Genomic DNA, 144,179 nt, shown 5'->3' on the forward strand with positions numbered 1-144,179 from the left:
TGGGCTGCAGTCTTCTGAGGACAGTAATTTCAGAACGCCTTCAGTTTCTTCTCTCAAGGTGACCCTATAGTGTTTCCCCTGACATTCGAAGCACAGCGAGAATGGGAACCCCCAACTAAACCCCATCTATATCAAATGTCTCTTTCTTGCAACCACTGGGTCACAGAGGCAGCACACCTCTGCTTGGTTAGGGTCAGTGCTGATTAATCCTGGTATAAGCAGACCTGTATTAGGTAAGATTTCCACAGAGCTGGTACATCTTCCTTTCCTGGTCCTGGACCCCTCCTTAGAGATAAACAAAGGCATTAACTGCCACTCTGAAGGGCACTTGGGTGTAGCACCCATAACTTCAAATAGGGACAAAGCCCCTAGGCCTACAAAGCTGGAGGTCACTCCTGTGACCCCACCATTAGCTGCTGCTAAGGAGATAGAGCCTCTTGAAAAACCACATGTAGTGGAAGTGGTTCAATTAGTTCCCAGAAACTTAAAAACTTCTGTCCTAGTACCAATATGGTGTAATACCATTAACCAGGTCACTGTTGTGACCCCACCTTCAGTTAACACTGAGTTGAAAGAACCTCTTGAAAACCCACCTCGAGCGGAAGTGGTTCACCCTGTGGATAGAAACTTATATATTCCTGTCCAATCTATAACACTTTTTAAAAACTTTGTTGAAACTGACAAGAACCTTAGTGTTCTTGTCACACACCCTGTGTGGTGTATGTCCTTTAGAATAAAGGCCCCTTCAGTTAAACCTGTAGTGGCTGAACCATTTAAAACCCACTTACAGTGGAAGTCGTTCCTAACACTCTAAACATGGATACACCTGGAAACCCACTTACAGTGGAGGTGATCCAGATGGATGTACACAGCTTAGGTGTGTTTAACTACCCTAAGAGGGAAAAGAGTTTCCTTGACCCCAAGGTAGGAATTGAGTTTTCTCCTTTAGTTCAGAGTGCCCAGAATGTAACTTCCAGGCCTGCAAATCTGAAAACCAAAAAGAGTTATAAGAAACCTAAGAATAGCTTTCTTACTAGGCCTTCTAATAAAAATCCTGTGCCTCCAACTACTCCTACAGGAGAGATGGATAGGTGTTCTGACAAGGCTAAGGTCTCTGTTTCAAGAGACCACTCTAAACCTGTGGGATCCCCTATAGAGAATCCTACTGAAAGTCCTAATATTAGGAGGGAAACCTCTAACAAAGGCAAATCTAAAACTAGAACATTAGGGAAATGGGAGCCCAAACCATTCTCTACCATTTCAGTTCCAATGCTAAAGTCATTGACCCACACTGCTTCTGAGAAAGGGTTGTATAGACAGGTTGGAAACCTAACTAGGCCTTTGAGGACTGGTAAACCTCAACGCTGGTGGAACTCCAGAAAAGATATGTCTAAGGCTAAACCCCTTGACATTATAGGCTCTTCTGGGGAAGACCCCCTGTTAAATCCTCGTGTTAGAAGGGAAACCCCTAACCAAGGTAAAAACAGATCTAAGAGGAAGTGGAAGGAAGTACAATGCTCTGCCACAACTCCTCCAACTAGGATACCTGAGACACAACTTGCTCCTGTGAGAGAGGTGGTGAGGAATCATGGAGACCCCTCTAGGTCTAAGGGATTTCATTATAAGAGCCCTTTTAAAAAGCCTATTGTAGGTTCAGAGGTTGTCACAACTTCTGAGGAACTGTTTAATCGGATCCCCTATACCTTAGACAAGAGTAAAGTGCCCAACACTATTTGTAGATCATATAGTTTGCAAATGATAACTAATGTAAGAAAAAGTATCACAGCAAAGGTTACAAAAAGATTGCTGGTTGACTCAGCAACCAGTTTAACCAACTTGAAACAAGAGATCCATCCAGGTGAGGACTAGCTTCTCCTGTTCCTTAGTCTGGGGGGACGAGTGTTAGGTAAGATTTCTACAGAGCTGGTTCAACCCCAGAACTTTTTGCTTTTGTACTGGGAATTTCTGATTAATAACTCAGTGAGTGGGAACATTTTTCCACTCACATAATATTTAAATTTTTTTATGGGTGTCATTTTTAAGACTCTCCATAGTGTCTTTTCAAAGTTATCATGTTTAACAACTTATTGGCAATAAGTGCCTGTTGTTGCTGGGTTGCCCTATGGGCTCCCCTTTTAACTTTGTTGTGCTAACCTTGAGTGAACGACAGTTCCCAAGGGTAGAAAAGATCTTTGGATCCCTTTTACACTTTATTCTGTGAAACCAGCACACCCGACCTTATGTGGAGTGCTGGGGAGATACAATGTATCCCCTTTCACATTAAAATTGTAACAATTCTGTCTTCTTTTTTGCCTTTTTAGTGTTTCTTTTAGTTTCTTGTGCCTTCCCCTGACATTCAGGGTGGGAAATTCCTTTGTGTGAGTTTTGTCTTCGGCGGGAGTCCCCTGAACACCCCGCCCAGACTCCAGTCAGTCTGTAAGCACAGGAAGTGGGGGAGGAGTCCAAAACTTCACCATCCTTTGTCTTACACCTTGCTTCAACTGGGACAAATCCCAGTGGGGGGCTGGCTGTCCTGATTGGACAACCAGACACCCCTTTCTTGTAAAATGCAGGGAGAGAATGCAGAGGTTGTGCTTTAGTTCCTGATAAATAATGGAAGCCTGGAAGCTGAAGTCATGTTAACCACTGGAAAAGAAAACTGAAGATGAAGGAAAAGCTGCAGAGATGATTTCAAGCGACCGCAGAGCCTGCTGTGTAACCGGAGCCTAGTGAAACCAGAGCCTGCTGCAGCACTTCCTTCCAATCGACCTGGGGTCTCCGAAAATGATGACCCAAACCCAGAGCCTAGTGAAACACACTAGAATCAAGAAGACCTTCATTTTGCGCCATCCGACAGGTTGCTGCAACTTTGGGTTCTTGCCATACCACAATACCCTGGGACATCCAGCCACTGTGCAGTGCACGGTATTCCAAATTCCGAATCTTGCTGAAACTTCGTGGGCATCTTGGTGTTTCTCGAGAAACACGAATCGAGTCAGAAAAGTCCCCTCACAAGAGTGCTGGACCTTTTAAATGACGAGAATTCAACCGCAATTTTCTGTCTTCTTCTCTGCTTCTTGAAAAGGCGCCAAATCTGCAGAACCGCATTCAGCTGCAAGGAAAGTCTTGCCTAGAGCCTTCTTCATTGATCCCTGCAGCAGATCTCATTCTGAGGTCTTGTTTTCAGTCTCCATGACAAGGAACCCATCAACCGGGTATTTGGCTGCAGACCCTGAAGTTCTCTTGCTGCAATCTCTTCTTCATTGCTGAGGTACTGTGTTGGCTTAGGTATAAACTTACCTTAAGCCTTTTGGGATTTCTGTGTAGTCCTGGGGTCTTTTCTGTGATTGGGTGGTCCCTCGTCCAGTGCACCCAGTCCCACTGCTAGAATCCTGCTGGGGTGTCTTCTGTGAAGCCCCTGGACCCTCTTCTAACTCTAGAAGTAAAGTACTCACCTGTTTGCCCAGTTTTCCTAAGGAACTCTGAATTTTGCTACTAAAGAACATATTCTAACACTGCCTGTTGGTCACTAGTCATAGTGACCCCCCTTCTGCCACTGAGAACACTCATGCTCCAAGAATAAGGGAAATACTTTGAAGGGATTGGGACTTCTGCCTAGAAAAGAAATCAAGTGTTTTACTTACTTGTAAAGGGTTGGTTGGTAACTGTAATTCTAAGAGTGAACAGTTACAATAGTTCTTACTGATCTTGAATGTGTGATGCACTATTCTTAAAAGTATGGTTAACATCGTTTCTTCCTTAGCCACTGTTTTAATAGAAAGTAGATGTGAAGATATTTTACTCTCCTGTGATTAGGTTGTGCCTCTTTACAAACTTAATGTGTTGGTTTCACCGCTTATTCCTGTAGGGTAATTGTATGAGTGTCCTCCAGCTGTTGGTATCACCAGGTTAGTCCTGTTAGGATAGCTGTATGAGTATCCCCAACTGGGTCTTGCTTCCCCTGACTTGCTGCTAGCCTGTCCTTAATATGTCTACATTAGGTTGTTGCCTACCTAGAATAACTATTCAGTAATGTGTGACATTGGGTTTTACTTTCCCTTTCATTGTGAAGTTAAAGTATGTGGGTTTTACTTACCTTGTGTTAGCTGTGTGCCATCCAAAACAAGTTACCAGAGTTATTGCTCACCTCAACCTGGGGTTCCCTGATTTCAAAAGCATCTGTAATTGTTTATTACATCCTTAGGTTTTACTCACCTGGTATAACTGTATGTTATGACAAAAGTAGTTATAGGTTTTTACTGCACCTAGGATAAGTGTTTCACTATTCAACATAAGTATATTGTCCAGTTGACTGTTTATGTGATTTGTTCCAAGAGTCACTATACAACTGGAAGGGCCTACTGCCCTTGTATTACTGAATGTAATCTGAAAGTAATAATTGGTCTTTTACTGCCAAATAATAGGCTTGACCTATACTAAATGTGTATAACAAGGTTTCGACTTCCCTAGAACTACTGTTAGGTGTTCCAAATAAGGTCTATACTTGGATCTGTGGATTTCAAGTATAGTGTTGTGTTTTTATACTGTGATTTTTTTAATAATGTTTTAGTACTTACTTACCCCTAGATTTATCTGGGCCTACCTGTATTTAAATAAATCCTTTATTTTTTTACAATACATAGTGTTTCAGTGTTTCTTTGGATCATTTGTATTCCAATTTCACTTGTACTCTGTCTACTGCCCTCTCTCCCTCCTAAGATAAGCCTGGCTGCTCTGTCTACGCTACCCTATACTCAGGTGGTACAGCCTTATACTAAGTGTGGAGTCTTGTACTGCCTCTGTTGAATGGTTTTACTAAGCCCTTAGTTGGACTTCAGAAAAAAATGTCCTAACAACCTGTGATCCTTCAAATTCTATCTGCCCTTTCTCTCTCGTCTTTTGGACAATGTAAATATTCTGCTTAAAGTAATGGCACTTTGCCAAGAAGGGTCGCGGTCTGTTGGGAGGGCTGTTCCCTCAATGTATTCTGTAAAAAGATTTTGAGCAAACCAGGCAAAATGGCACCTAGGATTATATAAATAATACATTTTCTTGCCCTATATATGAATGCGGGCTGCTGCGTGTTGGAGTGCATAAGAGGCTATGCCATAAAACTCATACATGAGAGACCAAAACTTATATTATACACCAACAAGCCTGCCTGTAACCCTTGACAGTTCATAGGATTTTAATATCCATATACAATAAGTCCTTGGTCTTAAAACACAAACTTGCCCTAGGCAACATGTGTTTCGACCCTTTTGGGTCCTTCTCAAGGCTGTCCAATGGAAAGTATGTACTTATTACAGAATATTTCCTTCATTCCACAAATCAATGTTCCTCAAAATCTGTAAACAATTTTGTGCATAATTCATCAATGTATTATATCGAGGTGACCCTGTAATCTGCCACCAGCCCTGTCTGACCTTCGTTCTCCACCAGTGAAGTATATTTGAGTAACACCATGGTATGTGCACTTTTCAAGTTATCTTTATAAAGCAGAGTATTTTTGAAAACCAGTCATGGGGGTGAGGAGAGAAAATTATGCGAGGGCAAGTAAGTCATGAGTATTTGCCCAGGATGTGGCAAGGGAGGTTGCAATCCATGACACTGGTGCAGTTATTTTCCCCTACTTGTGGCTGCTTTTCAGGGCACATGCAAAGGACACATATGGATGGACAGCGTAACTTTTTTTTATGAGGGTGGCCGCAACCCCTTAGTGGTATTGTTTGAGGTTGGCAAGCTTTCTCAAGTATTTGGCTATCAGGAGTTTACTCAGGTTGTCATGTTCCCAGTGCAGATGCTTACCCACAAGACCACAAGCACATGTTTCATATTTCCAGGGAAAATTTCACTACAGATTGCTGGTGAGCACCTTTTATACTTTGCCAGCATATTTACTGGAACATTTCCTCTCTCAGGTTATTTCCTTTCTTTTTAAAGTCCAGTGAAATGTTGGCTTGCACTCTTTCTTTTAAGGGGAAGGTCAATTGAACTACATTTGTATATGTCACTTTAAGATATATGTTCACTTACTGGGCATATATTCATTGGTGCAAGCTTGTGATTTTCGCTATGGTGGAAAAAGTACCTGGGCATTGCAGCCGGTAATTTTTTTCCCTTTTCTGTGCTGCTTAAATGCAGTTAGTTGGGGTTGTGCAATGTATCATAACAGTTACCTAGAGACCATCCATAAAATAAGGGGCTTGTAGCATGCTGCTTAACCGAGGGTGTGATCCTTGGCAAATAATGTAATCTCACTAGGCATTACCTAAAAGAATTGTCAGTTCTAAAAGCTTACCATCTTTTATGCATAACAATATCACTGTCAAAACAGGTCCAAATCAGTCTGTGATTGATCAATGTTTTTGAGCGATGGTTACTTTAGGGTGGATTTCGAGGCTAACCTTTCAAATCTGGGCATATTGTATTCTTGCAGCCGGTCAATAGAGATATTTCCCTACCTATGCACTCAATGAAACGATAAAATAATATTTGTGTGTTTACACTGCAAAAAATTATCTGTGATTGTTTGAAGGGGGCACATGGGAAAACACTGATAAACACAGATTCTGTATTATTTTGAAAACAGTGGGAAACATCCCTGAAGTAAAAAAGATAAACACTTAATGCAGGAAACCCTAATTATATTTACACCTACGGCTATGGCAAAAAAGTAATTACAAACATGTTTTTAGTTATTTTAACAGAAACAGTGAGGTTGGTGGTGAGAAATCACTGGCCATAGCTGCTAGTGGTGTGGTAGTGGTTTTAAAATGCACAGTGGGCATGGCCAAAACACTTGAAATTAAATGAAAAAACGTTAGTTAATGATCAGTTAAGGTTAGAAAATGATTGCAACAAAACTCCTGAAATGTAACACATTTGGGGAACTCAGGGCCGGTTTAACTCTGCACGTTCCAGCTGCAAAGCCCAAGAGGACATATTTATTAGAATAGAAGGGATTCACAATGTCACAGAAAAATGCCATTATAGGGGATATAGTATTATAGGGGAGATCAAAGGGAATGTGCTGAGTTAAACTGGTCCTGAGTTCCCCATTGCACTGAATTTCAGGGGTTTTGTTGTGATAGGATTCTTACCTTAACCTATCATCAACTAAAGTTTTTTTTCATTGAATCTATATATACATGAAACACCAATACATTTATGGTGTTGTTAAAAAGATTTGGAAACATTATTTCACCTGAAATGTTAAAGTAGGATATCCCATTTGGCCCTATTCACACATTCCACAATACCAGGCTATGATAGGGCCCTCTTCAATGCTCTGTGCATGATCTTTGTGTGTTCATTCCTCTGTCCTGGGGTTGCTCCAAATATAGTAGGGGGAGGAGGAATCTCATCTTTTGGTCTCCACGGTCTCTCTTAGTTGGTTGTTTAAACTTAGAGGGGAAAAAATGGATTCTAGTACCAGGATACCTCCATCCAGGGTGTACAGAGTCCAGCGTCCCCCAAGTTCTTGCGGGCTTCTGAGTCTGTCCTTGGTTGAAGTCTGTGGATGACCTCTATGTCGGGGGTCCACCTCAATGCACCTCTGACACTACATGTATTTATATTAGTATTTTATTAGATTTATATAGCGCTTTAATCCAAAGTGCTTTACAAGAGGAACAAGGAAAATACAACGAGCATTACATAACAATTGAATCAAACCAGAAAACAGTACAAGGAACAATTTACATTATAGATGATGTTAAGCGTGAGTGGAGGGGGATGAAAGTGAGAGATGGAGTAGGAGGTTTAGGGAGGTGAATGAAAGAGATAAAATTCCAGGGAAGTGCGAAAGGTAGGATAGGAGGAAGAATGCGGATGGAGAGAGGGAGGCGATTCCATTGGAAAGGAGCGAATAATTGGAAAGAGTGGAAGCGGGAAGGGGCACAGGGTGGAGGAGGAGAAGCGAGTAGGCAAAGGTCAGCAGAGCGGAGTGAACGAAAAGGAGTAAAGAAAGTCAGAAGGGAGGATAGGTAGGGAGGTGCAAGACCATAGAGAGATTTGTAGACTAGACAGAGGAACTTGAATTTGAGTTGGGAGTGAAAAGAAAGCCAGCCTAGTGAGGTAAGAGAAGAGGAGATGGAGTTGCGAGGTGTGATGTGATGAGGGGTCACTGGAAAAGACCACTCCGAGACCTGGAGTCAGTTCAAGAGTGTTTATGCTTCGTGGATTTTGGGCTTCCAACACCCTAACCCAGGTATCTGTAACCCTGGGTAGTCCTACATCACAGTAACCCTACTATTTTAGGTCTGGACTGAGATTGCAGTGGTTGCCATAATGAGTCGGGTAACTGACTCCTTAGGGGTCTTCTACCTGTCCCTCTCCTAGCCCTCTCCTAGCCCCACTTAGTGTTCTATGGGAAAGGTTGGTACAGTGCCTTGCATTCACGCCTCTTCTTACTGCCATTCACTACCTTCCACTAGAATTACCACTCAATGCTGCTTACAATCACTCACTACTACCTCCCCTTTACCCACTATCACTACCCTTCAATACTCACCCCTGCTACTTCACTCTCTCCTCTCAATCATGCACACTGACTCCACAGAACCCCTCTCTCCGTTCACCTACACATTCCTTTGCTCTCTCCTCCTAAAGTCTCTTCTACATCCTCCTTCCACTTGCTAACCTCGCCCTACTAACCACAACTTCCTCTTTCTGTTCCCTCTTTTAATTACCCTCCCTCTCCCAGTATTGGCCACCTTTCCCAAGTTAATCATTTATCTGACTTTTTGGCATGTGAAAGGGGGAGATGCTCATAAGGGCTTTAAGTCCTGCCCCCTTTTCTTTGCCGCCAGAAGTGGTACCAGTCCAAAGAGGAATGTTGTTCCTTCTTGCCTTGGCCTCTCTCTATCGGCTTGTAGCCCTGTGGGCTAGTGAGCTCTTTTCCTTTTAGATGCAGGCCCTAGCTGTCATGTAAAAGGCTGCTGTGGCTGCACAATTCTCCTCTGCTAGCTCTGTTAGTGACTTCTGCTGGCGCGACTCCTGCCCTCCTTCTCTTTCATTCAGCAGCCCTCACCCCGGACCCACTCAGTGCGGCCCAGCCTGTTCCTTGCTTGCTCTCGGTGATCCATCTGCTGCACCGACTCTCCTCTCTATGGTTTCAGCATCCTGCTTCCTAGTGCCGGAACAGCTTTTCCTGGGTACCCAGTACATGTATCGCAAATATTACAGAGTGGTACATGACAGAACGGACTATAACACCAAAAAACACAGAAAATATTAAATAAATATATAAAGGGTAGTGGGGTAAGGGGTTAAAATGGGTTGGGGTGTAGGTGGGGTTGGTGTTATAAGGGTGTGAATTCGGGGGTTTAAGGTGCCCCAAATTAAAAATCTATTGCTCTGGAGATGGGAACCCAGTTTTCCCCCTGCTCCTCCTAGATGTCTGCTATGATGGCAGCAGCATCGCTCACTTCCTCTGTAACAGGTGGCCTATCTTTCCGGCTCCGGTTGCTCCAGCGACACCAGGTTGGGAGGGTCTGGAATGAGGTCTGCTATCAGTCACCCGGGAACAATGGGAAGGGGTCAGGATCCCTCCTCTTTCCCCTGACAGGGTCTAGGGAAAGGCCCTGTCACAATACAAACAATCTATGTTCACGTGGTTACATTCACACTTGGCACACAGCAATGGCCTCAACAAGTCCCCACAGGGTTGATCATATATAGGTCTCCAAAAAAGAACCCATATTTAGTTGATAATCTTGGAACCTGGCCTTTGGTCCACGAATGCAATGACCCAATTGAGGGACGTTGTAATATTCCCGAAGATTTGTCATTTTCAGCACAGGTCTTTGTTGACTGTATCAAAGAAAGTTTTTGATATTCATAATTTGTATGCTTATGACATATGGAAAACCACAGCTAGTATTAAAATTCAGCATACAGCGAATCATCGAATCAGCAACCCGGAGCATGCCTGTATACTGAACAGTTTGAAGCTGCTCATACTGTATACCTATGCTATTGACAAGATACCTGCATATCTTAAAAGTTTCCACGGTCCTCAAAAAAGAAGGATTTATATGATGTATGGATTTTAAAAAAATTGAAAACGTCTGAAAACTTGCATATATGGGCTACAGAAATGCATGTGCAGTGGTATTGTCAAATTTTGAATAACTAAAATTGTAGGGTAATCTGCACCATTTAATCATAGACTGTGAAGTCAAGAGCAAGGAATGCGATTGCTTATAGGAATATACTGCAATGAAGAAGACTGATTGCTCTGTATTAAAAAGCCAAATGTAAGCGACACGGATGAAGGAAAGGGATTTTACGATTATACTTGCCAGCGTTCGATTTGGGGAGTACATCGAAATACAGATATTGAATGGCTTTTGATATTCATGATTGTTTAAAATTATGTTGCAGTCTGTTTTAATAAATGGATAAAGGTTTGTACAAACCAAATAATGCATTGATTTAAAAAAAAGTGCCTATGATGCTGTCCATGAACAGTTCCATGACCTTACATTGTTTGTCTTCAGACTCATGGTGAAAAAAGTAGTACATTAATACAAATCAACTAAGTACGAGAAGACATGGCCAGGGATCAAATTATGAGGTAAATCCCTCACATCAATGCAGAGATCATAATAAGAGGAAGGAAGTGACGCGGTTCAGCTGGAGGCCGCCTGCAAGTGAGAGATACAGCTACCACTTCTGATGGTGGAGTCGTGTCAGAGCCCGAGGATCACAGGAGGGTGGTACCACCCAAGGACCTCTGCATTTGCCTGGTGCGCCTCCCCTGCTCCCAAAGGCCAGGTGTGAGCTTCGAACACTTAATATACTTATGCAAAAGAAGCATGCAGGAGTGTGATGCGGGGCATGTTGGCCCACAGGTTGAGATCAGCTGGTTAGTGCGCCATGGTTTCAAGTTACAGTGGGACAGTGCTTCCTGGTGAATCCGTTCCTGGTTCCTCCTTTCCAGAAGAGAAGAATTAGCAGAAGACCCACAGTTATGATTTAAAAAAAAGGAAAAGGGTTTGTCTGTATGTATTCTGGTTTTACTATAATGCATGCAGTGTGTGTGCGTGTGTCTGTGTGTGCATGTGTGTGTGTGGTCATAGACACATTTATTTGATTTTGTGCATAAATGTGCGTGTTTATTGCTGTGTGTGTGCTTGTGTCTGCGTGTGTGTGCGTGTGTGGTCATGGACACATTTATCTGATTTTGTGCATGAATGTGCGTGTTTATTGCTGTGTTTGTGCTTGTGTCTGTGTGTGTGCGCGTGTAGGTAATAGGAGAGCGCGTTTCAGCCTGTGAGTTTGTCTGTGAGTGGAATGCATGTTTGTGTTTGTATGGTGGGGAGGGTAGGCCGTATCATGGTGTGGAAACAGAGAAATTGATATGAGGCCAGGAAGCCCAAAGGAAACACACCAACACAGGTTACAAAGAACATACAAAGTGCTTTATTCAAAAGCTACAACAATTACCAAAAAGTCAATTGACAAACAGATAGCTATTCGGCCCTCAGAGTAACAGAACGAACTATCAACGGTAGTTCGCCGTGTTAGTGTGATAGACCGTACATTGGGATACTCAGGTTTTTATACTTTTTATCCAGCTCTGGCCAACCCCCTCGCGGGTTAACCATTCCTAGAACCAGGCCTAGAGTTCGTTGCCAGGTCGATCCCATAATGTATGCATTTTGATCAGTTTCGCTGATACAGTTGTATATTTACACATAGGTCAGGGATATGACAAGGTCTCAGTTCACGACCCCAACAACTGGCCTGCAGGCATATTACTTATTCATGTGTGCGGAGGTCACAACGGCCAGAATCCCACTCGAAATGTCATTCGGCCTCCATTTTGATGTTCAGGGTGACTTCCACACTACAAGAGAACCTAAAATGGCGGCTAAATCCAATATGGCGATTTACACAATACATTAAGGTCAAGACCTTGCCGCGGAATCTATTTACACAATGTTTTTAGACAACTTGGCGTAGGCCAACACACATTCAAACAATGCGATAGGAGGTATAATATTATTTCGATTCCGACAATGGGAGCTATTTACAGTTATAGTGTTGTCATATTGTTGTGTGTGGGACATCATCAAAGTGATATACTCAAACAATGGTGTCATATAATATGCAGAAACACTTCGGGGACAACTAACAGCCACATTAACTTCTATTACATTCCTCCCGTTATGGTCAATGTATTTTTCCACAACAAATCACAAAAAAGTACAAGCGTAGGAGTATGTATCACAGGTGAGTGTTACTCCCACAACTACTTTCAATGAAACACACAGATAAAAACTGCCCCTGTTCGGAAGCACACCCTGACCCTGTCAGGGCAAGCTCTCCCTAGGAAGGTTGGTGGTGTACTGCCTATCTAAAAGGGATAGCAAGGAGAATGTCCCTCATCTACAAACCATATTGACATGAATCACAGACACTTAAAAAACACCAGTACAAGTAAAGGTAGAGACTGTTAACATTAGATCATGTCTCTTGTATGTTATATCTGTGGGAGGTAGCTCTGCATAGGAATTTCTCAATTACAATTTTTAATCACCAATTTCGTGGAGTTCTCCTCAAACAACAAAACCTGATGCTGGGTAGTTAAAACAATGAAGTCCACGCACTCAGGAAATGTGGGAGCCCCTACTTGAAAAGTGCCCAACTCGGGCTACTAATAGTTCAATTGTGTTCACAAGGATTTATTGGAACATCAAAAAAAGGTCAGGAGGTGGCTCATGAACTTAAGGTCGACCGGTTTCGAATGCCTCATCTTGTTAGGGAAGTCTTCTTCAGGACCAGATGATTTAGGTTGGTCATATAATATGATCACAACATATTCTGATTTCCAATTTAAGAAAATTATTGTAATTGGTAACTTCATTTAGTCTATTTTTTTGGAAGCAAATGTAATGCAGTGTTATCACGATGAACAATACAGATCGTTTTTTGCTTTTAAAAACACAGGTTATGCAAATATGTATAAAAAAGAGTTAATGCTGGAGATCCGGTGTTGTTTTTACTAAAACAATAAATCTGCACTGCTATTCCCCCTTCTCTAAAAAAAAACAGGAAAAAACTACAATTGTCTAAGTTACAAAGTAAAACAATGTTCTGACACTGAAAACCAACTATTGATTTCTGTATCTGGCGGTATATTTGGTGTTTTGTGGGAATGCACACCCACCATTATTTAAGCCACACCCACAACGTAAGCCACGCATCTTGTTCGATGCCCCCCACCCATGATTTTTCTTCCCACTTAAAGTATTGTCTGTGCTTCAAATTATTAGCTTTGAACTTTGATCGTGCCCTGAAGCAAAATGCCTTCGGGCTTGACCCCCATCTTTTTTAACAGCAGTTACGCAACTCCAACAGAGGAGGATTAGTTTAAGATGTCATTGTTAACCCAAGGCATGCTTTCTTTGGACTCATCTGGTCGATGTAACTTTGGTTTGGAAAATGTCTAACAAAGACTGCAAAGGGCATGAACGAAATGTTCCAATATTTATTGTATTTTTGCTCTGCCCTTTTAAATTTCCCATTTCAAAAATCGTAATTGAATTCAAAGTTTAAGAAAAAGTCATTGTGTTGTTTGCACTATTAGAACAGGATAATTTATTGAGGTATGACTATGTAAACATGCTTTAAATGTTACACCAGCTGGCTACATTAATTACATAGTCTGGCATGGAAAGTTGCACGCAAAATTACTCTTCTTTTTCTTTTAAAAAACTAAAAGAATTATAGAACAGTCCTGAGACAATCTAGCCACACATTCGCAACTTTAATGATCGGCTAACAGAAACAGCTGTCTTTTTTCTAGTACCTGGTTTGAGGCGTTTCAGATGACTGATGCACCTGCACTCCCAGAACTCAGTTAAGAGTTCTTTGTGTAAGAAAGGAATGGATTTCAAAGTCAATTGCTGCTTGAATTTTGCCTCACGTCATAGCTCTCAGCCATATTCGAAGCGTCACGTTTAAAAAAAAAAAAGAAGAAAGTCATTGAATTCGGCTTTGGAATTTATTGTATATCAAATTCATGGTAAAAGTTTATTGAAACAATAATTCTACCCCCATGGTAACGTTGCATATAGTGCCGATTGCAGTATGCACACATATTATGAAACAAGAGTCTGAATGAATTTAACCTATAATTTAGGGAGCCATAACAAATAATATACAGGATGAATCATGGAATGATTGTGCAGCGAAATGTGTGGCGCAAGCGTAACAAACGCAGCGCACGCATGTGAAACACACGCGTGTGCCTGTTTCCCGTTTCATGGAAAGCACTGCGCCTGGCTTACCTGGGACCTGCCCGAATCCGCGCGTGGCGCACACGTCACTGTGACTGGTATGTCACATAAACCTCCCTCAACCCCATGTCACCCACCCACACACCATGCCATGGCATGTAATGCGCCTGGTTTACCTGGGACCTGCCCGAATCCGCGCGTGGCGCACACGTCACTGCGACATCCCGAAAGCTGTGCGTGAGTCGCTCAGTGAAGGTGCACTTTGTCCAGCGCACACACCTAAAAAGGGGGCGGAACACGTGGAATGGGGAACAACATACGAAAATGTGCATGTAATGGGGGAAGTACATCAGTGAAATGCCCGCAATGCCCACACGTGCGCCAACAACACATATGCATGGAATTGAACAGGGCAAACCCACGCACATCAAAAGACGTGCAAAGCCGGAAACACATCCGCCATGCGAAAGCAGGCGGAAGCGCCCCCGCTCAGCATAAAAGTGCACGCAAACAACAAACAAGCACATACAGCTACGATGAATGTCCCATTTCTCGCAGCAGTGATCGTGGGACACCTCAGGAGGGGGAGGATAGCCAGGCCCCGCATTTCTTTCTTACCCAGGACCAGTCTTTTTGGAATGCCTGATGACCAGGTCTATGGCAGGGAATAGGTGTCCATCTCATATCATCCTAGACCTGGTCACTGAGTGGAAGGATGACCTCACATCACCCACCTTGTGCACCCAAGCACTGAGCCCCTTGGAAAAGGTGCTCAATGTCCTGCATTTTTTGGCCACTGGGTAATTTCAGCAGACAACTGCCATAGTTGGGGGGCGTCTCACAGGCTTCGCAGTCACACTGTCAACACCAGATGTTGGCAATCATGACTTCACAGCCCTCAGTCCGCAGGCACATAACATGCCCAGAGCACCCGCAGAAAGGCAGGCCGTGGTCCAGGACTTTTACAGGGTGGCACACTTCCCCAAAGTGCTTGGTGCCATTGATTGCACCCATGTGGCCCTACGTCCACCTAGGGCCACTGAGCACATCTATCGCAACCGCAAGCACTGGCATTCCATCAATGTGCAGGTTGTATGTGATGTCAAGGGAATCATCACCTCTGTCTATGCAAACTATCCACAGTCCACCCAAGACAGTGTCATATACAGAATGTCCACCCTGAGCTGGGACCTGGAAGCTGGGAAGCATGGCAACACATGGCTCATTGGTGAGTACAAATGCCTGTGCACATGCAAGCATGTCACACACAGACAAATACACAAACCCAACTAATGACAAACATTATCACCTCCCCAGGGTCAGTGCCTACCCTCTGAGCACCTACATTATGACGCCAATACAGAACCCGACCACACCACCCCAGGTAAAATACAACGCAGCCCATATTGCAACCCGGGGCATAGTGAAACGCACATTCGGAGTGCTCAAGTCACGTTTCTGCTCCCTTGACCGCTCTGGTGGGCAGCTACTATATGCGCCCCTAGTAGTGTGCAGGATCATTGTGGCAGCATGTTTCCTACACAACGTTGCAACCCGGCGGGGCGTACCAGTGGACATGGTGGTGCCCCCACATCCCCAACCACACGCACGGCTGCTGCGCATGGGAGGTGAAAGGGCACATGGCCAGGCAGCCTGTACCCATCTTGTGGCTACATTTTTCAGCTAAACCCCACCCCCCACCCCCGTAGTGCACACAGGCCTGGAACTTTCTAGATGACAATCAATGATGACAAAGGGACAGTCAACTGTCACAACCTTAACACCCAGAGAACATGTCCTTGGAATTGCAGCATTGAGTGCATCCCTAGCCACTTAAACCAACAAAATCCTGTGTGACCAAAAGGCACACATGCAAGCTACAGATTCCACCCCCCATGCAAAATATCACATCCAAATGCTGGTATGTCACATAAACCTCCCTCAACCCCATGTCACCCACCCACACACCATGCCATGGCATGCAATGTGAAAACTACAATAAAAATATCAACACACATAACACAACTGTCACAAAGTGCACTGTCACAAATGCAAACAGGTCACCGCCAATCCCCTCAGACACGGACTCTGAAGGGAAGTGAGGAAAAATATCCGACGTATACTAAAAGTACATAAATCAATGCCACCAAAGGTGTGAACACCAAAACCTCGAAACCTTGGTGGCATGCATCCCAGGGAATCCCAAAAAAGAAAATAAAATGGGTCTGCTGTGGGGTTGTCCCCTGCAATCCCTCGCTCACAACACAGTACAGTGATTGGTGTTTGCGGCCTGTAAACCCCTGCAGCTGCATAAAAAAACAAAGCAAAGATATGAGCCTGCAGCGTCAGTTCACAATCACAAAAGCCAATGTGTACTTGTGCAGCAGGCACACAGCATGTCCCAGAAGGCAAGTAGAGTGTGCGTGGGTGGATGTTGGGGTGTGGGTGTTTTGTGTGTGTTGTGGGTGTGTGTTTGCAGGGCTATCCAATGCATGTTAGCATGGGAAATGCATGAACCTTCAGTGTTGCGTACATTTTCCATGTAAACCACTCCGTTGTGGACACATCTGCAATGGAAACATATTGCCGATCCTGTGACACATCATAAGCAAAACCAGCACAGGACTATCAATTTACCATCATAACATATCATGAACAGAGGACCCACCAGTGACAATGTCAGACAGTGAGGAAACACCATAGCACAAGTGCCTCAATGTGACATTTCCACCACATATCCACCTACCATCATGACAGTGGCTTCAACAGCTAAAGGGGGCATGGGACGGCATACAGAATTAAGTGCATCAACAATGTAAACAGTCAAGGCAATACATGAATAAGTAAAATGAAATCATGCACAGTCAACAATATACTCACCAAAATGCAGTCCAACCATGCACTGATGAAACCATCATGAAGCCCCACTAGGGGTGTATACACAAGTTGGACATCAGACTGTCCACAGATATGACGGAAGTCCAATGCCTCTGTGTAAGTTATAGTCACACTGTGCCATCCTTGCGAGCCCATGGAAAGGGGAGGCAGGAGTGGCATATGTGTTTGGACCCCAAGCCACAAACACAAACACAAGACAGGAGGGGGGAAGTGCACACGCGATGATGTTGAGACAAAAAAAAAACCTCCATGGGCTCATGGTCTTCACAGCCTGACCTGAGTGAGAGATACGTCGTAATCACCCCCTGGTTGTACATTAGGAGGTGTGCATGGCACAGGTGCCTGACCATGCATAGCTGCAGCAAGCCCCTCCACGGCAGAAAGCATGCAGGCCTGGTGAGCATGGCCCTGCAGGAATATTGCACAGAGTTCACCATGCAGCACCTGACGTGTAACATGGAGTTCCTCCTGCAAGGACTCACGTGTAATACACAGCTCTGTCAGCGATGCCTCACGTGACAGACGGACCTCCTCCCAGCTTGCATGGAGTTCAGCCCAGAGTGTGCATTCCAGCTGCTCCATCCTCTGTTCTGCTTGTGTCCCCTGGCTCATAATGAGTGTAGCCAGAGTAGTTCGGAGGGAGTTGTTATATTATCTCAGGGCTTCCCTGTGGGTCTGTCCCTCAGCAGCAATAGCTGAGCGCAGAGCCACCAGTTCAGCTCAGCGGGCCCTGTTGGAGGCCGCCGTGCCGAGCCTGAGTGAGCGGCACGTGGACTGCGTTGCCTGCTGCTGGAGTTCCACCTGCCTATCAGGGGGGAGAATGGAATCGGCCACACGTTCCATACCTGGAGCCATCATCTCAATCGCTCCCCCCTTTTGCTGTGCTATGGCATACATGGCTTGCTCTCACCCAGTGTTCCCCGGTAGCGCACGGTCACCACGTTGCTGGACACCACACCTGTTGGGCCCAAGGAGACATGCTCCTTGCAGTGCCGGCACTGCCTGTGGATGCAGGACTGCATTCCTCCGTCGATCTGCTGCTCTAGGAACAGGAGCAACTGGTGTGGAGCATGACCCTGCACCCATAACCACCACAGGCAAACATTCCAACACTGACTGGTCCCGTAAGGGCTCAACCCCCACTGCAGGTGTGGCGGACAGAACAGCGTCCACTGCAGAATCAACTACCATCGACGGCACGGATTGATGAGCATCCGACTCAACATCAGAGTCAAAGAGATCCTCAGAGCCATACCCAAAGGCAGGCCTGGACAGGATGTTCGGGGCCTACCACCCCAAGACCACCACTAGTGCATGGTTGTTGACCTGAACACTCCACCTTGGCTGCCATCTCCTCCTTCGCTGCTTCCGTTGCATCATCACCTATAACAAAATAAAAAAATACATGAGCACACATGTCACAGCACATACCACATACATAGACAACACAATATTGAGGGCCAACACATGAGGCAGCCATGTCACACACAACACAAACTCTGGCATGCATGCAGTGGCAATGAAATGGGAGGGGACCCTGAAAGCAGACATGGATGTGTGTCAAATGCAAAACCCACACATGTACTGCATGTTGCATATCACCTGCATCACACACAACCTTCTGGCAGGCATAGATTTTAGGCGAAAATGACAGATGTGAGCAAAGAGATGGCACATAGCATAGCCATGGCACTATTCCCAAATAGCCACAGCAGTAAGTCACATAGAACTGCCTATGACACATGTGTACAATGCATGTCAACATGCACTGCAAGAAAATAAATATCCAAATAGGTACACGTGTCACAGGATGAAACAATGCAAGTGCATTGAAATACAGTGAAGGGAGGCACATGGATACATACATGCCAGGTCACTTTGACATCACACAAGTGAACAGGCATGTAGAAGGGTGAAACATGGCTCAGAAGTGCGTGGTAACAGTGCAGCACATGTGTACGTCCTCAACTATCAACAGAACCAGAAACATTGTGATGTCAATCTCGTGACATGACGGCACTGCAAGGGCAAGTGTAGTCATCATGTGCAAAGTGTTGGCACAGGGTTGCAGGGATGCAGTGAAATCCCACCCCACGCCCCCCCCCCGTCCAGGGAATGTCAGGAAGGCAGTGCATGTATCTGAATGGCTGACAAGAGTACTGTGAACTGTGAAGTTGCAGAAAGTTTTGGAAGGTGTCAATTGTATCATCTCCATCAACTGAGACTACAGCCAATGAGAGGGGGGCAGTAAGCAGGACACATGAGGAACCATCACAAGTATATCTATACATGCAGAAGCCACAACCCCAGTTGCCTAGAGGCAGGGTGGCTGTAACAGAGGGAGGCCTGTGCTCGACACAGACAAGGACACCCTAAACATGTGCGTGATGAGGAAGTGACCCTGAGTGAGCATGACATGGATGAGCAAATACCATGAGACAGATAAAATACCAGGGATGCAGTACAATGAGTAGCCTGCCACGGACCCATAGGGGCTTGCAGGGAATGCACATGGTCCATGAATGAACACTCATGTCCCCTCTGAGCCTGTGCCATCTTCACGGTCCAAGTGAGACACCCTGCATCAAGGACAAAGGATGCACCCCACAGTACAGGTTTGGCAGGGTTGAAGAGAGAAGTGTGCAAGTACACAAGAATGGGGAACAGGCCATTGCAGTAGTCCAACATGGAAATCACCAGTAACATGGAGACAGTGAGCTGCAGGGTGGTGTAGAGGCAAGGAAGCATGCCCGTGATGAGGAGCAGCTTGGAGGGTGACCTCACATAGCCGTCATTCATGTAACGACATAGGCCGAGTGTTGAGTGAAACCATACCACCGGCTATATGCTAACATGTCAGTGAGCCTGAACATGGACAGGAGAGGCTGCCGAGTGACTTGCATGTAAGTAGGGTGCATGTGTGCTGATGAGGACTGCACCCGTGTGCAGCACATGGCCTGCATGCAGACTGCATCACTACAAGCACGCATCAGTCAAGCATAGCATTTGTCACACATGGCACTCATGAATGCATAGCCTGAACTGGCAGTCAATCACAACACATCACACAAGCAACACACACATGGGCTGGACACACAAGCATCAACACTCACCGGATGTTGCATCATAATCCGGCATCTCTCCCCGCTCCCTGATTTTGTCCCTGATCGATCAACTCTGCAGCGATCTCCTCATGCGGAGTGAGTTCATCCTCCTCTGGTGGTGGCCCACTGCCAGTCACCAGAGTCAGGTAGTAATTAGAGGCCCGCTTTTGTTTTGCACAGTGCCGGAGGTCAGTCCAACGCTTGTAGCAATCCTGAGCTGTACTCCTCTGATATCCCATGGCTCTCACACTTCCCGCAATGAACTGCCAGGGGCCTGACCTTGGGCAGGTGTAGAATGGCAACCTGAGCCCACCAGCATATCGCGGTCGTGTGCCGACTCGCAGTCCACAAGGAAGTCCAGTTCCAGTTTCCCTGCTGTGCCGGAGGCCGGAGCCGTGTCTGGGGTCACAGCCTCTTGTGCAGAAGCACACTTCCTCCACTTGGCCAGTTGTGCGGACCCTAAGTGACTAATGCTGCTCTGGTTAGTAGGGGCAGTGGTGATGGTGGACTGGCCAATGGGAGTAGTAATAGGCATGAGGACGGAAGGCCTGGATTGTGTAATTGGCTGCTGGGTGCTGTTGCCACGACCCAGCGGCACAACTGCCTCAATGCCAAGGGCTGTGTCCAACACAGTCCTGACTTGGCAGACTCACTGCCGGGGTGGTGTTGGCTGCATTTGCCCCCCTGCAGCTCCCACCACCTGGCAGATCGGGGCAGCAGATGTAACCACTGCCCCGATACATGTGCCTTGGTCACAGCTACCTTAGACACACGTGGCTTGGCCTTCCTCACCTGAAAATCTGCTTGGCAGTCCTCCTGTGAAAACGCAGCATGCACTGGCTGACCACGAGCATGGGTGGTGGTTGCCGCAGCTGCACCTGCAGCTTCCACTACCTGGTGGGCCGTGCCAGCAGATGACAATGGCTGTGGGGTCAGATGTGCGCCGGGGATGACTGCAGCAGCAGCATCTCCCTTAGGCACTGGGGGTGGTGGCATGGCTGTCCCAGCATGTGGCTGGAGAACCTGCCCCTGTGGAACACCCTGCCCACGTCCCGCCTCCTTGGCATACCTGATCTCCCTGCACTCCCTGGACTCCTTGGCCACCCAGGCAACGTGCCCCACCACGCCCAGCCCTGGGAGGTCTCCCAGCTTTGCCGCTCTTCCCTTTTGGTGGCCTCCCAACCATGGCACAAATGGAGTATTGGCAATGGGAGGTGCACACAACAATTATCCTGGGCAAATGGGGTAATGGGGCAGGGTACGTGATGTTAGACGCACCCCTGGGCTCCTGCGAGGCTGTATGTGACCCCTGGTGAATAAAGACGGGTCACGCAATGCTCAGGCACCCCAAAAAATGATAATAAACGTGCACGCAACTCCCGGTAGCCCATGTGCATGGAATAAACCTCCTGCAGTACGCCGTGGCACCCAGGAACACAAAAAAAGCATACGCGTGGAACACAGAGGCTACTCTGACCTTGAAAACGGGGTACACGACACACAGGGAGAACCACAGTGGGAAAAATGAGCATGCGTGACTCACCGTCTGCCTTGTGTGGAAAAGAAAAACACACGCGTAGGCAAATCCCCTGCCAAACCAAGAAGTACGAACTTTAAGCATTGTGAAGATATCTCGTGTGAACCCACAAGAAGAAGAAACACCCTCGTCGGTCTCCACGAAAAGCGCGTACAGCAAACTGCTGATCTGTGTGGACCTTTAAACCGTGCTAAAGGAAACGCCTGCGCGCGTCACGTCACTTATGCACTCACATGCTAAGGGCCTTTCCTCCGAATTTCACACTAACACACTGTTTTTCACACGCAGAGTCACTCTGCATCAAGCTGGCCACGTGACTACACATGGAAGAACACGCTCCTTCCCAGAAGGCCATTTACCTGCCCCCCAAAGCCCCGAGCAGCCTACGAGATATCTGCTGCTGCCAGCCTTCCCTGCTGCCAACGTGCCCTGGTATTTGGTGCCTGCACAGAAGCCATTGTCAGGGATCCTGTTCCTGAGACCACATCTGCTGACCGAGAAGACTGCCGACTGGTCTACCATCCCTCCACAGCCCAGCCCCAGGACCAATTTGCCCACCCACACCTGCCTCGGGGGTTGCCATGTCCCAGTCAGAGAGGCAGAGGGCCCACACCACAGGGGAACCCACTACACCCCAGACCATGCCCCGCAGGCAGCCCATCACACGTGTCCACACCCCACAGGCAGCCCTTCACACATGACCATGCCCCGCAGGCAGCCCTTCACACGTGTCCAGGTACCGCAGGCAAACCCATCACACTTGTCCATGCCCCACAGGCAGCCCACACCACAGGGGACCACCCAATACCCATGACCATGCCCCGCAGGCAACCCATCACACGTGTCCATTCCCTGCAGGCAGCCCACACAACAGGGGATCACCCAACACCCGTGACAGTGCCCCGCAGGCAACCCATCACACGTGTCCATGCCCCGCGGGCAGCCCATCACATGTGTCCATGCCCTGCAGGCAGCCCACACCACAGGGGACCACCCAACACTCGTGAGCATGCCCCGCAGGCAGCCCACACCACAAGGGTCCACCCAACACCCGTGTCCATGCCCCGCAGGCAGCCCACACCACAGGGGACCACCCAATACCTGTGACTATGCCCCGCAGGCAGCCCACACCACAGGGGACCACCCAACACCCGTGACCATGCCCAGCAGGCAGCCCACACCACAGGGGACCACCCAACACCCGTGACCATGCCCCACAGGCAGCCCACAGCACAGGGGGGACCCCCCAAAACCTGTCACCACATGCACAGCCCTTTCCACATGATTTGGCTGGCCGAGCGGGGTACACATATTCAAGGGGGTGCGCAGGGAGCTTTTCACGCATTTTGGCTTGCGCAAGCGGGGTATGTGTATTCAAGGGGGTGTGCAGGGAAATTTTCACACATTTTGGCTGGGGCGAGCAGGGTATTCGTAATCACCGGGTTGCACGGGGTGATTTTCACGCATTTTGGGTGCTCCAAGCGGGGTACGCGTATTCAAGGCGATGCACAAGTAGATTTTCACATGATTTTGCTTGCACGAGCGGGGTATGCTCAGTTTTTCACGCGATTATGGTGTGGGGGTCTGTATGCTGCTCCAGGGTTAGCGCTGCTCTTTGCGCCTTATTGGGGATTTCTGTGACTTTCTCTGGCGCAAGGGGTGTTCTTGGGGGCGTAACTGGTGCTGCTGGATGTTTGCTGCGCCACGGCTGCATATGGCTAGGGGATTCCATGAATATGCGGTGTGCCCAAATGCTGTTTTGCGCTGTGCCTGTCGCACATGTGGCGCACGCTCCCTCTCTGTGCTAGGTGCATGCGCTACTTCTGCGCTGAATTCGTGAATTGGCCTGCCTATTTTTAACTGAGACAAATGGGAGACAAATGGGGCCTGATTATCAAAGGTCAGCACTTGTGCAAATCAGGAGATGTTAGTATCTGAAATGTGGACCTAAAACTATAGAAAATCTGAACAAACCAAAACCATCCCTGTTAAAAAGTCACCAAACTGATACCATTAGGATCCAACAAAACACTCCAGCATCGTAGCACTCACTCACAGATATCACCCTTGGAGCACCAAACATTAGTACTCCAATTGAAAACAAACTTGCAGAAGACTTCAATTTACCCAGGCAGACCAAGTCACCTTCTTCTAATCACACAACTCTTGGGAGTGGACCTTAAATACCCTCAGTAGATAGAAATCAAAGGGTCAAGTCCTGTCTCCAGCAGGTACCCCCAGCAACTCTTCACCAGAAATCAGGATGCTTGTGCTACTCACCACACACCTACCCATTGAAAGAACAGAATCATAAACACATCCTCTTACAAGGGAGGGCTACACTCTCCAATATGCTTTAACTCTTTGGGGAGACACTAACAAACACCAGATTTGCCAACAGAAATGCTCCCACATATGCCTGGCAGAAGAATTCTGAATCCACCTGTTAGGGGCTGCAGAGACAACTACACAACATGGCTGGCCGCACACACATCTCTTAAAACATCATGACACTTAATTCAAATGTTGCAAAGCAGGTGGTGTGTCCCTTATCCACTCAGACAAATGACACGCATCGACACCAAGCAAGAGAGAGTTAATACGTTATTTTTAGCTGCAGCCATTCACAGTAATAAATACTGTGGGAATACTGGGGTCTGTGAGGTACAGGGGTACATGCATGTGTAGGGGTAGTGGGATTGTGTAGAAATACAAACATCATAAGTGTAAAATGCAGCCAGCGTGTGCACCAGCTGGAAATGTACACATTATTGCAATGAGCACATGTTAACATTATTTCATTTCAGAATAATATTCCATTTGAGTGAATCTGCAGCAAATTTAATAACGAATATACATTAACATACTAACTCAATGAATCGCATTTAACAAACTGAATCCCATATCCTTAACATGGCGTGCAAATAAGGATACATGGAAATAAATGTTCTGAATCCAAATCCGAAATGCATGTGGCTTCATTCAATGAGGATTTTAAACGTGCAGCATGGGTTTGTTTTCTAGGCTGAACCATGCAAAGCAGGGCATTGTTACATAAGGCCATTGTGTGTGCAGGAAGCAATGTTACATTTGTAGTTAGCAAAACTGTTGTTTTTCAAAGGGAAAAATACTGAGCTGAACGGATGAGGTGAAATGGGCAAGGCAAGGCGAAGGATTATTCTTGAGTGACAGTGGGAGGTTTCAAAAAGAAACTGGGAGAGGGTGTGATGTCAGACGTGCAGGAGTCACTTCAGAGACAGACATCCACTGGCATCCAAGCCGTGTGCGCGAGCTGGGCTGAGGCAGTGCCGGCAGTTGCTGGGGTCGTGACATTCCTTATCGGTGGCGAACCAAGTGAGAGGGTTTTCCTTGGTCAGCAGTACAAGGAATCACATCAATTCCTAGGTAATTATGGTTTGAAGTGAGGGTGTGCTGGATTTACCTGTCCGATAGTCAGTCAGGAGTGGGTCATTTTATGTGCAATATTTCAATGTTAAAAGTGCATCCAGTGCTGAAGGTTTTTTTGCAGTTGGATATTCATAAAGCGTAACTCCTGCCAAGTCCTTTGCTTCAAGGTTGGGTTGACAGGGCTGGTTACAGTTCATTCTATTTTTTGAAATGGGCCTTTTGCAATAGTTTTTTTGCACATTCGCACTAACAAATGTGTTCCATGCACAGCTGTTGCCATCTGTAATTGGTAAGTTTATCTGTCACAATAGAGACACTATATGAAAGGTACTTCATGTTCTGATGCATTTTGTGGCATTTGGTCATTCTATTTAATCTGCACACACAGACAAATGAGCGATAAATGCTTCCATGGGAATGCTCTGATGTGAACAGTTAGAAAGTGAGCGAGTGTGCAGTATTTCATTTTACATGTTTACTGCTGTGCAGATCAGCCATCAGGGCATATTTTGGCATTGTAGTCAAGTTGCTGAAGGGTAAATTTACCACCCAAACTAAGTGTAATAAGTCCAGTATCTAGTATTGTAAAAGGCTGGGGGTAAAGAGGACATTTGTTAAAATGTATTCTGAGGAGAGAGCCAACATTATAAAAGGGGATTATCACAAGAGGTGCTATGCTTTAATAAATACCACTATTTACCATCATAATAAGCTACCACAGAATTATGTGTAACTCCTTCAGAAAATAAATCTAACATATTTGGGGCATTGGCCATTGGGAACTTTAAAATAGTTAACGGGCCGTAGGATTGCATTAGGCATAGCCATTTTGTGCACTTGAAAATTAGTTAGTGCTGTGAAGTGATAGTGCAGCGTTGTGTGCAGTGTCACCATGTCCAAAGTTGAAGCTGATTTTTCTGATCTGGCGAACTATCTTGAGGCAAACCTTTTTGCCCGTGGAGTTTGGTCTTCAGAAAATGCAACCCTATGGAAAGACAGGATATGCAGGGAAGTGGAGAAATAGTTACTGCAGGATATTTGTGGGAAAGGGAACATTGTGCAAGTATGCTTTATGAGACTCTTTAGAGCTCCAGATGGAAAGGGGGAGAAGCATTGTATCATACGGCTATGCGCTCAATTATGGTTTCTCTTACACCGGTCTTTGAAAGTGCAAGGAAATGTTTCTGAGGTAATTAGTACGTTGCAGGGCAGTTGGGATGATGCAGATAATCACATGCAGTGCCTAAAAGAAGAATTAGAGCAGTCTAATAAAGAATTGCAATCTAAATGTAGCAATATGGATGCTCAATTGACTCAGAAGGGTAAACAATGTTATTAGAGTGAGCAGGAATTGATGCACTTAAAATGGATTTTAGATGCACTAAGATAAGAAAATGATGATTCCATTTCATAATTACAAACACTTAGAAAGAATAACATGGAGAAAGATAAGGAATTCTGTGCTGTAAAACAAGAAATAGTTACATTTTTGGAAGAGAATGACAAGAAAGACAGAGCTTTGACCAGTGCCAGGTGCAAATAAATGAGCTGCAAGCTGTGATTAATAAAATTAGGGAGGAGAATTGTAATCTTTGTCAGGAAGCAGAACGACTTCATGGACAATGCAGGAATCTGCAACAGCAAATATTTAGTCTAAAATCTCAGAAAAAGTGACAAGGCACTACATTCAATGGAGTTGAGGTTAACCCCAGCTCTGCCTAAGGGAACAGTGTACCAATAGCTATTCCTGTGTCCAGACCTGCTTATAGCCCACTGGTGGGGTATGAATCACCAGCCAGTGGTTACAATCATTCCTGCCCATAAGAGAACAGAAATGAGCGACAGAATAATGCACACAAAATGCACCATGTAGCCCTATCAAAATCATGAAGTCAATCAAAACTTTGATTAAACCATTCAAAAAGGGAGGAGATTGTTGCATGGAAGACCATTTAGAAACCGTCCATGATATATTCAAAGTCCTCCAGATACCTAGGGAACAGTATAGACAGTACTTTCACATAACGCTTGATCCAGCAGCTGCTAGTGTCATTCGGGGTCTCAATGAACAGGAAAACTCGTCATGGGCAGACTTTCAAAAAGAGGTTAGACATCAATTTTCATCTTATTAGTCGATACAAGAGGACAACAAAGCAGCATATACAATGACTGCAAAGCCAGATATGTCCCCTCCCCAGTTCCTCCAAGAGTTCAAAAGAGCATTTTCCCGCTTTGATGTGTCCTTTAATCCTAGAGGTTACGAAGAGGAGGCAGAATGAAACTGATTGAGAGCCTGCGCTAGATCCAAGTACCATGAGTTGTTGAAGGACTGCAGGTGGGAGCAAGCTGTGGGATCCCTGCCAAGTCCCCCACAGTTAAAGGAGTTAGAACCAAAGGTTTTTTTTTTTGCTTCCAAGCTGCGCACTGAAACAACAGAATCACTGTAAGGTTTACACAATTTAATTAGGAATAGGGCAGCCTTGACACGTGTTTCGAGCTGTAAGGCTCTTCTTCTGAGGCTGCAAACAGCATATACAACAAAAATACATGATTGTACCGTAAATCACAATTGATATAATATTGTCCAAAGCACAGAGGAGGCACAAACGGTGGATTGCAAATAGTTAGTAAGGTAGACAAATATATACATGGATCAATAGCCAGTTTGGAATCAATTGTACATGCGCACATTGTAGCATTGCACAGAATTATATGGAGATATAGTTAAATGGCCATTGTAACAAATTCCAAATATAGAAAAGGATATTGATCATCATTCGGGTATCACATAATTTTCATTATGAGATAGGAGCAACGTGCCAGTGAAAATAGGAGATAAGAGAAAAAAAACCCACAAAAGGCAATGCCATATTAGCAATGAAACCATGTTGGTTCAACATATGCACTTATATTAGATGTGCGGATGCCATGTTGTTATTGTAAAAAAACGTGTATCTTTGAATTGCTTGGGAATAGTGTTAAAAGCTGTAGAAAAATTAGAGAATGAAGGCATCAATGCCAAATATGTGGGAGAAGTGACCAGACTAAGGTGCTGGTAGCAAGGGGAGGTTTTAGCCACTTACCAATTAGTATAGGTAGTGCTGTTCTTAATAGTCATGTCACTGGGCTCCACTACAAGTAAAAAATAGCACTGTCATTACACTATGAATTGATATCAGCCAACCAAATCGGTTCAAAATTGACCAATTAGTGTCAAAATAAATCATTACACATACCTATATTAAGCGCTGTTGCGAGGCAGAATCCATAAATTAGAGTCAAATTAGATCTTCTGTTAGGCATTGTAGATCATGAAGGTACCGCAGAAAGAGGAGAAGGGAAGAGAACACACTAAATTAATTGCAATAGCTAAGCATGTGGTCACTTGTGCGTTTAGCAGCCCCCAGTAAGTGAATTAGGGACGTGCGCGAAAAACCATTACTCACCAGCGTTTCTGCATCAGTATTGTGAAGGGAGCCGAGCGTGGTAAGCAGTCGGAGCAGTTTTATCAGGACAGAAGTCTAGCGCGTGCATCTCAACATGGCGTGTGGCTGAGCTAGGCAGCCATGTTGGATGCATTAGGAAGAATGTAAGGAACCTTGAATTCTAATACAAGAGTTGCGCGTTGAATTTAAATACATGAGTTACGTGTGGTAGCGGCCTACTATATTTAGAACCCAAAGTAAATAAGTTGAAGAGGGTCCATGAACAGATGGTGCAATAAAGGTGATTAACCCAGTGGCGTATAAGGTAGAAAATATAAATGAGAGTGTCAAGAAACACTCTACGTGATGGGAGGAACTTCTAGTTATGTGGCATTAGATTATCAAAGTAAAAAAGAGAGGCGTAAAATTGAAGTCGAGCATGCAGATGGCTCTAGGACATGTTCAAAGCACGTAATCATGTATTTGATGGCGCGCAGATCCAACCTTCTCCAAAAGTTTGTTACGCCAATATGGTTTTGGTTAACACTTTAAGTTAACAGTGGAGTAGTTGTAAAAAAAACTGGCTGCCGCACACATATAAAGGGCAATATGCATCTCCAATCAAGGGCAATACTGAACTCTTAATATTGCAAATGTGTCACATTAGACCAATCTAATTCAAGAATTTGATTATACAGCACAGTATATACCCCGCTTCGCAAAAATACATATAGTTCGTGATCTGTGTTAAGCCCATATGCTACTGTACGGTATTGGCATATAAGGCATATAAGGTGGGCCTCCAATTGCCTGATTTAAGAACAAGGCTGCCACCTTGTTGAGGTAGAGATACTTTTGCCATACCCACACATCTAATCAATTGTTTGTTATCCATTTGGTGACATTTTTGCCAATGGGTGGCTAAAGGATATTTAGATTCCAAATTCGAAATAGTTGAAAAATGTCCACGTATTCTACTTTTGAGAGATCATATCGTGCTACCAATATAGCGCTGTCCACATAGGCAAATAATGCCATACACACAGAATTTCGTGTTACAATTCATGAATGAATTGATGTTATGTGTTCCTAATTTACCAAAATCAACTTTGTTAGTTTCAAGCTTATAAGCACACATAGAACAGCCTCCACATTTGTGGAAGCCAGTATTCAGAGTTTGTTGAAGCCAAGTGAGCTTAGAGTGTGGGTTGGACATACATGATGGACACAGTATATTCTTTAGAGTTCCTGCTTTGTTATGAATAAAGTTGGGAACAGGGTCCAACCATGCTGTGATATCTCTGTCTAGGTGGAGTAAATACCAATGTCTTTTCACAATTCTATATATACTAGGACTATCTGCATTGAAGCGTGTAATACATTTCAGTTTATTACTGTGTGGTGCGTCTGTATGTGTTTTAGAGGTGAGCAAATCCACCCTCTTGATGTATGAGATGGCTTGTTCAGCCTTCCTTAGAGTATGGTAATCGTAACCTCTTGCCAGGAATCTTTTGCGCATCAGGTTACATTCTTGCTTAAAATCATCAGTGTTTGAACAATTTCTTCGTGCCCTTATAAATTCACCCTTTAGGATGTTAGAAATGACTGTTTTTTTGTGACAACTGTGAGCGTGTAGAACTGCATTAATAGAGGTGGACTTCTGAAATGTCTTGGTCTCAAAGCCTTGTTCGGAAATACTAATTGTTAGATCAGGAAAGTTAATGCATGAATGACTGTATGTATGTGTGAATTGTATCCCCCAATCATTGCTATTAAGGTATGTCACAAATTCACTGAGGCGTTCCACTGTTCCCGTCCATACCATAATCACATCATCTATATAGCGTGCAATGCTACAATGTGCGCATGTACAATTGATTCAAAACTGGCTATTGATCCATGTATATATTTGTCTACATTAGTAACTATTTGCAATCCACCGTTTGTGCCTCCTGTGTGCTTTGGACAATATTATATCAATTGTAATTTACGTTACAATCATGTATTTTTGTTGTATATGCTGTTTGCAGACTCAGAAGAAGAGCCTTACAGCTCGAAACACGTGTCAAGGCTGCCCTATTCCTAATTAAGTTGTGTAAACCTTACAGTGATTCTGTTGATTCAGTGTGCAGAGTGAAAGCAAAAAAGAAACCTTTGGTTCTAACTCCTTTAAACCTAATTCTTTAGATTTTAAGACTGCATACTTTTATGGTCTCCAAAAAGAAATTGTATCACAGTTAATTTGTGAATTTGATAGGGAGAAATCATTGGAATTGATAATAGAACAGGGGACAAAACTATATGAAGTAATCTATTGTCAAAGAGAGGAAGGGTCTAAGATTAAAAAGACAAAACAAAGTCTAAAGAATCCACACTGGAAATACTGGAGGTAAAATCTGCAAAAATGCCACTTGAATCAGCAGAAACCCAGTCAAGGAACAACATGACATCTAATCAGAGGGGCATGCCACCACAAAGGACACCACCCCAAACTCCTGTGTTCCAATCTGTGGATCTGAGCAATAGAGAGTCTTACATTAGCCCTAGATAGCTGGGCAATTCCCCCAGAGTGCGTTTCCACCCTGATATGTCAGGCATGAATAACAATCAAAATCAAATGTGCAATGGCCCGTACCAGACACTGGGGGCTCAGAGCAGATTTGACCCTAATACAATGGTATATGGTCACCAAGAAAGACCAAGGTATGTGGATAGATTCATTGAAAATGAAAATCAGCATAGGGGACTATTCCCACTAAATGAAAGACAAAATATGAACTATGTCTCTTGCCATTATAACCAATCACCACCACCAGTCGACCATGGTCAAAGGATGGTTACGCCGCGTTCTCCACCTCCTACGGCCCATGAGTTCAGAAGTAACAGAAATAGAAATCAATCTCCTGACAGGTACCAGAATAGGCCCAATCAGGGTGAGTTCAACCAATACCGGACTACGCCCCAAGGAGAAGAATCCAGGGACATGGACAGGTTTCAATGCCTAGAGGCCCAAGTGAAAATGTAGTCTGAACAGATAAGAGAGCTCGGTGGAGTTCAAAAACAGCAGCCAAGTGAAGGTGCAGAATGCCATAGGGGTGATCTTGTGCGTTCTGACAAAAAGTGACCATTCAAAAGCCCCTGCACTAATAAAATACAGAAACTCATGAATCACCTCTGTATAAATGTCCTGAATTGCTTGCTGATTCACCAATAAGAATAGAAATGAATGAAAATGAGACATGGAATTCCAACACACACAAAAAGGGAGTGTGGTTCAATTTAGAATTGAATCAGACTATTGCAGTGTGTGAAGAGGAAGAACAAAAAGGGGAAAATGAACAAGAAAAACCTAAAGAACAGAGAGACAGATTTAAAAAGAGCACCCAATGTGAAAATAAAACACCAGATGAAGGAAGAGGTAGAATTGGTAGTTAGAATGCCCTCCCTTAATAGAATACTGTTGGGCTCCAGATTGACAAAACGGTACCTCAAAGGGAGGGTGCAGGTCAGTGACCTGAGGAATATTTTGAACCACAAATATTCCAAGAGACAGAAATGACAGGTACCATGAAAAACACAGATAAGTGTCATGCGCCAGAAAATGACAGGTTTCCACGTCACACTTGTGTAAATATTCAGTTGAAAAGCTGCAGTGTGAAGACTGGTAGTCCCATGTCCGAGGGGCAGTCAGTGGCTACACTCCAGATGGGTTCTGAGCCCAGAAGAATAGACAAATCCAAAACAAAGTGGGCAAAAAGGAGGGAAAAATATAATTTCACATGCCCATGTGTTTAGCAAGGAGTGGAAAGGGGCTAAGAAAGGTGAGTCCTGAAATCAGCAAAAACTTGCACTTGTGTTGTGTTCTAGAGGAAGTTGGAGACAGCTACTATGCTCCTATCACTGTGGAAGAGAAATCTAATGCATTTGCAATGATTGACATGGGTGCCCAGGCCACGATAATGTCAAAAGAACTAGTAGAAAGTATCAATGAAGGAAGATCCCCACATAATCATATAAAGGTGAGACAAAATAATGGCACTGTGCACGACTTCAATGGTGAGGAAATACATATCGAACATGTCACAGAGGTTGACATAATTATAGGGAAGCATCGGATGAGACAGGAAGTATTGATCACATCCATCAGTGAAATACCTTTCCTCATAGGAACAAATTGAAGAGGTTGTCATCCCTCATTGATGGGGTAAATGGGGTCTTATGGTCCCTACCCAAAAAAGCATTGAGGCCTAAGAAAATCTTGACACAAAACCACAATGTAAGAGAATGCCATGCTGTGGCTTAAGTCAGAAAGTGCACTGGAAGTTTATCTTCAGAATGGCTGTGTGCCTAGTGTCACTGTCATTCTCATGTGTCAGGGTGAAATGCAGGGTGAAAAAGAGAAGCAGACTCTGACGATTTATTTGAACTCCAAGAAAAAATGGCAAACAGAAATAGACGAAAACACATTGCGATTTTATCTAAAGGAAGAGAAATAATAGCCAAATGTCACTCCAGGGATAAACACAGAAAAACACATTTCAACTCTTTCTGAAATACACATGGGAGATGGGCAGCCATGAATCCCTATCCATATAAATGGGCATTGATGGAAGACACTTTAGCACTTGAGCATGAAAGAAGTTTCATTAATGAGAAAATACTCCAGCAGATAGGTCACAGGGAGGAGATCCAGAATTCAGAATTAAGAACCAACACATTTTCAGGTTGGATGATCCGGAGTTAGGGCAAAGGGTTGTAGGAAGATGCATGTTAAAGATTACTATTGGTCCTAAGAGTATCCATCACAATGTGTGGGTCTTGAGCAAGACACAAAATACATTTTATTTGGGAAATTATATCATGCACAGAATGTGTTTTAAATCAAAATGTTTGATCCAGATTGGGAGGGGCTGCACCTGAATTTGAGGATAAAAGACAAGCTTATCATTGCGCACAGATGGTCCCATATGCATTTAATTTCAGGTAAGAAAGGATATTACCATCCCGCATTCATCATACAAGTTACAATAGCGCTAAAATACAGAAAGGGACAACAGTTAAAAAATTCTGATGCATTTGTGTGTTTAAATGAATCCCTGAGGCAGCAAGGGCTAGAATGCGAATATACACCTCTGATAGAGATTGGGGATGGACCTATTAAAATTCTAGTAGACAATAAAGGATGCCAGGACTTTCATTCATAACAAAATTCAGCGACAGGAATGGCAACAAAAATCTTATTTTACTGCAGACTTCAGTAGTGCAGTCATTGGGAACATCCCTGAAGGGTATGTGACTGCACAGGATGAGTTGCCAGAATCATTGGACTCTCAACATAAAGGAATTTTTAAAGTTCAGTCTGTGTATCCATATGAGCCGAGTGAAACAGTGTGCTGTCATCAAGATGATTGCATGCCATTTGTTTTAAATGAGAAAAGAACAGAAAATCAGCATGTTAAGATGAATGTCAATATTCAGAAATATTTATGTGTGTCAACTCTCCAAAGAGATTCAGCCACATGGTTGGAGGACTTCTCAGAGTTCGCTAAAATGGTAGAGGAACAGATTCAGGTTGCAGATGCGTGCACAAATGAAGACGAAAAGGACCAATTGAGAAATATATTTAATGAATTCAAAGAGGTTTTTGCGAAAGATGCATATGATTGTGGATTAACAGATTTGCATGTTGCCACATTACCAGAAGAACATAGTATGGAACCAGTATTTGTGCAACAATAGCAGTTTCCCTGGCATGGCTGGAATCACTAGCTGAGATAATTAAAAATTTAGAATCCAAAGGACTCATAAGGCCCATTCATAGCACATCAAACACTCCCATATTAGCTGTTTTAAAAAATAATGGTCAATGGCGTTTGTGCACTGATCTACAAGAATTAAACAAAAGGGTACCTATTTCAAGGTGTCCACTTCGATTTATAGATCAGGGTCTTGCACAGGTTTACAGGTGAAAGGTGTTTACCACATTAGATCTTACAGCAGGATACTGGTGTTTACCACTGGCTGAAGATATTCAAAATGTGTTTGTATTTTCTTTTGACAAATCCCAATATGCATGTTCCCGGACACCTTTTGGATATGTCAATAGTGGGAGTGAATTTGGCATATTCCTGAGCAAGGCGTTCCCAGATGCAGCCGAAATTGGGACAATAGTTTATGTGGATGATGTGCTAATTAAAAATGAGAATCATGTACTTGGCCAGTTACAGAAGTCTGGAGCCAAAGAATCTTTAGGGAAAGCACAATGGTGTAAAAAGAAAGTGAAGTTTTTAGGTCATGAGGTGACTGAGGATGAGTTAATCCCACAAAAGAAGAAAGTGGAGGCGATACATAAATTTAAAGATACTACCAATTGGAAAGGGTTAAAAAGTTTGTCAGGGATGACAGGTCATTTATTGATAATTATGCAGAGATTACACAACCTTTAACAAGATTGCTAAAGCAGGGTTTACCCTGGAAATGGGAAAAGGAACAAAGTGAGGCAGTGGCCAGGCTGAAAGAATGTCTCATGAAGGCGTTGTGTCTGGTGTATCCAATAGAGAATCAGGATTTCTTTGCTATGATGTCTCTGCATTAATGTACTAATTACTTCCTTGAGTAGAACTTACAAAAAAATATAGGTCCTCATTACAAGCATGGCAGTCCGGGAACTACGGTACCGGTAAGCATGCCCTTTCCAAAGTTCCCGGACCACCATACTACGATCTGGGCTCGTGGGTGTATGTCAGCCTGCCAGGTCTGACTTAGCGGGCAGAGCGGCACCCGCCAGGACAGCACTTCGGATGCACCGGCACCACTTTGAATGGTGCCGGTGCATCTGACGTCCCATTCCCATTTAGCCCTATTGGGCCGAATGGGATGGGGAGTCCTTCATTACCGGCACCCGCAAATGGGCGATTACCAGGTTTCACCAAACTCGGCATGACCCAGTAATTGCCAAGACGTGGGTGTCGGAAAAAAATGGATACCGGCGGCAGCCGTGTCTGTACTGCAGGTTCGGCTACCGCCAGCCTCGCAATGAGGCCCATAGACTGAATAAATGGTCCAAATTTTGAAATGCAATCAACTTTCCAAAATATTCTGGCTAGGCAATACTAAACAAAATGTTTCGCCTTTATTTGAAGTTGCAAATGCTGCAAGCCTTGCAGGAAAATACTGGAGCGATAAAATAATTCAAGACATACTCGACACTTTCAGCAAAACTTAAGCAAAAGGTTAGTTCTTGGGTTGACTTTCACCCATGTTCACATAACATATTTAGTATGTACTTATCATGATAAAGACTATTGCCAAGATAGGGTCTATACATTCCAGGACAAATATGATGAGATTTCACTTAAATCACGAGGCAACACACCTAACACTACCCCTGGCAGTTCAGACCCGGAATCGGAAGATGTAACTACTAATACATCAGTATTTACCATTGCTTCTGGCAATGGTTTTTTAGACCAAATCAGATGGTACAAAAAGGTCACTCAACGTGTCTTCCAACAAGTTTGATTCCAAACCCCTCCAAAATCAAATATCTCAACACCAACCACCACACTAGGGGTGCGAGGGGGAGAGAAACACAGAAACGGAATGTGGTTACAGAGGAATCTTAACCAGATCAAATGCCAGGAAGCAACATCGATTGGTACACCACTCTGCATACTCATTCATCCATTGTGCTATATGTTGGAACTTAAGAACCACGAAAGATGAATTTACCAAGCAATCTGGTTCTTCTGTTTTGTTTTTTCGACAACCCTCAATGCCCCGCCCTTTCACTAACGACTTTTGGGGTATGTACATGTTTTACATTTTTTATTTTCAATGGTTACATTTTCATTCTAATGTACATTTTGATGATAGCACTGCATTTTGATTTTGTGAACTATCTACAAATGGACTATGGTTTTGTTGTTTTCACGGTAAAATATATGATTCTCCAATTTCTTTAAATGCTAAATTCTGTAAAATATTGCAGCTGTGAACAAGACACTTTTCGAAACATGTGTTGGCTTACAACTCAACTTATGAAAAGATATTTGCTAAATATAGCATTCTGGACTCGAGCTATAATTGAGTATATGCCTCATTACGAGTTTGCCGGTCCGGAATGCGGTGATTCCGTGACGACGGTGATACAGTTTCTGCGTTCTCAAGGAAAGAGCGGCCGATTACGGCTTGTCGGTCGCACGCACCACGCCGACATGGAAACGGTGTCACCATCGCCACGTAAACACCCACAGAAATTTACATATTGCCCCCAAAAGCAGTGTAAAAACCGTGTCCGCCGTGCGGAAATACCATGATCGCGAAAACCGGAAAGAGAGAGGCAGCCATTATATAAACCACAATCCACTGCCATCCAGAGTCAGCACAGCCCAAATCACCACTCTGAGAAGGCAAAAAGGTCCAACACAATGGCAGCCAGGATCCCTGCACAGAGACAGCGGAAATAGTGCTTCAGCGAGGCAGAGCTGACTGTTCGAGTTTACCACATTGTGCAGCATGCATAAATGTTGTTCAGCGCTGACCAATGCCGTGCAACCCAGCAGTGTAGAAAGGAGGTGTGGGCAGAAGCTGCACGCAAATGCACAGCTGTGGGTGTCACAACACACGCATCACGAAGGACTGCCACAAGAGGTGGGACGACCTCAGACTGAGGGTGCGAAACCTAATTTCTGCACACCGGCAGCGCAGCAGTTGCACAGGTGGAGGGCCTGCTTCACCACTAAGACTGCAGACATGGGAGGAGCGCTGCAGCAGTGTCCTCCACCTTGAGGTAATACATGGAATTGGTGATGCAGAGCAGTAGTGAGCCCACCTGCAGATGCTGGTAAGTGCACACATTACAATGCCATGAGTACTTGTTGAGCCCAGGAGTGCCTCAAAGGTCCCATTCACAAGCCACCCTCGCCCCCAGTCAGTCGAGGAGTGCACCAGAGGACCCATTCACACACCCCCAGTCAGTGCAGGAGTGCCCCAAAGCACCCATTCACAACCCCACCCCTCCCCCAGTCAGTGCAGGAGTGCACCAGTGGACCCATTCACAACCCCCGAGCCCCCAGTGAGTGCAGGAGTGCCCCAAAGGACCCCATTCACAACCCCCCCCAGTCAGTGCAGGAGTGGATGAGAGGACCCATTCAAGACCCAGACGAGAAGCAACACCCCCACAATACATGGCCATCAACAGTAATATGCGTGTAAATGCAAATGCTCACTGATCGACCTGTCTGATGCATGTGATGGACCCTTCATGTACCAGCACACAACTAATAGCATGCCCTCTGTGTCCCACAGCCATTTCAAGTGACAACTGTGTTCATGGTTTTTATGCAAGGATGCCCATGCGCAGAAGCACACACGCAAATAATGCCATGTGTGTTTGGCAGTGCATGACACATACATGGACGAAAAGATTGTAAGGTGGTGGGTACATTTGGGTGGTGGGGGAGGTCCATTAGGGGGTTAGTACATTGGAGCCTGGTTGGGGGTGGGTACGTTTGGGTGGTGGGGGAGGTCCATTAGGGGGTTAGTACATTGGGGCCTGGTTGGGGGTGGGTACGTTTGGGTGGTGGGGGAGGTCCATTAGAGGGTTAGTATATTGGGGCCCGGTTGGGGGTGGGTTCTTTGGGTGGTGGGTGGGCACGGGTGTACAGATTCCCTACCCAATGCAACTTCTTGCCTGTTTTTTTAAAAATATATAATCTTTGAGAAAATCATTAATGAGTGGACATCCATCATTTCATTTGCAATCAATTCATTTATTAACTGGCATCGTCATATCCATGCAATGCTGTCACTGTGTAATCTCTCAAAAGTAAATGCGAATGAGTGTATCCCATGCTCGTTGCCCATCTTGTGCACCCCCGGGAGGAGGTGGAGCCATTGCATCCCCATCCCCATCCCCATCTTCAGCTCCGTCATCATCCTCTGTGTCTGGGGGCAGTGGAATGTTCCTGCGCATGAACAGATTGTGCAGCATGGCACACACAAGCGTAATTTTACCCGTCTTCGCTGGGCTGTAGAGCAGTGATCCGCCAGACCTGCTCAAGCAGTGGAACCTGGCCTTCAGTAGGCCAAATGTCCTCTCAATCATGCCACGTGTGCGGACCTGTGCCATGTTGTACACCTCATCATGCCTGTCCCTTGGCCTCCCTACAGGCGTCATCAGCCATGGCGTCAGTGCATATCCAGCATTACCTACATGGGATGTAAATGTGGGGGACATGTCAGTGTCTGTGGTATCATGTCTTGATCAGATGCAGTTCAATCTTGTGTCATCATTCAGTCATCCATATGTGCCAAGCAGTGGTTGGACTGGTGGGTGATTCCCATTCGTGGGTCATTGTGTCTACGTTGGCATTTGTACATTGACCAACAACTTGCTGTGCATATGTAGTTGCCCTTGTGGACAATAGTGGTTGGTAAGTATGGCATTGTGCAGTGATGTACACACATGGCAGAGTCAATCAGTTGACTGTGATGATGTGGTCGATGCTGGATGTCTCATGTGCAGGCATCATGTGCATTGGGGGGCAGTGGTGCATAGTGTGGGTGGATGCATTCAGTGGCTCAAGTTGTGTGGGCTTGTGGTAGTATTGGTTGTGTATCTCATTTGGCAGGGTGTGTACGGGCGCACTGTGGGAACCTGTCATGTGTAGCTTTGTGATGTTTGGGTTGTGCTGACCATCCATTACATGGGCGGGGGTGTTGCATGTGCAGTTGTAGCAGCCCACTCACATAGGTCATTGCCCTGGACACACACACCCCTTCCACAGGGCCAGTGCATTGGCGGTTGTACTCACCGAATAGCCATGTGCTTTGTCCAGCATAGCGTTCCATGTACCGTGGCAATGTTGAATTCTGCAGGACCATTGAGTCATGTGTTGAGCCCGGGAAACGTGCACATCAATGTGTTATAACTTGTTCGGTATCACATACCATCTGTGCATTCAGTGAGTGGTACAGTTTCCTGTTGTGGTACACCATCTCGATTGCACGTGGTACTGTCAGCTCTATGTGGGTGCAGTCTGCTCTATCATGGTGGTGATGTACATGATTGTTGGACGGTCCAGCCGGTGTAACGTGTGGATCTGTCCTGGGGTCAGGTTCCAGGGTGAGGCCCTGATGCGGGGTATTGCAGGCTGCCTGCGGGGTCGTGCCGGCTGCACAATTTGGTTTGGCATGGGTACAGGGTTTGCTAACTGCCGCCTGCGCCTCCTCTGCCTCCGCCTCATCCTTCTCTGCACATTAGTGCCACCATGTGCAGTGCTGCCTGTTGGTTCAAGAGCCCCATCCCAATGCTGCTAGAGCTGCTGCCTGCATAGTTGTGTTTGGGGTTGGCTTGGGTGTGGCCCTTTTGTGATCTCCCAGTGGCCTGCTGGGTCCAGCTGGGCTCATTTGGTACACCTGAGGTCTGATTCAGCACATCAGGCACTGTTTAAGGTCATGTTCGCAGTGGTGGTGATGCCACCACTGTGTTCATGGTTTTTATGCAAATTTTTTGGCGGTGTTTCCATGACCGTGACACTCGTAATGCGCACAGTGTTACGTATTGCGGTAACTGGGGGGTTTCCGTGCCGACAAAGTTTACGGGTGCCTTAACTCCGCGGTGGAGGTTTATGGTGGTGGTATTTCCGGATTTGTAGGTCAGAATGTGGCAATCGTGGAAACGGTGCCGGTATGGTTATACCGGCTACGTTAAGTCCGGACCAGCGGACTCGTAATGAGGCAATGTCTAAGTTTCTGATATGTTCCGGCTGAGTGCGTAGGCCAGTCACTCACTTTTCAGGTTACCATTTTGAATACATGTTTTAACATACCAATTGATAGGTCTTCTAACATTGTCAAACTTTCTGAACTGCTGTATCCTCTGGTACCAGATCAATCTAATAATGGCTATACAGGTTACTTCTCAAATATTGGTAATCCTTGGCTTAACTCCTGTGATATTCCTAACCTTGAAGAACCTAACTCCATAGATGAAATTAAGAATGCCATATGAGATTTGAAAACATGCAAAGCTTCTGGATTTGCTGAATTTTCAATTCACTTTTACAAATAATTTTTGTTACTATCTCCCCTACTCCTTACTTATTTACTAGCTTCATCGATTCTAAAATCTCTCCTATATCCCTTTCAGAAGGTCTGTTTACTCTCTTTCCAAAACTTGACATTATTTGCAATGATGTTAAAAAATATAGTCCTATTTCACTAATTAACTTAATTATTGGCACTTTTAATTGTTGATGAATAATCAATATTAATTAAAGGAGGAAGTGCTTCATCCAGTACTTGTTTGTTATGAAGTGTACTCAACTTTGCAAAACATTTTCATCGGAATTTAAAATTGTAATCATTTCATTATGATGGATTTGGCCCCAGTTTCACTGTTCTTTTTGATATTGTATGCTCCTCCTCTACAACCATATTTTCAAAATAGCACGTAATCATCATATTTTAGTTTACAAAGGGCCACTTATCAGGAATCCCCTCTCTTCCCACTAAGTATTGCCTTGTCAGTTGAGCCTCTACCTTAATTGATTAGAAAACATCCTGCTATTATAGCTATGAGGATGTTTGGTTTTAAGGAATACAACTCCACCTTTAAAGAGGAAATCTTGCCAAACCTCTCTAACCCACTTCACTATATGTATTCAACAATCTCTGGAGTGCATGCATGTTCATGCATGTGAAAGGCTGGGTGTGCATGTGTGAAAATATGTTATTTCATGCACAGGAAAAGCAGTGTACTGCATGCATGTGAAAGGTTATAGTGTGCAAGTGTGAAAGTCTACGGTGTGCTTGCATATGAAAAGCTGTGGTCCATGTGAAAGGCTGAGTATGCACATGATGTCCATGTGCATGTAAAAGTCTGCATTCCTTGTGCATGTGAAAGACGGAACTGAATAAGTATGTTAAAAATCAAAAAATAGTCCATGCAAGAATGAACACGGCTAAATGACCTGTTCTTTGGGAAGGTACCCACTCGAGAGTCTGCATCCACACTTTAGCTCACGGTACCTTTCACAGAAGGAAAAAATCCATTTGCATATCAGTCTTTGTCCCACCCACATGGGTAGTCCAGCACCAAAATGATATGGCAATTCTGTTCTGAACAAGAGTACCAACAGCAACCCCATACACGTGTTTCAGCCTTGTTGGGCCTCATCAGTGAGGTGGAGCTGTGCCTCACTGAGCAGAGTGGGCAAGCGGTTCACGTCTGGATGACTCTAGGAAACTTAGGCTGTCTAAACCTCAGTCCCTTAAACAATAAAAAAAATTGTCCATAGGTGCCCCTCTGCGAGAATGAACACAGCTAAATGACCTGTTGTTTGAGAAGGTACCCACTCGAGAGTCTGCATCCACACTTTTGCTCACGGTACCTTTCACAGAAGGAAAAAATCCATTTGCACATCAGTCTTTGTCCCACCCACATGGGTAGTCCAGCACCAAAATGATATGGCAATTCTCTTCTGAACAAGAGTACCAACAACAACCCCATATACGTGTTTCAGCCTTGTTGGGCCTCATCAGTGAGGTGGAGCTGTGCCTCTCTGGGCACAGAGAGCAAGGGGTCAGAGTGGCACAGCTCCACCTCACTGATGAGGCCCAAAAAGGATGAAATACGAGTATGGGGTTGCTGTTGGTACTCTTGTTCAGAAGAGAATTGCCATAGCATTTCGGCGCTGGACGGCCTTTACAGGAACATCCTTTACACAGCATCAAGTTACGACCGTAGTAGTCTCAGAGCACATTGGCTTGTCTGAGAATGATTGTGTTATGCCACTTATGCCACTTACTAGGGGATGCAGACCTTAGCCTGCAAAGGAGAAAAGGAGCAGGGGAAAGATAAGAGGATGGCAAAGATGTTGGTTCGCAACGAAGTTTCCTGTGTGATAAGGTCACCTTCTTTTGCTCATTTTTGGACACACCGTCATGCTGCTTGTTATTACATATTGTGGGGAAATGTAAAGTTTCCCAAAAAAGAAAAACATTGATTATGTGCATCCAACACACATCACGAAATAAGTGAGACATTTTATCAGGGCGTTTTGTGTGATTTATTTTAATTCTCTTGACAGATGACACAGCTTTGGATACCTCTGTGGAGCCGTGCACAAGGTTTCATAACCAAATGCACAGTTCTGATTACCTGAACACTTGCCAGTAGAGCTGGATAATAATAATTTAGCATTTATATAGCGCTACGAAACCACAGGTATCTGAGCTCTGCTTATTATTACCCACAGTGTGTGGTCCTCATTTATCGACCTCGGAAGGATGAAGGATGAGTTTGGCTCTGCCGGATACGAACCTGCTGTCAGCAGGCTCTGCACAGACGTCAAAGCAAGTGCTCTACTCCTGTGCTATCGGACCGATTATGCCAGTGAACCATCACTAATAAGGAGCTTCACATTGAAATTCTCTGCCAATAGCATAGACAGTGTTTGTGTGACTCTAATAGGAAGCTTTGTTGAATTTGCTAGAATAGCAGTATTTGGTAAACAATTCTAACAATGGCATCCTCTCAACATAGCTTTGGTGGTGAGTCAAGGTTGTGAGTCCCCTAGTCACTGTCCTGTGGTGCACGAGGTACATGCCTTGTGCTAGCCCTGATTCAAATTATCGACATACAAATGTGCTAAAAACATACATTGATTGATTGATTGTTTATTTGTATAGCGCCTATACACAATGTGTTTCAAAGCGCTTCAAGGAGGGAGGGAAACAAGGGAAAATACAATACATTCTTACATTGGATTGTTAATCCAAAACTCTCCATTTCTACCAATCATTTTTGTAAAACTATATTATGCCTCAGCATAGCTGTAATGTACTCCCCAAATGTTGGCCAGGACTTCTTAAATAGACATGGCCAAATTAACCAAAGGCATTGAAAATGCGAGAGGGGAGACTAACCAAGTTATTGGCAGCGGCTTAGAGTGCTCTTCTCACACTAGCACCACTCACAGTCGTCGCCAGGCTATCTGCAAAGGTCTGAACTCTGGCAGGCATTATTAAATGCTTCAGAGAGACTTACCCTCATGTTATGACCTTCTAGTGCTCCAGTAATTAAAGCTCAGAAAAACGTTTGTTGATTTACTTATTTTTTGATTTGTTAGGTGACCACTGCAACATAGATTCTGTTTTCAGTTTTACTTTTAGGTTATCTGAATGGATAGTTGTACATGGTGGTCAGAACAAAATTATTGATCATAGGAGTTCCATGTGTGATTCTTTGGGAACTTTGTTAAATTTCACACAGGTCAGTGCTTATGCTATTTTACTCTGACAAAGTCTTTTGGATAAGTTGCATGCTTTCGCTACATCTCCCAGAATGCAGCATCATTTTTTTCCCGGATGTAGGTGAATTGACCGAATGCATGTTTTTGAAATATTGAAGTGACTGAATTTTTTTTTTTTTACTGCGTGGGCAGACCCCCCGCAGCCCTCACTCCTTCCCCTACTATTATTAATGTCCCTTACCCCTCTCCCACATACATTTTATTGAAAAAGTATTTTTTCGGTAAAAAATAAAAAAATGATTTGGTCACTTCTTCCTTGAAAACATTGGATTTGGTCACTTCTACGGTATCATTCTCTTCCAGTGGCTACTTTACATTTTAGAACGTTACTGCGTTTTCCAGATTGAAGTGTCACAGTTCTCTTTGGGCATCATTACAAGTTGGACAGAATTACCAATGGTAAATCTGCCAAACTCATTTGCCATTACCTCTGGATGACCTACTTGGAATTAGAGGTGCTGGCCTTCCCCATTATAGAGGCCTACTGAGCTCCATTGGGGTTTAGAGGCCTAAACAGAGATGTATATCCTGCTGCTGGTAGTTCCTCTATATTTCAGAGTTAGAGAGAGACTCCTCCCAGTGGCTATTTCCCCACTTTACCTATGAATTCAGAATATGGCTGTTGGGATATTCCATTGCTGCCACTTTGTAATGCAACACCATATTTGTAATGAGGCCCACTGTGTCTTTTAATGTGTTTTAATGTCTTTTAGCTGCTTTGCTATTCCCTCTGCATTTCTGAAAAAGCTGCATCTTGTCTCGCTTTATCTCTTAATTCTTCTTGTACAATCTCTGAATTTGTGAGTTCAATGGAATTGATGGTAATTCTATTAGCGTGGCAGTAATATAATTATGGCCCAAAATGTACTACAAGGCCAATCTTGTGTTTTCAGATGCTTTGCTACTATTACTATATTTCTCAGAATACAACAACAGGGCTTGCATGTCCTTACCATGTCTTTTAAACATTGTTCTACTTTCACTATATTTCCCAGAATACAGCAGCAGGCCTATTTTATCTCATTGTATCATTTGGAGGCTTTGATAATTTCACTGAATTTGCAACATCAGGACTCTCTTTATCTTACAATACTTTTACATGTGTTGATACATCCATTTAGTTTCCCAGCATGTAACATCAGACAAAATCCATGTACTCACAACTCCAGTATCTGTCTTCCACTTGTCACTTTTCTTGTGTTCTTTCTTCTTCTGTCGCAGGTCTTCACATATATTTCTGAGGTTGGTGGCTTTTCTTTCATCTTTTAGCACAACAGTCTACTCCCTGATCTCCATCACATTTCTCCAGACCTCACAGGCTCTCACATGTCTGCTCTCATTGCAGCTTTGCCATCTTTCCTCACTACTTACGTGTTCCTCTCCCATGGGGTCTCTGCCAACCTCAAAATAATGGCTCCAGGTTTCTAGGCACCTCTAAAAACCAGGATTCTCCTGTGCAGTCCTACACTTGGGCCAATCCGCAGCTAGTTAGGGCCTAACCTTCACAGCCCTATTTCATCCATCACCCATCCAAAACTCTGCAGCTACTACTTCCGTCTCGCATCCAGGTCTCTACAGCGTTATCCTCTCTGCTGCATCACATCCCATTCTCATACCTCTCGGGATTCCACTCCATTAGTGGGTACCTGCACCTTCGCTGCTTCTTTTTCTGCCTCTTCTCACCCTATTTCACACTCCCGTGTACCCTAGCAAACCTTGATGATATTCTCTCCTATCCCTGTGCTTACCAACCTCTCTATCCTCCTTCTGTACTGCCCCTCAGCTATATGCTCCTGGTTGATAATTTGCTGGCCGAGCTGTGCACTTATGGGACCTACCAGCATCCACTAGTCTTGACTCTTACAGTCTATGCTGTGCATTGGATTTTTACCTACCTGTATACACTGGTTTTTACGTTTTCAGTCAATGCTGTGCATTGGACGTTGATCCACCTTCATCCACTGGTTTTGACTTTTGCAGTCTATGCTGTGCATTGGATTTTGACCTGCCTGCATCCATTGGTCTTGACTTTTCACAGCCTGTGATGTGTATTGGTTCTCATATCCTGGCATCCATTTGTCTAATGTGTATGCTTTGTTTGCATTGCTTTACTTGAAGCAATATTTGATGTAGCCCTCTGCACTGCAGGGTCAGGATTTCAATTATTGCTTTATTTACTTCACCTGCATACCTAATGTAGCCCCCTCCATGGGGTGAGTCTTTCCAGATGTGTGCACCTATTCTTCAATTCACTGTTCATCTGCTTGCCTAATGTAGCTCCTCATTCCATGAGGCAAGGCTTTTCCAGGCTGCAGTCATTCTTACCTGTTTTTTACCACTGCATGTCTGTATGCCTGATGTAGCCCTGATTGTCATAATTGCATCGCTGGTTTTCCTCAATGGAGTTTACCTACATGTCCCTGCACTTTTTGTTTTACTTGTTACCCTCTTCCACTCCTTCATTTGTCTTCCTCCCTCTCACCCCCCTTTTCACATTTCGGCACTTGACTGTTCCAAATCGTCTCACGACCTAATCAGAATGTTGTGTTTGTTGTCTTCCCTTTACTCCATTCCCCCACTTCCCCTCCTCCCCTTCTCCCCTGTTCTATTGCTATAGCACTTACATGTTCCAAATGTTTCAAGACATTTGAAGAATGTTTTGTTTTTGTTTTATACCCCTTTTTCCTCATCCCTACCCACCCTTGTCTTGGTGTGCTTTGAAGCACATTGTGTGTTGTTTTGGGTGCATTATAAATAACCAATAAATAAATAAAATAAATAACATAAATAAATGATCATCCCATGACTACTTCTCCCTGGTGTAATTGGTTCACTAGTCTCTGCCTCCTCCTCATTCCATAGCCTACTTAATCTCTCTGCTTTGATTAGATGATCACAGTGGGAAGGCAGTCAAATCTCATCTTTGATCTCATTTACACTTCTCTCTGGGGCTCCCTGGCCAGAGGCGAGACCTCTCTATTGACCTAGTTTATCCATGGGAACTGGCTGTGTTTGTAACATAACTTGAAAATGCACGCAACACCATAGCCCCCACATGTATTTGTGATACTGTAGGGAATTGTGTTTTTGTGACATCATGAGGAGGCCCTTCTCCAAAATGTTGTTCAGTCTGCCTGAGATTTTCTCTCACAAATAAGACTTACCTGTCACTGATAAGATGAATTTATTGGCAGAGGTTGGGTGCTTTATCAGCCAATATTTGGACCACTCTGCGGTTCACATTGTTCTTTCGGACTGGTAAAAAAAAAACATTTGAGAGAAGATGTCAATGTTATGACCACCTCTTACACCATGAAGATGTGTCAGTGACACTAAATGTTGTGTTATATTATGTCATATTATTAAGCTTTTATACTGCACCAAAATATCACCATAGCAGTCTCAGTGACTGTTTGACTCGAATAAATCCAGGAAACAATAACCAGGTAAACAAATTGCAGAAAGACAGCAATTATCAGCCTGGAGGTCAATCAGTCCCAAATGACCAAAAGGCTGAGATCCCTTGACCCACCCATATCAGGCTTCAGTATGTATAGACAAAAACCACAACATTACAATATTTATTCCAGAAATTAAGTAAATGCAAATCCCTATTCTCCTATTGGCTCCCACCATGTACAAACCTAAAGAACACTATTAATTGCCATACTCTCTTGGTTAGTACATTACACATGACATTCCATATCCATCCCCCTGCAGATTACCTAATTGGGCAATTAGTAAAAAGTGAAATCAGCACCTTGTGGCAAAAATAGTAGATACACTAACATCCTTTCCCATGACACTATACATTTTGGCACCCAAGACCATTCCCAGACCTTACAGTTTCCTCATCGTGAAGCATATCGTAAACAATAAATAAACTACCACATTGATGCATGTCACTGTCCCCGTTTGTCATAGTTCTAGCCTAGCCAAGGAATGAAACTAAGTTTACAGAAGTTTCATCTTGCTTTGGAAAAGAGAGAGAGAAAGAGAGAGAGAGAGAGAGAGAGAGAGAGAGGGAGAGAGAGAGAAAGTGAGAGAAAGAGAGAGAGAGAGAGATAGAGAGAGATTTCTTGTATTATTTGTACTACCAAGCCACTCCACCACTAACTTAGAAATTCTACAGCTTAACAAGAGGTCAGCAGACCCGGAGCCTGATTGAGTATTTTGGCAGTGCCTCAACCCAAGGTCTACTTCACACCAGAGCATGTGATTTGCTTTGGATTAAAGTGCTATATAAACCTAATGAACATAAACATAAACTATTGTATTTCCATTTGACCAATGCTAAAGACATAAATCATTATTATTCCATGTGCTTAAATTCCCTGGGAAAAGCGAATTTCTGAAACAATAGCTAATATGACGCAAAAGTGCACTGCCTTGCAGTCCAGCCACATACATGGCAACTTAAAAAGTTATCTTGGATGCTGCAGAAACAAGGCCTAATTCAAAATGGCAGAGACACTAAAAAAAATGGAAAAAATGTCAATATTACAATGTCATAAACCCTCACGTTTTTAGACTTGTTGCAGCCTGTATTTCCCTACATTTAGGGAGTTGATCTGAATATGGATAAGACCATTGGCTTGACTAGAAATTGCTGTATTATGCCCCCACCTTGGCCATCCAGACCTCACCCTGTGAAGGAGAACAGGGGAAGGAGCAAATAGGTGCCACAGACAAAAAGAGTGGCAGGGATTCAGCATTGGAATTAATATATTTTGATAGCTTTGGTGCATATGGGTACTGGTAGGTTTAAGACAGCTCTCCGATGCAGAAAAAAGGATATATTGTAGAATGTTTGGGATCAGTTGGAATATATTTGTGAAGTAGATTTAAAGTCAATGAAAACATTTTGTAAGGCCTATAATGTTTAATGCATAATGGACTTGAGATATGCGCAGGCAGACCTTTGAGGAATGGTGGATTATTTGCCCATGCTTACATGCACGTTTGAGCATAGAGCAAACTCTAAAATATAAATTCTGGGGCTACAAAGCCTGTGGACCGAGTATAGCCCATCAAAAATAAACTGTGTTAAAAGGTGAATGTCAGTGGAAAACAAAACGTAGAGAGGATTTAGCAAAGCCTAATTGGCTAATTCAAATTTGAATGACTCTCTTCACATTCACCATCATGTAGTTTGGAATGGAGAAAAGTCCACTATCAGGACCATGCCAATCCAAACTGGAGTGACTTCTATATTAATCAGTTGTTCAGGTAAATGACATAATGGGCCTCATTACATGTTTGCTGGTCCGGTAACAATGGTACAGGTAAGCTTGCCGCTACCGTTGATACCGGACCGGCAAACTACGAGTTCTGCTTGCGGGTGCCTTCCTGCCTGCCAGGTCTGACCTGGCAGGCGTACCGGCACCCGCGAGCAGATCATGTTGGATGCATCCGGCCTCCCCATTCCCATTGAGCCCTATTGGGCTCAAATGGGTATGGGGAGTTATTAATACTGGCACCTGACAATGGGGAAATAATGGGTCGGCCAGGGCTGTAATGCCCCTGCATTTCCCCATTGCCAGGTGGAGGTAACATTCGTAAGTTCAGCAGCAGCCTGCTAGTTATACCGGCAAGGCTACCGCCGAACTTGTAATGAGGCCCAATGTGTTGCCTAATCTAACCTCAGAAGCCACATGCTCTGAATCATTCTACTAATCAGAGTTGATGTCCTGATCACTGAAAGACAAAAAGAGTGATCTTGTCTCATTTGCAACTAAAAGAGGATGGGGACAGTGGTGAGGCATTGTTTTACACTATTGGGAGGGGCTCATATCCCCTGGAAGTTGCTAGCCCCATCTCTGCCTTCGAAGTTGGCACATCTACAAGAAATTATGGTTTCACCTTGAGCTGTGTGAACATTTCACATTTTTGTTATCACCATATGCATAACTAACCTATTTAAGAGAATTTGCTCCACAACATCAACTGTATATGCCCTCATTTCATTAATGGGCAAATACAAATTTTGGCCTATGTAAAGATGGATACCCCTGATTAATGTTGATGCTGAATTTTTGCATGGGTGATGGTCAATAGAGGAAACATATTACTGCCAAATCCAGTTCACCGAAACTACGAGGAGGAGGTAGCTGATACGCAATGTGCAGACACAATTAGTCATAGTGGGGATTTGTTTGCCTCAGAAGTAGGTACAGAATTTCTGTTTATTTGATGTATGCTCTTAACTCCAGATTACTTGGAATCACCCCTTCATCCCCCAGAACATATTTGATGGGAAGTGGGCTTCAAGAAGTTTGCATATTTCTCAATTGCTAAACTATATTCTGAATGATGAAGATACTGCATCAATTGTATTTTCTTAACACAATCATCAATGAGCTCACCAGACATACCCAACACATTTTGGAGGATGTGTGGGCAAGAGAAACCTTCTTACACATATGGTGGTCTTGCTCCCTGATAAAGACGTATTGGAATTAAATGGCCAATTTGATTAAGGTGTTGGCTTGAGTTGATGTGACCATGCTGTCCAAGGTTCTTCTTTGAAGTGCCCTTCATTAATGCAGGGGGAACGTTTAGCATCCCATGTGATGAATTGCATTCGTATTGCAGTGTGATATTCCTGGAATCCAAGTAGAAGCAGGAAGCAAGAATGCTATTTAGGCAGAAATTAATGAGGGGTAAACATATATATGCTAGGCAACGACTCAAAAGAAAAAAAAACAGTTTACTTCATGATCATTTAGTTTATATACACATGCCACTCCTCCCTGGCCCTTACACTTTACACCCTAGTAATATATGGTATGATATGATATTATATGTCATTTATAATGCGCCTGTACACATATGTTTCTATGCGTGACAAGAGAAGGGAGGGAAGACAGAGGGAGGACAAGACAAACGATATTACTAGGCCTTGTGTCATTCAGATTGTGCAAGTGTGACAATGTAATTGTGCAAGTGTGACAATGTAAAGTGCAGGGGGAAGGGAGAGGAGGAATTGCCAGGGAGAGGGAAGGGGGAAGTGCAATCAGGGAAGCAATGCTCTGAGTAAGTGCAGCCAGGGCAGCACTGCTTTGGGAAGTGCAAGGAGGCAGGGGACTGTAGGGGTTACAGTTACTTCCCCTAAATGCACGATAGGGCCGGAGGCAGTGCGGAGGAGACAGATCATGGAGGAGCCTGGTACCCAGTGGGACTATGAGGGTAGCCAAGCAACCAGTCGGCACCGCAGACAGGTTGGTCATCAGGGGAGGGAAAGAGAGAGCACAGAGGGAAAATGGAAGGTCGTGAGCTGCTTCTGGAACTTCAGGTAGTCCGGTTCAGGCTTGAGAGGGGTAGGGAAGCCATTCCAGAGGGAGGCACCTGCAGAGGAGAGGGATCTACCCCCAACTATTTGGAGAAGTGTTTGACCCTCAGAGAGGTGGAGGTAGCTGAGCAAAGGGCTCGAGAAGGGAGGTATTCTGAAGGGATGAGTTGGCTGTTCTGTGGGCCCTAGCCCCAGAAAGCCTTGTGGATGATGCAGAGGATCTTGAACTTCATACTTGCAGCAACTGCGAGCCATTGAAGAGATTTCAGGGCTGGAGAGATACGGTCCCTGGGCTTGAGGCCAAGGATAAGTCTCGTAGTCCTGTTCAGGATTAGCATCTCTGCATTAAGGCAGAGATCATTGGAGGTGCACCAATCCTGAATTGGGGATAGACAGACAGGAATGAGCGAGAGAGGAGAGGCAGCTGAGCCTGCAAGAGAGCTGAGTGTAATCCACATCACACTGTTAGAGAAGGTAGAGATCAGGTTGCCAAATGGGCCAAATGGGCCAAGTAGACATTGAAGAGCCAGAGTGAGAGGATAGAGACCTGGGGAACACCACCTGTGGAGAGAGAGGTGGTGGAGAGAAAGGTCCCAAGAGGAAGGTGGTCAGCTACTTCAGGGCATCATCCGTGATGCCCAGGTTCTCATAGAGTAGATGGATCAGGATGGTGAATTGACCATGTCAAAATCAGAGGAAATGTCATGGAAGATGTGAACAGAAGGAAGACTGGAGTCAGGTTTAGAGAGCAGATCTTCATGGCTGTTCAGGAGAGCAGTTTCTGTGCCTCTGGCTGCTCTGAACACAGACTGATGGCCATGGAGATGACCAACAGATTTAGTGTGGAGTGTAAGCTGGGAGATGGACAGTTTTTCCAGGAGTTTGCACAGGAAAGGAGTGATAGAGATCGGGCGATATTTTGCCAGATAGTAGGATTGGCAGATGGCTTTTTTAAGAGGGGGTGGCGATAGAGTTATTGCAGAAATCAGCCAAGGCTGGAATGAGGGTGTCAATGTGGTCCTTGATGGTTTTGGAAGAGCAGGGGAGCACCTGTTTGGATGACACTTTCATAGATCGGACTTGCCTAGACACATTGGCAGGTGTTGTCAGAGAGAAAGAGGAGAGAGGAGGAGATGGAGAGGTGGCCCGGAGGGGGCCGGGAGAGGGAGAGGAAGAAGAGAGTGAGGGCAGGATGTCCTGAGCTTTAATAGTGAAGTGAGAAGCCAGAGCCATACAGACGGCCTGAGAGAGAACAGGAGAGATGGGGACTGCAGAAGGATTGTCCAGCTCCTTGCAGATTTTAAATAGTTTGGCTGTGTTGTTAGAGGTCGCAGAGATGAAGGCTTGGATATGGACTCACTTCTTGGACAGGACAGAGAGTCTTTATTGCCTTTGGAGCAGGCAGCCAGCGAGTTTGTCAGAGAATGTACCCAAAGCCCCCCACTTCCATCCAGCTACCCTGTACTTGTGTTTCAAGGTGGCGAGATCAGATTCATACGGATTCTAATGACAGGGGCAAGGATGTCCTGAGAGTTGGAGATAGAAAGATGCAGGTTAGAGAGGGCTGTGTAAGAGTGTGTGTCAGCCGCAGGAGTAGGAGGAGCAGAGAAGGCAGAGGCAAAGGCATCCACTGACACACGCTTCATGGGCCAAATGACCGATAAGGTAGGTGGCAGTGCTAGGGTGGGCTTTGCCTGATAGACCAAGAGTTTCAGGAGAGAGGAAATCAGAAAGTGGTCAGTTAAGAGAGAGGAGTGGTGAGAGGGTTCGAAAGGGTTACCTTGCCTGTCTCTATTTGTTTTGTCTCTAACAGAGTGTGTGCATTCCATAGCAGGAAGCTGACTTGCTGTGGTGTTTTTTGTTTTGGCAATTGAACGAAACAAGGGGGTTTAAGACCTTATGATGTGACTATCGTCCTGATGAAGGTGGTATAAAATATTGTTCCCCACCGAAACAGGTTGCTGATATACACGGATGTGTGAAGTGTATATACTTACTGGGCAAACTGTAGTTTTAGAATTGTTCCAAGTGAATGTTTTTCCTCACTTGTTTTCATTGCTAATTCATTCAGTGAGGAAGATGAACAAAGATATGATAAACAAGCAGTAGACAAAGTGAAATAGGTTTACACAGCAGTCTTTTTCTATGTCATATAGGGTGTATAAACAGTCAAGAATAAAGTACATTTTGACCAGTTTCAATCACCCTTTATGCAAGTCTTTTATGGTTGACTGGTTCTTACAAACCAGGTAGTTTGGGTAGGGAAAGTTCTCCCTCTATATTTCACACAGAGTGGTGGCCAGTCACCACTTACTATGGATAGTATACTCGTGCAGAAGGGATACTTAGGATATTTTCAGGGACATTTACCTAGGTTCACAGGTTCACAAGTAGATGGAAGGTTCCTCTCTTTACACTTTTTGTACACCACAAGTGGTGTCAGAAGTGTGATTTGTGCAACCTGATGCAGGGCTGACATGTTAGAAAACAAATTAGACCCCAGAACTAGACTCACTGAAATAGCGACTCCTCAATCGATTGGCTTTGATGTCTTTAGCCTGGAAGAGGTAGAGATCCCCACCCAGGAAAGGAGATCAATACCTATGGACCTAGCCATCTCCCCACCAAAAAGGATCTGTATTCAGGTTTCCAATATGTCTGGGTTAGCTTTGAAAAACTCCTTGGATGTAGCCACCAGTGTTATCAACCCAGACCAGAGGGGAGAATAAAAATAGTGCCACACAATGCAAAGGTGCACTGTAATAATAAGAAACCCAGCAATCCCATAAGTCAGGGGGTCTTAGAGTGGGCCCTGACCCTTTATTTGCAAGAAGTTGATGATCTCTCCACCACTAATCTAGGATTTTGGCAGGCTGATAAAAATGTGAACCATCTAACCCAGGCACACAGGAATCTGGCAGAAGCCTTTGCATGGGCTTAACTATCGTGTCTCCCAGATTTATTATAGCAACCTCTTATAGCCTTGGAGAACCGACACAGTAGAGAATAACATCATAACGATGACTGTGCTACTGGAAGAAGATGGCGAAAGGCCTAGAGGCCTAGAAGCAGCAGAGATGAAGGCTTGGATGTGGACTCACTTCTTGGACAGAACAGAGAGTCTATATTGAATTTGGAGCAGGCAGCAAGCCAGTTTGTCAGAGGATGCACCCAACGCCCTCCACTTCCTATCAGCTACCCTGCACTTGTGTTTCGAGGTGGTGAGGTCGGAGTCATACATAGTGTTGCACTTGGAGGGAGGCTTCAGATAATTCTCATGACAGGGGCAAGGATGTCCTGAGTGTTGGAGATAGAAAGATGCAGGTTAGAGGGGGCTGTGTCAGAGTGTGTGTCAGCCTCAGGAGTACGAGGAGCAGAGAAGGTAGAGGTAAAGCATCCACTGACACACGCTTCATGGGCCAAATTACCGATAAGGTAGAAGGCAGTGCTGGGGTGGGCTTTGCCCGAGAGACAGAGAGTTTCAGGTGAGAGGAAAGCAGAAAGTGGTCATTTAAGAGAGAGGATTGGTGAGAGGGTTTGAAAGGGTTAATCTGCCTGTCTCTATTTGTGTTGTCTCTAACAGAGTGTGCACATTCCATAGCAGGAAACTGACTTGCTGTGGAGTTTTTTGTTTTGCAATTGAACAAGACACAGAGGGGTTTAAGACCTTATGATGTGCCTATCGTCCTGATGAAGGTGGTATGAAATATTGTTCCCCACTGAAACCGGTTGCTGATATACACGGATGTGTAAGGTGTGCATACTTACTGGGCAAACTGTCATTATAGAATAGTTCCAAGTGAAGCTTATAACTCACTTGTTTTCTTTGCCAATTCATTCAGTGGGGAAGATGAATGAATATTAGATAAACAAGCAGTAGACACAGTGAAAGATTTACACAGCAGTCTTTTCCTTTGTCTTATAGGGTGCATAATCAATCAAGAATAAAGTAAATTTTGACCAGTTTCAATCACCATTTCTGCAAGTCTTTTATGGGTGACTGATTCTTACAAACCAGGTAGTATGGATAGGGACAGTTCTCCCTCTATCTTTCACCCAGATAGGTGGCCAATCACTGCTTACTAGGGATAGTACACTCGTGCAGAAGGGATACTTAGGATATTTTCAGGGACATTTCCCTACATTCAAAGGTTTACAGGTAGATGGAAGGTTCCTCTCTTCACAGTGTTTACACACCACAAGTGGTGTCAGAAGTATGATATGTACAACCTGATACAGGGTTGACAGCTCGAAAACAAATTAGACCACAGAGCTAGACTCACTGAAATAGCTACTCCTCCATCGATTGGCGTTGATGTCATTAGCCTGGAAGAGGTAGAGATCCTCACCCAGGAAAGGAGATCAATACCTATGGGCCTAGCCATCTCCCCACCAAAAAGGGGCTGTATTCAGTTGCCCATTATGTGTGGGTTAGCTTTGAAACACTTTGGGGATGTAGTCAACAGGGTTATCAACCCAGACTATAGGGGAGAATAAAAATAGTGCCACACAATGCAAAGGCGGACAGTGATAACATAAGACCCAGCAATCCCATAAGTCAGGGGGTCTTAGAGCAGCCCCTGACCCTTCATTTACAAGAGGTTGAAGATCTCTCCAGCACTGAGAGTTCTAATCTAGGATTTGGGCAGGCTGATAAAAATGTGAATCTTCTAAGCCAGGCAGACAGGAATTTATTTGGCAGAAGTCTTTGAATGGGCTATATCTGAAGAACAAAAGCCCAAACGAAAAGGATCGTTCTTTTTTTATTAAAAAAAAGTTCTATTATGCAGAGGGTATGTAGAGGGGGCAGAACCCATAAGAGCCAACTGGTCATCACTCAAAGTCACAGAAAGATTGTAATGTAACTGGCCCATTCTCACTTAACAGCTAGTCATCAAGGGATCGGGAAATCTCAGGATCAGGTCACTTGCAAGTTTTAATGGCTAAGTGTATATGCCAACGTCAAATGCTATGTTGCATCCTCTGAAAACTGCTAAATGACCTAAACCAGTTGGATGCCCAAGCCCCTTTACAGCCTATCAAATTTGTTGAAGCGCCTTTTTCCCGATTAGCTATGAAAATTGTGGGACAACTTTAAAACTCCAAGTTGGGTATCAAATACATCCTTGTAATCATAGATTATACAACCTAACACCTTGAAGCTTTTCCCTTGAGAAATAAAACTACCCAGAATATCCTGAAACACCTAAATCCCCTCCGGTCCAGGGTAGTGTTTGATAAGGAAATACTGACGCGTGAGGGCACAACCTTCATGTCCTGCCTTATGCAGGAAGTGAAGAAAATGCTTAACATTAAGACACTACGGACCTCTGTGCACCATCCACAAATGGATGGCGTAGTGGAATGTTTCAATCAAACTCTAAAGTGTATCCTTATGATGCTGGTAGAGACTGATGCAAGGAACAGGAACCTGATGATAACATGTCTCCTATTCCCAGTGAGAAAAACCTATCAGTCCTCACCGGGATATTCCCCGTTGAGTTGTTAGATTGTAAGAATTCCCGGTATGTGCATGTTATGCTTAAAGAAACTTGGGAAGAGAGTGAGATTGCTTCTTTACCCATATCCCAGGGCACTGCTAAACTGAAAGCCCAAAGCAGTGAGTGAAATTGGTAACACCACCTGCACAAGGCTCAAGAGGACCAGAAGGAGAATTATGACCACAGGGCAGTTGCCAGATCCTTTTCGGTTGGGGCCAGGTATTAGTCTTAATTCCCATTGCTGAGAATAAAATGGTTTCAAGATGGATGGTATGGACCTGGTGAGATCCTGGAGCACAAAATTCCCCATAACTATCTTGTCTCCCAGAGTGACCAAAGAGCAAATCCCAGATTTATTATATCAACCTCTTAAAGCCTTGGAGAACCGACATAGTAGAGAAAAGCATCATAACCATGGCTGTGCTCCTGGAAGAGGATGGTGAAAGCCCTAACTATATCCCCGAATATCATAGTAGGAAGCAAAAGGCAGATATCCAGGATTTAATGTTGCAGTTCCCTGGGGTCTTTGTGGAGGGACCAGGGAGATTTAAACATGTCATCCATTTGATTTGGACACCTCCTGGCCATTTGGTAAAACTAAAGCCCTATCAGATCTCTGAGGCCAAAGAAAGGCCACAGCAGAAGAAATGTGAAATGTGGGGTAGCAGAACTGTCAGAAAGTCCCAGGTCTTCCCCTATCATTCTTGTTGCAAGACCTCTCAAATCATGGATATTCTGCATGGAAATGTCAAAGACTAAACTCTATTTCGGTCTTTGTTCATCACCACCTTGGGCTTGATGAAAGGGTATAAACAGGTCCCTCTAAAACCAACAGATAGAGAAACGAATGCATATAGAACTGCCCATGGTCTGTACCAGTTACCATCCTCCTCTTTGATTTACATGGAGCCATAGCCACCTTCCAAAGGCTCATGGACAGAGCCTTATGACTATGCTCATCCTTTGCTGTATCCTATTTAGATGATATAGGGATCCATAATGCAAGTTGGGAGGAACATCTATTCCACCTCTATGAGGTGAATGGGGCCTTGAGAAGGCCTGGGCTCACAGCTAACACAACAATGTATTAGTTGGCCCAAATTGCCTCAAAATACTGAGGATTCTTTCTCAGCAACGGGTTAATACAGCTCCAAAGTGAAAAGGTAAAAGCACTGACCCAAACACCAGCTCCAAAAACCAAACAGGAGCTTAGAGACTTCCTGGGGCTAGCTGCCTATTTTCAGTGGTTTATCCCTAACTTTTCCAACTTTGCTACTAGTCATTCAGACAAACATAGGAATTCATTACTCAACAAACATGTCTGGCCTCAGGAGGGCCATAATAGCCTAGAAGCCCTGAAGCACGTAATTTGCAGTGAGTCTGCTCTTAAAATGTCAGACTTCTATAGGGGGTTTATACTCTAGACAGATGCAGCCAAGGTAGACTTGGGTGCTCCCTGTGCCAGTTGCATGAAGATCAAGTACAACCAGATTTGTACATCAGCCAGATTTGTACATCAGTCAGAAAGTATTTCCCCATTAACACAATTATGCAATTTTGGAGATGGAAGCCCTAGTCATAACATGGGCCATCAACAGTCTGAGGCATTTCCAGACTGGTAGGAAGTACTGGCACATCACAAACCACTCTCCCTTAACCTGAATGTATCTGCAAAAAGACATGAATGCCAGGGTAATGAGGTGGTTTTAGACCTACATCGTTTCAGCTTAATGGTTGAGCATAGAAAGGACAAAGACAAAGGGAATGTGAATTACCTGAAGAGGGCCTGAATGAAGCGGTGCTGGTATGTGACAAAGCCAGGGATTTTATGTCACCTCTCCCCAAGAAGAGGGACCCCCTTTGGGACTAAGGAAATGAGCCTGCTATGCAATGATGATAATGTTCCCCTATGGACCAGGGTAGCAGGATCACTATAGATGTGACTCTCCCGTATTGAAACCCAGAGAGAGACTTAAGTCACCCTCCCTTTTCCCCAGAGACTACACCTTTTATGAGGTATGCAGGAACTAAAATGTGTAATAACCATTTAACAATGACTGCTCAGCTTCTGACCCAAACTTCTTTTCATCCTCTTTAGGGAAATCAGCAGAACGATGAACACACTGCCCTCTTGAAGTCACATCAGGCAGAGGAACCAATCAGGGAGGAGTGTCCATGCAACCCATGGAGTTTAATTACAATGCAGCACATATTGAGGAGAGAGCTGCTCAAAGAGACATAACGCCTGATGTGGCATGCTACCCCGAGGTCAGTACTAAGACAGTGCAATGAGGTCTAGCAGGTGTAAAACTGGAGCTGAGTGAAGTGACTGCCCGTGTGAGTATGGAGAATCTCAGAGAGTCGAGGCAGAGCCTGGCAGAGGAACCACCCACAAGCTCCTGCGCTTAGCCAGCAGAAAACAGGAGGAGATGCCCAAAGCTGCAGAGTTCTCTTGAGGAGTCGCGTAAGAGGCTCTGCAGCAAGATTTGTGGGAGTGGGCCTACCAAGCCCTCCTAGGGTACACCGCTCATCATATACAGGTACGCAGGAGCTTCTGAGGAATGGGAGGCGGGCGGCAAGGACAGAGGAAGAAGCCCCATTGTGTGGGAGAAACAGAGACATCCCAGAGCAGGGAAAGAAAGTGAAAAACTCCAGTCTGGGGGTAAAAAACAGTGAAGCCAGAGGAGGGAGGGAAACTGAATGAAGTCCCAGTGTCGGAAAGAAACAGAGAAGGGCCAGATTGCTGCGTGAATCAGAAAGAACCCCCAAGGTGGGGAAAGAATAGAGAAGCCCGGGATAGAAATCGCAAGAAGCTCCAGAGTGGTGAAACGAGGCAGAGAGAAGCTTGGTTGGATGAAAGAACCCAGGAGCCCAGAGTGAGAAATGAGGAGCGAGCACTAGAGTGGGAGGGGAAGAGACTTAAAGAACCACAGACTGTGGAATTGGAAATACAAAAGTCCCCTTGAAGAGAGAAGGACTGTGAGACACACAAGTTTCAAGGAGAACCTGAGATTCCCAACTGGAACCCCAGTACGGCACTCCAGCCGTACACAAACTCTATGTTATGGACTGCGGATATAGGCACGGCCTATGGTAAAGAGACACAAGGGTGGGAGTCAGAAGCCAACAGCCATCCATTTCCCTTGTGCAAGCCCCAACATTATTTCCTGTTTGTTTTAGATTTTCTTTTGAGCAGTATGAAGAGAAAGTAGGTTAGAATAGGATTTCTGGACAGAGGACTTCATTTATGTTTCACCATCTTGACACAATGAGGGGCACTTCTTTTTACATTCTATTGTACATAGCAGGGCTTAGTTTCACTGAGTTAGGAAAAGATTGGGTCTTTTTTAATCCGAAGAGGAAATAAACTGTTCTTGAAAGACATGCCTGCTTGTCCACCTGATGATTCTGAAACAACAGAATTGCTAGAATATTCAAAGTAATGCTCTGACACTTGTTTGATAAATAAACCCCCATCTACCCTACTGCTGACATTATTGTACTTGGCCCTCCTTGTGGCTCATATAGTCAGAGAAAGTGGGGGAGCTTACAATGCCCTCTCAAATTCTGACTCAAAATTAATAACCATCAGCAGAGTATCTATATCTGTAGTCTATGAAAGGCACATACCAGTTTACATGTAGAGAAAATAATAAAACAGTAATTTACAAGAAAAGAACATAAAACGAAAAATATTGTTTGGTTGCACAATAAAAACAAGCAAGAAGTTGCAATATTTTTTTTCTTTCATTTGGTTCGATTATGTTAGTTTTCTCTCAATTAAGAATGCGTATTTTGCTCCTATTTGATGTAGTACATTTCTAAAGCAATTAAAAAAGTACAAACGAAGAGCTTCAAAAGATAACCTTGTGTTAGCTTTTTATGTCGATTAAATGAGAAGTTATTTTCTAATGCAAACAGAAACAATTTAATAAATATTCTAACCCCCCCCACCACCCAATTCATTTTATTCAAAATAACCTTAGGAATGTGGACATTATAGGATTTTAACAGCTTACGTTGTATGCTGATTTTATGTTTTTAAAACAGATTTCTATTGTTTAGAAATTAATAATGTTTAGTACTGTTACCAGTGGAATGGTTCATATCTCTGGTTTTATTATCATAATTTCCCTTTGAGTTTCAATTCTATTTGAGCTACAGTTTGGCCTCATGAAATCTCTACAATGAGCACAAACATTGTGCTGAACAATCACGCAAGGTTAGGACTTCAGTCTCTAACATTTGCACTGCGGCAAATCTGCGATGAACGTGAGCAGCTCGGATTTGCACCTACTACCTTGTACCTGGCTTTCAAAACCAAATATTTGCAGTGCCTGGCACATCTTTGAGATGCCCTTGGGCGTTTGCATATGAGCATTTCACAGATGCTCCAATAGTGTCTAGATCTTCTCCAGTTTCGGGCTTGAAGAATGAAGTACCCGGCAGAAGGTTAACATTTGAAATGACGCTGGGAATTTCCGCATTTGCTCTTATGCAAATCTTTATAAATTAGGACTACTACCTTCTTCATAAAGGTGACCTGTGCATTTGATTTGATTTGATTTCATTTCATTTGACAGGCATTTATAAAGCGCAACTTTCGCCCAAAGGCATATTGGCGCTAACCTAGCAAGAGGATGACAGAGTGCAACTGAAAAACCCAAGTCCTCAGAGCCTTACGGAAGGCAAGGTGGTTAGTGTGGTAGCTCTGAGAGAATGGGGTAGAGCATTCCAAAGGCCGGCCTCTGCTACGGAAAAGGCACTGCCACCAATGCAGCAATATTTTAGCGCAGGAACGGGCAGCAGACAGGCATCGGTCGATCAAAAGGCCTGTCTAGGAACATAGGGCAGGTATTTAGCCTGTAGATATTCTGCACTGCCTCCATAGAAGGGGTGGTGAAACAAACATAGAGACTTCAAGTGGGTGCGCTTGATCACAGGGAGTTGGGTAAGAATCAGAGAGATATGGCAGCAACAGGGATTAGCAGTGACTAACCGTGCAGCGGAAATTTGAAGGAACTGAAGACCCTGCAGGATATAAGCAGGTTGAGCCAGAAAGAGAGAATTGCAATAGTCGATAAACGAAGAAACAAGAGCAGACACCACAGGTGTGTGAAAGTGCACAGGAATGAAAGGCAGAACCTGGCGTAGGAATTTGAGTTGAAAGTGACACCTTTGGAAAACAGCGCTAACCTGGGGGTCCATAGACAGGGAGGATGGTAGTTTCGCTCTTTAACAGTAGTGACAGGTGTTCGGAAAAGGGCCTAGAGAGGAAGGCCAGAAATCAGTGTTCCAGAGAGAGGAAGCCGTGAGAGGGCCTACTACCAGCACCTTGGTCTTGTCTCCATTCAGCTTGAGCCAGTTGTTTTGCATCCATTCTCCTACAGCCTCAAAACACACCTGAAACCTATCCCCCGACTCAAGGGATGGACAGGGGATGGACAAGTCAAGGCGCACCAGGATCTGTGTATCGTCTGCATAAGAATGGCAGAGGAAGCCATGGGAGAAGATTCATTTAGTCAGCGGTTGAATGTATATGTTGAAAAAGACTGGGGAGATAGCAGACCCTTGGGGGACACCTCAGGAAAGATTAACCACGTCAGAGAGGAAAGGGGGAAGTGAGAGGGTTTGACAATGATCCGTGAGAAAAGGGGTGAACCAAGCCAGGACAGGGCCCGAGATGACGGCTCAGACTAGGCGGTACAGAAGGATACCATGATCAATGTTGTTAAAGGTGGCCAAAAGATCAAGCAGCAAAAGAGCGCTAATGCTGAATTTGTCTTGGGTCCGTGCTAGGTCATCCATAACAGAGACCAGGGCACTCCCGGTTCCCCGACCCGGACGAAAACCAGAGTGCGAAGAATAAATGAAGGAAGATTCTTTGAAAAAAGTGGTGAACAAAGGACAGACTAGAGATTCCAAAAGCTTCATAAAGAAGGGGAGAAGAGAGATAGGTCGAACATTTCAGGAGGACACAGTGTTGCACACTCCCACCTATAAATATCTATTGGTCAGCTCCACCTATGTGGGTGGAGGGCTATAGACTGGTGGAATTGTCATTCTGAACTCCTTCATTCTGAGTGCAATTATTCATGTTATGTTATGTTATGTTATTTTTCATTGGTATAGCTCTTTATGTATCATTGGTATGATCTCAAGGTGCTCGTAGGTTGAACGCCCTCGGGAACCACAGTTCAAGTCAGTTGAAAGAGAGAGAGAGTCGTAAAGTGAGTGGGCGCACCAGGTATGTGTGCAGCTGGTGTGGTTGTTGCATGATAGCTGCTTCTTAGCGGTAGGTGTGGTGCTGAGGAGATCAGTTGAATGTGTTCAGTCTGGAGGGTGGACATCCAGACTGAGTTCTGGCTGCGTTAGGCCTGAGGAGACGCATAAGCAAGCAGGTATGTGCTAGCTAGCTGTGTTTTATTAAGATGATGGGTAGTTTGATGACTCATGTTAGAATGAGAACAGCTTTACTGAATGTGTCATAGCACTACTGTGTTCTAGTTGAATGGTGGTGTATAGGAGAGAGTAAGCGTAGTAGTGTGATATTGTGGTAATCAGTAAAGTGTATGCGACCAGGTACACTCAAAGATGTTGGGAATACTTTCTAAATTCAACTTATTACACAGTGACGCTATTGGGGCACATTCAGTGATGTTGGGAATACCATCTTAATTCAACTCTAATACAGTGATGCTATTAGGGCATACTTCTAAGTTCAACTTTAACACAGTGACGCTATTGGGGCACACACAATGATGTTGGGAATACCTTCTAGATTCAACATTAGCACAGTGATGCTATTAGGGCACACTTTCTAAGTTCAACTTTAACACAGTGATGCCATTAGGGCACACTTTCTAAGTTCAACTTTAAACAATGACACTGCTAGGGCGCACTTTCTAAGTTCAACTATAACCCAGTGATGCTAATGGGGCACATTTTGTAGATTCAACATTAACACAGTGACGCTATTGGGGCACACTCAATGATGTTGGGAGTAGAGTCTAGATTCAATATTGGCACAGAGATGCTATAAGGCACACTTTCTAAGTTCAAATTTAACACAGTGATGCCATTAGGGCACACTTTCTAAGTTCAACTACAACCCAGTGATGCTAATGGGGAACATTTTGTAGATTCAAAATGAACACAGTGACGCTATTGGGGCAAACTCAATGATGTTGGAAATACCTTCTAGATTCGACTTAAACACAGGGATGCACTTTCTTAATTCAACTTTAACACGGTGACACTATTGGGCACACTCGGTGGTGTTGGGAGTACCGTCTAGATTCAATATTGGCACAGTGACGCTATTAGGGCACGCTTTCTAAGTTCGGATTTAACACAGTGATGCTATTGGGGCACACTTTCTAAGTTCAATTTTACACAATCAATGATGTTGGGAATACCCTCTAAATTCAACATTAAAACAGAGCTGCTATTAGGGAACACTCAATGATGTTGGGAATAATGTCTAGATTGAACATTAGCACAGTGATGCTATTAGGGCACGCTTTCTAAGTTCAGCTTTAACACAGTGACGCTATTAGGGCACACTTCTAGATTCAACTTTAACACAGTGACGCTATTAGGGCACATTTTCTAACTTCAGCTTTAACACAGTGACGCTATTAGGGCACACTTATAGATTCAACTTTAACACAGTGATGCTATTAGGCACATTTTCTAAGTTCAGCTTTAATACAGTGACGCTATTAGGGCACACTTCTAGATTCGATTTTAACACTGACGCTATTAGAGCACACATTCTAGATTCGACTTTAACACTGTGACGCTATTAAGGCGCACTCAGTGATGTTGGGAATACCCTCTAAATTCAACATTAACACAGTGACGCTATTGGGGCACATGCTATTTATCACAATTGTGTCTAAATGTGGCACATGCTGACATTCACAATTCCAACTGGAATTGGGACATGCTATCATTCACAGTGCACCTACTACAGGACCTAATGGCCGGACCTTAGAGAAATAATGATGTGTGTATTTTGTCACAATGCAGATAGCTGCCGCTTGGTGTTACTCCATCAGGTGTTCCAAAGCTTCCCAGGCCAAAGGGTTTGGGAACAGATGCAGGTACATCTACCTGGCCTATGGGGTTCCTTTGTGCATTCCAAACCACTTGGATTGTCAGAGGGTGATCTACGGGATATGGGAAAACTGGCACAGATGATGCAGGCCCTTGTCTGACAGTCATTGGGGTTTCTCGGACAATTACATATTTGAGGAATGTCAATCTTGAGGCTGACCCCATCATAACTATTACAGTGGACAGCAATTAAGGCAATCAGAAAACCTGGATCGAGCAGGCACAAGACAAGACAGCCCCGACTGCCAGGTTGAGCGGCCATGGTCACAAGGCCTACAATACCTTATCAGCAACAGTACGGTCTTCTGCACCTCTACCAGGTGGATTAATCCTGCGTGCTTCAAAAAGACCACATAACACCGCCCATCATCACTGGCTCCCACTGCAAGCCTGCGTCTTAAAGGCTGTCATCCTGAAAATCCCAAGCTACGTCACAGAGATACTCAGGGTCCAGAGGAAAAGTTCAGGAAGGAAAGGACTAAATAACTTAATGTGTACTATATACAAAAAGAGTACCCCCCCTTAAACCTAGTTGTCAGAGCGAACCCACCTGTGTATTTCGTTTTCTGTAGCCCTCTGCTCTGACACTCCAAGGGCATCTCCCTCTAGTTACAAAAACCTAGATATAGCACCATGCTACAATAGGGACTTTAGAACTACAGTACCCCATAGGGACCAACGACCACGTGTTAGGTCACCCCAAGCCTGGCTACGGAAAACCAATAGCTCTTTGTACTGTTTTGAACATTGGTTGTAATATGTTTACTTAAGTTAAACTTTACTATCACTTGTCACTTATAGGTGGTGGTCACTATTTAAATTCCAAAGCACCAAAATGGAACTACATTCGTCAAAAAAACTTTTTTGAATTTTCAAATTTCAAAGCAAAGATAAAAAACTAAATAATTTTTTTTTTTACTAATCCCTTTATGTTGAAATGCATAATTAATAAATGCAACTCTACTTTATGTGAAGATGTGAATCTCCAAGTCTATTTGTGTTTAGGTCTCACTTTGACTACACATGATTGAATACGTGTGACATGACTAAATAACTTAATGTGTACTATATACAAAAAGAGTACCCCCCCTTAAACCTAGTTGTCAGAGCGAACCCACCTGTGTATTTCGTTTTCTGTAGCCCTCTGCTCTGACACTCCAAGGGCATCTCCCTCTAGTTACAAAAACCTAGATATAGCACCATGCTACAATAGGGACTTTAGAACTACAGTACCCCATAGGGACCAACGACCACGTGTTAGGTCACCCCAAGCCTGGCTACGGAAAACCAATAGCTCTTTGTACTGTTTTGAACATTGGTTGTAATATGTTTACTTAAGTTAAACTTTACTATCACTTGTCACTTATAGGTGGTGGTCACTATTTAAATTCCAAAGCACCAAAATGGAACTACATTCGTCAAAAAAACTTTTTTGAATTTTCAAATTTCAAAGCAAAGATAAAAAACTAAATAATTTTTTTTTTACTAATCCCTTTATGTTGAAATGCATAATTAATAAATGCAACTCTACTTTATGTGAAGATGTGAATCTCCAAGTCTATTTGTGTTTAGGTCTCACTTTGACTACACATGATTGAATACGTGTGACATGACTAAATAACTTAATGTGTACTATATACAAAAAGAGTACCCCCCCTTAAACCTAGTTGTCAGAGCGAACCCACCTGTGTATTTCGTTTTCTGTAGCCCTCTGCTCTGACACTCCAAGGGCATCTCCCTCTAGTTACAAAAACCTAGATATAGCACCATGCTACAATAGGGACTTTAGAACTACAGTACCCCATAGGGACCAACGACCACGTGTTAGGTCACCCCAAGCCTGGCTACGGAAAACCAATAGCTCTTTGTACTGTTTTGAACATTGGTTGTAATATGTTTACTTAAGTTAAACTTTACTATCACTTGTCACTTATAGGTGGTGGTCACTATTTAAATTCCAAAGCACCAAAATGGAACTACATTCGTCAAAAAAACTTTTTTGAATTTTCAAATTTCAAAGCAAAGATAAAAAACTAAATAATTTTTTTTTTACTAATCCCTTTATGTTGAAATGCATAATTAATAAATGCAACTCTACTTTATGTGAAGATGTGAATCTCCAAGTCTATTTGTGTTTAGGTCTCACTTTGACTACACATGATTGAATACGTGTGACATGACTAAATAACTTAATGTGTACTATATACAAAAAGAGTACCCCCCCTTAAACCTAGTTGTCAGAGCGAACCCACCTGTGTATTTCGTTTTCTGTAGCCCTCTGCTCTGACACTCCAAGGGCATCTCCCTCTAGTTACAAAAACCTAGATATAGCACCATGCTACAATAGGGACTTTAGAACTACAGTACCCCATAGGGACCAACGACCACGTGTTAGGTCACCCCAAGCCTGGCTACGGAAAACCAATAGCTCTTTGTACTGTTTTGAACATTGGTTGTAATATGTTTACTTAAGTTAAACTTTACTATCACTTGTCACTTATAGGTGGTGGTCACTATTTAAATTCCAAAGCACCAAAATGGAACTACATTCGTCAAAAAAACTTTTTTGAATTTTCAAATTTCAAAGCAAAGATAAAAAACTAAATAATTTTTTTTTTACTAATCCCTTTATGTTGAAATGCATAATTAATAAATGCAACTCTACTTTATGTGAAGATGTGAATCTCCAAGTCTATTTGTGTTTAGGTCTCACTTTGACTACACATGATTGAATACGTGTGACATGACTAAATAACTTAATGTGTACTATATACAAAAAGAGTACCCCCCCTTAAACCTAGTTGTCAGAGCGAACCCACCTGTGTATTAGGAAAGAAGCAGAAGACAGACATTTTATGTCTAGGCTTCAAGACCTTGGAACCTCCTATGGTCAGACTTGAGCTATTTCTTTCCTGAACTGTTGAAGTGATGGGGAAAGACCTTCCTCTTCAAGGGATGGCTCCTCCCTCAACACCTAGGTCCACACACATGCCACTCCTCATCCTACCCGAGACTCAGTGATCGGCTCCCCACCTCTCCACTTGGTTGCGTGTAAAACAATTTTTGCCAATTTCCCCACCCTGCTTTCCTGTGTTCTCCACCCTATGATTGTAAAGCACCACGATGCTTCCTAAAGCTATACCCGCGCTCACTGACAATTAGCATCGAGTAATATTACCAGCAATTAAAGTGAACACTATTTCATGACTTTTATCTGGGCAGCCCACTTTCCACAGTTAAGACTCAATTTAAGCGACATGCAGGCCCGACTTGCACAGCAAACAAGATAACCACGCCTGGTGACTGAAAGCGCACACGCCCCGAAAAAGTGGTGGCTAGGAGGTGGTCTAACTTTATACCATTAGGCCACCAAACAAAATCTTGAGCAATTGAAAATATAAATGGGTCGCGAAATCCACTTAATAGAACCATGCTTATAAAAAACCACGAGAATGAAATATAGAGAAGCAATTTAGAAAGCCCTCTAGGGGAAAAGCAATAAAGTACAATTCAAACATTCCCACTGATGAATGCGCCGTTCACACTGAAAGCCAAAAATAGGACTAATGCTGACGCAGAATAGGCAATCCCGAGCTGGGGATTGAAAGCGGGCACGTGGTAACCTGGAAAGTAAGTGGAGATGTAATTCCTAGCCACCGGAACACCAACTTCAAAAGCTTGAAAATCAAATATGTAGTCTGCAAGAAACGTCGGGGTGCGCTCAGGAAGAATACGCTGTACTCCCTTCACACACACGTGCAAGTGCACAACGCTCTGAAATGTGAACTCACAGAGTTGCCCATTTGTAAATCGAATATCGTGCCTACGCGTGACACCTTCATTCCATGCGCACCAGTGGTAACCTACACTGTGTGAATCAAGATTCTTTCCACCATTGGAAAAAACCTTCTCATCTGAGCATGGCGCGCCATGCTGGGCTTATACAGCTTCCTTATAACATGCATCAATATTCTCAGCAACATTGACTGCAACTCACTCCTGGAGCCAGCTGCAAACTGTGGCAATAGAAACATTTCGTTTTGCTTCAGGCTGATATTAGAGATTGCCACAGTGCGTTACGTCGTGAACTGTGCAGCCTACTAAATCATAAGACCTTATAGAAGTTCTACGCCGTTGCTTTTGTCTTCAAGTCAATATTGGTGCGACTCTTCCAGTAAAAAATAAAGGGAATTGACCTGTCCCGCTGCAGGCATGGTTGCTTTCTGGCATGCAGCATATTTTCATTCAATGAGCCAACTCACGGAAAGGTTCCAATAAAATTGTCACCAATATTCAGCAATAAGGGGAGTAGTTGACAGATGAAGTTTGAATGTCCCGCATGACAGCTGCTCTACATTTTGTTTTTATATTTAGACTGCATTTACTCCTGTGCTACGACTAATTACCGTAAATCATACATTATTTATTTATTTGTGATGCGGGTTGCACTTACTCAACCTTACACAACTGAAAACACTGTACATGATACACATTACACGTGTATGGTTTATAAAACTAGGTTCATATCAAATCAAATCAAGTAAAACACTGAAACAGTAAAACAACCTAAGCAAAAGAAAAACACATTGAAAGCAATTAAACGAATTGAAACTCAAGAAGGCGCCCAAAATTAGTATGTCCTAATAAAAAAATAAAAACAAATGAAGTATGTCTTATCTCAGTGAACTTCGTAACAAAAATAACCAATGTTAGTTTACCCCTCAATTTTATTATGCCAGCGTTATGCAAAATTTTAAAAATGGCAATTGTGGCCATAGTCTCCTAACCACTAGTAATTCAAACAGAAAAGTAATCAGCATTGAGTAATTCAAAGTTATGTGTGAAGCGGCCTAACCATAAAGTTCTGATTATTCCCAATATAGGGCCATTCATCACAATATGCTCTCTAGTTTGTAACACCCCTTCCTTGTTCCACAGAGCACAACCAGTTTCTAGCTACCTATTCCCAGAACTTATCAGGCAGATCTCACCTGTAGGGAGTAGATTTAATTTACATCTTAGGAAGTGGATGGCCCAGTGGGGATTTGTGAATCGTTCCAAATATTTCAAGATAGTTCCGTGAGGCTTGGCAAGTGGAGATAATCTACGGTAACGTTTATACCGTCTCGTCCTGGTGATGGTTATTATCCAGTCATTCCCTAACAGCAGCTACTTCACATCTTCCGTATACCTCATAAGACCTCCAACTGATGACTCCAAACTATTTCAGATACCATCAGCCCTTTTCTGAAGTTTGCCACAGAGCTATGTGAAGAACACTGCAAAATACCTGCCAGATCTTCATACAAGGAATCCTTCAAGGGCACCACAAACCATCTAAACAGCAAAATAAATCTCCAATCCAATAGGCAACTCAGGGAGGTTAGACCCATCTCAAACCTTAGTGACACAATCGGCACACAATCGGGTAAGACGGGTAACCAATGATTGCTTTCGGGACCCTTGAATCGATCTTATCAGATGACAACGAGCCCATTTTCGCTTATCCTCGGATCCATACAGCAAACCTGGGACCACCTTTATGTTGCAATAAATGAACAATGGACAAAGAGAAAACCTAAAATATTGGGATTTGCTCTTCTTCATTTGGGAACCCGCTTTGGAGGCTTTTGTTAAAAGACGCATCATAGGGACATTTAAATTGTCATCAGCCTCCAATTTAAAGCCCAAATAAGTAAGCAATGATCTGGGTGTCAAACCTTGGTCCCCCATGCACCAGCTATATATCATTTTACTTTTGATGTAAATCTAATTATGTTTGTTTTCCCACCATTGATACACAACTCATACAAGTTAGAGTATTCCCTAATAGAGTCATTTTATTCTTGCAGGTGATCTTTTATGTGGTGTTGTTTCCCCGAGTGCTCATAGCAGTGATACGATACTACAGGCAAGCAGGAAGTTAGCGCTGTGGAGCCAGAAGTAGAATTAGCCTTGCTTTCTCAGGTTAAAGGAAGATGTACGGCTTCACATGTATTGTGAGAAACCTAAAGGTATTCTCACTCCTATTCCCCATGGGTCCTATAAGCAGGTGCTAGGGAAAGGCCATTGATTTTGGATCCTGCCCCTGTGGGTGCATAAGCGAGTGAGGATCACCTGGGTCAAGGGCCCTTGTGGATTGGGAGTGGGATGCCCTTGTAGCGACATGGTATGCCCCTTTTCCTATTAACGATCAACTCAACCCTTCCCCCGCCTTCATGGGTTATTGTGAGTCTCCTCCCCTGGCTTCCTCATTTATGACCACTGACAGTACTGAGATGAAGAAGAGGTAACCAAGAGTAATAAAGACGGGGTGCTTTTACAACTCTGATACTGGGACAAGGAAGAGGCCTGCTGAGAGTTGTAGAAGTCAGGCATGTCCCCTTAATGATGTTCAGGCAGGCCTACTTGCAACGTTCGCACAGGCGGCCTGTTAAAAGGATACAGGTGTATGAAAAGAACTCCAATCAGGAGGCAAGATGAGAGGCAGTGGTGGTGGTGTTGAAGCAGCAGGGATCTGTGTTTGTGAAGCATGGAGACAGTTCAGGGAAGTGTGGTCGGGAGCCGGGCCCCTGTGGAACCGAGTAAACACTGGAAAAGGAGCCGTGCAGAGAGGCAGTCCCTTTTTCTGTTGTTCGCAGTGCTCGTTATCCCGTGGGCAGAAGACAACACATGAGTCCCTTAGGAGCAAAATGAGGAGTCCTAAGGCAGAAAACAGAAGGCCGAACAATCTGTGTAGTTGGAAAACATGTGGACGCAACTGGTGAGTTTATATGAAAGAGGAAACCCAGTATGTAAATGTTTGAACTTATGCAGAGTATTACATTGTATCAGAGTGTTTGCATGTGTGATAAAACACATTTTCAAAGGTCTCCGATCTTAATCCTTGTTAACTATTGAACAATTAAGAATAATCTGTAGCAGAGTGGTCACATGTATAAGAAAGTATGTTTTTGAAAGTCTCAGAGTGCTGGGCATGTTAAAAAAAAAGGCAATCTACAAAGACATGAAACAATGGGATAGTCTCAGAGTGCTGGGCACGTTAAAAAAAAGGCAATCTACAAAGACATGAAACAATGGGATAGCTGAATGAAAACCTTAACAAATATATCTTCATAATTATTGAATTTGAACCCTTAATAAATAAGCAGAACTGTGAGGATTATAAGTGAATGGAGCTTTAAATTCAAATGAAACGACCATGTGCCAAACTCAGGAATTAATGAAACTTTAATTCAAGTAAAACCTATATATGCTGAACCTTCAAGTAAATGAACTTTGAATTTAGGTGAAACCAATAGCCTTCAAGTAAACAGAACTTTTAATTTATGTAAAACCAATACACATTTAACTTTAAAGTGAAGGAACATTAACAATGCAAGTAAACCCACTATATGCTGAACTTCAGGGTGAATGAATGTTTGGAGGTGAACTTTAACGGTGAATTAAAGAGAGGCATATTATACAATGAAGTGGGAGAAATCGTAAAAAATACAAATATGCTCTGAAAGCTGAATGAACTGCAACCATCAGTCAAGATACTTTTGTACAAATACCAATCCTATGAAGAGGGCTCAAGTGTGGTGCAGAACTTTGAGAAGACTGAAAATACTGCTGTGATATTGAAAGTGAGTCTTGGGGAAGGGAACCCTGAGGCTTGACCCACTTACCGACTTGAGGACAGAATCTCAAGATACTTTTGTGTTTGGTACTGAGTTATTTGGAACTTGAGGAACTTTGGAAATTGAGGAAGGGAACCCCGTGTTAAAAATATTTCATCCAGAATTTAAGGCAACCCTGAGACTTTTGTTATAACTGTTTTATACTTGTGAAAGGGGCAGAAAGGAAGCTGTGATCTGGACGGAGATCTGAACTTTGTGTTGAACACTCTTTTGTTGGTTGCTGACATCCCTACACAATGCATGGATTAGTTGTGAGGGCAAGTATAGGTTTTTCGACACAGACAGATTCCTAAATTGAACTCTTAGACTTTGGCTTTTCTTAATTTTATATTGGTAGGGAAATCACACCATAGTATAGGGCAAGATAGGCATTTTTCCATCCTGACGTTTAAGTTAATAACGTTTTATTTCTAATTCAGAATCTGTTGTCTGTGTCTTACTCCAAGATGCCTTCACAGTATTCCAGTAGTTCTTTGTTCTACAGATATAACTACCCAGATTTCCAGACACCCACATATCTGTTCTATTTTGTTGATTGTCGATTGCATCAGTGGAGTAACTTTGCTGAAAATGTTGGGGAGAGATGACAACTACATTAAAGGGGCCCATGCCAAATGAGTGGAACAATATGGTATGGGGGGGCAAACACCCTTGTCCCTCCCTAAAGTTTCATCCATGGATTCCATCCACTGAAAATCTTTATCTGTCACAAATTCGAAAGGAGCTTTATTCGGAAAGGGAGTGGTCCAAAAGACCCCCCTTGCCTACACCTCCACCCCAGGTGAGGGCCATGGCTCATCGGGCGTCCCCTCCTTACCACCAGGGCCCAGGTGGTGGATGGCTCACCTGCTGAAGACATTGCCCGCACGTATTGAATTTAGCTAGGCCTTAGAAACCATTTTGTCTACTAAAGATGGTGTGAGCTCAGCGCACTGTAGCGCGGCCCCCACCCTCGGAGAGTTTCAGTTATCCCTGTCGCCGCAGCACCCTGGCAGATCCGCTGTGAGCCCGTTCCCACGAACAAGACGGACATGAGCTAGCATAAGATACTAACATTGTAACAGTTCACCTTCCGCAGTGTATCATCGCTCCCAGCATGACCCGGCCAGCAGGCCTGGGCGATGAAAAGAACGGTAAAATGGTCATCAGATGGCAGAAAGTCTCTACATATTAATGCCAAGACCACTTGCAAAGTATGCTTTTCTCCACAAAATCTCTTATATTACAAAAACCTGTAAAATGTATAAACATAGAAAGCATGCTTCCATGATATAAGCAATGGCGAGCCCACACCACTGCAGTTGGGTACTAATAATGAAGGAGCGTTCCAGGGATCTATTTGTTACGTGTATCACTGGGAAACTTACACTCCATGGTTTTGCGCCATAACCGAACTAATGCTGCTAGAGTACACGAGAAGACAAATGTAACCATACAGAGGGCTCATGTGAAGGATGCGCGAGAATGCACTTGTCATGTGTGTATGTCTAAGCCCCTTATGTGCCACCACCGTCACGTACAGTGGCGGGTCATTTTCTATGTACTCCACCAACCTCACTACTACTTCACTTACTGCAAATGTATATGCATATAACTAAATACTGTAGTTGTTAAAACATAGTGTACGAATAAGGTGCTCAGACTGGATATAATCGAGACACGTCCAGCAAAGTTGAAATGCATGTTTTAAAGTGATTTGAATAAGTATTATAGAGTGTTCAAATGTTTGTGATGTTTTTACCTAAAGTCGGCAACATACGAGGAAGATACCTTTTGTGAATATGTGCAAGGCCATTCCCCCTCCCGCCCTGCGAAGACTGCCAAACAAGGGAGCAGAGGCCCGCGCCACACTGCTCCACCTCCCCCAACCAGACTGGAGCCGCTTCAAAGATTTGTAGCCCCCTCTGCAGCACCCAAGGCCACGGCCCGCCACCTGCATTATTTACAGCACAGCAGTAAACCTCTGCCTGAACACACACTTCCAAAGGCGCCCCCTCGTAAACCCCACAACCCACCGGATCATCTTAGACGTATGGCCCTGTGCAATCAGGACACCCAATACTTTGACAACACACAGCGGCACATCCATAACAACTTCTAACAAGACAGAAAGACCTGTACCGCCCGTCCCAGGCCCTGAAGCTTAGCACCTCGACCTATGGCCCCGGTCAACAGGACACTGGTAACCATGTCCTGACGTATTACCATCAGACCCCTCACAAGGTGCATTCCTCCTGTGTTGCATTAACCTGTAGAATAACCTATTGGAAGATTTACTAAAGAAGATAATATTGCAATGATTGAATGACTGCGGTGTACATGGCCTAGGGCAAATAAGTCAGGAAAAGACATTCATCTCTGACACTGGCCACGATGGCACAACAACACCGCCCGGATGAACTCAGCCAACCTGCCAGGCCCAGCCCAACCCACGAGGCTGACCAGTGACGTCTTACAGCCAAAGCCAACCGCATCGCAGCAGCACCTATAGTTAGTCATCGCCACCCAATCCCATCAAACTTGTGCCCCCTATAGTATGTAGGTTCTTATGACGTTTTTTGTAAATATATACGCCGGTCTTTTCTATTGTCAGACAGAGCGCTCTCGGAGTTTGCAGAGTTCTTTGCATGCCCTATTCTGATTGATAAACTCCCATTTAAGCTCACCCGCACTCTGTCTTGGCTTTATTCCCGACTTGGGAGAGTCCGTCATTGTCTCTCATTGCGGGGAGGATCGTGCTGGCTGGGGACGCTTGCCTTCAGTGGTGACCCCGAAAGCGTGATTATTATTATTATTATTTTTTCCCGACCTAACATTACCGTCCCCTTTTGGCACGAGAATCTCCGGTCGAAAAGGGATACGAAAGGTGAGCCGGCTCCGGGAGGCTGCCCGCCAACGGCGACTGGTACACTAAGAAGTGCGCACTCAATAGAGAGAGGGTACGGGATCCCGGTTGAAAAATCCCCTTTGAGTACCGCTCGCCGGAGCCGGGGCTAACTGTTGAGCGGACGGCAACACTGCCTGGACGGACCCAGTTTCGGAGACTATCGGTTCAAGACGGGCACGTGAGTATTGAGTGCGAGCGATCGTAAAGGGAGTGGGGGAAGAAGTATAGGACAGAGAACGAAGAGGGGTAGAAAAGGGGGTACGCAGATCCACTAAGGATCATCCTAAACTTTCTTTGCTTTTTCTTTGCATATGGCCATTAGGATTAAGAGGTGAATAAGAGATAAAAGTGACGCGAACCTAGCTCCGAAAGGTGGTGGAAGGCGGTGCCGCATAGTGCTATCTTGACTAGTACTGGGAATATATGAAGAAGTGGATAATAAGTTAAAAGTGTCTGGCAAAGGGGGACAGGGAGAATATATTAGTGACTGCTATTTCTTTTTTCTATTCTTTTCTTTAAGGTCGGGGGAAAAATAAAGGTGGGATCAGTACAAAACGTTAGGGAGAAAGAGACAGAGAGTTCTACTAGAAGAGGGAAGAGTAGATCAAAATATATATATGCGCATCAATATATCTGAATAAGACGGACAGGGACAGCTGGCTAGGGAGGAAAGGGAGGGCAGCCTAAATTGTGAATAGAGTGTTACAGAGAGGTGTGTGCACCTCGTATGCGTCAGAAGACAATTTGGTACTGTGAGTGTGTAAAATGGCTATAAATGCATAGTAATTGAATGGTCATGGTAAGTGTGGCCGGATAAAGCTTCTTGAAGACAAAAATGACAAGGTGAAGTGAGTGTGTACCTTTTTGATTTCCGGGTTGATATTGTCAAAATCACTGATGGTTTGCTCTTGTATGTGCCCCCCCCAAAGAGGATAGAATAGAAACTGTGTACAGCCAGTTTTGTATTGTGCAGGCAGGGGGAAGAGCACAAAGGAGCCCATTATTGAATGTGAAGTAGAAAACGAAAAATAATATTGGTAATACATCTACATTATAGTTGCGGACACACAGAGACACACAAGTACTAGGAGGGCACAAAGATGAGGGCCGAAACACCCTTATCACATATTTGTAAGAACCTACCAGGGTACGCGGAGCGGATTAAGAAATATCATGACCAATGGATAACAGAGCTGAAGGGAGAGGGGTTACCCCAGATATGGCCCGAGGGAGGGTCATTTGATAAAAGCATTCTGGATATGGTGGCCACATGCATTTGTTTGAAATACAAGGGAAAGCAGTTGCACAATAGGAGGGAAATATTGGATCTATGGAGGTTATTTGAAGAGATACCACCGCCTAAAGCACCAGCAATAAATCCTGACCTACCGTCCACCACAGACAATCCACTGATGATACAGAAAAATGCTAAAGAATTGTCAAATGTAGAGCCACCAATAGAGGTAATAAGCTTGTACCCGATATTAAACAAGCCTGTGCCCGCAGAGGGGTACAGTGACCCCACTTATGTGCCTCCCCCGACAACTACTACACCCCACCGACCAACGGCACCCCCACCATATGAAAGTACAAGGGAGCGAGCCCAGGCAAGTACACAAAGGGTGGACATAGAAAAGCTAACAGATGATTTACAATCAAGGCTCTCAATAGCGAAAGATGAGCTCTCAAGGATAAAAGACATATGTGAACAAACAGCACTTAATGCAGCAAGATCAGGGCGCAAGTCTAGAGTGCCAAGTGAGAATAGAACACTCGAAGACGGGTGGAAAAAAGGTGAGATCCTGTTCAGAATTGAGGAAGAACCGACACGAATAATTGAAGTAGGGACACGAGAGGGAGGTATTGATAATGAACAAAGGCCTATAGGGGACAGAGAGGAACTACTATGTGATATAAGGGACGATTTGGAAGAAAGCGACAGGTTGAGCCTGGCAATGGGAGGGGGAAGTGAAGGGGTGGATGGTACATGTTCAATGAGAACACTGGATGATGAGTGGACGGGACGATTAAGGAACAGGGTGGGGACAATGGCATCACTGGGAACATCAGCAGCCAAAACGGGTGCAGATGCAACGACAAAAGGAAAGCTACAGCTCCCGTTGATACATAGGGGAGGAGGGAGGCCGAATTATATCCCATGGGCTCAGATGGATAAAGCCAATTTATTAAAGATGTTGCCCCCGTTATCGGGAGGGGCAAGTAAGTGGATATACGCCTTTGAGAAACACACTGCCGGGGTACCCCTAGCAATAGGAGATGTGAAGAGTTTGCTTGTATCAGCAGTGGGGGATCAGGCTGATAGAGTATGGGTCAAGGCCGGTTTCCCGGGAGTAACATTAGACTGTGACCGCCAGGACAGAGCCTCCTTTAACACAGTGCGGGCCAGGGTGTGGGATGCCTTGCGAGAAACGTTCCCAGATACGCCAGACTTACAGTCAGTAATGCAGTGTACAATGAATGACGGGGAGGAGGCTATGGATTACATTTTTCGGGTCCAAGAGATGTGGAGAGCAGAAACGGGCACGCCCTGGTATCAATCGACATCTTTATTTTACTTCATTATAAAAAGAGGGCTCCCAAAGGAAGTGCAAAAGGCGCTCGACAAGATAGCAGGTATTGAAGCGAAGGGATGGCCTGAGTTTCAGAGCATAATAGTGCACCATTGTAAGAGAATAAAGGAAAGAGAGAAGGAGGTGGCGCAGAAGAGATTGGCAGACAAAGCAAAATTAGTGCAGACAAAGTTGGTGAAGGTCGCAGCAGCAGTAGCCGCGCTCCCACACAGCAGGGAGGGAGATGAAGGGGAGAAGGGGCTGGTAGCAATACAAGGAAGGATGACAACTAATTGGGCTGGAGAAGGACAACGGCAGTGGAACGAGCAGGAGCAAGGCGGAGGTCCGCAGTGGCAAGAGTGGACCCCTCGAGGGGGACGAGGTGGGTATAGGGGCCGAAGAGGAGGCGGACCGGGGTACGGGGGAATGGGAGGAAATGGATGGCAGGGTCCTAGAGGTGCACAAGGAAGTTGCTGGAACTGCGGGAGATGGGGGCATTACTCTAGGGAGTGCAGAGGCAGACCCAACAACGGGTTCCAAGAGGTAGAACATTATGGCCATCCCCACCCGGGGAGCCCATATGGTCTTCCAATGGGACAACAACAACCGATAAACCCAGGCCAAGGAAATAATGAGCAACAACAGAGACACCAGTATAGAACACAGAGCCACCTACAAAACAATGACAATATGCAGTATACGCCAGGCAACCCTTTTGCGACAACAGCAAACAGGGCCCCCGCACCAGCACCCTATAGCGGCGTATCAGTGGTTTCGGGGAGTGTCTTTAATAAAGGGGGGGCGATGAGACACCCCGCATAGGACAGCCCACAAAGAACACTTGCGTGTCCAGTTCTATCTACCACCTACGATGCAGCAGAGGAACCATTGGTAGGGGCGCAGATAGGAGACAAGCAGTTCATATTCATGGTTGATTCGGGAGTGGAGAAATCATGCATTAGAGAGGGCCGGTTCCCGTTATCTAACCGGAAGTTAGAGACGCAGGGGTTCTCTGGGGCTGTAATTGAAGTTCCTTACACAGAAGCATTGGATGTAACAGTGTGGGGTAAGACTGTAAAGACACCTTTACTGTATTATGAACACTCACCAATAAATTTATTAGGGAGGGATCTCCTGAGTAAACTCAACATGACCATATCATTCACTGAGAGAGGTATAGTGTGTTTAACACCCGGAATATGCCCATTGCGTACAATGTTGGTAGTACAAGCCCACACAACCACACAAGAAGTACGGGGGTTGCCGGAAAATGAGGAAATGTTCATCGAAGGGCTAAAGACATTGGCCCTCATAATTCCAGAGCTGAGAAAAATGGACTGGAGGATTCCAGCAGAATTCCTCTTCCGCCCCATAGTGTGCCCCGACACAGCACCAGGGTCAGGGGTATCATTAGACTTGCACGCTGTACAGGTATCAGCGAAAAGGATTGCTGTGATTGGATTAGATATGGAAGGATGTGAGTGGCGTACAGTACTGTGCACGAATGCCAACATCGCCCTAAGAGACTTAACAGACGAGGATCTCTTTTCAGATGGAGAGGGGGATGGTGAAATTGTAATGGAAATAGCGATGCCCTGTGACATTTTGATTCAAGCTAGGGAAATCCCCGCTCAACTGATGGCAGTGGTAGGAGCACCGCCGTCATTTTTTGATGATGACATGAGACTCGTACCAAATAATTTGTGGACAACAGCCCCCTATGATGTAGGGCTGTAGCATGGAGTACAACCTGTGATAATAAAACTGAAGCAAGGAGCAATTTTACCCCGAGTGAAACAGTATCCATTGTCCCGTGAAGCTGAACAAGGGATAAAAGAAACACTAGATGCACTACTAGCACAAGGGATAATAGTGCCTTCAAATTCCCCATGTAACACATGTATTTATCCAATCAAAAAAGCAAAGGGAGGGTCTTGGAGGATGATACAGGATTTACGCCTCCTAAATGATGTAATTCAGAAAGAGTTCCCTTTGGTCCCGAACCCTGCATCAATATTATGCAGCATCCCAAAAAAGTCATCACATTTCACAGCAGTGGACTTGAAAAACGCATTTTTCTCAATCCCCTTGGCTGAAGAGAGTAGATACCTGACAGCATTCACACTGGGGGGAAAAAGATATGAACACTGCAGATTACCGCAGGGATACTGTGAGAGCCCAAGCATATTCAACCACATATTGCATGAAGACTTGGGAAACCTATCAGTTGAGAGTACAATCATTCAGTACGTAGATGATTTACTAGTGTGTGCACAAGACAAGGAAACATGCAGAAAAGATTCAACAACACTCCTAACACTATTGGCCAACAAGGGGTACAAGGTAGACAAGGGAAAGCTACAGTACTGCATGACAGAGGTCTTATACTTGGGACAGCTGATATCAAAAGATGGAAAAAGAATAATACCCGATAGGGTAGAAGCTATAAGATCAGTAGGAGAACCCACGACGGTGAAAGACATGCAGAAGTTCTTGGGAATGTGCAACTATTGCCGAGCATGGATATTAGATTATGCAGCATACACGAGACCCCTCCTACAAGCACTCAAGGAAGCACAACAGGAGAACAAAAAAATAGAATGGTCAGAAGAAATGAGCGCGTCATTCAAATCACTAAAAGAGTTAATTTCAAGCGCTCCAGTGCTAGCAAATCCTGATTGTGGACGCGAATTTTACCTATTCTCACACTGCAAGGGAACACTCTTGACAGCTGTTCTGACACAAAAGACGTCCCTAGGACACAAGCCTTTGGCTTACTATAGTGGTACTTTAGATGCCGTGATGCAAGGCCATTTCGCGTGCGAGCAATCACTCGCTGCAGCCGCGTTCGCGATTGAGAAAAGTGCCACAATAGTAATGGGTTGCCCTGTGACATTGTTTGTGGAGCATTCATTATTTGCAATACTTGAGAGGTCAAAAAGCACACTGACAACACAGCGGGCAACAGCCTATGAGATCATATTGTCTAGCGCCAATATCCATGTGGTGAGATGCAAGACAGTGAACCCCGCCACATTCATTACAGAAGCGTGCACACTAGAGGACATGCAGGACCACAATTGTGCTACTTACACAGGAGAAAGAGGGGAGGACACAGTGGTGTGTGAGAACGCTCTGAGCGAGGGGGAAGTGTACTTCGTGGATGGGCCTGCATCGATTGACGTGGACACGGGAGAAAAACCTGTTGGTATGGCAGTAGTGAGGTTAGAAGACGGTGAGTATGAAACACTAGTACAGTACCGCCTCCCATCACATTACTCCGCACAAGCAGCAGAACTGATTGCGCTCATAGAAGCACTACATGCAGCAAAGGGTTGCGCAGTGACAATATACACAGACTCAGCTTACATGACGACGACAGTACATGGAGGTCTAGCGAGATGGGGGCGGAGGGGATTTCGACGGGCAGACGGAACACCAGTACAACATGCAGAATTGTTGAAAGAGTTAATTGAGGCCCTACAAAACCCTACTGCAGTAGCAATAGTGAAGTGCCAAGCAAATACTATCACAAATACTAGAATTGCAGGAAGGAGCTAGTGCAGACGAAAAATTGATGTGGACAAAACGAGGGTGCAGCAAGTCGGCAACAGACGTACTGTGGAGACAAAACAACTCAGGGAAAGTGGTAATGCCAATCAAGTTATTAGAAATTGCGTTTCAACAACTACACTTCCCTGCACACAATACCAGACAGCACATCGCAGCAGAAATACAGGAAGAATGGTTCGTGCCCTGTCTCCAGGAGCACGTATCTCGATTAGCGATGGAATGCACAACATGTCAGATATACAATTCAGGAATGACATTAAGCACGCTCCGGGGAACAATTCCAAAACCCATTGGCCCATTCAGAGAGCTACATATTGATTACGCGGACATGGGGGAAAGGTGTAATGGAGCACGTTACATGATCGTGGTTGTATGCCCATTCTCAAGGTGGGTAGAAGCAGGCCCATGTGCACGACCTGATGCCAAAAGCGCTGCAAAGTTCCTAGTTAGGGAAGTGTTTCCGCGCTGGGGAATTTGTGACGTGATTCGCACAGACAATGGCGCTCACTTTGTAAATGAGCTTTTCAAGGAAGTTACTACATTATTGGGAATAAAACATAAATTGTGTTCGATTTATCATCCTCAAAGTAATGGCGTAGTGGAAAAGATGAACGGACTGTTAAAAGGCAGGTTATCAAAACTATGCTTTTCATTGAAAAAGAATTGGATTTACTGTCTGCCCCTTGCGCTATTTGAGCTGAGAAATCAGCCAAGCAAAGACCACCATTTGTCCCCGCACGAGATCGTGACTGGGAGACGAATGAACACAGCACACTCTCCAATGCGTGAACACTCAGATGCACACAGAAGCGCCGCGATATTGGGAGATGAGTTCACAGACTATTTGAAGAAATTGACAAGGGCAGCGCGCGCGATATCAAAGCAGCTCTCTCCACCCTTCACTAGAGAGGAGGGAAACATAACAGGGTCTGTCACGGAGCCTGAAAAACAGCTACAGCTGATGCCGGGCGACTCAATTTATGTCAGAAGTTTTGTGCGTCGATGGAATGCACCACGGTTCCATGGCCCATACGAGGTAGTGTTCTGCACGCCCATGGCAGTGAAAGTAAAGGGCTTGAGATACTGGGTGCACTTGACAGATGTACGAAAAGCATATAGTAACGTGCAGGAGGAGGTGGATGAGGAGGCACAGACAACAGCAAACAATGCAACTGAGCAGGATGTCTGAATATGAACTTGTGTATGTGTGACAGTAATGGACCTGAATGGGAATATGGTTGATAAGTATACTTGCATTCCTTTTTTTTTAAGATGTTACAAAAAAAAACAAAAAAAAAACGTTTTTTCTTTTTTTCTTGTGGACTTATATGTAATTAATAAAGTGATCAAATTATGACGTGTTTATACCCTTGTCTGTGAATACCCTTCCCTGCAACCCTACCCGCTTCCATTCCCCATCAATATATATTGGCACTAATAGTGCCAACAAAATGTTTACATGCATGCACTTAATGCACTTTTATATCTCAAACAGGAGCTACCATGGCATCTAACGGACAGCCTGCAACGGATAGAATTAGTAGAATGAGAGAATTATTACATGAGAGATGCAAATATTCGTATGAGTGTGGATTATCTGTATGCATTACGTTGTTTTTTATATTAATGTTTGGCCTGGTTACATATTGGTTTGTAGCGTTCATCTCTATCGAGATGAACGAGGGGGGAGGGATTAACAGCACTGGGATTAACAGCACTACTGGGACCAATACAACTGCAAGTGTCAATACTAGGGAAGGTGATTTTTTGGTATGGGACGGAACTAAACTTGTATGGGGTTATCATACCACACCATCCAGTGCTGTCATCTTACAAACGAAAGAGCCACAGGGTGGAATGCAAAACAACACAGTGTCTCCACCAAAGATATCTAATTATAATGCTCGCAGTTTAAATGACCGAAACCCGTCTGATATAACGTGGTTGTATAATACCCCCACCAGCCAACCTGCCCCCATCTTAAAAAACAACCTGCAAGATAACGTCAGGGACGAAAAGGAAAAGCTGCTAGCAATACACGAAATATTATATGATGCATGGGCCAAGGGGGGCGGGAATGAGAAAGGGGGGTCTATTTTATCCCTCGCCCAGGAAGTTGGGAAGTACATGAGGAACAAGAACAACAGACGAAAAAGGGACGTGGGGGGAAGGAGGTATGATGAGTACTATGGGTTAGGACTAGATAAAATGGAAGACCCACGACACCCCCACCAGACAAATAAATGGTATGCGGATATGAGTGCCACAGCTAAACAAACAACAAACGAGAGCTGTTATGTCTGCTCCCTCATTCCTCACGCTTCAGGTACACCCAAAGTATTGCTACCCAAAGAGTTGCCAATTATAGATGCCCAATGTCTCCTTCATCTCACGTTATGCAGGATTAAGAACACCTTCCAGGCACATGAAGTTACTTTTCAAATGCTGCAGAACGAGAAAACTTGCTACCCAAAAACGGCAGGGGTGGTATGTCTGGAGGAACCATTTTTTGTAATACAAGGGACACTTTTTTCGGACAACAAGTGGAAGGATGAAGAAGTAATGTGTAAAGCTGAAGCACTGAGAGGTGTGGCACCAGAGAAATTGCAGTGGATAGAAGAAACATGCACACCAGTATGGAAAGAACACATTTCAAAACTAACTTGGGTAACCGCCATTGAAAAACCCTTCAAACTACAGAACGAAATAGACTATGAACTATGTTTTAAAGGAGAGGGGAAAACCTCCATGGGAACAAACAAGAACTGTAACAAGACCCTCACCATCCCAGATCTGAGAAAAGGGACAGCGGCCCTGATGGACACGTACTGGGTATGCGGCAACCAGGCATACCTGCACCTTCCCCCGTCATGGAGTGGCAGCTGCTCAATGGCCACTCTGCACTCAGCCCTAATGGTAATACCAGAAAGCCACATTGATGGAAGCAAAAAGACACAGGAACGCATACAACAGAGTGCAGCCCAGCCGACTGCGGGGTCACAAATGTATGTCCTGTCTTCCGGAAACAAGGGAGAGGTGCTGACCCGTAACAGACGTGCATCAAACTACATATCAAAGGAATCATCAGAACTGTTGGCACAGATCCCAGACAGATATCGATTATTCAGCTCAGCAGAAACATTCTTTGCCTCACTCATCTCAAGTGTCCAAGCGAGGGCAAACGCAAAATGGCTCCAGATAACACGTTGGGAATTGATTCAGCTGGCCAATGACACTGAAGAAGGGTTCAACGTAATAAAAGTGGAACTAAGGGCTTTACGACTGATGACCATGCAAAAGAGGTATGTCCTGGACCTGTTGACGGCGATGGATGGAGGTGTTTTCCCGAAAAATAGGAAGTGCCTGCTGCACTTTCGTACCTTCTGAAGACGCAGAGAACGGCTCCCTGTCCCATGTGATCGAAGCAGTCCACAACCTAGGAGAAAAAATGAAAATGGAAGGTGGAGCAGAAGACAGTACGTGGTTCGATAACATCTTCTCCTGGGTCCCCTCATGGCTTGGAACAACTGTGAAATTTTTGATGCCAGCTGTGGTGTTCCTCCTTTTAATTTTTTGCCTGTGCCAGGTGGGTCTTCGAGTTTGTGCTAACGCAGTACCAAATGGTGCAATGATGATGGTGACAATGGGCAACACCCGTGGGACAATGCAAAACATGCAGGAAGTGCAGGTGCAAACAGGAACAGATGACACAGCAAGATATCAGCTAGTGCCTATCTATCACGACAAAGATATCATAGATAAAGCATGGCACACCACCATTAGAGAGCCCCGTGTACTAGAATGGTACCAGGAGGTGTGGGTAGATTTGGCGGGAGATGGCGGATGTATATACCTTAAATAAGGTTGCTCAATCATATATCGCTCTTACGTGAAGTAATTCAAATGTCAAATAAAATATATCTCCAAATACTACAAAGTTTTCCAAGAGAAATGTTTAATTCACATTCCTTGGTTATATATTTCTTGATTAGTTCAGATATTGCGAGGCAACTCAAAATCGATAGGTCAATTATTCACAATAGTACATTTGCCAATGCATTTCGGTCTGAGACCATCTTCAGGGCTGTACTGAAGTGAGTGTAGGATCTACACAATGTTAACATCAAACATTCATCGTAATACACATAAATATAAATATAATCGATAATTCAAAATAAAGCAAAGCACATACCCCAAATAGATCCAAATAGATGTTGAACATGTAGGAAAAAATAAATAAAGAAAATATGTCAACACACGTCATATCTCTAACCAAACATAGTTTTTACCATCTTTATGTCCCAAGCCCTGTACCTGCTAATTGTGAGTTGTCCTCTTCTGTGAATGCGTTCGTAAACGTCTCCAATGTTCCTGTCAATTATTAGAGGGGAAGTATGTATTACTATTAATATCGCTATATCCAATTATGTAACTGTATGAGCCGAAGAGGTTGAATGGGCTCTTACCTGCACACGTATGTTTCGCGCGCGGGACCGATCACGCTCGCTGTACAAGCGAAAGTGAACTGCGCACAGCCAATAATGCTTTTAAGGGTAGTCATGGGAACCTAGGCGGGGCGCCGGGCAGCTGCACTGTTGCTGCTGCACGTACGCCTCGGGACCCACCGCCCTGCGAGAGCGCTGGGAGGCGGGACTGTTGCCATGACAACAAGGTGTGTGTATGTAGTCTGTTGCTAATGATGGAATTGACTTATGTGGATAGGGGAGGAGAAGTGTGGACAAAGCCTAAGCATTAGTCAAAACAATACACTTGACATCGTTCTATATCCATGTACATATTCTGTAAATGTCAACAAACGTCGGTAATTAATTAGGTTAGGACCTGGTTATATGGGGTGGAGTGGATCTTGAGACCCATACATGCATTTCTAAATATTTTAAACTGTTTCATAACGTGCAATTAATATTCATGTAAGAACAAGAAACCAGAATACATCATCAAATTCAATCACACATTTACAATGTATCCGCGGTTGTGTCTCGATCTCAATCTATAGCTCTGCTCCATTTAGGGAAACAAAACATATTCTCGACAAAACCGTAAATCTGGCTTATTTAGAGAAAACACATATAATTAATCTCTTCATTAATTCCCTTCGGTGTAAGGGAACTTAGTCTGTCTATCCAGAACGTTTCCCGTTGATCAATTCTTTTTTGTAGATCCTCATGTCTTTCTCTTCTTTGGACTCTTTCCAGGACTACAAATTTGATCTGTGCCAGATTGTGTTGTTTACTCTGCCAGTGTCTTGCTACTGCAGAGCTAGCAGACTTGTTCCTGATACAAGATCTGTGTTTGTTCCACCTGATCTTTGCTGTGCGTTGTGTTTGTCCGACGTAGTATAAACCACAAGGACATTTAATTCCATATATAATTCCTGCCGTGTCACATGTGGCATAGCATTTCAGTTTAATTTTTTCTCCAGTATATGGATGATTTATGGTTTGTCCTTTCATGATATATCCGCAGTTACTGCAGTTGAGGCATGGAAATGTACCTATGCGGTCAGTGCTTCCCTTCTTTTGTGGGGGTCTGGTGTGGACTAATCTATCTTTCAAATTAGAACTTCTCTGGTAAGCAAATGTTGGGGGTTCTTTAAATAGGTGTTCCACCCTCTTATCACATGTTACGGTGTTCCAATTTTTCTTTATGATTGACTTGATCCGATTGCTTTGGCGTGAATACTTCGATACAAACACCAGTGGAGGACAGATATCCTGTTTATGTATTTTCGGTTTGAGTAGTTCTTCTCTATCCTGTGAAACCGTACGTATTTCTGCTGATGTAACTTCCTCTGTTGAATAACCACGAGCCAGAAATTTCTTACCCATCTCTTTTACAGCTCTTTCGTATTCACTTTGATTACTCACAATTCTTTTCACTCGAAGCAATTGACTGTAAGGTAGATTCTTAATCAGACTAGGTTGATGAAAGCTAAGTCTGTGTAACAAGTAACAAGAAACAGGATCTGACCAGTCAAATTAAACAACTAGAATATCTGATAAGAAAAGAGATCAATCGTAAACTACATGCGATAACACTGGGGAGATATTATAAAAGTCAAAGAATACCAAGAGGCCTACGTCTTCAATTGAGGCCTACCTTATGCAAAGAGAGTAAAGCTTTTGTAAAGAAATGGGAGGCTATACTAAATAAATGCTCTTTGGATCTGATTTTATTAACCATACAAGAACTGGCCAAAGACCTTAAAGATCTGGGAGAGGAGATCCTAGAACTTGAGAAGTCTTTAGTGGCTACATTAAATAGAGAAGAAGTGGATTCCATTCTGGAGGACATCAACAAAAAATTATCTGGGTACAAGACGGAATTAGAAGCCAAAAAAATCCGAAAATTCAAACGGGATACTTATGATTATCTAAAAGATGAAGTTTACACATGGATGGAAAAATATGGTCCTCCACTAAGGCAACCAAAACAAAACTTTACAAGTGAGACATCTAGCTCTGGAACCGACATTGAGAGAGAAATACAGAATCAAGAAGAAGAAGCTACACCAGGAACATCAAATACAGCAGGCACAACAGAAACATTGAATAGAGAAAGGGAGCCTTTTTTAGGATCAGGAAGAAGAGAACAAGAAGGGGGAAAAGGAAGGCAAAAGACAAAACCGAATACGAGACAACAACAGAGGAGAACATAGTGATTAATTTGTCCTCCAGAAATCTAACCTTGTCTGAAATTAAAACATTACAAAAGGGACTCAGTTTTGTGCCTACATACGACAGCACCCTGTTTGACTCTAAGATTGAATTATATAAATTGGTTCGAAAAATGAAACTGAAAGTTTTTTTCAGTGAATTAGAAGAAGAGAATCCGAGAAATACAGAAGATTCAGACTTTAAAGAATTCCGAGGAAAGAGCAATTTCATCCCTCCGATAACAGTCCCCTCGGTGGACATCTTCCAGAAACAGGTCACAAGAGACCTGGAGAAAATCAAATTCAGGCACTCGAGAAATCAGAATATGAAACCTCATGAGTTGGAACTCATTAAAAACTTATATGGAGACGACAGGATAACAATACGATCTGCAGACAAAGGAGGAGGCTTAGTTCTACTCAATACAAGTGATTATGAAGAAGAATGTTATAGACAGCTTGGGGACATCAACACTTATGTAACACTAGACGCAGATCCTACAGAGGAGATCCGGGACAATTTGGACAAACTATTGGAAAGAGCAGAAGAATTGGAATGGATAAATCATAATACAAAGAAATTTCTGACTAATACTCATCCGAAAATACCTCATTTTTATACTCTTCCGAAGATACATAAAGATACACAGAAACCCCCGGGAAGACCTATAGTAGCCGGAATTAATAGCATCCTCGAACCACTCGGTAAATACATTGATTATTTTTTGCAACCCTTGATTCAAAAAACAAGTACCTATATTAAAGATTCTACTCATTTCCTACAACACCTAAGAACCGTTCCATTCAACAACAACAATATCTGCTTTACGGTAGACGTAAAAAGCTTATACACATCGATTCCCCATGACTTGGGCAGAGAAGCGGTAGAGTGGATGCTCCTGAGGGAAGGAGAAATAGCTGCACAAAAAGAGTTCATCATGGGACTGTTGGAATTCATTAGTAACAATTCGTACTTCCAATTTAAAGACAAATTTTACCTACAGGTTGCAGGCACTGCCATGGGAGCAACCATGGCCCCTTCATATGCAAATTCCTTCATGCATAAGTTCGAAACAGAACATGTCCTGACAAACAATTTATGGAATCAAGATCTTATCATTTGGATCCGGTACATAGATGATATTTTCGGCATCTGGAAGAGCACAGAATCGCATCTATTAGAATTTTTTGTATACATTAATAACATAGATCCACGGATACAGTTTACATACGAATATTCACGTGAATCCATTCATTTTCTAGACGTTGAGATTACTGTCACAGAAACAGAATATCAAACTACCATTTATCGGAAAAGCACAGATAGGAACAGTCTGTTACACAGACTTAGCTTTCATCAACCTAGTCTGATTAAGAATCTACCTTACAGTCAATTGCTTCGAGTGAAAAGAATTGTGAGTAATCAAAGCGAATACGAAAGAGCTGTAAAAGAGATGGGTAAGAAATTTCTGGCTCGTGGTTATTCAACAGAGGAAGTTACATCAGCAGAAATACGTACGGTTTCACAGGATAGAGAAGAACTACTCAAACCGAAAATACATAAACAGGATATCTGTCCTCCACTGGTGTTTGTATCGAAGTATTCACGCCAAAGCAATCGGATCAAGTCAATCATAAAGAAAAATTGGAACACCGTAACATGTGATAAGAGGGTGGAACACCTATTTAAAGAACCCCCAACATTTGCTTACCAGAGAAGTTCTAATTTGAAAGATAGATTAGTCCACACCAGACCCCCACAAAAGAAGGGAAGCACTGAACGCATAGGTACATTTCCATGCCTCAACTGCAGTAACTGCGGATATATCATGAAAGGACAAACCATAAATCATCCATATACTGGAGAAAAAATTAAACTGAAATGCTATGCCACATGTGACACGGCAGGAATTATATATGGAATTAAATGTCCTTGTGGTTTATACTACGTCGGACAAACACAACGCACAGCAAAGATCAGGTGGAACGAACACAGATCTTGTATCAGGAACAAGTCTGCTAGCTCTGCAGTAGCAAGACACTGGCAGAGTAAACAACACAATCTGGCACAGATCAAATTTGTAGTCCTGGAAAGAGTCCAAAGAAGAGAAAGACATGAGGATCTACAAAAAAGAATTGATCAACGGGAAACGTTCTGGATAGACAGGCTAAGTTCCCTTACACCGAAGGGAATTAATGAAGAGATTAATTATATGTGTTTTCTCTAAATAAGCCAGATTTACGGTTTTGTCGAGAATATGTTTTGTTTCCCTAAATGGAGCAGAGCTATAGATTGAGATCGAGACACAACCGCGGATACATTGTAAATGTGTGATTGAATTTGATGATGTATTCTGGTTTCTTGTTCTTACATGAATATTAATTGCACGTTATGAAACAGTTTAAAATATTTAGAAATGCATGTATGGGTCTCAAGATCCACTCCACCCCATATAACCAGGTCCTAACCTAATTAATTACCGACGTTTGTTGACATTTACAGAATATGTACATGGATATAGAACGATGTCAAGTGTATTGTTTTGACTAATGCTTAGGCTTTGTCCACACTTCTCCTCCCCTATCCACATAAGTCAATTCCATCATTAGCAACAGACTACATACACACACCTTGTTGTCATGGCAACAGTCCCGCCTCCCAGCGCTCTCGCAGGGCGGTGGGTCCCGAGGCGTACGTGCAGCAGCAACAGTGCAGCTGCCCGGCGCCCCGCCTAGGTTCCCATGACTACCCTTAAAAGCATTATTGGCTGTGCGCAGTTCACTTTCGCTTGTACAGCGAGCGTGATCGGTCCCGCGCGCGAAACATACGTGTGCAGGTAAGAGCCCATTCAACCTCTTCGGCTCATACAGTTACATAATTGGATATAGCGATATTAATAGTAATACATACTTCCCCTCTAATAATTGACAGGAACATTGGAGACGTTTACGAACGCATTCACAGAAGAGGACAACTCACAATTAGCAGGTACAGGGCACGGGACATAAAGATGGTAAAAACTATGTTTGGTTAGAGATATGACGTGTGTTGACATATTTTCTTTATTTATTTTTTCCTACATGTTCAACATCTATTTGGATCTATTTGGGGTATGTGCTTTGCTTTATTTTGAATTATCGATTATATTTATATTTATGTGTATTACGATGAATGTTTGATGTTAACATTGTGTAGATCCTACACTCACTTCAGTACAGCCCTGAAGATGGTCTCAGACCGAAATGCATTGGCAAATGTACTATTGTGAATAATTGACCTATCGATTTTGAGTTGCCTCGCAATATCTGAACTAATCAAGAAATATATAACCAAGGAATGTGAATTAAACATTTCTCTTGGAAAACTTTGTAGTATTTGGAGATATATTTTATTTGACATTTGAATTACTTCACGTAAGAGCGATATATGATTGAGCAACCTTATTTAAGGTCAACTGAGAAGCACCAGTCTTAAGTACGGTATTGTTACCTTACTTTTTCTTGCAATTTGTTCAGTGTGATCCGGATGCCATAGGATCACTTACAGACTGGTAGCTCCAGGTTAAATAATTACACAGTTTTCCTAAATGAACTGAATTTGTAAAAAGGTCCCAACCGCTGTGGTGCCCACCTTCACATTGTATGGATGTATATACCTGACTTGTACCCCAGATGAATATGCCAGAATGGGGAAAGCTTACGGAGGGTGTGCAGCGCATGGATGCCCATAAAAGGCACACCTGCATGGGATGAGGCAGTGATGGACGGAGCAGAATGTAGAAGGCTGGAGGACTTAAAGTATTCGTTACTTAAGTAACGAAAGGGGGGAAATGTAGGGGAGGAGTGGTCCAAAAGACCCCCCTTGGCTACACCTCCACCCCAGGTGAGGGCCATGGCTCATCGGGCGTCCCCTCCTTACCACCAGGGCCCAGGTGGTGGATGGCTCACCTGCTGAAGACATTGCCCGCACGTATTGAATTTAGCTAGGCCTTAGAAACCATTTTGTCTACTAAAGATGGTGTGAGCTCAGCGCACTGTAGCGCGGCCCCCACCCTCGGAGAGTTTCAGTTATCCCTGTCGCCGCAGCACCCTGGCAGATCCGCTGTGAGCCCGTTCCCACGAACAAGACGGACATGAGCTAGCATAAGATACTAACATTGTAACAGTTCACCTTCCGCAGTGTATCATCGCTCCCAGTATGACCCGGCCAGCAGGCCTGGGCGATGAAAAGAACGGTAAAATGGTCATCAGATGGCAGAAAGTCTCTACATATTAATGCCAAGACCACTTGCAAAGTATGCTTTTCTCCACAAAATCTCTTATATTACAAAAACCTGTAAAATGTATAAACATAGAAAGCATGCTTCCATGATATAAGCAATGGCGAGCCCACACCACTGCAGTTGGGTACTAATAATGAAGGAGCGTTCCAGGGATCTATTTGTTACGTGTATCACTGGGAAACTTACACTCCATGGTTTTGCGCCATAACCGAACTAATGCTGCTAGAGTGCACGAGAAGACGAATGTAACCATACAGAGGGCTCATGTGAAGGATGCGTGAGAATGCACTTGTCATGTGTGTATGTCTAAGCCCCTTATGTGCCACCACCGTCACGTACAGTGGCGGGTCATTTTCTATGTACTCCACCAACCTCACTACTACCTCACTTACTGCAAATGTATATGCATATAACTAAATACTGTAGTTGTTAAAACATAGTGTACAAATAAGGTGCTCAGACTGGATATAATCGAGACACGTCCAGCAAAGTTGAAATGCATGTTTTAAAGTGATTTGAATAAGTATTATAGAGTGTTCAAATGTTTGTGATGTTTTTACCTAAAGTCGGCAACATACGAGGAAGATACCTTTTGTGAATATGTGCAAGGCCATTCCCCCTCCCGCCCTGCGAAGACTGCCAAACAAGGGAGCAGAGGCCCGCGCCGCACTGCTCCACCTCCCCCAACCAGACTGGAGCCGCTTCAAAGATTTGTAGCCCCCTCTGCAGCACCCAAGGCCACGGCCCGCCACCTGCATTATTTACAGCACAGCAGTAAACCTCTGCCTGAACACACACTTCCAAAGGCGCCCCCTCGTAAACCCACCAACCCACCGGATCATCTTAGACTTATGGCCCTGTGCAATCAGGACACCCAATACTTTGACAACACACAGCGGCACATCCATAACAACTTCTAACAAGACAGAAAGACCTGTACCGCCCGTCCCAGGCCCTGAAGCTTAGCACCTCGACCTATGGCCCCGGTCAACAGGACACTGGTAACCATGTCCTGACGTATTACCATCAGACCCCTCACAAGGTGCATTCCTCCTGTGTTGCATTAACCTGTAGAATAACCTATTGGAAGATTTACTAAAGAAGATAATATTGCAATGACTGAATGACTGCGGTGTGCATGGCCTAGGGCAAATAAGTCAGGAAAAGACATTCATCTCTGACACTGGCCGCGATGGCACAACAACACCGCCCGGATGAACTCAGCCAACCTGCCAGGCCCAGCCCAACCCACGAGGCTGACCAGTGACGTCTTCCAGCCAAAGCCAACCGCATCGCAGCAGCACCTATAGTTAGTCATCGCCACCCAATCCCATCGAACTTGTGCCCCCTATAGTATGTAGGTTCTTATGACGTTTTTTGTAAATATATACGCCTGTCTTTTCTATTGTCAGACAGAGCGCTCTCGGAGTTTGCAGAGTTCTTTGCATGCCCTATTCTGATTGATAAACTCCCATTTAAGCTCACCCGCACTCTGTCTTGGCTTTATTCCCGACTTGGGAGAGTCCGTCATTGTCTCTCATTGCGGGGAGGATCGTGCTGGCTGGGGACGCTTGCCTTCACTATGTTGGCCCTTTTTTTCGTTTTGTTGAGAATGATCATGTCCCTTTTGAAAAATGTGGGGTTCACTCATTACTGTTTAAGCCCCTACCAGATTTACAATTGCCCAACAGTCTTTTATTCAATTATTGACTCAATATGGTTTGCACTAATAGAATTCACGAGTATGTCTCTGTACATTCTGAAAACATCACATATCATGGAAAAAAGCATGCGTAATCCAATTATATAACACAGGACTAGAGATATGAATCCTAACTATCGTTCAGTATTTTTAGGAGACGCTAGATTTAAAGTGCTCAGGACACCTTCACTAAATAAAATATTTGATATTTTGTAAGGTGAAATAATACTGAAAATTGAACAGTTGAACTGTCGAGATGATACCAGCCAGATTATCAAAGATTTGCACTTGTTCAAAAAAACGCTGCAGATGAATGTTGCACCAACTTTGCTGCTTTGCTAATAGAAAACGGCACAAACACGTATAGCCCCAATCAGTATTATCTAAAATGTTTTCACATTGGGACAACTGGAGCAGGATGTTTCTTTTGCTATTATGTGTGCCGCCTTTTGTTGTATGTCATGCAGCAAACATAATCCAAAACTAGTCTCGTTCATTTTTACCCAAGGGGAAATGTTTTTAGATAATCTGGATTGTGACAAAATCTGTTTGCTCCATTTTGTATTATCAAAGCATTTTCTCACTTTTTAGCACCATGGCAAATGATAGATAATCGGGTGCTATGACAATTAACCAAGCCTTTTATCTCAGTAGTGAAACGATGAAATATGCCCAAGGGATGGACATCCCTTCTACTTAATGATTGAATTGTTTTTAGTTTTTTTTTTTTTAAATCTTTGAGCTTTGCTCTCTCGATAAAAAAGAAATAAAAAAACCTAAGCCGGATGGGATGATTGAGATGTTATCAAATGCATCATGACACGACAGACCTGGCATATTTCTGAAAAAGGGTAAATTAAATTATTATGTTGGTACACATTTTTGGATGAGGCAAGGTTTTTCCTTGGCGCTGAGTCTCTTCAATGTCTTATTTTGTAGTGTGATGTAACAAGTGTATGAAACGGAGGATAGCACAGTGGCAACACGCTGGTCTTCGAAGCAAGACTACAGAGCAACAGAAGTTCGAATTCTGATCCGCACGTAGAAACCAAACTCAGGCATAGTATTAGGCATGTTATAAAAAAACAATTAAATAAATAAAAATAAAATAAAATATGAACAAATAACTCTTTGTCCGGATTTTGATGGTGCACTTGCAGTCTCCTTCTTCTAGTAGGAGCACATTAAAGTCCACGTCTGCAATAGCGCCACTCAAAGACATGTTTGTGGAGTGGGACCCTGATACAACAACAGACCATTGCACCCAACGCTGTTTGGTAGAACTTTCCCATTGTGTATAGGTGTTGATTGTGTGCCCCCCCAGAAATCAATGTAAGAGGGTTGCATTAGAACGGCACCCGTGAAGTTGCCATAGCTGTTTTCCTGAAGTCAGTCCTAAGATCACTTACATGTAGGTTTGAAGGATACAAGCCAGGCCTCTGGGTGTGCCTGATTAAAAGATCGAACGTTTGATACATGTTTACATCACAAAAACAACGCGTGAAGAGAAATTGTCCTAGTAATAGTAATGGGTTCAATGCCAGACATCATTCATTGGAATTAGGTCTTTGCTAGCAGAATGAGTCAATTTCAAGGTGTTTGATCACCGTGAACTAGCCTCATTTTGTAAAAGTAGGGTGGCTTTAATATTACTCTTTTCATTTCAGAACACCAACTTAGTGGAACTCAAACGCAATACTAAGGGATCATTACGAGTATGGCGGTGCAGGAAAAAAGTGTCATTAATGGAATTACTGCCACTTTGCCCACTCCACCACACTACAACTATATCCCTGGAGATGCGGATTTACATCCAGCATCATGATGTAGGTAAATCCTCCCACTTTCTCAGGAAAAATTGGCAACACAGGAAGAATTACCACATCAGTAATTTCACCAGCGGTAATTCTGCCAAAATTCCCACTGGAATCCTATGGACTCCAAATTAATGGGGATCAACCATTTGTAATCTGACGGTAAATCCACCTGACCAAGTGGTGGTAATGGTAATTCCGTTGGGTGGTTTTCTGGCAGATTTACCAATGGAATACCGCCCAACTCATAAGGAGTACAATTTCTGGTGTCTTTCTTTTGTCCTGGAGAGTGGCCCATCAGAGCATGAGCTGCTGCTTCTACAGTGCTTCGTGTGAGGCAGATGCCACTGCCAGGATGGAGCACATGGTAAAACCAGCCGTTAAGGTCGGGTCCCGCAAAGGGAACTCGTAGTTAGGCGGTAAGGGTTTACCAGTACCGGTGCTCTTACCGGTACCGGTAAACCCTTGCCGCCTACCATGTAATGAGGCCCTCTGTCTGAATGCCACCAAGACGGAGATCCTCCTCATCGGCACACCTTCACCATCCTTTCCCCTTACTCTCTTGCCGGCCTCACTTGGCTCTCCTCCTACCCCCACTTGCGAAGCTAAGAACCTCTGGGTTATCTTTGACTCCACACTTTCCTTCTACGCCCACAACTCTGATGTCTCTAAAAATCAAACTTCCTCTTGCACCTCCTCAGAGGTACTCTGCCTTTCCATTCCTTCCCACAGAAGCTTGTGGTATCTCAAGCTCTGGTTCTCTCTAGTTTGGACTATTGTAACAACCTATTTCTAAATCTGCCTGCCTCTACTCTCCGCCCTCTGCAACTAATCCCGAACAGGACTGCAACACTTGTCCTTGGCCTCAAGCCCCGGGATCGTATCTCTCCAGCTCTGAAATCTCTCCATTGGCTCCCAGTGGATGCAAGGATTAAATTAAAAACCCTCTGCATTGTCCACAAGGCTTTCTGGGCCTGCGTCAAAAATCCCTTCAGCTATCCCTCCGCAAATACCTCCCCACTCAAGCTCTTCACTGTTCTACATTTAACTCCCTAAGGGTCAGTCGTTTTTCAAAGAAACAGGCTGGGGGTATATCTCTGTCTTTGACTGGGGCCTCCCTCTGGAACAGCCTCCATGCCACTTGAGGAGAACCATCTCCGATTCCGGAAGCACCTCAAGACCTTCCTCTTTGCTTCTGCCTTCGCTCCCCGTCTGCCTTGCTGATCTGTTCTCTCTTGGCACTGTGCACCTGGCCACCCTCTGTCCTCCGGCCCAGGTACCTGCTCACCCTGCCACCCTCCCGGACTGCCTCTGGGTCACCCCTTGTACTGGGGTCTGTATCTGTACCCATACAGCCCCCCCTTTCTTCCTGCACTTATCAGACCTACCCTGTCTGCTGCCTTAAACGCAGCACTTGCCAATTGCTGGCAGCACTACCACTGTCTGTTGCCTTTATTATTTATTATTATTTATCTGTTTCTCCTTTGCTCCACACTTTCCACTTCTCCGCCCTTGCATGCACTTTTCCCCTCCAGCTCTCCCATGCGCTTGCATGTTGTCAATGTCACTGGGCATAGTAACCTTGTTGTTTTGTTCTCCACTTTTCCCCTCCCTTGCCTTGTCGCGCTCTGAAACACTTGTGTACGAGCATGATCGAAATAAAATATCAATGTCAAGATCATCCAAAAACATGTGACACCTAATTATGTTGGTTAAAATTGAATTTAAACATAAATGCTCTTTTGCTGAAATGATCCAAGTCCAGTCCATAAACGTAGGTGAATACCATGATTATCATATGTATCTAAAATGTTAACGTATACGTGGACTTGCTGTATAGAAAATTCTGCGTAGGCGTTCCCCGGCTTGATGCATTAAGAATCAAAATAACTCCCCAGATTTAAATTGCCCCAAGTGTTTTCCTGAAAAGGAAGATGTTATCCTCATCTGAGTCACTACATCTGTCACTCAAAATGGGCGTATTTGGATGCCTGTGCCTCTCACCACACACAAAATGTTTCTCATTGACCCATTTCAGTCAATTTTAAAGCTAGATCATAATCTGTGTGAACGAGATTCCATTGTGCGATTGCACAGCGGGTAAGGCTCTTTTACAAGGATCGCTCTTATTCATCGGAATAAATCTGTAAGACTGCTATAGTTAAAGCAAAACAAAAGAGGTAATGGGTAGAAGGTTTAGAATTAATCTTAACCTCTGGCAATTGCTCTGGGCAACACTCCAGACCATCGTTCTTCGCTTGCCAAGCCATTACAGCAAGATGAAAGACCATGTGCAAATCAGGTTTGGTCCCACGCCAAAAGGAGCACTCCAATCCGAACTGCTTGGTCACAACCATTCAGAACAAGACCACAAACCCAGAAATATGCCACCCCCTTGGGTGCCATCTGTGAGGTGTAGCTTGGGTTTCTAGGCCTCTGGCTGTAACCACTGTATTTTTTAAATCACTACCAGACCATTAGTGATGGCCTCTGGCCGTGCCAACTGTATTTTTTAAATCACTACCAGACCACTAGTCATGGCCTTTGGCCGTGTCCAGTGGACATGTCCTCCAGGCCTTGTCCACTGTATTTTTTAAATCACTACCAGTCAACTATCCATGGCATCTGGCCATGCCGACTGTATTTAGCTGTAACCCTACAGTCCTCCTGCCTGCACTTTGGACACCTGCTCTCTGCACTTACCCTTGCACTTGGCACCCGTTGGCTGCACTTCTTGTTATTGTTTGATCCCATGTACTGCACTGCCCCCTCCTCTTTACCCTTGCACCTTTCCCCACCCCTCTCCCCTGTACTTGCGCGATTTCAATGTTACTTGGCCTAGTAAGATTGTTGTCTCTGTCTTCCCTTTGTCCCCATCCCTTGCCTCGTCGTGCCTTGAAACACTTGTCTATAGTCATGTTATAACTGCCATATCATATCATATTTTTAAAATCACTGCCACACCACTAGCCATGGCCTTCGGCTACATGCAGTGGTCACGGACTCCGGCCATGCCCACTGTATTTTTCAAATCACTACCTGGTCACCAGCCAAGGCCTTCAGCCATGGCCAGTGGGCACGGCATTCGGCCATGCTCACTGTCCATTTTAGAACACTACCAGACTACTATTCATGGCCTCTGGCCATGCCCTCTGTATTTTTGAAATCTCTACAAGACCATTCAGCCATGGCCAGTGTGCATGGCCTCTGGCAGTCCCGTGATTTTCCACCCCCGACCACACTGTATGTGTAAAAATTACTAAAAAAAATGTTTATTACATGTTTGCCGTAGCCTTGTGTATAATTATAATTAGGGTTTCCTGTTTTCACAGTTTTTTTTTAGAGGGTGTTTTTCCAGTGTTTTCAGGGCATGTCAGAATCTTTGTTTATCAGTGTTTTCCTGTGTGCCCCTTCAAACAATCACAGATAACTGTTTTTTCCAGTGTAAACACACAAATATGTGCTCATTGTTTCATTGCATGCATACATAGGGTAATAGCTCTTATGACTCCATAACATGTGCCCATGTTTGAGAGGTTTACCTCGAAAGCCACCCTAATACAACCATCTTTCAAAGACTTTCATCAATAACAGACTGATTTTGACATGTTTTGACAGTCGTATTGTTAGGTGTAAAAGATGTCAGGCTTTGAGAATTCACTGTTTATTTACAAATGCGCAGTGAGATTAAATTATTTGCAAAGGATCACACACTTTGCTTAAGCAGCGTGCTACGAGACCCTTGTTTTATGGCCGGTCTCTTGGTGTTTGTTGTCATACATCACAAGACCCGAACTAACCACATTTAAGCAGCACAGAAAATACCAGAATGCAATTCAGCACAAGTGAGATAAAAAGAACACAATCACAATTCTGACTTTCTGCAAATTTCTCTTCACAAAATAATACTGATCAATAACAAAGGTATGTAATGTGCATTTTTTTTATTTTTTCCCTGCAGGCTTAAAAGCAGTAGTGATAGGATTTCAAGATTGGTAAAATTGCATATGGCAATTACAATTTAGACCACCCTTCTTTTGGTTTAAAATAAACACCCAGTGATTGTCGCTTTGTTTTTCAGACCCTGGGTAACAAGGATTTACCAATTCATTTATAGGCTATAGTTTTCAGTACACACTGGGAAGTGAGCGTGTTCATTTCGAATTTTAACAAAATTCACCCTGTAGTGTTCTGCCAAATTGAATTTGGTTACATATCTACAGTTGTTTTTCTCCCCATCCCCCCGCCCACTATAAAAGGAAAGGATTTGAGGCAAGCAGACTCGCCCACCTTTTGGTTTCCCAGGGCTCAGTTCTACTAACATAGCAAGCCTCTGATTACAGTTATGGAACGCCAGCTGCATATCGGGACATTCTGGAACAATGGGGCAGGGGTCTGGTCACTCAAAGATGGCCTCCCGCATTTCACCATAGGACCCAGTCGGCTTTGAGGGCTTCTCTCTGCTCCACCCAGATGCACTCAGCAAACTCCTGTCTCCTTACAGCTGTCAGATGATAAATTTCAGCAGCCTTCCTGATGGTCTGTCCTCTTGTCTTTCTCCTTTTTCTTTGTCGCCTGTCCTAGTGCAGTCCCCCTTGTATAGTGGGGATATGCCACCCATTTTACAATCTTGGGGAAGTACACTGCAATAATCCCTGCCACTAGTTGAATTTAGAAAGTGTGCCCAACAGCGTCACTGTGTTAAAGTCGTATCTAGAAGGTTTTTCCCAACATCATGTGTGCCCTAATAGCGCAACTGTGCTAAAGCTGAACTTAGAAACGTGCCTGATAGCATCACTATGCTAAAGTTGATTGTAGACGGTATTCCAACATCATCGTGTGTCCCCAACAGCATCATGGTGTTAAAGCTGAACTTAGGAATGTGCCCTAATAGCGTTGTTGTGTAACCGTTGAACCTAGAAACTTACAAACGTGCCCTAATTCAACATCATTGAGTGTTGTGCCCTAATAGCGTCACTGTGTTACAGTTGAACCTAGAAAGAGTGCCCTTATAGTGTCACTGTGTTAAAGTTGCACTTAGAAAGTGTGCTTAAAGTGTCACTGTGCTAATGTTGAATCTAGACGGTATTCCAACATCATTGAGTGTGCCCAATAGCATCACTGTGTTACAGTTGAACTTAGAAAGTGTGCCCAACAGCGTCACTGTCGTAAAAAGTCAAATCTAGAAGGTTCAGGAAGGTTTTTCCCAACATCATGTGTGCCCTAATAGCGCCACTGTGTTAAAGCTAAACTTAGAAACGTGCCTGATAGCATCACTATGCTAATGTTGATTCTAGATGGTATTCCAACATCATCAACTGTGCCCAACAGCGTCACGGTGTTAAAGTTGAACTTAGAAAGTGTGTCCAACAGCGTCACTGTCTTAAATTTGAATCTGGAAGGTTTTTCCCAACATCATTGAGTGTGCCCTAATAGCGTCACTGTGTTAAAGCTGAACTTAGAAAAGTGCCCTAATTCCAACATCATTGAGTGTGCCCAATAGCGTCACTGTGTTAAAGCTGAATTTAGGAACGTGCCCTAATAGCATTAATGTGCTAATGATGATTCTAGACTGTATTGCAGTATCTTTGTGTGCCCAATAGCGTCACTGTGTTAAAGTTGAACTTTGAAGTATGCCCTAATAGCATCACTGCAGTAGAAATTAATTTAGTAGGTATTCCCAACATTCACTGAGTGTACCTGGTCGCATACACTTTACTGATTACCACAATATCCCACTACTACTCTTACTCTCTCCTATACACCATCATTCAACTAGAACACAGCAGTACTATGACACATTCAGTAAAGCTGTTCTTATACTAACATTACCCATCAAACTACCCATCATCCTTATAGAACAGATAGCTAGCACACACCGGCTAGCTTAGGCGTCTCCTCAGGCCTAATGCAGCCAGAACTCAGTCTGAATGTCCACCCTCCAGACTGAACACATTCAACTGATTTCCTCAGCACCACAACTACTGTTAAGAAGTAGCTATCATGCAACAACAACACCAGCTGCACACATACCTGGTGCGCCCACGCACTTTATGACTCTCTCTCAACTGACTCGAACTGGGGTTCCCGAGGGCGTTCAATCTACCAGTGCGTTGAGATCATACCAATGGCACAAAAGGCGCTATACGAATGCAAAATAACATAACATAACATAACAAAAGGTAACAATATTGTCTCACAGAGCTCTCAGAGAACACTGGGAAGATAGAAGATTTTTAAACAATATTGGGGAATATCATATATATATATATATATATATATATATTTCTGTGGCTGGTGGAATCTGCTTAGATCACATGCTGTGCATAGGCCGACATCTAGTGGAAGCTGCGGAGTATTACAGTTTGTTTCTCGAAACTCGAAAATGGGTGTCGACACAGGGCGTGCCTTTAATACTATCCCTAGTGTGATGTCCACTGTACCCATGATCCCTCACGCGTCTAGGACCCTCAGATTGTTTTTTTCCACCATGCTGGTCGGAAGCACCGAGCGGAGTTCCCTGACTTAGTCAGATTTTGCAAATATTGTTATATATTTCCCCGTTTTATTCCACCTATACGTCGAGTCTCTGAAAATCGACACTCGACGCCGGATCGGAGAAAATTCAACCGTCGGACTACAGCGACGGATTTGGGCCTCGGAAGGCCTCTGGCCTCGGCCCGGGCCTCGGAAGTCCCCTGGACTAAGCCCTGCAAGTAGGGAGAGTAGGGGGTGGCACATATCCTACACTCTGATTAATATAGGTACATTACTTATATCCCTACACTCCCAGCCTGCTGCCATAGGGTGCGTATAGAGGGTACCCCCTTTCAATTTTGCCCCAAGTGCAATCGCAAGTATCCTTGGGTTGACAGACACGCCACGTGTAACCTCTGCTTGCCGAGCGTTCAGTCGGTTTAAACCAAAGACCCTTAAGGACCATTCGACAAAGCGTTGGGCCCACCACGGCAGGCGACAAGAGGCCATGGCCGCGGAGGGTGCCTTCAGCGATGGCAGCGACGCCGTACTTTCGGACGGCGAGGGCAATGTGGCGTCGATGGACAGCCAAGCGCAAGTCCCCGACCTCGGAAGGTTGTCCGGCAGGGCAGCTATGGGGAAGACCCCCGGCGACACGAGCGCTACCCACACCACTTCCAGCAAACAAAAGTCCAACCGAGACTCGACGCGGCACGTCTCGGAAAGAGGCACATAGAGAACGGTCCACCGAGTCGGTGTCCTCTGGGCATTGGCGTTCGAGATCTCCTCATGTCACCAAGCAACCCTCCACTGTTGCTAAAAGTGCATCGCTCCCCTTAGTGACTCAAGTTTGGTCGTCGGAGGATGACGCCAACCTCTACCCCCAAGCCGCACTCCAGGAGTCCGCGTCTGCAGGCAGCGGTAAGGCTGCTACCGAATCCCTTACACTCTACAGAGACAGGGACTCTACCCCCGAATTTCAACACCAGGCATCAAAAAGCTCTGATGGGGCCCTAAAGTCGGGGAAACACTCTTCCACCCACGGGGCGGCGGGAAACAACGAAGTAAGCAGTCCCAGCCTACTTCCACACCTAAACAGACAGACAAGTCTCAGCCCCCTGTCCCTAAGGCCCCTGTTCAGGCCAGAAGGTCTAGCCAGGACAAATCTCAATCTGTTGTCCCTAAAACCCCTATTCGAACCAGTAGGTCTAGTCAGGATAAAACAGGGAAAGCACTCCAGGAAAGAGTTATTCCCAGTTCAAGGGAATGGTCCAGTGATGACATAGACAGAGTAATGTCAAGGATGTCATCATTGGCAGATTTCTATGCCAAGAACCCCAAACACTTTCTCTCTTATACCCCAGAAGGGTCAACTACCTCAGGCTCGAAGGATCCAATACCCCCAGGTAGGAAGTCCCGGGGTGAAGCACAATCTTCAGACCCCTTCTATAGACAGCCCTATTCTGAATCCCAGGAAGATCCATCCTTTGTTGAGGATCCAGGCATGGGCATGTTCAAAGAACAAAATGGGACAGGCTATAATGGGGATGATGAGGACCAAGATGAGGAGGAGGAAGCGGATGACCCAGATACATACAGGGTAGATTCCCCAGTAGAGAAAGAGCCCGCGGTTACCGACTCCCCTGTCGACAACCAACCTCTCCTGAATGAGGTCCTGTCCAGAGCGGCACAGCAGTTCCACATTGACACCCAGGGTGCTCAGGAAGAGAGGGACTTTGCAGAGGAACTGGTGGGAGAAAGGAGACCTGTTGCTCAGGCCATCCCTATCCTTAAGTCAATACAAAGGAGGATAGACCATTTCCTTGTTAACCCCAATCTTACAAGGGCAGTAAACCCCAGAATTGAAAAGCTTTTCAGGGCAGCCCAATCTGACCCACTATACATAAGGGGACATCTCAAACCGGACTCCCTGGTTGTTACAAACACCCGTAAGAGGGCGGGAACACCCTTGTCATCGTCCGAAGCTCCCCCCGACAAGGAGAGCAAGAAGATTTATGGCTTGGGCATGAAGGTAGCCTCCACTTCCGCCTACCAGACAAGGATTGCAAACTCCACCACCCTGCTGGCTAGTTACAACTGCCACCAATGGGAATAAGTCGCGGCTCTCATAGACTCCGCCCCAGAACTCTTAAAGAGCCAATTGGCACGAGTTTCGGCAGAGGGGAGAGCCGTGTCAGGTTGCATTTTAAAATCAACCTTTGATGCCGCGGATAACGCCGGCAGATTAATTGCTGAAAGCACGGTCATCAAGAGGCATGCTTGGCTACGGCAGTCTGGTTTCAAGGCCGAGACCCAAGCATCATTGATAGATAAGCCGGTGGAGCCGGATCTATTGTTTGGAAAGGCGGTCGAGGACGCGCTAAAGAATGCCAAGGACGCGTACGAGACACTCAAGTCCCTAGGGCAACTAACCAACAAACCCCCTAACCAGAGAGGGATGGCAATTTTCGTCGGCCTCGCGGACAAAACTCCCAAAGAGGCTCAAACTATTCCCAAGGCCAGGGTACTACATGGAACACTAACCAGCAGTCTACCCAGAGTTATGGCAGGGGTAGCAAAAGAGGTCGTGGTAGGGGTAGAGGCAGTCCCAATAAAGGAGGGGGCACGCCTCCACCAAAACAGTGACGCTCCGTTCAGGGTCCCTTCTCACACATCCCCAGTAGGGGGATGCATTTCCATCTCCACCCAAGCTTGGGAAGGGATCACATCAGACAGATGGGTGCTGTCCACAGTGTCCGCAGGTAAACAAGGGTATTTATTCAACTTATTTCCTTGTGCCAAAAAAAAGATTTGACAATGCGCCCAGTATTGGACTTACAGCCTGCAAACAAGTATGTCAAGCCCCAAAAATTTTGCATGACTACTCTCCAAGAGGTAATTCCCCTCCTAAAAAAGGGGGATTACATGGCAACATTGGATATGAAAGATGCCTATTTTCATATTTCCATGTTCCCAGCACACAGAAAATATCTGCGCTTCAAGGTGGACAGTCAGCACTACCAGTTCAAGGTACTGCCCTTCGGGATAGCCTCGGCTCCAAGGGTATTCACCAAGGTACTGGCGGTGGTGGCGGCACACCTACGCAGGGAGGCAATCCCAGTGTAGCCTTATCTGGATGACTGGCTCATCACGGGGGAGACCCAAGTAATTTGCAGGACAAACATTCAAAGAACTATCAACCTCCTCTTCGAATTGGGCTTCTCCATAAACGAGAAAAAATCAAGTCTGGTGCCCAGCACCTCCAAGCAGTTCCTAGGAGCTGTTCTAAATACTCAAGAGGGGTTGGCTTTTCCTTCAGAGGAAAGAATTCGGGATATACTACTGCAAATTCTGCAATATCAAACTGGTCGCCAGAACACAGTATGCAAAGCAATGCGTTTGCTAGGCATGATGGCGTCATGTATTTACCTGGTCCCCCACGCGCGCCTACGAATGCGTCCCATGCAAGAATGGTTGGCGAAACTGTGGTCTCAGGCAAGTGGTCCGTGGAACTATCTAGTGGTCGTTTCGCCAACACTTGTACAAAGCCTCCACTGGTGGACAAGAGACAATCTATTCAAGGGGAAACCCTTTTACAATCCCGAGATACAGGTAGTTGTCATGACGGACGCATGCCTGACAGGCTGGGGAGCTCACCATCTCCACCACACAGCTCAGGGTCTCTGGTCTCACACAGTGGCCAAGAATCACATCAACCTGCTAGAGCTTCTGGCAGTTTTCAGAGCACTTCAAGCGTTCGAGCCCCACCTACTGAACCTGTCGGTGCAGATCCGAATGGACAGCACGACAGCCATGTTCTACCTGAACAAGCAAGGAGGGACTCGTTCGCCAAATATGTCCAGACTTGCCCAGAAAATTTGGATATGGGCACTCAGACGGAACATCTTTCTGTCATCTCAACATGTTCCAGGGGATCTCAATTCTCTAGCGGAGGCTTTGAGCAGGGATCCCCTTCCGGAGGAACACGAATGGTGTCTACACAGAGATATCGTAGACGATCTCTTCTCTCAGTGGGGTTTCCCCACTATAGACCTATTTGCCATACCTAGCTGGCAATTTGCTATTCTTCAAAATATTTGCTCTATGCTGTGCCAGTGCCATACGTAGCTGGCAAGCAGTTGCTTTTTAATATATTAGCTCTATTTTGTACCCGGACCATACCTAACTGGCAATTTGTTGCTCTTCAAAAAACTTGCTCTATGCTGTGCCTGTGCCATACGTAGCTGGCATGCAGTTGATTTTTAATATATTAGCTCTATGTTGTACCCCGACCATACCTAGCTGGCAATTTGTTTCCTTTTAAAATATCTTTTCTATATTGTGCCCATGGCATACCTAGCTGGCAATGTGTTGTTCTTCAAAATACTTAATCTGTGGTTCGCCCTTGCCATACCTAGCCATACCTTTATCATTAAGCATAGAACCGATCCGCCCCATGCCTAATAGCATTGCCTAATCCTCTCTGCCCCACACCCACAGACTTTCTCACAGCCCACCATTACCACCACCTTACCTAATTCTTGGGAATTTGCCCCTACCACATTCCTGCCCAGTGCCCGTAACACCCTTTACAGGAGGAGGTATACCCCCACCTCCTCCACAGACCAGCCCACATGGCTATCCAAAATCCCCTTTTCACTTAGACACAGAAACAAACACCTAGCAATCTGCACCACCTTCAAACCTGAAGGCACAGCCCCAGCACCTCCAGCAGCTATTAATACAACTGCTACACCCAAAAATACCCTGCTCTTCTGAGAATAGAAACTCACGCTTAGCCTCCCGACTCTCAACGACCACATATCACATTCTGAAACCCACCCCATCCATCATGAGAAGGAATCAATGCATCAACCTAAAAACCATAACCCCCACTACACACCCAGAGTTATCAGCTCAGCACAAAACCTCATCTTCCCCTGATGGACTCCACCCTCGCAAGACCCCAGCCATATCCAACATGAACACCTCCAATCCCAAAAACAAGACAGGCAACCAGTCATCCAACACGTTTGATCCTAGCACTTTAACACCTCCTGGGATCAAAACCTTCAAACTCAATCTCCTCATCCTTATGCCACCCCCTACAACCCAGCTGAAAGGTGTGCTCATTAATGCTCGATCACCTTTAGCCCATGCCCTCGACATTGCGGCCACCATCACTACCAACAATCTCGATTTCCTTGCAATTACGGAAACTTGGCTGCACCCTGCAGCTAGCCCGCCCTCTCCCTGGCCCTCCCAGAAGGATACACCGTTCTTAGGAAAGACACGGAATCCTCTAAAGGAGGGGGGATTTCCTTCATCGCCAAAAACAACCTCCACATATCTAACATTGAAATTCACTCTAGCAAACATCTGTCACTCAAAATCTCGCTTTCACCCAACGCCACACTCAATTTGCATATCATCATTCGCCCACCAGGACCTTAGCTCTCATTCGAGGAGTGCATCTCTCAACTCCTCTCAACCAACACCAAACCCTCATCGAAAATCATCATCATAGGTGATTTCAACCTTGGCCTCAATGATCCCGCAGATGCAATGGCACTTGCAATCGTAAGCACGTTAGAGACACAAGTGGCGTCATTACAACTTTTCCGGTCCGGACCGCGGTGATTCCGCGGCGGCGGTAACAAAGTCTCTGCGTCTGCAAGGTTGCGGAAAAACCGGCCGATTACGTGCTGTCGGTCGCGCGTACCACACGGACGCGGAAACGTTGTAACCGCCGTCACGGAAAACCCCCACGGAAATGGACATAGCGGCGCCACAAGTAGCGGAAAACCCGTGACCGCCACCGTCGCCACGGACTCGGAATTACCATGATCGCCGAAACCGGAAACAGAGAGGCGCCCATCATATAAAGCAAAATCCATTGCCATCCAGATTCAGCACAAGCAGATTTTACACTGTGAGAAGCTAAAAGGGATCACCAGCATGTCTGCCAGGATTCCAGCCCAGAGGCAGCGCAAACCGTGCTTCAGTGAGGCAGAGTTAAGTGTTCTTGTCGAGCACATAGTGGAGCATGCTGAGATGCTGTTCAGTGCCGATCAACGGCGTGCCAGACAGCAGCGGAGGAAGGAAGTGTGGGCGGAAGAAGCACGCAAGTGCACCGCTGTGGGCATGACTGTGAGGAGTGTGAAGGACCGCCACAAGCGGTGGGACGACCTCAGGCTGAGAGTGCGGAACCTGATCTCCACACACCGCCAACGCAGCAGTGGGACAGGTGGTGGACCCCCTTCCCCACTCAGGCTGCAAGCATGGGAGGAGCGTTGCAGCAGTGTCCTCCACCTGGAGGGCATCCATGGGATTGGGGATGCTGAGGCAGGAGTGATCCCACCTGCAGATGCTGGTAAGTGCGCAAACATGAATGGCATATGAATATATGTTGAGGGCAGGAGTGGGCCAAAGGACCCACTAACAACCCCCCACCTCCCAGGCAGTGCATGACTGGGCCAAAGGACCCACTAACAACCCCCCCCAGGCAGTGCATGACTGGGCCAAAGGACCCACTAACAACCCCCCCCTCCAGGCAGTACATGACTGGGCCAAAGGACCCACTAACAACCCCCCCCCCACCCAGGCAGTGCATGACTGGGCCAAAGGACCCACTAACAACCCCCCCGCCAGGCCGTGCATGACTTGGCCAAAGGACCCACTAACAACCCCCCCCCACCCCCAGGCAGTGCATGACTGGGCCAAAGGACCCATCATGATCCATATGGTGCCTAATATCACTACCATGCATTTCCGGCAGCAAGCAGATGCATGTAAATTACACTATTAAATTATCAACCTGTATGATGCATGTGATGCAGCCATCAGGCACCACACATAACTAACTGCATGCCCTCTGTGTCCCCACAGCCGTATCGAGTGACAGTGATACTGCACAACTGGCCAGGCAATCAGCTCCTGTACGTGTCCAAGCCCGCGCCACTGCCCAGGAGGATGCTGCCAGCAGTTTGGCATCGCTACCGCCAGTAGCAACTGCAACACAAGTGCTGGCCACCATCACCAACATCCCCACCGTCTCCTCGCTACCTGATGCAACACAGGTGCCACGGGCAGCCATCACGCCAACCCAACACACCACAGAAAACATCTGCACTGCAGAGGAAGCAGCCTGTAGTGACAACAGTGCCCCAGCAGTGCAGTCTGATACAGGGCCACAGGGGGAGATGCCCACATTGGATGACCTGGAATTCTTCCATCAGCTGGAGTTCAGCCCCACATCACTCCGGAGTCCCATGAGGTCACCTACCCCCTCAATGGCCGAGCTAAATTCCTGCATGCAGCGGATGGAGGAGCAGCAGGCTACCCTCACCCAGTTGGTGGAGAGGCAGCTCAAGGAATCTAGGCTGCAGAGGGAGTGCTACAGCACTTCAGTACGTCGCCTCTCAGGGTCCTTTGGACGCTTTGCAAGCACAATAGTCACCCTGGCACGCCATGTGCGGGAGGGAAAGGACAACAACTCGAGGCTCATTGAGTCCATGTTGATTGGCCAACAGGATAATCTTGCATGCATGCCACCTATTCCTGATTCTGTGACATCCAACACCACCACCCCATCCAGCTCCACGACTGCCAGTCCACGGAGGCGCTTGAGTCGGCTGACAGGGCTCTTGGGCAAGGATCCACAGGCACAGAAGCGCACATGGAAGTGATGGCATGTGTGTCTGGCACTGCAGTACACATGTGGACTTGAAGGGTGTGAGGGGTGGGTATGTTTGGGTGGTGGGGGAGGTCCATTAGGGGGTTAGTGTTTTGGGGCCTGGTTGGGGTTGGGTATGTTTGGGTGATGGGGGAGGTCCATTAGGGGGTTAGTGTTTTGGGGCCTGGTTGGGGGTGGGTACGTTTGGGTGGTGGGTGGTCACGGTTGTACAGCTTCCCTAACCTTTGCACCTCCTTCCCTGTTGTGATTTCGTCAATATATCTTCATTTGAAAAAAAAATACATGAGTGGACATCCATCATTTCATTTGCAGTACAATAATTTATTTATTGGCATCAACATATCCATGAAATGCTGTGAATGTGCTGTCTCTCAAAAGTAAATGCGAATCAGTGCATTCCGTGCTCGTTGTCCATCTAGTGGACCCCCAGGAGGTGGTTGTGCCATCCCATCCCCATCCCCATCCCCATCCCCATCTCCGTCTCCATCACCATCCCCATCTTCATCATCTCCGTCTCGGGGCATTGGAATGTTCCTGCGCAGGCACAGATTGTGCAGCATGGCACAAACGAGCGCAATTTTACCCGTCTTCACTAGGCTGTACAGCAGTGATCCGCCATATCTGCTTAAACAGCGGAATCGGCCCTTCAGTAGTCCAAATGTCCTCTCAATCATGCCACGTGTGCGGACATGTGCCCTGTTGTACGCCTCCTCATGCCTGTTTCTTGGCCTCCGTACAGGCGTCATCAGCCATGGCGTGAGTGCATATCCAACATTTCCTACATGGGATGTAGATGTGGGAGACATGTCAGTGTTTGTAGTATCATGTCTTCGTCAGATGCAGTGCAATCTTGTGTCATTGTTCATTCATGCATATGTGTCATGCAGTAGGTTTAGTGATGGGTGTTCATCTTCTATGTCCATCATAGTGGACGTTGGCAGCTGGACATTGACCAACGCATTGGTGTGCATGTGGCTTGTGAGTATGGCATTGTGCAGTGATGTGCACACATGGCAGAGTCACTCCACAGTGATGATATAGTAGATGCAGGATGTCTCAGGTACAGCCATCATGTGCATTGTGAGGGCAGTCTTGCATATTATGGGTGGGGGTTTGCAGTGGCTCCAGGTGTGTGTGCCAGCGGGAGTTCAGGCTGTGTGTGTCAGATGGCAGGATGTGTACGGCCACACTGTGGCAACCTGTCATGTGTTGCTTTATGATATTTGGATTCTGCTGTCTATTCAGTGGATGGGTGGGGGTGATGCATGTGCAGTCGCAGCAGCCCACTCACATTGCTAATTGCCCTGGACACACACACATACCACTTCCACAGGTCCGGAGCAATGGCAGCGGTACTCACCCAATAGCAATGTGCTTTGTCCAGCATAGCGTTCCATGTACAGTGGCAATGTTGAATTCCGCAGTACCATTGAGTCATGGGTTTAGCCCGGGAAACGTGCGCAGCAATGTGTTATCACTTGCGTGGCATCACATGCCATCTGTACATTCATTGAGTGGTACTGTTTCCTATTGCGGAACACCATTTCAATTGCACGTGGTACTGTCAGCTCAATGTGGGTGCAGTCGACTGCACCTATGCAATTTGGAATGCCTGCTATGGCATGGAAGGCCAACTTGGTGGCAATTACCTGGGGGAGGGTACGGGGTAGGGCAATCTGTTCAGACACATGTCGTAACAGGGCATCCAGTACCTGAACCAGGATTTTGGAGAAACAGGGTTGTAATAGGCCGTGAAGCTCACCAACTGCGTGTTGATAGGTACCGGTGCCAAGGAAGTGCAGTACAGACACGACCTTCGGGGGGGGTGGCGGTGGGGGTGACTATGCGGCTGCTGATGTCGTCCTCTATCAGGCCGGTGATGTACAGGATTGTTGGACGGTCCAGCCGGTATAATGTGTGGATCTGTCCTGGGGTGAGGTTCCAGGGTGAGGCCCTGATGCTTGGTATTGCAGGCTGCCTGCGGGGTGGTGACGGGCTGCACAATGGGGGTTGCCATGGGTACAGGGTTAGCTGGTTGCCGCCTGCGCCTCCTACGCCTCCGCCTCCTCCTCTGCAACATTACTGCCATCATGTGCAGTGCTGCCTGTTGGTTGAGTAGGCCCAGTCCCATGCTGCTAGAGCTGCTGCCTGCATGGTTCTGTTTTGAGATGGGCTGGGTGTGGCCCTTTAGTAGGCTCCCAGTGGCCTGCTGGGTCCAGCTGGCCTCATTTGGTGCACCTGTGGCCTGATTCAGGTCACCAGCCACTGTTTATCATCATGTTCACAGTGGCGGTGGTACCGCCACCGTGATCACGGTTTTAACGCCATTTTCTTGGCAGTGTTTCCATGTCCATGCTACTTGTGATGCTCACGGTGTTTCGTATTGCCGGTAACGGAGGGGTTTCTGTGCAGGCGGAGTTTGCGGGAGCTTTAACTCCGCGGTGGCGGTTGAAGGTGGTGCTATTTCCGTGTCCGCAGGCCATGATCAGGCGGACGCGGAAACGGTGCCGGTATGGTTTTACCGCCGGCGTTAAGGCCCAAGGTTTCCACCAACGAATCACCAACCCTACTCATGACAAAGGTCACACTCTAGATTGGCTGGCAGACTGTAACTGCACCATGACCATCACAGCCAATACACCTTGCCCGTGGTCGGAGCACAATATCATACTTTTCACCATGAATGACATCACACAAGAGATAAGACTGCCCAACTTGTCCAGACCACTCTCTCCAGGAATCTTTGCAACCTTACCCCTGACAATCTACTCCCACTCATTTCCCCACTTAGCACAGATCACCCACCCAACTCAACCCCAAGGACATGGTCTCGCTGTACAACACCATCCTGGATGCCATCAAGAAAATTGCCCCATTAGGCACATACAAACCTAAACCTAAACTCATGGTACAACCCCACCTCAAAGCCCTATGCCATGAAAAGAGAACAGCTGAAAACACCTGGAAAAGAACCCCCTTCACTCCGGTCATCATCAATGAAACTATCAAAACCATCTGCGGCCTAAAACCATCCAAATATCAAAGCGACATCTGCCCAGATTCTCTCATAAAGGATTCGGCGGAACAACTGGCCCCGTTTATCACGTCTTTAGTCAACAACTCATTTGCCTCAAGCAAAGTACCTGAAAATCTCAAAGAGACCTGGGTCCTCCCACTCCTCAAAAATCCTACCTTAGATCCGAACATCCCCACTTACTACCATCCAATCAATATCCGTACCCTTCCTCCTTATAATTTGAGACAGAATAGCCAACATCCAAATACAAAAATTCCTGGAAACACACAATCTCTTAGGCCTCAGACAATTCGGCTTCCGCCTAGGCCATGGCACAACAGAAACCACCCTCCTGGACTTACTTAAAAATACAAATGGACACTACAAAAGACAAAGGCAATAAGGACGCACTTCTATTACTAGATATATTGGCTGCCTTTGATCTGGTCAACCACAAAATACAATGCAGACACCTAGCCTCAGACGTCCTCTTCTCTGTCCAAGCCATAAAATTGGTTGAATCCTTCTTATATCACTGCACCATGAGAGTATTTTCTACCACAGCTGCTGCATCCTCTACCCCAGTCACCTGCGGAGTCCCCCAAGGGTCCTGTGTTTCCGCCACCCTCTACAATGTCTTTACCAAGGCTTTGTTTGACCTATAAGACAAACTGGGAATCATCTACACCAATTATGCAGATGATACCCAGATTCTCTTGCCTATCACGGGCAATCACACTCATGACTCTATTATCTTAAACAAACTCTACCTAACCATACAGGCCTGGATGGCTCACAATGAGCTATGCTTGAACGATGATAAAACGGAGATACTCCTCATTGGCAACCACGTTCAGATCAACAACCTCTCTAATGACTACAAGGCTTTCATCATCGACGGCAACACAATGTCTACCCCCAAAGAGGTTAAAACACTAGGAATCTACCTAGACACCTCACTCACCACGGTCAGGCAGGTCAATGCTATTGCTTCGGTGGTGGCCTACACCGCCAACTTAATCACGGCCAGCAGACCGTTCCTGACTACTGATAACTGCATCACACTCGCCAGAGCATTAATACTTTCAAAGATAGACTACTGTAACTCCCTATATGCAGGCTCCAATTCCAAAAATATAAAAAAACTCCAAACAATTCAAAATAATGCAATTAGAGCAGCGCTCAACATTCCAAGAAGAGAACATATCTCGGCAGTTAGACGTAAAATCCACTGGCTCCCCATAAGGGAGCGCATAACATTTAAAGAAATAGTGCGCTCAAAAACATTATTTTTCCGATCGATCAGGCAAGTCGTTATAAGCATACGTTGATCGATTGTAAAAATAATTCCTATGCATGTTACCTTAGCTTTTCTCACTTTTACAGATGTGAAATCAGGCAGCGGGTGTGGCCATCTTGTGCTAATCTTATCTGTTTCCACATCACCCTAAGGAGAACTGCCCTTGCGGCACTAAATCATATCCCCGACCCTGAAGCTGACATCACTAGACGCGTACGGCCCATTTCACAATGCAGATGCACGTCTCTGTGCGCCAACGTTTCTCCATGGAAATGGCAGGGCGCCTCTCTCCTCAATAGGTATAAACAGACGGCTTCTCATCAGACAACATCAGAGTTGCTTTTTCAATCGTTTCACTCTCTTTTTTTGTGTATCCTGTGACTCGTTTCTGCTCTGTTCAGCTATCTTTGTTGCTTGTAGCCCGTGTTAACAGATACTAGTACTAGCACTACTATCGATTTTAATTTTGTCATATAATGGTAACAATACAGCCCTACCAGAACGAGCCGGAATATTCTGAGGCAGAATTAGTTTAAAGAGAAAGATGCGGAAACTATGGGGCATCGGATGACAGTTGGGAGGACGAATCACCGGATCATGAGCGTAAGCCTAGTTGCATGGAAGACGTTTCCACCTGGTGTACCTGCAATCGGTGCAAGGACATGCCAACCGAGGAGGAGAACTGCTGCTGCAGAGAAAACTGGATGCTTGGCCTACATATCGAAAGAAGAGACACCGTCAGTATGCCTTACCAAGCTGCATGACTTCAGGGCAGCCTGCCTCACAAGGTCCGTTTTGAGGATTATGATGGTGCTTATGCACGAACTTCGCGCAACAGTTCATCCTCGAAATCCAAGTAACGGGTAAATGTACTCTAGATGTGATGTCACTTAGGCCACTAACATTTCTTGTTTGTCTCCTATATTGTCGTAACTTTGATCTATCACTGCCAAATGAATGTAGTCTGGCAATTCAATACATCTCTCGCGATTTGGGGAAATCATAGTGGTCATCTTATGTGTCTTTCACACAGAACCAAGAAACAAAATTTCACTGTGCCTCAAATATTATGGAATGCATGGGTGTTCACGTTTTTAATGTGTCTACACTTTAAACCCCAAGTTGATTGATCCATGAAGTAACATTTGTACTGGCAACTATGCCATAGGATACAAGATTGCATTTTCAACTAAGGTTTGATACACTTATCATTTTCATTTAATTACAGTTTGTATGTTTCTCTTCCATAGGTGGTACATGCTGGTGGCCTATCGTGCGTTTACATGGTGGCTTCATGGGAGGCTTGGATACCGCGTTTGACCTGTAATATGTACCTTTGTCGTTGGTGCCATTCGAGCCAAATTCCCCATTGGCAGCGGTCAGTACAGGGGATTTTACCACACTGCTGCAACCCAAAGTATAAAAAATGTTGTACTTATGTGCCATCAGCATCAACAACAAAATAAAATACAAATCAACTTTTATGAATAGTTTGTTCTGGATGGTCCAAACACCCCACCCTCTGGGCCTTGGCATTTCTTGGGATCAGGAAGAGACACTCTGGAGCAAGCAGGACACTCAGGCAGGTTGCAAATAGTCATCACATTTTATTTCCAACAGGTGATACACAGGATACATCATCAGAAACACCTCTGGACTCTGCTGAAATTATTAGGCTCATCCATCCTTATATACACATTTAGAGAGATGTGGTAATGGTTTGGTCACAAAGACAACCCCTTCCCTATCTGTGATTCATTTATTTATATGGCATGATCAATGTTCTGTTCCTCTCTCTACTTGTGATTTGCTGGCCTATCTGCCACTCAGACCTAGTCTAGACCAGTTTTACCTACTCCTTACCCCCGCCTTTGTCCCCTACATGAATCCCTTGTAAAAAACTGTCCAGTGAGGTCAGAGTGAGCTAGCATAAAACAACCATTTTGTCTGCTTAAGTAAGTATCCATTTTGAAGTGCCTGACCTTGTCACAAAACCTAAAATGGCTCTCCTCATCTCAAAATGTTTGACCTACCCATATTTTGCCTAAAACTTGGGACCTGCGCTAATTTAGATTTAGATTTGTTGATAATATTTCATAACATTTACTACCTGACACATTCTCTACTGTTCGTGATATTCTGACTCCATAACTAAATTATCCCTTAAAGCGCTTTCCTTCAAAGCACTATAATTCAAGTTTCTGCAACATGTTGAATCATTGATCACCCCACCAAGATATCTACGTTCAGTTTAACGGGGAGTGGGTTTATCTCCACTACATTCAGTTTGAGGGGGAGGGGATAGTCATTCATTTACGCTCCCCCCTCTCTACTGTATTTAGTCATCTACTTAATATTTATAACTACCCCCTTGTCCGCCCTCCTTAATTTTCAATGTACCTACACATTTCTCACCTAATCACCTTTTTCTATAAACAATTTACTTCAATCTAAGAGGTATTCTAACACATTTCTATGTCAGTACTAACCATTATACTCTCCTAGTCTAGACATGTATGTGTCCCTAAACCTATTTTTATTTACTTCTATTTGAGCCCTACCTCCATTCCCCAATTTTACTTTAAAATAAATATATGCCTCAGATAATTTTACATCCACTACGAGATTCAAGATAAATCAAGCTTTGAGGTAACCCAATAGCCCATCATCTGCACATTTTTTGTGCATGTCGTGGCTCATGGTACACATCCTTTCTGCAACTCCCACCCCACGACATTCTTCCTGGTTCCTATTCTCTTGTCCAAGCATATTTTTAGTATTTACAACATGTATTATTTCTTCTCATCAATACATTTTCCCCTCGCATATCTTCCACCCGACTCATCTTGGTTTGGCATCCGCAGACCAGCTGTGTCCTGTCGATTTTGTCCTCTTTTATTTTCTCCACAAAGCATTAGTTGTATCTCCATTAAATATCAACAAGAGGGTGGCATTTTTGCCAAGGGAACACAAGGATGGGGGAGTTTTTTAGGGAAATGTTTCAGGTGAATGATTACCCGAACATGGCATTTAATTGGGTTCCTCAGTGACTTCTCTCTCCTCTTGTGGTTCAATATCAATTTGCTGAGGCATAAAGGTCCCTCGTTGTCCATCTGTAATATTAAACTGAATGAGTTTCCTTTGTAAAATAAGCATGGCTCTATTATCAGTACATTTCCTGTCAACCCATCCGCTTAAAAAACCTTGTTTGTTTGTCCTAGCAGCATTTCCCTGCCTTCTAAACAAACTAGATGTCAGCATCATATTTTGAACATCTCTGCCTCCTAGAAAATCTACATTTATGCATTTTCTGGACATCCCTGCCTCCTAGAAAAACTATATCAGACCTTGTCATTTATTACGTATCCAAGGTATTAGTTCTCTCCCTTCTTTACAATTGTTCTACTGTATGATTAGCATACTGTAACCTGATTTGTTTACAATAAACATTCAATCTGTGTAGTATTTTAAGGCAATAAATGTATTTGCCTATTTCAATGTATCTGCCCTTACGTCTCCTTGGCTTTCTTTTTATATATATACAGTATTTGTCCTTCGGGGGACACATTTCCTACTAAGGTCGACCCTTTCAGACCAAAGAGACAAAAATAACAATCAACAAATTAACACATTGAAAAATACATTAAAAGAAGGGCGTCTTCTTCCTTTCCTGTCTTCTACGCGCATCCATAGCAGACAAAGCTGTCAGTTTCAGGGATCCCTGCTCTCTGTTGAGAATTGAAATAAAAACAACATTTATTTGGGTACTGGCAAGGAGGTCAAGTTCCTTCCTAACCAAACTTTTTTCTTCCTTCTGCATTGTTGCATGTGCTTGCCGCTATGCTTTAAATGCTTGCCGTTATACTGAAATGCTTCCTGTTCAGCTGTAAATGCTTCATTCAGTCCTTCTTTTGTCATATTTCTCCCGATTGTGTTGGACATGGTCTTTTCCTTCTGTGCTTTGTGATCATCCTGTTGAGACAAACTAAATGTTTTTTGCACATCATCCCCTCTTTACCCCACTACACTCAATCTAGTCTACCCCTGTTTTGCTAGTCTACGGCACCAATTCTTACTACGTGCCTTCATTTTTATCATAAAACTACATTGTTTGCCTATTCTAAACATTTGACAAATCGAGCTCCTTGGACATCATAAATACAAAAATAATTACCCACCTTCAATTTGACTTGTGTTTGTCTGAAGTAGCCAAGCTTTCATTTATTTGCTACTCTCTTCTCACCTGATTGCACCTATCTTGGAAAAAATGACTACACAATTGAAGACACTGTGTCTCTATCTACCTCTTTTTCTGTTACTCACCTGGATCATCTAACCTTTAGTAATGATCAACTGAGTGTCCACACCCTTGTGGTGTGAACAGTACTTACCTCTTTTTTTCTTTCCTCCCTGTTTAAGGCCATGCAGACATTCCTCCTATGTTCACACAAAGTCCACGATTTTCATCTGTAACATAAACCAACATTGTTACAGGCATTCAAAAAATTATTCTTTACTTACCTCTGTATTTCTTCTTGAATTGGCCCTGTACACAATATTCTGTGTCTGGTTACCCCAATTTTGGTCAACCATACCCCTTTTCTAGTTCTCAATTACTTCCTAATGCTTTTTTATTGCTCTGCACAGTTTTTTCAATGTCGGCTTGAAACCTCATTAATACTATTTATTTCCAATTTGTTTTACCCATGTTATGCTTCCTATTTAATCCCTTATCCATTAATTAATTAATCCAATCATTTCTTTATTCATTTTTCCCTTTAATTAATTGTTTATGTATTTATATATTTATTTACATAATTTTCTTTTTTCATCCAAATGCCGTCAATTTTTTAAATTGCACTCTTTTACTCCTATACGGTTTAAGGTAAATCAATTATTTTCATCTTCTCCCAATTCATTTTTCTGGACCTATGCCAAAAAGGCCCAAAGTCTACCTAACGTTTTTGACACTTTTTCCAAACTTCTTTTATTTATGCTGGGTGCTGTTACATTATTGTCATGTATACTAAAACATGTTTCCTTTCCTTTTAATGTTGATGCCCTATAGAAAGCATCACTTCACACTCCATTAAGCCCTATGTAGGTATACTGTCATCTGTGATGCTACTTAACCTAAATCTTTTTATCTGAACCATTACTGTCCTTCATGATCCTATTTTTATTATTCACTCCTTAATCATTTGCCCTGTTTCCTTACTCTATGGCTGTCTCTAATTTCATGCAGGTCATCTGTCCCGCCTCTTTGCTCATAAATATTCGTGGTCAGAGACTGAATTCATCATATACTCTCACCACCTTTCCACTAGGTCACACAATTATCTATAATAACACACTTTTGCCACAACATTAAAACACTTTAGTCTCTACCCGAACAATCTCATTTGTCTTCTGCCTTGTTTATGCCCCTATAAATATACCCATATTAAAATGGTGTATTTCTCAGAACAAAACAAAACACGCTTTTGTTTGATTACCTAAACAACATCATCATGCTTAGGCTTTGTCATCCAATCCTTTCCTCAACCACTGGCAGATGCCTGTTACGCATATACGAAAAATTTGTCATAACACACTCTCCTCCCGAGAGTTAATTTCTCACTAAACAAAAACTGCATTAATATTCTTTAAAAATATTCCTCAGCCTTCTACTATTTATTCACCACATTTATGTCTTTGCTCCATGGACACACAGTCCCCATGTCTACCACAAGACCAAAAATTGTTCTCTCTTTGCCATATTATTTCTTGTCACCTTTAAAACCTAGTGCCACTAACATTTCTGAATGCATCAAACCACTCCTGTGAGGCTGTCCTACTGTGGATGCATGCTTACTCTTGTCTTTATAAAAATCATTTCTCTCTTTTAAAACCAAACACTTTTATTCCTGCGTGTCACTATTTATTCCATGTTTGCATATTTCTAAATCAGAATTTGAGCTTATTTGTACTTGACTTCTGCAGTAAATTCATTTTGCATACAGTGGATTTATACAAAATGCAACATGTTCTACTTTATTCAAACCAAACCATTCCTTGCACTCATTGCGGCATGGTTCTTTTTTATTGAAATACTCAAAACAGTGTAGCTATCCTATCATCCTACTATAATGTCTACTGGGAGTTGTAGTGCTCACTCTCACAGGTCTATTCAATAATGCTGTCTGCTGCACAGGAGTGCCGCCCACTCGGGGGTCACCCCTCCTTTTCCAATGTGCTAGTTTTGCGTGTACTGCCGACGTCACATGGGCGGGATCAATGTACACCATTACTTCTAGGTCTACAAGATTTCCCTGGCACGACAATCAGTGCCACTAATTCAGCAGCCTGTGAAGAAAAGCAAGACAGTAGGCATACATTTTGTCAGTACCTCAAACATCTCCATTAGTCATGCGCTTTACCCCAGTGGCACCTGTATCTCTAAGTCTATTACCCTGACTGATTTTTAAAGAGCCATAAAAAAAGAGAATCTCCCCCACTGCCACTATCTCTTCCTTTACCCTTGGTCGGACTATTTGATCGCCAGTTTTAACATAACCTCCTCATAGGCAGTAGCCCTTGGGGAAGCCAACATACCCTCAGATTTTCCTAAACAGAAAAACCCCTACATGTTCAATACTTTACGTCAAAAAATCATCTTATCACCGTACTGTCAGCCCTCATAATGGCATACTCAATGGCTGTTATTTTTGTTGCAAGGGCAGTGACCCCTTATTACTAGGTCAAAAAATCCCCTCTAGTGTACACAAGGCCCACCCTAATATGAGTCTCTGCATGTGCATAGTTATTATATCAGTACATTTGCATATGGCAAAACAGACATTTCCTCAGTATAGTTTGAGCATCCTTGAACTGGAGTCTACTCAGTATTCCTTCTCTCATTCATCAAAACCCCTCCTTTATTTGTGAGCTGTACACTAGGGGGCGTGCTGTCCCCCTCTTGAGAATTGTCCATTCAGTACGAATCCTTCTACACATGCGGGCACGGTATTCTGACATACCACATGTTCAACATGCATGAGGTCTCCTAACTTGCCCCTCCCGTATGCTTTGACTATTCTCCTGCGTGCTTTGAAACCCACCTTGGTTACTCTGAATACTTCCCTAATTATTCTGAAAACCTCTTCATGGCGGAACAAACCCATTATAGCCCTGATCAAACTTCCTTCTTCACCTGTGGCATACATGTAGCCTACCATGAACCTGAACCATCTCCACTACACTGCCCTTTTAATGGTGTATTTAAACAATTGTTCTGCACTGATTTCGCCTTTTCATTTTCCTAACATCATTTTTCTTACAATTCGTTTCTTGCAGTAGTCTGCATTAATACACAATTATCAGCTGCATCTCTGACCATGGGCTTACTTCCAGGCCCACTAATTTTCATAAGATGTGGCGGCATGAGCTCTGACAGCCATTGATATTTTGATAGCGCTCCTATCTGGTGTGTCTGGATACAGCACTATAAGCGCTTTCCAGACTGCCGCCATACTATTGTTTAAACAGTGCTCCACCATGAGCCTACCATTGGTGCACCCACTTGTATGTAATTTATGACTCTTCCCATTACTTATTAAATATGTTCTCTGTTTAATCAGCTATGGCCTTCGCAAGCCATTATGTACAAAAGCCTGCTTAAATATTTTGTCAGCAATGCTCAAATGCCGCATTCTTCACTATCCTTACCATGAGCCAATTTTAGTTTTGGCAGAATTTTTCTCAAGGCCGGTCCATCGTGCAGTATTGCTGCATTCGTCCCGTAATCTTAATACTACTCCCTCGTGTTTTTAAACAGCCTTTGCCTATGACCACAGTGAAACACAATTGCTGTTTTTCATTCTTGCGTGCGCACTGCAAGAATCTCCATATTTCTAAATATACATAGACACATCTCTGCCTTTTTCTGATTTCTTTTTCAAAAGGGACTAACTATTGTCTATGTCAACTTCCAATTTAACTGAAAAATAAAAAACATTTTGTTTACTCATTAGTGTGCCCTTTCAAATGTGCATGCATGTCTTTTTTGTCATGTTAGTGCAACTGTATGCATACTGTCTCATCTGCATGTTTTCACACTTCATGCTATTGCAGTGCACTTTTCCCAATCATGGCACGCATAAAAAACCCATGTCATTTTAGAATCACCTGCGATATATAACATCAAATAGCCTATACATTATTGCTCATAATGCATTTATCAAAAAGCATCCATTATCAGCTCATGTTTAGCATAATCAAAACACTCTTCTCATGCTTGGGACACAGCCCACATACTTTCTAAAATGGTATTTGCAACAATATAAATTAACCCAAAACTCTTCAGCTCTCTAATTTTAAAACATCATTCTTTTCAACATTACAGTCCCCTTAAAAAGTTAGCTTGCTCTGTCTTTAAACAAAGAACCTTTGCTGACATCTGTTTCTGCCTCACTGCTGCGCACACAACACATTCCATTCCAAAGACCATACACTGCGAACATAGCTCATCTCATTTTAACTGCGCAGCTCGATTTAGTGCAGGCTTTATCTTAGCCAACTGTCAAGCTATGTAGATTCAACAATGAATCTGCTTTGCTCTACATTGGAGCGTCCGGCATAATTACAAATTCGGTTGCGTTTCATGTCCATTTTTTTAGGAGAGCATACTGACGGAAGCACAGACCCTCGCAAGTGACGACACCATCGACACGTCCAGCATACCAATGGTGAGCCCTACAGACTTGCAGAAGTTCATAGTATTGAGAGTTGGATCTTCCCACATATCTAATGCAAATCTAATTTTCCCTTTTACCACTTTGTGACAATGCACTGAAAATGAAGGAGCAAAATTCTGCATCCATTTCTTTTCCCGAGTCAACAACAGCTTTAAGCACCTACAAGCTTATTTTCTTTCATTTATCAATTATGATAATGTATTATGCTTGGAATTTAAAATAATATGAAATTGTTTATGTATCCTGTCAGTTGTTTACAATATGTATCCTTTATGGGTTTCTCTTTATATGTATTATGGTCTTCATCTTATTGTCTCTGTTCCATTTTGCTGTTTTCATCCATACTAAAACAAGTACTGTGTTACAGGCGAATGCTGGTACTTGGACTACAATTACATCATCCTTTGTAGCTGGTCCAGAGTATGAGGTATACGTACTGACAGTCCCCTTGAGTGAAAGAAAGTAAATCCTACATAGGATACTATTAGACAGTGACAATCACATAAGCGTGCAGGGATTTTCACTTTTATCATTACAGTTCTAACGTTACAATTTCTACCCTAATGCAGAATACATTGCAAAATGTTTGAGGGCAAAATTACAATCAGTATGTTTTGTATGGAGATCTACAATCGAGTACACTTGTCATCAATCAGGTGAAATTCGAAATGTACATTTTGACTAAATGACGTACACTGTTTATGAGGGTATGTAAGCGATGTGTGTGATGAAAGATTTTAATTTAAAATATGTTTGACTTTTGTTTTTTAATGAATATTCTATTCAAGGAATGTATACAAGGTCGGGAATTAGAAGAGGAGGCACATGTATCAGAGGTGGTGGACCAGTTTCCTGGTGCGGTCCTTACAGAGAAGACCACGGTTTTACAGTAAATCAAGAAAACAAGGGTAACTAACAAACAATTTTGTTTACTAAAAGTGTTTTGGGCTGGTGTGGTCTTCATAACATGTTGTTTTATCTAAAGTGCTATCTACTGTATGTTTCATTTACGTTGAATAATTGAACATGCTTTTACAACCCATCTTCTAGAGGCCCAGAAGGAAAAGAAGTATAAAAACACAGACAACAAATGAAACCAAAGATGCTGCTTGCCAAACAGATTTCACCATGAAGCAACTACTATTTGAGACGCACCGGGGTCCAGTCAATAAGCAGACTCGAGATGCTTACGCCCAATGGCCAGAAAATGAATTTAATGTGACCGTGGAAGCAAGCAAAGTGTTGTTGGACCATTGCTACAATGTGAGAACTCGACAAGATGAAGATGAAATGGAATATAATGAAGGTGCTTTTGAGTTAACGCCTGACCGCTTAACACAATCTACACCCCCAAAAAAAGGTCCACCCAATAAACAATCGACAATGAGTTTCTCCAATTCGTGTGCAAGTAACACACACTAAACTAACAGAGACTGAAGCCTCAATGCAATTGACCGAGGAACTTGCCAAAGTTCTTGACTACAGTTTTTCTACTTCAGGCAATTTCTCCACCACAGTTGACTCACAAACCACACTCATGCAGGACGATTGGCTAATAAAGAAGCATAAATACATTGTATTCGACAGCTGCCTCAAAGAGATTATACTGATGTTGAAATGTGTCCATCCAGTGAGGGGGAAAATGTGCGGGGAGCCATTGGTGATTGTGACTCGTCTATTACAAGGCACTAACCTGAAAATACAAGCCACCTGTGCCCACCTCCATTGTACATTTTCATGGTCCACTCAATCGATCCTGGGCAAAGTGCCAGCTGGAAATATACTGTGTTCAGCAGCTTTACTTTTCAGTGGTTCGACCTTTAGTAAGTTGTCCAGTTTCTGTCAATTTGTCAATTTGTGTCAAGTTCCTGGCTAAAACACAGTACTATAAATATCAAAGAGAATTTGTATTCCCTGCTATTAGTCAATCCTGGAATATTGAACAAATGGAAATTGAAAGGACATACTCTGGCAAACAGTTCAGGCTAGCTGGCGATGGACAGTGTGACAGCCCCAGATTTTCAACAAAGTACTGCACATACCACTTTCAGGACATGGAAACTAAAAAATTGTGAGTTTGGAGGTCGAGCAGGTGTCCTGAAGTAAATCCTCAGTGGCCATGGAGAAACTTGGTTTAATAAAATCCCTCCTTCAATTGATGAGAATACAAATAGACCTCATAGCCACTGACAGACATGTTTTCAATAGCCAAGGTCATGCAAGAGCAGTTTCCAAACATTCACCATCAATTTGATGTATGTCACATTGCCAAATCAATCAATAAAAAAATCACAGCTGATGGTAAAAAAGGGTTCTGAAAATATGTTACAGTGGTCTCAGTCTTTCAGCAACCATCTTTGGTGGAGCTCCAAAACTTGGGATGGGTCTGTGGAAATTCTACTGGAAAAATGGCACTCATTGATGCACCACTGTTTCAAATTTCCACACATAGAGCCTGATCACGACTTTGGCGGTAACGCCAGCGGTATTACCGGTGGCAGTATTAGCCCTACCGCCGAACTCCCCGATGCTAATAGCGCCGGATCACGAGTTCGGCGGTAATGTTAATCCCCATTCCCCATTGAGCCCGTTCAGGAATGTCCCATTCCCCATTGGGCTCAATGGGGAATTTTCACGCTCTTACCGCCGGTGGATTTCCCGCCGGCGGTACTAGCGTGAATTTTCGGCGGATTTCCCCCCAGCTCAGAGCTGGGGGGAAATCCGCCGAAGTCCTGATTTGGCGGACCCTTAAATCCGGCGGTAATAGCGATACCGCCGAATTTAAGGGTTATCGCCAAAGTTGTGATCAGGCCCATAGACAGAAAACCAACATTTTCTCCAATGTGCACATGGACCTTTATCGGAGGAACAGGAATGCAAGAAGAAGTACAGGCCCAAGAGGTTGTATTTCGGCATAGATGGTATGCAATATTGAACGTTACTAGCCGTATTAGCGCATAACGAGAATATTAGCGCATAATGAGAATCTAGGCAGAGAAAAATAGAAAACTGCAGGAAACTTTGGAATGCTTTGTTACACAATGGCCTTTTCCAAACGAAAAAAAAATGGTTGCCAAAACGATATACCAGGAAATGGAATTCGATTTTGTTAAAGATCTCTCTTTGACTGTGTTAACCATGCATACTCATGGAATCGAACCTGATTTTGCTCCTAGGGCACATACATTGCAAGCGAGCCCTGTCCACCAAAAGCGGACCTTGTTGAACATTTGACTTCCTGGTATAAATGATTATCAGCCCTGTATATGTTCCACAATGTTTGTACATTGTACATGACAAATGGAAATCTATTTAACTTGAATTTCAAAGCTATTAAAAGTACTAACAAGTATTAAGCATCCAAATTTTCTTTTTAAATGTATCCTCTTTGTCAATTTTATTTGCAATAAGTACTGGTTGGAACATGCAATAGAGTGTAACTCTGTGTTTTCCCCTTCCCGCTTTCGGCCAGCTCTTGTGGGCCATTCACTGATCATGGCGCGGGAGGGTCCGAAGTATACCTGAATGAAAGCAACTACGGGGTCTGCAGTTGCCTTAGCATGGACGTGTGCAAATAGACAGAATAAATACGAGTCCCACTGGGGAATGAGATGTTAGCAAAATAACAAACTTGGCATGCAAGAACTAATGACTATAAGCAAAACACTGTATGAAAGAGGGCTGTTGGTGTGAAATATGTGCATTCTGACCTATATTTATATGGTGGCATATGTTAGGGTTCGTTAATTTTTGGCTGCTTTATCAGAAGGGAAGATCTTTGATTTACGGCCTTTGGAGTCTTACGTTTTCCAACACAGTGTTGATAGGTGTTAGTGCTACCAGAATATACAACCACTCAAGATTAGGTTTATGGTAATTGAATTGGAGGTGGTGCGGGTGTAGGTTCTGGTGACCAGATGCATCCAAAGGGAATAGGGGGCATAGATTCAGGTGACCACGGCCTGGCAGGGATGGGGTGGAGATGACATGAGTGTAACGCTCACCTGATGCCCACGGAGGCGCAGATCTTGACTGGGTTGTTACCGTGTCTTCAATTGTAAGGCGCAGGACTCGGCTGGTTCCCTGGGCTGGACCTCTTCTCACGGTATGCCTGACTTGAAGAGTGAGGTGTCTGCAGGCAGAAGAACAAGGGGTTAATGAACGGTGGTTTGACGGACTTCTCTTCCTCACTCTCTCTTTCCTTGAGGCCCAAAGGATAGGTGTGCTCACCTTAAGTAGGTGAATGCTGGGCTCTCCATCCTGCGACTGGTGCAGGGGCGCGGGTACCAGTTACTCCACTGGTGATATTGTAAACCTCTTACTTGCAGAGGACAACTTTGAGCGCGAGGCCGTCGTTAACTGCACGATCTGTTCCTTATATGTATCTGAACACCTTTAATGAAGTCCTTTTCTCTTACAGGCTTTGGATGCGGTAGGCGTTGTTTAATGGACGCCAAAGTACGTGCAAGCGCGTAAGTAGGTGGATGGCGCGCGTGAAGGCACGTAAGTTGAATGGCTGCTGATGGTTTTAAATGCACTCTTTAATGTCTCTTTTTCTCTTGCAGGTTTTGGATGCGGTAGGCGTTGGTTCATGGACGCCAAAGTTCTTGCAAGCGCGTAAGTAGGAAGATGGCACGCGTGAAGGCACGTAAGTAGAATGGCGGCTGATGGTTTTAAAAGCGCTCCTTACTGTCTTTATTTATTTGCAGGTGCGGGTATGCAGCGCTTGTTGGAATCCGGAGCGTGCGTCGCACAGGTAAGCAGATCAAAATATGCAAAATGACTGATCAATGTTCTTTGCCTTTACAGGGATCGATGGACTGCCAAGGAATGCGGCGTGAGGATTGGAAGATGCCGATGGATCGGGTTAGTAAAAATGCTGGCTTTTGGCCTGTTGTTTTTTTGTGCTGGCAGGTGCGGCTGAAGACAGGATCCCAGGAAGGTAAGAGTTTGTTCCCACAGGTGCTGGAGCTGGAGTTTTCACTGGAAGACTGGAGCTGACTCGGTGAGCGTCCTGCTGCTGATGCAGAATAACGCGAAGCACGTTGCATCAATCGGGCGTGGTTTATATAGTGTGCAGGAGTGCTTAGGCGTCTTCTTCCACTGCCTCGCCTAGGTAAGGAAAGAGTTCCAGTTTCCAGAAGAGTCCCAGTGTTCCTGATCCAAGGAGTGGAGCCTGCCCCACCCAGGTAAGAAAGTAGTCCCTGTCAGAAGAGGATGTGGACGTCATCTTGTTGGTGAGTATGCAGCATGGTCTGCTGTAGGTAGGTCCACCCAAGCACTTTTACACATCTTATGAGCCCGACGCTTCCAGTGCCGGGACCGATGATCTTTATGAGCCTGGCGCCACCGGCGCCAGGACAAGGTCCAAAAGGTCCCAATAGGGGCCGGCTGGTGCCCGGAATAAAGGTTATGAGCCTGCTTCCAAGGATGTTGGGCAGGTCCTGCATTCTTGGAAGTAGTGATCATGACAATGAGTCAGTCAACAGAGATGGATGGGGCACTAATGTTGGGGCAGGCCTTGGTTTCACATTCTTGGATGAGCACATTTTGTCAGGGCTCGATATTCGCTACTTGCAAAAATGATTAGCTGCATTTCCATAAGAACAGGAGACGCGCTGAGCTGACAGAGGGCAAAGATGGTGGGGGCTGGCTGTGTGCTGTGCTGGGAGAGGGAGAGTGAACATATCACAAGATGGGCAGAGGGCCTAAAAAAAGTTGGCGTTTGGAAGGACACAAATTGGAGTTCAAAGTATACATATTGGTACAGCGTTAATACACTTATATGAAACACGGGTGATGCAAATAGTTACAGGAGGGGTGGAGATATCTCCCACCTTAGCTTATACGTCATTTGCGCGGTACGAGATTGGCGCAGGTGGCGGGATATACTGCCTCTCCCACAAAATGTGTTAGTGCACGGGAAGTTTAGTGGAGATGGAAGGGAACTCAAATTTATGACTTGTCAGTGTCTCACTTTATCCGCAGAGCACATTCCTCCATGAAAACAGGGTGCACGAAGACGTGACAATGGGGAGGACTCTAACTGGAACTGTTGCCCTAAAATAGCTAAATCACTATCAATATAGATGAGCAAAAAGTATTCACGATAGCACGGCTTTGGTGGATGCCAGCAAACAATTTGTTTATTTTTCGAACATATTTTGAATGCCATGTTGAACGGCCGGGCTAATCGATGCCATGGAGTGAAGGTCACTCACTACGTTTGATGTTGCTTGTGGGCTGTTCACACCGAGGCTTCCTGTACGGTATGTTTTTGATTTTTGGCTTTCATTCACCAAAACGAAACTTAGCATGCACTCTCCTAAGAAGGTTCAATTGTTGTTCGTCTTTGGAAGAAAGGGAGGATTCGTTATGGACTGAGGGACCGGAGGTGTCTAATACCCGCAAACATGATAAGGTTCACCATTTTAAAAATTGACAAATGGACATGTAATTTCATTTCATGAAAACCGTTGACCTGAACGGACACTCTGCATTACGCCAAGAGAATGGAAATACCAAATATAATGTAAGTGTTACTGAAGTTGGGGCATATTGGTTGGGGCATATTGTGACGACATGCAAAGACAACCTATATTTATTTGTCTTTGTCCCTGGCACATGGGCAGCCCAGCAATAAAATGCATAGATATGCCCTTTGGCGGTACCAGCAACTAAGAGCAACCTGACATTGTTTACGGTGCTCTAGCAAGAAGCTGATGCAGAAGCCTTGCGATCCAAGGTGCGTCCAATGCGCTTCTTTTACCTAAAAGAACACTGCGTGCCTCATGATAAAGATTTGATGTTCGAACAGAATGAAATTAAAAATTTGGTTGAAAATGCAAATTGGCGGATGTTCTTGGAGCGTTTAATGTGAAATAAAATGACATTATAAATTGCACAGTACTGGTGTTTCCTTTAAAATTGAATTGTGTTTTTTGTTCCGATTTGGGACGCGCTGTGCTGTGAGAGGATGTGTGTGTTAATATTCTGGGTTCTGCATCAACTAACATAAAGATGTAGGTGATGACTGGGCACATTTGGCTATGCTACACACTAACAACATCAAAATAGGTGAAGAATATCACTAGAAATAGTGATGTAAGCTTCAGGGGTGGAGGATATGATTTAGTGCCGCGAGGGCAGTTCTCCTTAGGGCGATGAGGTAACGGATAAGAATAGCACAAGATGGTTGCGCCTCGCTGCCTGATTTCGCATGTGTAAATGTGAGGAAAACTAAGTTTACGTGCATAGAATTTTTTTTTACAATCGATCAACGTAGGCTTATAACGACTTGCCCGATTGATCGGGACAATAACATTTTTGAGCGCCCTATTCCTTTAAAATCGAATCCCTTACACATAAATGCCTAGCTAAGAGCATCCCCAGCTATTTGTCCAGTCACCAAGACCCAGTCCACCAGGCCCACCAGAGCAGCATACTCCTTCTGTCTGTACATCCCCCGCTTCAAGCGACAAAAAGCAGGAGGCAGCAGCTTGCCAGTCATTAAAGCTAAACATTGAAATGCAATGCCCCTAGCACTGAGATCAGATGCCTTACTCTGGTAATTCCGGAAAGATCTCAAAACTTGGCTTTCCAAACAAGGGAATTAGACACCCTCGCACATATGCAGAACCCTACCCTCAATCTGCACTCCACTATGCTCTCATGTATCCCATCACCTGCTCTATGACTGATGTAACAATGTACCTTATGATTTCTTCTGCAATGCATTGTATGACTGTAATCACAAGAAACATAAAGCAACCCTCTGCATGACCATCCTAACAATTTACCCAATGATTTCCACTGTACATCCCTGTAACACTGCAACTATAAGCACCACAAGGAATGTGTCTGTACCAACTAGGGTCCTGTAACCAAAGGTGCTTTGCTCCAGAGGAAGTGGAGGAGACAGGAAGGAGAGAGTTATAGAGAAAAACAAAATGACAGAATCTTCCCAAACTGTACAGATGTCACCGTGGCTACACTAACCCTGCCCCCTTCCCTTCTCAATAGAACTAAAAGCCTTTTTGAAATGCAGCAACCTGTTGTGAGGCCTAGCCCTTTGTGAATGGGTTTGCTCTTTGATTCCTGTGGAGTGGTTGTGTCTGGGGAAAGGGCGTTACCTGCCCTTTCAAATGATGAAAGAGAGCCAGCCCCAGGGCTACAGTACGGCTATTGGGCAGTGGGAGTCTTGTCTAGAATTAATAGAAATAACACTTCCCCAGCTGAACTGGGCCCAGAGGGCTGACACATGTGTGTTTTCAAATTGAATATTGCTGCAACGATTATAGTTAGTGTCATGCACCAGGCCTTAACTCAGACACAGCGTTATTTTAAAGTGTAACCTGTCAGCATCTTGGGCTACTTATGATCATGAAAGTTTGATACAGGGGGTATTAGCTTAAATGCACCTACTGTGCTGCAGAGACTTGTCTGTCACTGCAGGTGTCAAATGGGCAACTTTGACCTCTGAACCTGCTCTGTGCCACTGGTAGAGCAGGCGCTGCAGATTAGGATACTGATGCAGCAAGACACAGAGACACACCGTGCTTTTTGCATGGAGTTGATAAAAATGGATTCTGATGAGCAGATTATCACTTTCAAGGATGGAATCAACCACATCATTTTTTTTTGTAAAGAATTCTTTTTAAACAGGGCTTTCACACCCTTGCCAGATAGCAATTCATCACAACCCCCGCCGAACATCCTTACCTGTGGCGTATCGCTTCTCTACTACAGGCTAACTGCCAAGCATCTGTTGCTCTGAGACCATTCCAGAATGGGGCGTTCCTTCATTTTTCCTCCTCACTCCCACACAGACCCACCACTAGTACCCGTCCTCATTGTTTGGTTGTAAAAGCCTTGCTGCCCACAGCTGCTAGGCACAACTGTTTCTTATGAGCCCAGATGCCCTCCTTATTCAGCCCTGGTTTGCTCAGATCCATAAACTGTGCTTCTAGGCTCATAATACTCGATATTCCCCTCAGATCTTGGCAATAATGCCTAACACAGCAGGTAGACTCAGCAAACAATGTACTCTCTTGCAATTCATGTGAGAGACACAAGTCCGAGAAGTTAAGACTATAAAAATAAACTTGATGTGCTGTCATGCAAAAAAAGGCTTTCCCTAAATTTAAGTCTGAAAGGGTACAGATTCTATGTAGAATAATTATTTGGGAGTTAATAAACAGAAATGAGGGTTGGAGCGGACAAACAACTAAAAGCAAAGTAATCTTAATAATAAGTGTGGGTGAAACCTTATCATTTGCAAAAAGGTTTGGGGTAGAGGTATTAGCCACTGATTGAGGCTTATAAGATGGTGTCCAGTCAATTGGTCGACAGCAAACTGGTCGACTGCAATTTGGTCGATACCATTTGGTCGAATGCCAAATGGTCGAATTTTTTTTTTTTTTATATATATATATATATGTGTTTTGTGGGTTTTCGTGTGGGGGAAAAAAAAAAAAAAGAAAAAAAAGGGGGTTGGGGGGGGACCCCCCAAAAAACCCAAGAAAAGGGGTAAAAAAAAAAAAAAAAATTCGACCATTTGGCATTCGACCAAATGGTGTCGACCAGTTGTCCTGTCGACCAAATGTTTTCGACCAATTGACTGGTAACCTATAAGATACCACCGCAAAATGCAGCTCTGCATTGGTAAATTATATTAGATGAATACATTTTTAAGACACATTCTGTCTTTCCCAATGGGAGGTCCTAAGATCCACTTTAAAATGAAACAGGTCTGAGAGGCAGAGAGAATGTACTCTGTCTGAATTCAGTCTAATTTTGGCTCAGACTTGTTAACTGAATAACTGGGCCCATACAGAGGTGCACAGTCAGATCTGATTCAACCTCCAGGTAAGTACAGCTTGTCCTTGGCTGAAGCATGGGAAGCAGCTGGAGACTATACTAAACATGACCTTCGTAGTGTCAAAATCAGAAGCTACTTTATGAGCTTGTGAAAGAAGGTTGTTCCGAAGAAAATGTTGTTAAAAGGGTTGGCTGGTCGTTGTTCGAAAACATTATATACTGAGCAATTACTCCCTCATTTCAGAGCTGTACCCTGATTGGATAGAACCTTTTGCTTTTAAGAAATTGGATTTGAAGTTCAGAATGGCCAACTTTACCTTGGCCATAGAGAGCATTCGAGCTGCAAGAATCCCACAAATGCCTTATTTATTATTCTTTTTTTAATTTAATATCAGTTGGTTTGGTCGTGAAAATCATGACCTGTCAGCAAATACAGGTAAGGAAAATATCAAACTCATCTCTGTTAAAAAGAAAAGTAATATTTAAAACCATAACAATAAACCCAATTTCATTAATTAACAGAATTAATTAATTTTTCCTTCAATCTTCTTCCTTTTGAACAGAGTATTATTACTCACAATTTGTTGAGGAGACAATATAAAATGAATTTGATATGCAATCAGTTATGCAAACAATGCCTGTGATGAGCCAACAAATTGTCTTGAAGTAAACTTGTTTGACAGATCTTACAAGTCACTGTGAGATTGTAGTCCTCCTTATTTGTAATGAGACAGAAGTAAATTAAATTCATTTTCTATGTATGTTCCCTGTTTACCATGTCCTTAGGCGCTATTGGTTAAAGAATACACTTAAAAACAATGGTATGAGGGAAACAAAACCAATGATCTAATATGCTGAACATTACTGATAATCGGAGTACAGTATTTGCTGTTGCTAGCTCTATTGGTCAAGCTTGGTATAGAAGAAGAAAATAGTTAAACATTGCAGTTAGGTGATGATTTAAAGGAATAGTAAAAATTAAATATGTAATAATGGACCAAGTCTTTTATCACAGGTTATATTTTACAGTACAAGTATAGTTCAGTTATTGCTGCTCCCCAGCTGCCAGTATAGCGCAGCTGGGGAGCAGGTGTAAGTCGATCTAGGTCACCTGGCCTAAGCACTGCCCGCCTGGTGCCTTCCTGGTTGCCGCTCCTTTTCACCACTTAGCAAGCCTCGCCCACTTGGTGCCTTTCTGCTTGCCCCTCCATTTCACCACTTAGCAAGCCCCGCCCACCTGGTGCCTTCCTGCTTGCTGCTCCTTTTCACCACTTAGCAAGCCACGCCCACCTGGTGCCTTCCTGCTTGCTGCTCTTTTCCCTACTTAAGGAGCCCAGCAGCCTCTTTTCCTTTGCAGCTGGGGAGCAGCTGTAAGTGGATCTAGGTCACCTGGCCTAAGCCCCGCCCACCTTCTTAGCCCTGCCTCTTCCTTCCTGCTCTTAACTCTTAGATGAAGGGCGTCTCTCGCCCGGGCGTCCAAAGTGAAGGGCAGTCAAAGAAAAGGGCTATTGCTCTTTGGACCTGTTCGGACCAGGAGGATCCAGGGTCCGACCCCCTGCTAAGACAGCAGGTAAGCATGCACCAACATGTGTTTACACCCTCTGTCCTAACAGGCCATCCCCACCCTTTCTGGTCCCCCCGTGTTGTTCCCTTGTGCACCCCACCCCTTCCTGCATACAGGAGTCTGTCCTAATACATACTGGTTTCACCGTCACCGTCTTGTGGCCAATGCTGGATTTTACTTTTATGGACTTCATTGATTCACGGTGCGTCACCCTTTGTCAGCTCTCATGCTGGACTTCCTTTGCATCTTGTACTCATGGTGGCCCTGAATCATGCTGTTCCATATTCATCTTGTATCCTGGCTTGCAACATTATGTGTTACTGCTGACTTCTCCAATTGTATTTGCTCTCCTCTCTTGCTTCTCCAGTCTTTTTGACTGCTCACTCTCTGTTCTCTCCTCCCCGCTCCCTTTTCCCATATCCTCCCCTCCTCCCCTTACTTTCTTTTATGCACTTACTCTATCAGAATTGTCCCTGGACCTACTATGATAGCAACCTCGTCTGTCGCTCCCCTATCCCTTTACTGTTGCCCCCACTCCTTCCAGCACTATCTGAAACGTTGTCAGGCCTAGTATGATAGTCACTTGTTTTGTTCCTCCCCTCCCTTTCCTTATCTATGTTAATGTTAATGTTAAAGGACATTTGTACCGTGCACTATCACCACCGGAGTGGTCCCCTGGTGCTCTGGCAGCTCTGAAAGAGGAGAGGAGGTTGGGTTAGTGGGAGGAAGCAGGAAATGTGTCATCAGGCCGAGTACGATAATTAATTTCACATCCTTACTGTTCATGGTCTGTAAGAATGTTGTTGTATTTTCCCTTGTTCCCTTCCTTGCCTTGACGCGCTTTGAAACACATTGCGTATAGGCGCTATATAAATAAACTATCATTTCATAGCATATCATTTATTTATTTAATTTAATATACTTAACAACCAAAAATGGTTTTGTACATATGCAAACAAACATCATTGATCATCCATAAAATGCATTTCCTATCATTGATAACCACATAAATAACATCATTAATATAACACCATAGGATCATGAAAAGATTTCCTGCTAAAGCCCCCCTAATTTAATTATGATTTAACATGTTCTTACTTTTAATGAATTAACTATATTGATAATATAGTAAGTGTGGATATCACAATTCAGGAATGGAGTAAGATATGGATGCATCCAATGTTTATGGGGCAAAGGTTAACATACAAAGATGGCCAATACGTGGCTTATGTAGGCATTGCTATTTTACATTTATGCTGCCCTTAGAATTTAATTGAACTGTAAATTGTGTTTTTTCCATATTTTTCAATTTTTTAAGATGCCATTCTTTTAATTTTTTACGCTCTTTGGATATACATTGTACTAATGTGATGTATGGGAGTGGGGGAGAAGGAAAAGGTGAAGAAGGACTGGGAGATGATTTGCACAGAGGAGGAGGAGGAGGAGAGAGAACATATCTAGAAAGGAGGTTCTGGATATTGAGCAGTGTGTAGTGGAGTTGAAGGTGGGTTAGAGGAGCTATAAAGAGGAGGATCAGAACGAAATAAGAGAAGAGTAAAAAATACAGGAAGCGAGGAGGAAGAGAATGGAAAGGAGTGATCAGGAGGAGGAGGAGGATATCAAGAATATTGATGTGGTGTGCCAAGTAACCTGAAGGGGCTGGAAGGGGGAAAGCCAGTAGTGACAGTAAGGCGACAGGAGGAGAGTAAATCCTAGAAGGGAATTAGAGAGAAGCAGTGCATGGGGGCTTCTGAGAAGGTGAGGAGTGAAGGGAACCAGGAGGAGGGTAAGGGGACAAAAGATAATTGGGAGGTAAATAAGGAGAAGGAGATACCCAAGTAAAGGGGCAGATGTCCTGGGTTGAAATTCCAATATGTACCTGGTGAGGTAGTCCTCAGACTTTTTCTTTTCTGGGTTACGGACTTTAATTTTCCTCTAGCCAGGATTGATCCCCAGACTGACTAAGAGTGTTGTTCTGTTTTCATGTGTTCTAAATTAAGAGTTCTTATGTCTTCTAAGGCAGGGGCACCCCAAATGTGCCCCATAGACTCCTCGACAAGTTATCATTTCTCTGTTTTGTCATGTGGCTACAGTGGTCATGGATTTTCATCTGTGTAATATTGTTCCACTGGGTGGGCACAATTTTACCTCTCTGTGCCCTTTTTGACTCCCTCCTCCATTCCCCCAAAATAAAGGTTGTATGTGTTTGTGTTGGATATATGAGGTGTCACAAGGCTATCCCTTGCCCCCATTTTTGTGAAAGTAAGTGGCCATCTTGGGCAACAGGATGCCAGTATCCCATGACAGGGGGTTGTAGTCAGCATAAAACCAGTTCTGAATAATATGTGCAGATGCATGTCTGAGATAGCGTGGATTATTTTCATTATACAGGAAACCCTTCTGAATGCATGGGCGTGTTTGGACGGATGTGCTGCCATTGGCTGATCACTGCTTGATTATTGAAGTGTGATTGGATGCTGTGTTCCCCAACTGCCTCCCAAGGGGTAAAAGCAGACTCCTTACCTACTCACCTTTCCAACTGCTGGAACTCTGTACCTGCATTCCTGGAAAACCCGTTGTTTGACGAAGAGCTGAAGCTCTGTACTAGCATCATTTGATGTTCCAACATATCTGACAGAAAAGTTGTGCCTCTCCATAATATCCAGAGGACTCCACTGCGGTACTCCCTTCCTCTGATCTGATGGGGACAACTGGATCACAGCTTCTGCCCAAAGGCCTTACCCCTCTGAAGCTCTTGACAGTGTCTACATTGCTGAATCTGGAATCAGGTGCTCCTTCTCTACCAGGACTATGAAGACTCACTGGGCTGAATAGACCACAGACTGTTCATTCCAGGATATCAAACAAGCATACTGATTCCATCTCCCCCATTGAGGATGCTCCAGGGCCTGCACTGCCTTGAATCCTGCAAGTGGAACAATATGCAATGTACCAGTGGAGGAGCTGGGTGATCTCCCGTTCTATTATATGATCTTTTTATAAATGTCAACCAATAATTCAAATTATTTGATCAGTAAATTTAATTTAATTGTGTCACACATATTTCTTTTTAAAAATCCATAAACAATACAAAACATAAAATACATTTTTTAAATGACCTGGGTTACTTCCAGGTTAATTATAGGACACCAAAGCTCACATTTCAGATATACTACCACTCATTAATTCTCAATCTACATTCCATTCATACTCTCTAGCTTCTCTCTCTAACCCTCCTTTGTTAGATACAACAATTTCACTGTTATAATTCCTTCCAGGGTTCAGATATGTTGCTCAATCAACCCATCTGTGTAGATGTTAATCTCACAAATTCAGAATGACTACATGTGTTTCGGTTGTCCCTTGACCCCTATTCAGGTCTCCTCATGAAGCAACCTTCTTCAGGACGAACAAACAGCAACCCTTCTATGTGCTGTGTCTTACGGTAGGGTGAGCCATGGTCCCTGCACTTATCAATGTAGAATGAGAAGGAATGAGTGGTAGTAGATCTGAAATGTGAGCTTTGATGTGTTATAATTAACCTGGAAGTAAAACAGGTCATTTGAAAAATTGTACAAATGTATTTTGTATTTTTTATGGATTTTTAAAAAGAAATAGGTGTGACACAATTAAATTGAATTTACTGATCAAATAATTTAATTATTGGTTGATATTTATAAAAAAAAGACCATATAACAGAACGGGAGATCACCCCTCTCCTCCACTGGTCCATTGCATATTGTTCCACTGTTTATAGCCTGAGGGACCAGGTGTGAGAATCAGACGTCCCCAATTCTTTTGAATGTTGGAGTGCTGAATTTGCCTTATGTTCCCTTAAATGCCAGGGGTAGCGGAAGTGACATCATATGACTCTTGCCCTCTGATGACATCACAGGAAGTGATGTCATTTGACCTTGAGCTGCATACTGTAACTGAGGATGATGTGGAAACGGGTATTGTTGACTACTGATGACTACTGTTGCTCAAAGCATGCTTGAATGGCTGCTCCTCTGGCTTGAACCATGGACCTGAGAATCACTGGATCATCCTTATGAAGTGGCTTGGGGTACAGACTGCACCAGGGCATCATTGCTGGGACATAAGGTGGTCACCAAACAATGTTCAAAGACACTGCCTATAAAATCTCCAAACTGCTCCTTGAGAGATTCTTTTTCAGATCCAGTGTATTGCTCTCTTGACTTGCAGCAGTTCTGAGAGTCTTTTCCTTGTTAATTTCTTCATTCCCGGAACACCTCCTTCATCAAGGGTCTTTTGTAGGTCTGACACTACCAGAATCCCAGAAACTGCTCCTTGGGACACTTTTCCGCCAAATACTTCACTGCCCCTAATCTGCACTATTTGTCTCCTTTGGTCACCTCTTACAATTATTATTTTTTTAATTTTTTTTTATTTGATGTTGTTTTGGTCAAGAAATTAATCTGACCTTTCAACATATGTATACAAAAAATAAATAAGACATATTGATAAAATAGTGATACAACATATAGAACAAAGAAATATTTTGATTACATTAATTACATTTACACTAATAACAAAAGTATATTAACTCATGTTCGACCAATGCTAAGCAGCCTTGTTGTCCAAGCCATAAACCTCACAATTACCACTAGGTTTCATTTCAATTGATTTAAATAATTTACAACAGCATATTTTAAGCCTTTAGAGTTTCCCATAAACTTCTTGACCATAATTCATCTAAATACAATGCATGATTGGGGTCAAACAAATGCTTAAAATAAAAAATGTGCAGAGATGACAAAGCTTCACACTCAACCAATAGATGTTTCAAAGTTTCTCCCATTTTCTTACAAAATCGACATTCAAGGTTATCTTCCACAATTCTTCCCCATTTTACCAATATTTCTTTTGTAGGCCAGATGTTCAGTCTGAATCTCAAGAAATCAGAACGGTGGGAAGGGTTAGGAGATTGGGTTAGATATTTTTCAACCTGACAAAAAGCTTTGAGAGCGAATGGATTACTATTACATTTTTGTTTTTCCAAACATGCCATCCTTGTTGTAATCCAATCAAGTTTAATTTTGGCTTCATCTGGGTTTGTTATTAACAACTCTTGGGTTCTGTTTGAACTTGACAGAATTTTACAGGCAAAAGTACGCCAACTTTTGGCAAAAGAATCATTAGATGTTAACAAGTAATTAGACAGCATCACAAGCAAACCATTGTTGCTTGCCTTCATTATGCATTTTCTAAACAGTTGACAGATTTTCCACTTATAAATTGCGTAAACAGAAATAAGACCCAATTCATGTCTGATGACACACACAGATTCAGACATGGGTAGTAGCAGTGACTTCTTCCAATAAAGGCTTTCAAATTTCGACCAATATGAATAGGTCTGACATTTTTTTGTTTCAGATCCATAGAGTATGATAGGAATATATTTTTGTTTAAAATATATAACCAAAGGACTGATAGAGAATTTACAGTATTTCTTGCGTATAGGACTCATTTGAGATAGAGGCGTTTTCTGTTTTAACTGTAGGTGCTCATCATATGGTCTATCGGAAGAGTGATCATTAACATAGATAAACAGGTAGATGTAAGTATGCACAATCTGCAGATCAAAGTTTTGTAATTTCCACTGATAGCTTTTTTGTCTTTTTTTTGCCCCAAATTGTATAACTTGAGTCTTTTTAAGATTGATACTGACACAATTTTTACTAGCATAGGCATCCAGAGCATTCAACATATTACGCAGGCCGACAGGTGTTTGAGATATCAGAACCATATCGTCTGTGTAGAGAAGCCAATTGATACATTAACCTTTTAGCTTCACAGGATCTGTGATCACAGTACGAAAACCAACCCCAACATCCCAAATGAAAAAGTTAAATAGGGCAGCTGCCAGAAGGCAACCCTGTTTCAAGCCCCGAGTAGTTCTTATAGGTGCCGACAAAAGACCAAGATTATTCAATCTGATTTGAATGGATGTGTTTCAGTGAAATGCTACAATCCATATTAATATGAACCAAGGACATTCTAGATCCAGTAGCTTTTTGAAAAGTAATTCCCTTGGAACGAGGTCAAAGGCTGACCTGAAATCGACAAAGGCAGCATATATTGGTTGTTTGTTCAGTTTCCCCTGCACGATGATGGCATTCAAAATTGTTAAATTAATTGCTGTGCCTAACCCTGGAATGAAGCCCGTTTGACAGGGGTCCCGATAATTCAATCTGTTTAGCCAATTATTGAACTCTTTCAGGATCATTCGGGCAAAAATTTTACCTGGACAATCTAAAAGGGCAATCGGTCTATACAAAGTTGATTTTGATCGATCACCCTTTTTGAAAAAGGGGAGGATCAGAGATGTTTGCCATGAGATGGGCAAATTCCCCAATCTCATAATCTCTTTGAAGATAAGGTGTAGGATGTCAGCCCACTCATCCTTATTCTGTTTAATTAGTGGGTTATGGAGGCCATCTGGCCCTGAAGCTCGAGAGGTGCTCAATTTAGATATATAATGTAAGATATCCTCTCGGTCAAACTGTACTGTATGATCAAGATCAACTCTATCCCACTCCAGACAGATGTCTGGAAAAGGAGTACGATAGATGTTACTAAAGTAGGATTTCCACTCAACTGCTGGGATAGAGTTCATCTGAACTGTCGCCTGATGTTGGTGACATGCAGTGTTCAAGAGTGCCCAAATGCCCCCGATGATTTCAGGACAATCTGTTTTAACATGGCTTCACCATCGGGCAGATATTGAAGGGCACGACGACTGAAAAGCCAACTTTTATACATTTTTTTTAGCCGTTTTATCTGTTCCAGGTTTGTTACTAAAAGTTCTTTGGGAGCTCTTAATAGCATTTTCACATGTTTTCTTAAATCCCTCTTTTTATGTTTTACCTCGATGTCGAAGGTATGAGAATGTTTTGGATGGACGCCTGGGGAAATTGAATTTTTAGATGAAAATAATTGCATAGCATGAATATAACAAAGGCTTTCAGATGGTTTATAGTGATAATATCGAATACAAAAATGTCGAAAGTCATTTTTTGGAAAAAATAATGTCGAAAAAAAATAATTGAATTTCTTTTTCACTACATTTTTTATTCGAAATGGGGGAGTTCCCCCCAACTCCGCTTTTTTTTTATTTTTACCTTTTTTTACTCGCGTAACCCCAAAAAAATATATAAATAAAAAAATAAAGAATTTGATTTTTTTTTTCGACATTTTTTTTTCGAAATTATTGTCTTTCGACATTTTCTTTTCGATATTATGACTGACCACCCTGTCGGATACAGTAGGCTCACCATAAACTCATTATTGTTCATTATTGTAGATTTTATGTTAAGAGAGATGATGTTAGGGAGGAGCTCATTATTAACATAGATGTAATCCAGTGTAGAGTGACAGCCATCATTATGCCATGTAGCCCCATGAGGAACATCGCCCGGGACTGAGCCATTCAGCATCACAAAATTTCTATTATTCATAAACATCAGCCATCAATGTTCATCTATTTTGTGGGATGATGTAGATGTGGAATCAAATAATAAATACATGTTCAAATCACCCATTACAAAGATTTCTAATATGGATTTGTCAAATGAGAGTTGTTCCAGTATCCGAAGTTAAATGTTTCTTGCCCCAATAGATATTAACAATGGCACAGTGAATTAAACTTCATCTGAATTTAGAAATTTGGAAGCAGGGCGAGGGAGATCTGTGCCAGATAACTGCAAAATCCTGGTCCTTACGAAAGGCTGTCATGAGACCTACCCTCGGTCTACCAATGTCTACCAATAAGGGTAGTAATGGCAGGGACCAGGTACATTTCATATTGGTCCCAGATGGGAGGAGTGCATTACCAGGTCACCTGGAGAACAATGATGTCATATTGTAAGAGATCTAAGTTGCTATTATTGATAAGGAGCTTAAAACCCCTAGTATTCCAGGAGACAAGGCTAACAAGATCATTCCTCTGGGATTGTTACGATGTTCCATCACGGTTTCGATTCATCCACGCCTCATAGGAATTTGGTTCAGAGTTTATTTGAGCAACAGTTTTATCTTCATAAATTCTAGATTGAGGCAAGGTAGTGTTAACCATCATCTGCTCCTTCATGAGTGCATCTTGACTCAAGATGAAGCCTAGATTATAGAAAGCCGTCCGGCTAGCCATAGAGTGTTCAGAATCACACCAGACTGAATGTATAGGCGAGCCTCAGACAGGTCGGGGAGGTTTGTAAATTCAACAAGATCAATGTCAGCTGAGGTGAGATCCTCCAAGGCTGTTATTTCCGCACATATGTTTAAGATGCTTGCGCGGTTCAGATCGAACTTGGCAAAGGGATGACCTCGACATTTAATCAATAGGCGATGGTGTTTGTTAAATTGTCCTTGGTTCTTACCAACAGGAGGGGAGGGTCTAGGCACATCATTGTACACTAGTGTTGATCTCCCTTCTACTGGTTTGTGAGAACTCATGTCTGCCAAAGATTCCTGATCTCGACTTGGCAAACCCGGTCCTTTCAGTAGAGGTTTAACATTGGGATATGAACTTTGTAGCATATGACTGGCATCATTGGTCAGACCTTGGTGTGATTGCAACATAAGCTGTTTAATATTTTCATTTTCCCTGTTATAATTTGCAAAAGAAGCTTGTATCTCATTGCAAAGCTCTTGCAAAGTATACTCTGTGTTTAAGACTGCTACATCTTGTGACTGATGACTGTGAGAGGGTAAGTTAACTCCTAGGGCCTCATTACCACCCTGGCAGAACGGGTTAAACGGCGCCGTAAAAGGCTGCGGCGCCGTTCAACTCGTTCCGCCACATTACGAGGTCCCCTCGTGGGACACGTTAAGCACGCCTGGGAAAACCAGGCGTGCATACCGGGTCCCGCGAGGGGAAGAGGGAGCAAACAACGGGCCATCTCGTAATGGCCCGTTGTTTACTCCCTCTCCCATTCCCATTCAGCCCTATGGGGGCTGAAATGGGAATGGGGATGAACCGTGTCCGTGTCCTCGAGTGAGGAATTACCGGGACATCCGAACTCGGAATGGTCCGGTAAGTCCTCATTCCGAGGACACGGACACGGATGCGGTTTTGCCGGCAGCCATGCCACAAATTGCAGCATGGCTACCGGCATAACTTGTAATGAGGGCCCTTGTCTTTTGATGACATCTGTAATATCAGATGACGGGGATGTACCTGAAAATACCTTTATTTGAGGTGTATTCATCATTTGTGTGGAAAAAAACAGTGATTATCGGATTTGGATTAACATTGGAGTTTGGGACTTTCAGGAATGATGAAACTTTCAAGAAATTTGTGGCAGAAACTGCCAGGAGGTCATCCAACGGTTTATATATTAAGGACTCCTTCGTTTGTCGCTCAATATCTTGTTTGAGGTACAAATGTCTTTTTTTTCGCTGCTGTGAGCAGTCTAGAGGCCTTTTTGTGTTTAACACTGGGAAGCAACTTGCTAGGGATTTGCACTGGTTTAGATGTAAGATTACAATGTATGCTGTTTGAAGAAA

The sequence above is a fragment of the Ambystoma mexicanum genome, chromosome 5p (assembly GCF_040938575.1).
Source record: "Ambystoma mexicanum isolate Mex_15411 chromosome 5p, UKY_AmexF1_1, whole genome shotgun sequence".
NCBI lineage: Eukaryota > Metazoa > Chordata > Amphibia > Caudata > Ambystomatidae > Ambystoma > Ambystoma mexicanum.